Source organism: Lithobates pipiens, unplaced genomic scaffold, assembly GCF_037356315.1.
Source record: "Lithobates pipiens isolate NorthernLeopardFrog02 unplaced genomic scaffold, aLitPip1_a1.2 Scaffold_1, whole genome shotgun sequence".
NCBI lineage: Eukaryota > Metazoa > Chordata > Amphibia > Anura > Ranidae > Lithobates > Lithobates pipiens.
In genome coordinates this window covers 192,410,113-192,554,291 of record NW_027507685.1, presented here as the reverse complement: position 1 = coordinate 192,554,291, position 144,179 = coordinate 192,410,113, and the positions used below count along the sequence as shown (strand labels likewise).

The 144,179-nt window shown below is 44.8% G+C and overlaps 1 protein-coding gene across 1 annotated transcript; it reads right to left on the bottom strand.

Moving 5' to 3' along the window:
• Nucleotides 1-26,614: 26,614 nt before the first annotated feature.
• Nucleotides 26,615-93,134, bottom strand: LOC143981461 (G-protein coupled receptor 83-like). The gene is made up of 4 exons (XM_077479344.1): nucleotides 92,308-93,134; nucleotides 62,084-62,209; nucleotides 52,524-52,657; nucleotides 26,615-27,390 (listed from the first exon to the last, which is right to left on the bottom strand). The coding sequence occupies exons 1-4, from the start codon at nucleotides 92,686-92,688 to the stop codon at nucleotides 26,769-26,771; spliced, it is 1,263 nt and encodes a 420-aa protein (XP_077335470.1). The 5' UTR covers nucleotides 92,689-93,134; the 3' UTR covers nucleotides 26,615-26,768.
• Nucleotides 93,135-144,179: the final 51,045 nt, after the last annotated feature.

Here is a 144,179-nt window from a genome sequence, read left to right as displayed (position 1 = left end):
GAAATTCGCCGCGAAACGACCGCCGGGCGAACCGTTCGGCCATCACTAGTCTGGAGGCAGGGATGGCAGCATCCTTGTTATTGGAGTCTGAATAAAGCTTTTACTGGTCAATGAAGTTACTGATATCTTTATGAAGCTGCTTTTGTGCACAGAGGTAAAAATTTTAATTTTAAATGTAATATATTTACAGTCTAATTCAGCATCATGGCCAATGTCTTTTACTTTTTCAAGCATTCAGCATAATTTTAAATGTAGTTTTCCATAATCATTCCATCATGTTCTATTCAGATGATAAAGAGGGGTAGACAGTTTTGATAGCAGTCCTCTATTTTAGTAGATAGTGCTTATCTCCTGGAAGATGATTATTCTTTGTCATCAATTAAAGACTTAACATTGCAGGATATTTGTCTCTTTTCTTAATGTGCAACACGCAGAACGATAAGCACTTCTTTGTTCTGCTCTGATGGCTTGGAAAAGGTCTCACAGTTGGTGTTCTTTTGAGTCATTAAAACCATTAAGAAGCCCCCTCCAAACCAACTCTCAGCATGGTACACCCATGTATCATTGAAAGCATACAGTCACTCATCTTTACCTGAAATGCAACTTTAGGAGACGATTACCAGGAATACAAACACATCTCCAAAAGATTGCAAGAACCCTGTAGATATTTCTGATGCCACTCGGTGTGCTTATGTATTAACGTATATAATCAAAGAAAGATATGTAATATATTGGAGCTTACCAGTGGTTAGATGTGGAAGATACATTTTGTTTTCTTTATTTAGGCTTTTTTTTCATCCATGGATTCTGCCAGTAATACACTTCCTCTCCAAGGTGGCTACATTTACTCCTCGACTGTATCTATGGAGGAGCAGTTTGTTCTGCCTCCAGCAGGATAATCATTAACTGCTTGCCGACGGTGTAAGTTACATATACGGTGGCAAGGCAGCTCTGCTGCGCAGGATCACAAACCAAATACGTGATCCTTCACTTAATGGTCCGGGGCATGCGTGTGCTCTGCCAGCGACTCACGCCTGCTGTGATTATACACACGGGTAAACGCTGATCATTAGGCAGAGAGCCAGAATGGCGATCTGCCTATGTAAACCAGCCAGATTGCCGTTCTGTCAGTAGCGAAGGCATGGATCCTGTGTTCCTGCAAAACAGGAACATGGATCCATGCCTTGTCCTAGTAAAAGCACCTCCCACACAGTACATACGCACTGGCTAGGCACACAGTTAACCCTTTGATCACCCCTGATGTTAACCTTTTTCCTAGCCAGTGTCATTAATACAGTGACAGTGCATCATGTCCCTGATGTCCGAATATGATGAAACGCATGAGCCAGAACCACATGATGTAAGCACGCCACATGTCGCGGCTATCTCCAAAATTTGTTTGATATGCTTTTCAGTTTTTTTACTGAGTGTGAATCCCCTGAATACATTGGTGGTTTTAGCCTCTCAGACGTATTGCACTATAGTTGTGTTATTTACATCCTTCTGAAGTAATATCTCTGGCACTGTGCATACCGCTGGAAGTTTGGAATGTCCTAGTTGACCACAAGAACCGCATACTTTAGTGGCCTGCAGTGATGGCTGATGCAAACATCTTAGCAAGGCCTTTGCTGTTCCATCCAGCCCTTGATGTTGTTGACCTCTCTATAATTTGAAGTCAATAGGATCTGGCAAGCAGGCTTGCCCCCCCCCCCCCCACAGTATTGAGTGTGAACGCACACTTTTTTCACAGAAGTTGGTGTGGGGATTTTCTCGCCACCATTTTATATGTGGACTCCTATGTGAATTTTTAATAGAGACTTTTCATCAGGGCTGTGCACAACCCTTCCTTCTCTAAACTGGCCACTCAGCTGTCGGCTAATTGCCAGATCCTATCTCTCCACAGTGACTCACCTGTTGATGATATCCTGCTCATCATTCCTGCTTACTTAAGCTGCCCAGCTCAGATGATCTCTGCCTTCGTCTTGGTCACATCTCTAGAGATGCTCTCCTGTGTTCCTGTTAAAGACTTGCTTGCTTGACATTCCCTCTGGCTCCAGATCCTGCTTGCTGTTCTACTACGCTCATCTCTGGCTTCCTGACATTTTGGCTTGTCTGACTATCCATTACGGTTCCTGAACTCTGGCTATGTTTTGACTATGTTTTTCTTTTTATTGTTAAACAAGTGTGATTTACCTGTACTTCTGTCTTAGTCTGATTCATGGTTTCTGACAGTAGGTGAAAGGCCAGGAATTCAGAAGATGCAGTCAATCCACTTGTTGGTAATATTTTTTCCAGATTGGATGGGCAGGATCACCGAATGGATCAGTTTTCCATGGCATTACAAACGCTCCTGATTCGGCAGGCTCACCTGGAATCTCCCACTGTGGCTGCTCCGGTACAACCCATGTTGCAGGCCGTCCTTTGTGCAGACACCTGCCTTGAGTATTACCTCCATAAGAGGTATGTCTGGTTCCGCTCTGCTTCCCCAACGATTTGTGGTTGATCCAGTCCAATGCAGAGGGTTTTTCAACAAGGTTGACATATACTTTGAAATGCTGCCCCAGGCATATCCCATGGACAGAAGCAAAGTAGGTTTTGTGATATATTTGCTTTCTGAGAGAGCCTTGGCCTGGGGAAACCCTCTATGGGAGACGCAAAAACCTGTTGTCTTGAGTTACCCTGAGTTTGTGGCTTCTTTTAAAAGGGTATTTGATGTTCCCGCATGCTCCGCTTCTGTTGCCAAGTGTCTTGTGTTCATCAGAGTAGGAGAACTGTTGCCGATTATGCCATTGAATTCTGTACTCTGGCAGCAGAGGTTGCTTGGAACAGTGAGGCCCTCATGGCTGCTTTTTTCTCATGGTCTCTCGGATACCATCAATGATGAGATAGCAGCCAGAGATATACCCACTGAGCTGAATGAATGACTTGTATAGCACTATCTATGTGAACTGAATTGCCTTGGGGTGCTTTCTTGCCACTGGTGTCCATCTGCAGCTTTTGCGTGGTCCTTTAACCTGTTGGGTCCCGACACAGTTAACAACATATACAACATTGACATACACATATTATGGCCAATTTGTTTGGACAGGGTCTAATTAACCTACCAACATGTCTTTGGGGTGTGGGGGGAAGCCGGGGTGCCTGGAGGAGGCCCACGCAGGCACAGGGAGAACATGCAAACTTCAGGCAGGTAATGTTGTGGTCTGGATTTGAACCAGCAACCCTATTGCTGCTGGGTGAAGGTGCTAACCCCTACACCACTGTGCTGCCCACAGCACAGCTGGAGAAGTAGATCATGTTTGCCATCCTCATTGACTCCAGACTCAGAGAGACTCTCTTAACCACCTCAATACAGTGCACTTATACCCCCTTCCTGACCAGACCAATTTTCAGCTTTCAGTGCTTGTTTGAATGACAATTACTCAGTCATGCAACACTGTACCCATATGAAGCATGCGTTATTTTTTCCACACAAATAGAGCTTTCTTTTAGTGGTATTTAATCAGTAGTGTGTTTTTTTTATTTTTTGTGCTATAAATAAAAAAAACGTAGATTTTGTGAAAAAAAATGCATTTTTCTTTGTTTCTGTCATAAAATTTTGCTAATTAGTAATTTTTCTTCATACATTTTGGCCAAAATTTATACTGCTACATATCTTTGGTAAAAATAACCCACATTGCTGTATATTATTTGGTCTTTGTGAAAGTTATAGAGTCTACAAACTATGGTGCCAATCATTGAAAATTGATCACATCTGATCAGGCCTTCAGTACATCAGGTGTATCTCATTTCTTGAGACACTAACAAGTCAGGAAAGTACAAATACCCCCCAAATGAGCCCTTTTTACAAAGTAGACATTCCAAGGTATTAAAGCAGAGGTCCACCCTAAAGTGGAGCTTCCGCTCATTGGAACCCTCCCCCCCTCCGGCGCCACAATTGGCACCTTTCAGGGGGGAGGGGGGTGCAGATACCTGTACAGTACAGGTATCTGCACCCACTTCCGGCATAGATATCTGCAGAAGGTACGCCCCTTTCCGAAAGTCCCCCGCTGCCTGCTGGGAAACACACGGATCCCAGAGACAGCGGGGACCATCCTTATTGCGCAGCGCGACTCGTGCATGCGCAGTAGGGAACCGGGAAATGAAGCCGCAAGGCTCCACTTCCTGATTCCCATACCCAAGATGGCGGCGGCAGCACCCGAGAGACGATCGAGAGATCGGCTTCGGGTGCCGACATCGTGGGCGCGCTGGGTGGGTAAGTGTCATTATTTTAAAAGTCAGCAGCTGCAGTATTTGTAGCTGCTGGCTTTTAAAAAAAAATAAACGGCGGACTCCCGCTTTAAATAAGTAGCATGGTGAGTTTTTTTAAGTTGTAATTTTTTCCCACAATTCTTTGCAAAATGAAGATTTTTTATTTTATTAATTTTTTTACAAAATTATCATATTATCAGGCTATTTCTCACACACAGCATATGCATACAACAAATTACACCCCAAAATACATTCTGCTACTCTTCCCGAGTATGGTGAAACCACATGTGTGAGACCTTTACACAGCCTGGCCATGTACAGAGCACCAACATTGAAGTGGCACTTTCAAACGTTCTACGAGCAAAAATGACACATCTCATTTCATTCCTACCTATTACACTTTTGAAGGTCCTGGAGCACCAGGACAGTGAAATTACCCACAAAATGACCCAATTTTTTGAAAAGCAAACACCGCAACGTATATTCTATGAGGCATGGGCTGCAAATAGGTACTCGGGTACTCTGATGGGCTGGTGACAGGTACTTGAGTACTTTGATGGGCTGGTGACAGGTACTCGGGGTACAGTGATGGCCTGGTGACAGGTACTCGGGTACTCTAATGGCCTGGTGACTGGTATTTGGGAAGGGCGGTGATAGGTACTTAGGTACTCAGATGAACTGTGACAGATACTCGGGTACTCGGATGGACTGTGACAGGTACTCGGATGGACTGTGACAGGTACTGGGGTACTCTGATGGGCTGTGACAGGTACTCGGGTACTCTGATGGCCTGGTGACAGGTTCTCTGGTGGCCTGGTGACTGGTATTTGGGTACTCTGAAGGGCGGTGATAGGTACTCATACACTCATAGGGACTATGACAGGTACTCGGGTACTTAGATGAACTGTGACAGGTACCCGGGTACTCTGATGGACTGTTTCAGGTACTCGGGTACTCTGATGGACTGTGACAGGTACTCGGGTACTCTGATGGACTGTGACAGGTACTCGGGTACTCTGATGGACTGTGACAGGTACTCGGGTACTCTGATGGGCTGTGACAGGTACTCGGGTACTCTGATGGGTTGTGACAGGTACTCGGGTACTCTGATGGACTGTGAGTGACAGGTACTCTGATGGACTGTGAGTGACAGGTACTCTGATGGACTGTGAGTGACAGGTACTCTGATGGACTGTGAGTGACAGGTACTATGATGGACTGTGAGTGACAGGTACTATGATGGACTGTAAGTGACAGGTCCTCTTTATTGTGGGGGGCAATCAGTGTGATTTGTGTGTACACTGTAAGCAGTAATGAGATGTTATAATGAGATGTTACCGCAATCTCCTCCTCACACACGATCGGTGTGTGAGGAGGAGAACCCGGTAACATCTCGTTACCCCGGTTTGTTTACATTTAGTGATCGGCTGTGAAAGGATCACAGCCTATCACGTGGGTAAACAGCCAGCCAATGGCTGTTTACCTGCATCGGTGACGAGCAGTGTTCCCGGGAACACACCGCCACCGACGTGCAGCGTGCTCGCACCGTGCACAGCGGGGGTATAACCATCTGTGATTGGCCGTGACTTCATCGCGGCCGATCACGTGGTAAACAGCCATGTCCAATGGCTGTTCACCCCCCTCTGTGGTTAGCGGTGTCTCCGTGACACGCCGACACCGAAGGAACAGGGATGCGCACGCACGATCGCGCGCATTCCCTGTTTAAACGGGAGGACGATATATGACGCCCTCCTGCCACAATAGGTGCGCCGCCTGGCCATCATTTGACGGCAGGTGGTAAGCAACTAGTTAAGGAGCGCTTGTGGAAGCCCCCTGTATATTTGTCTCTGAGCTTTGCAGTCCCACGCTTGTCTCCCTCACCTCCCATGCCTCCTGGTACCGAGTCGGTCAGTGAAGGTGAACCCATGCTCTTGGGCTTCACGCATCTTTCTGCGGATGAGAGCGCTCTTAGGCGGGAGAGATTGTGCCTTTATTGTGCCTTTTTGAAGTCTTGTCCTACCCGTCTAGGGAATGCCCGAACCTTGAGGTCCTGTCACGGACAGACCTTAGTTGGCGTTTTATCCCCAGTTATCCGGAAGGATGGTTCCGGTTACCCTTTCTTGGGCTGAGTCATCCGTCAAGATACAGGCTCTAATCGACTCTGGGGCTGCAGGCCTGTTCATTGATGCTGCCTTTGTATCAAAGCACTTGATTCCGCTGCAGATGCATGGCACTCCACTTGCCATTGAGGCTCTTGATGGGAGACCTCTACAGGCTGCCCATGTAACTCATGAGACTGTTCCTTTGTCCATGCCTGTAGGGGCTCTTCACCATGAGATAATCCAATTCCAAGTTAGTTATTTCTTCACCTAAGTTTCCACTAGTTATTGGTTATCCTTGGTTACAGAGGCACAACTGCTCTTTTGATCGGCTCCGTGCTGAGGTTCTGTCCTGATTGCCATAATGCAGTGTAGCCCCCTGTTCTCAAAAATGGGACTATATTGTAAATTTAGTTTTTGGCTGAGCTGTAACCATCTCAGATTGATTGTATATAGCAGTGATGGCGAACCTTGGCACTCCAGATGTTTTGGAACTACATTTCCCATGATGCTCCACTACACTGCAGAGTACATGAGCATCATGGGAAATGTAGTTCCAAAACACCTGGGGTGTCAAGGTTCGCCATCACTGGTATATAGTTTATTGATTCTGTCCTGAATTTGACTGTGTTGTGCATTTCCCACTGTTGCCAGTAGGTGTCACTGGTACCACAGAACAGTGTGAAAATAACAACTTAAAGCGGGAGTCCACCGATTTTTTTTTTTTTTTTTATTTTTTTTTTTTTTAAAGCCATCAGCTACAAATACTGCAGCTGCTGACTTTTAAAATAATGACACTTACCCGCCCAGCGCGCCCACGATGTCGGCACCCGAAGCCGATCTCTCGATCGTCTTTCGGGTGCTGCCGCCGCCATCTTGGGTATGGGAATCAGGAAGTGGAGCCTTTCGGCTTCATTTCCCGGTTCCCTACTGCGCATGCGCGAGTCGCGCTGCGCAATAAGGACGGTCCCCGCTGTCTCTGGGATCCGTGTGTTTCCCAGCAGGCTGCGGGGGACCTTCGGAAAGGGGCGTAGATTCTGCGGAAAGGGGCGTACCTTCTGCAGAATCTACGCCGGAAGTGGGTGCAGATACCTGTACTGTACAGGTACCTGCACCCCCCTCCCCCCTGAAAGGTGCCAATTGTGGCGCCGGAGGGGGGAGGGTTCCAATGAGCGGAAGGTCCACTTTAGGGTGGACCTCCGCTTTAAGCTGTAATGAATATTCTTGTTCTAGAAACAGCCCAGTAGGAGGTTCTTGCCGCTGTGCATTCTGGGAGGGGGTATTTATTGGGAAAATGTCATGTGCTCTATTCAGTCCTGACCTCGTGGCCTTTCAGGCCTGAGGCTGCGCTGCTGCAAGCTGTGCAAGTAGGCCCAGAAGCCTGTCTGGAACCTACTACTTCTGAGGTGGTCCTTAGGCTGTCTTGCCTGTTTGGAAGAAGCGGAGCCAAGCTGAGGAAATCTAGGGGAGGACCCTTGCAGTAGAGAGCCAGGATGAAGGCTGGTCTCTCAGAAGGGCCCGGTGACTTACTTGGAGGAAGCACCTGCATCTAACCTACCCTCACAGTATTGCCAGGTCGGCTTAAAGGTTCTGGTACTGTGACGCTGTTCTGCAATCCAATTAAAGTAACGCATTCCTGGCTGCTAAGTTTGTGAGAGAGACTTATCCAGGTATCGTACTGGCTGCTATGTCCTGTGAGAGAGGCTTATCCAGACAGCTTACTGATTGCTAGATCTGTGGCAGAGATCTACTCAGATATTCAAGATCTGCTAGAAAGGTAGCTGTGTTTTTGTCCTTTAACCTAAGGAGTCTTTAAGTAATCTGCTACAAAAAAGGTAACTGCAACGCTCCCTCAACCTCTTTACTTCTACTTCTTTCAAGTTCTTCATTAAAGCATTGAAAACTATCTAAAGTGACTGGTGCTCATATTTGTTCTAACTTCCCATTATAGCCATGGACTCAGCTGTGGGGTGAATGTAAGCCCGTGCCCTGTATATGGAGTACACTCCCAGTATGCTCTTTACTCCCAGTATACTCAGGGGGGTGCTACAGCAGTAAGACATACTTCCAGAAGTTAGGCAAGGTCCTGTGCACCTCTTCACTCTCCACCCTGCCGGAGGAATACCGCGAATTTACTGATGTCTTTGACAAAGTTCAAGCCAGTAGTTTTCCTCCACACCAGTCGTATGATTGTGCAATTGATCTTCAACTTGGTGCCATACCCCCTCGTGGCCATGTTTTCCCTTTGTCTGTCTTGGAAGATAAGGCCATGGAGGAGTATGTTGCAGGCGCACTTTCTCGAGGTTTCATCTGCAAATCCTCATCTACTGCTGGTGCTGGTTTCTTCTTTGTGGAAAAGAGTGGTAAACTGAGACCTTGTATTGATTATAGAGGTCTCAATCATTTCACGATTAAGAATGCTTATCCGATTCCGTTGATTCGTTATTTGACCACTTCAAGAGACCAACCGTTTTGACGAAGCTTGATTTGAGAGGGGCATAAAATCTTGTGAGGATTAAGGAGGGTGCAAAGTGGAAAACGGCATTTAATACCAGAACAGGTCATTATGAGTACCTTGTAATGCCATTTGGCCTTTTTAACGCTCCAGCAGTTTTCCAGGAATTTATTAATGATGTCCTTTGAGATATGTTGCAGTTATGTGTGGTTTATCTTGACAACATCCTCATATTTTCCAAGTCCCTGGAAAGACACCACACAGATATCTGTCATGTGCTACAGAAACTAAGAGAGAACAATCTCTATTGTGAATTAGAGAAGTGTGAATTCTATCGTGAAGCGGTTCTATTCCTGGGTCATGTCATTTCCACTGCTGGTAATTTCGATGGACCCAGAGAAACTTTCAGCAGTCCTACAGTGGCCCGACCCATGGGTTTAAGTCCTCTGCAGTGTTTTCTTGGCTTTGCCAACTATTATCAGAAGTTTATTCGTCTCTGGTCAAGCCTCTGGCTGATATGACTGGAAAGGATGGTAACCCACAGAGTTGGTCTCCGGCGTCCATTAAGGCCTTTGAGGGTCTCAAGGCTGCCTTTGTTTCTGCTCCTGTGTTGGCACACCCTGATCCTACCTTACCTTTTATCCTTGAAGTTGATGCTTCTAAAACTGGAGTTGGCATCCTTCTGTCTCAACATCCTATCTCTGAGAGCGCTATGCATCCTTGTGGCTATTTTTCCAAGAAATTTTTCACCTGTGGAGTGCAATTACGAGATTGGGAACAGAGAATTAGGATGAGCCAAACACCCCCCGGTTCGGTTCGCACCAGAACTTGCGAAACAGGCAAAAGATTCAGACGAACAGACCAACACACAAACACCGTTAAAGTTTATGGACCACGAACCATAAAAAATCAAAAGTGCTAATTTTAAAGGATTATATGCAAGTTATTGTCTTAAAAAGTGTTTGGAGACCTAGGTCCTGCCCCAGGGAACATGTATCAATGCAAAGAAATTTTTTTAAAACGTAATTTTTTTCGGGAGCAGTGATTTTAATGATGCTTAAAGTGAGACAATGAAAATGAAATATTCCTTTAAATATTGTGCCTGGGGGGTGTCTATTGTATGCTTGTAAATTGGCATAGTTTTCCCCTGTTTAGAACAGTACCACAGCAAAATGACATTTTTAAAGGAAAAAAGTCATTTAAAACTGATAGCGTTTGTAATGCATTGTCGGTTGTCGGCAATATAGATAAAGCTCTGGGTCTGGTATGAATATTAAGGGGAACACCAAACCAAAATTTAAAAAAAAAATTGCGTGGGAGTCCCCCCAAAATCCATACCAGGCCCTTCAGGTCTGGTATGGAAAATAAGGGGAAACCTGTGCCAACCTGTGCACACAACCTGGAAAGCCGCAGGAAAAGAGGGGGGACGACAGAGCGCCCCCCTCCCGAACCGTACCAGGCCACATGCCCTCAACATGGGGGGATGCTTTGGAGTCACCCCCAAGCACCTTGTCCCCATGTTGATGGGGACAAGGGCCTCATCCCCACAATCCTTGCCCGGTGGTTGTGGGGGTCTGTGGGTGGGGGGCTTATCGGAATCTGGAAGCCCCTTTTAACATGCGGACCCCCAGATCCTGCCCTCCCCCCATGTGAATTGGTACATTTTACCCCTACCATTTCACAAAAAAAGTGTCAAAAATCGTAAAAAAGACAGGAGACGCTTTGGGACAAGTCCTTTATTAAAAAATTTGAAAATAAAAATGTCCTCTGATGTAGATCCAACTCACGCCACCCAACAAGCCGAAAAAATTTAAAAAAAGCTGCAGCAACTCTGCCTCCATGGGAGGCTCCTGCCAAGTGACACTTCTTCTAGGTGACAGCTGTTATATAGGGCGGTGCCACTCTGTGACATAAACGGGTGACCCTGCCTTCCTCTGACGTCACGTAGCGCCTCACCAGTGCCCATTAATGCAGCCTGATCAGTTCCCATCAGTGCAGCCACACCAGTGCCCATCAGTGCAGCCACACCAGTGCCCATCAGTGCAGCCACACCAGTGCCCATTAATGCAGCCACACCCTGCCCAATAGTGCAGCCACACCAGTGCCCATTAATGGAGCCTGATCAGTGCCCATCAGTGTAGCCTCATAAGTGCCCATCAATGTTAATCCCCCTAGTACCTAGTCTACATGGCTTCTTCTACCTAGGTCCCGTGTGCAGTGCTTGTCCTGCGGGTGTTTCCTCTGGAGCTGGGAGCCCGGGACCAGCTGTGCACTGCTGGTACATCTGGTCCTTTCCCTTCCTCCTGGGCACCACAGAGCTGGGTAACTAGGGCTGGAGGAAACTCGTGTGGGCGAGGTAAGCGGGCAGGGACTTCCAAATCCTGTCCACTAATCAGCTAATCTCCCACCTCCTGCTGTGTAGCTGTTTAGAAAATAAAACTTCTCCAGGTCTCCCCTGTGTTCAGTGGGGCCGGGAGACAGAAAGCGGACTATTTCATCACTTTCGGCTTTAGGCGGGATTAATCCGGAGCAGCGCTCCCAGTCAGCACCAGTGTACTGATATAGCACAGGCTGGCCTTCAGCTGTGTAGTGCGCTGCTGAGCCAAAAAGTGATAAAGTGACTAAATAGTCTGCTTTCTGTCCCCCAGCCCCCACTGAACACAGGGGGGCCCTAGACGTGTTTTTCTCCTAAACAGCTGCACGACGGGAGATTAGCTTATTGGTAGACAGGGTTTGGGAGTCCTGGCCCGCTCTACCTCCACTGTCAGTGAAACCGGCCCACTGAGCCATCGGCCAAACGGGAAACTCCCAGTAGTCCTGATGGCCAGTGCATGCCTGCCTCCTCTCTAGTCTCAAGTCTTTTTCTTCTAAGATTGCCCTGTATTCTCTCTATCCATCTTCCCATCAACTCTGACCAGCTTCCCTGTCCTTGCTCAAGAAAAGCATCCCCACAACATGATGCTCCCAGCACCATGTTTCACGGTTAGGATGGTGTGTTCAGGGTGATGTGCAGTGTTAGTTTTCCACCACACATAGCATTTAACTTTTAGGCCAAAAAGCTCAATTTTGGTCTCATCTGACCAGAGCACCTTATTCCACATGTTTGCTGTGTCCCCCACATGGCTTCTAGCAGACTGCAAACAGGACTTCTTGTGGTTTTCTTCTTGCCACGCTTCCATAAAGCTCAGATTTGTGGAGTGCACCACTAATAGTTGTCCTGCGGACAGAATCTTCCACCTGAGCTGTGGATCTCTGCAGCTCCTCCAGAGTTACCATGGGCCTCATGGCTGCTACTCTAACCACCTCAATACTGGGCACTTTCGCCCCCTTCCTTCCGAGATCAGTTTTTAGATTTCAGTGCTCTCACACTTTTTCTTTTTTTAAATTCTTTATTTCTTTGCAGGAATACATAACAGAAGTTATTAGTAATGCTTACATGTGCTATGTAACATGCTTACATAGTTACATAGAACTATTTATAGAGTCCGCTTTCTAACCAAACCGTATTCTATTTGAAAACAAAAAACATAATGTATTCCTGCCAATTTTATAGACAAACAATTAACAACATTAATTCCCCATAGCAACCCGCCACTCCAGAGTCCCTTTTTTTTGTTCTTACAAAAACCCAGAAGAAAGGAAAAAAAAAGGGGGGGGGAAGTACGTCGCCCCCACCCACCAGTGAATAAGACTCACATCACGTAACCATCTAGTCTATTCCTCTAATTCCTCTCCAATCAACCTTTTCCCTTCATCTGACTGTAAAAATAACTCCCAAGGAGCCCGAATTTGCAATATAGATTCCCTTTCCTCCAGAGACATAGGAATCAGTTTCTCCATGATCCCAATTCTTCTTACTTTATTTAACCATTGCGAGATTCGAGGTGCCCCTGTCTCCTTCCAGCAGGTGGTGATGCAGCTTTTGGCTGCATACACCAAGTGACATAACATTGAATTCTTATATCTCTCTAGTGGGATTTGTGTACATTGTAATAGAAAAAAGGCCAGGTCTTCCATAACCTGATATTCAGTAAATAAGAAATTCTCTGAACTTCTTCCCAGAACTGTCTAATTACTGGACAAAACAAGAAAATATGGGCAATGGTGCCTCTCTCCTTACAACACCTCCAACACCTATCTGACGACTCTGAAGAAAATGTATTCATTCATGACGGGGTGTAATACCAATGCATTAGTACTTTATAATTTAATTCCTGTATCTTAGTGCATCTAGATGATTTGAAAGTTAAGTGTATTATTTTCTGCCATTGGGCAGGTGTGAAGATTTGTTCAAGGTCCCTTTCCCACTTATCTAAACTCAATATGTTAAAGTCCTCCGAAGGTGATGTTAATATGGCATATATCTTAGAAATAATATGAGAGAGAGGCTCCTTCTCCTCACAATACCTTTCAAACTTAGTAAGTGGTCGACTATAGCCTTCAGTTGGTCCCAATGTTTCCAAAAAATGTTTAACCTGTATGGCAAAGGGTATTTCATATTGTCCTCCTAATTGCGTTAACATTTCTATTGATGGCCATTTATTAAACCTCAGAAAAGGTGAGGCCTGAAAACATCCCTTCTCTTTTAGATTCCCAAATACCCCTGGCTCCAAGCCAGGTGGGAAATTTGGGTTCCCCAGAATAAGAAATAGAGGAGAGTTTGAAAGTCTAGGGATCCGAACAGCCTTAGCTCCCATACAGAGAGTGGGTCCTATTAAAGGATGAGCTTTTAATGTAGGAGGTATAGCCGCATAGCACCACATGGCTCTATCTAAAGGAATTGAACTTACTTGTTCCATAGCGACCCACCTTTTACTATCTCTATGACTGAACCAGTCTATAATTCTACCAAGCTGAGTAGCCTGGTAGTATTTATATAGATCTGGTGCCGCTATTCCACCCAACTCTTTAGGTAACGTTAACAGCTTCCTGTTAAACCTTGGACGCTTACTTGCCCAGATAAACTTTGTAAAACTGTTCGAGTTTTACTAAAGAAGGCAAGTGGAATCAAGATAGGTAGCGCCTAGAACAAATACAGAAATTTAGGCACTATGTTCATTTTCAGGATATTACTTCTCCCAAACCAAGAGTGTGAGGATTTACTCCAGTCCTCTAACAATATGCTAATTTCCCTTAATAAAGGTGGAAAATGTAAGGAAATGCATCTGTTAAGTTGGGTGGGATCTGTATCCCTAAGTAGTTCAACGCCATAACTGAAATGATTCTCCAAATTCTTTTGAGTAGAACACTCCAGCGAAACCTCCATTGCCCCCGACTTGCTGTAGTTTATTTTGAAATTAGACAGAACTCCGTAACACTCTACTTCCCTAAATAGATTGGGTAATGATATTTGTGGACTAGAGAGTGAAAATAGCAGATCGTCCGCATATGCTGAGAGTTTATATTCCTGATCCCCCAAGGGGATACCTTTAATATTGGGGTTCTGTCGAATTCTGTTTAATAAAGGTTCCAATGTCAAGGCAAATAAAAGGGGTGACAAGGGGCATCCCTGACGCGTCCCATTGGATATTGGGAAGTTTTCTGAAGTTATCCCGTTAACCTTCACCAAGGCTTGTGGCTTTGAATATATCCCTGCTATCTAATAGACATGTGCATTCGTTTTTGTCCGAATGCATTTTCGTCCGAATTTCAGCTATTTTCGTTTTCGTTTTGACAAACGATAACGAAAGCACAAAATCCGAAAAACGAAAGATCCGACATAAATAAATGCTTTATTTTCGTTTTCATTGTTACAACAGTTCGATATAGAATAGGAGATTCGACATGACTCTGACAATAACAATCTGTCTATAGAACCTGTGGTCGAATGTGCCTAACCTTACCTCTATTAGACCAAGATTATATAGAGAAAATATTCGACAGAGAAAAAAGATTTGACAGAGAGAAAAGATTCTGCAAGTTACTGTCCTAAAAAGTGTTTGGGGACCCGGGTCCTGCCCCAGGGGACATGGATCAATGCAAAAAAAAGTTTTAAAAACGGCCGTTTTTTCGGGAGCAGTGATTTTAATAATGATTAAAGTGAAACAATAAAAGTGTAATATCCCTTTAAATTTCGTAAGGGGGGGGGTTGTCTATAGTATGCCTGTGAAGGGGCTCATGTTTCTGGTGCTTAGAACTGTCCCTGCACAAAGTGTCATTTATGCAGGAAAAAAAGTCCTTTAAAATCACTCGCAGCTATTATGAATTGTCGGCTCCGTAATACAGAGAACACTCATTGAAAGTCATTGATAAAAAAATTAATAAATAAATTTAAAAAAAAGCGTGGGGGTCCCCCAAATTCAATTACCAGGCACTTCAGGTCTGGTATGGATATTAAGGGGAACCCTGCCTCAAATTTAAGAAAAAATTTGACGTGGGGTTCCCCCTAAATATCCATAACCAGACCCTTCAGGTCTGGTATGGATATTAAGGGGAACCCCGCGTCAAATTTAAAAAAAAATTGACGTGGGGTTCCCCCTAAAAATACATACCAGACCCTTTATCCGAGCACGCAACCTGGCAGGCCGCAGGAAAAGAGGGGGGGACAAGAGCGGCCCCCCCTCCCTCCTGAACCGTACCAGGCCACATGCCCTCAACATTGGGAGGATGCTTTGGGGGTCTGTGACCCCTCAAAGCACCTTGTCCCCATGTTGATGAGGACAAGGGCCTCATCCCCACAACCGTGGCCGGTGGTTGTGGAGGTCTGCGGGCGGGGGGCTTATCAGAATCTGGAAGTCCCCTTTAACAAGGGGACCCCCAGATCCCGCCCCCCCCCTGTTTGAAATGGTAAGGGGGTACAAAAGTACCCCTACCATTTCACAAAGAAAGTGTAAAAAATGGTTAAATAAAACAAATACACTTTTGAAAAATTCCTTTATTAAAAATAAAAAAAAGATTCCAGCGGCGGTAATCCACTCTTGCTATCCAGCAACGGACGATCATCTCTCCAGCGATGGCTCATCTCATCCAGCGCAGCGAATACATCCTTCTTCTGTCTCCGTGGAGGAGACACTGCAGGCATTCCGGCGGCTGACGTTTCTTATATACGGAGGGCGGGGCCACCCGTCACCTGACCCCGCCCCCCTCTGACGCAAGGGGAAACCCGGGGTTCCCTGTGACGTATGGGTGACCCCGCACCCCTCTGATGTAACACAGGCAGGTTTCCGTTACATCAGAGGGGGGCGGGGTCACCCATACGTCACGGGGAACCCCGGGTTTCCCCTTGCGTCAGAGGGGGGCGGGGTCAGGTGACGGGTGGCCCCGCCCTCCGTATATAAGAAACGTCAGCCGCCGGAATGCCTGCAGTGTCTCCTCCACGGAGACAGAAGAAGGATGTATTCGCTGCGCTGGATGAGATGAGACATCGCTGGAGAGATGACCGTCCGTCGCTGGATAGCAAGAGTGGATTACCGCCGCTGGAATCTTTTTTTTATTTTTAATAAAGGAATTTTTCAAAAGTGTATTTGTTTTATTTAACCATTTTTTACACTTTCTTTGTGAAATGGTAGGGGTACTTTTGTACCCCCTTACCATTTCAAATGGGGGGGGCCGGGATCTGGGGGTCCCCTTGTTAAAGGGGGCTTCCAGATTCTGATAAGCCCCCCGCCCGCAGACCTCCACAACCACCGGCCACGGTTGTGGGGATGAGGCCCTTGTCTTCATCAACATGGGGACAAGGTGCTTTGAGGGGTCACAGACCCCCAAAGCATCCTCCCAATGTTGAGGGTATGTGGCCTGGTACGGTTCAGGAGGGAGGGGGGGCCGCTCTCTTGTCCCCCCCTCTTTTCCTGCGGCCTGCCAGGTTGCGTGCTCGGATAAAGGGTCTGGTATGGATTTTTAGGGGGAACCCCACGTCAATTTTTATTTAAATTTGACGCGGGGTTCCCCTTAATATCCATACCAGACCTGAAGGGTCTGGTTATGGATATTTAGGGGGAACCCCACGTCAAATTTTTTCTTAAATTTGAGGCAGGGTTCCACTTAATATCCATACCAGACCTGAAGGGCCTGGTAATTGAATTTGGGGGACCCCCACGCTTTTTTTTTAATTAATTAATTAATTTTTTTATCAATGACTTTCAATGAGTGTTCTCTGTATTACGGAGCCGACAATTCATAATAGCTGCGAGTGATTTTAAAGGACTTTTTTTCCTGCATAAATGACACTTTGTGCAGGGACAGTTCTAAGCACCAGAAACATGAGCCCCTTCACAGGCATACTATAGACAACCCCCCCCCCCCCCCCCTACGAAATTTAAAGGAATATTACACTTTTATTGTTTCACTTTAATCATTATTAAAATCACTGCTCCCGAAAAAACGGCCGTTTTTAAAACTTTTTTTTGCATTGATACATGTCCCCTGGGGCAGGACCCGGGTCCCCAAACACTTTTTAGGACAGTAACTTGCAAATTAGCCTTTAAAATTAGCACTTTAGATTTTGAACGTTGGAGTCCCATAGACTTTAATAGGGTTCTAAAGTATGCTATATACTAGCTCCGTCGAATCTTCTTTATACATTCGACAGACACCATAAGCCTTCAGAGACAGATTCGACCATAATTCATGTGGATTTTCGGACGAATGCAATTTTTGAACGAAATAAATAAAAACGAATTTCGGGAGTAACTAAATAAATTAAGTTTTCGGACGAAAACGAAATTCCGAAACGAAATATTTTACTCTGCACATGTCTACTATCTAATCCAACATTCGATCCCCCAGGGCCATTTGTTTTAACACTCCTAACATAAAGGGCCAATTGACCCTATCAAAGGCCTTTTCTGCATCTATATTCACAAAGATACTCAGCAGCTTCCTTTGGTTTGCATATTGGATTAAATTCAAAACTTTAATAGTACTATCTCTAGCTTCCCGTGTAGGGATAAACCCCACTTGGTCCAAATGAACCAGCTACATCATAAACGGTTGTAGGCGAGATGCGAGTATCTTTGTGAATATTTTATAATCTGTATTCAGTAATGATATTGGACAATAGCTACTACATATTGACTGATCCTTTCCTTCTTTTGGAATTAATACGATATGTGCCCTCAATGCTTTTACAGGGGGAGGCGATACTTGTCCTTGTAAATAAATGTTTTAACCATGTATGGGGCTAAAAGTGGATAGAAACTTTTAAAATATTGCATAGTGAATCCATCTGCACCAGGATCCTTCCCATGCTTCATCATCTTCATTGATATAGATACCTCTTCTATTGTTATTGGTGACTTGAGTTTTCTTCGCGCCGGAGACGGCAATCTTGCTAAATGTGATTATAACTGGCGCATGATCAGACCAGGTTATGTTTCCTATTCGTGTATCCTGTACTAGCGAAAGCATTTGTTGTGGTAGCAAAAATAAATGAATACGTGAATATCGTTGGTGGGGGTTTGAAAAATATGTGTAGTCCCTCTCATCTGCGTGGAAGGCCCTCCATGCATCAACCAATTGAAATTCATCTAATTTACGAAGGATATTTTTCCTTGTTCTCCCAGAAACAGAAGATGTCCCATTCGAGGTATCTGATTTAGGATCTAGGGGGACATTAAAGTCCCCCCCTATGATAAGTATTCCTTCCTTGAATTCCATTAATTGATAAAGCTTTATTCAAGAAACTATCTTGATTTTTAGTTTGGGATATAGACTGTTGCTAGGGTCACCTTAACATTTCCTATAAGCCCTTTAAGAAATAGATATCTTCTCCCCTGGTTCTTGACATTTATCCAACAGAGACCACATAATACGGTTAAAGATTAAAATGGCCACTCCCTTGGTTTTAGCCTCTTGATTTGTGGAATGTAAACGTTTGGAAAGTATCTATTTTGAAATAGGGAAATGTTCCCACCTTCAAATGTGTTTTTTGTACCATGCCAATATCAGTTTTAGAACATTTTAAATCATTTAATAACATTTTATGTTTTTCAGGAATATTAAGTCCTCTAGTGTTAAGTGATGTGACAAGTAATCCCTCCATTTTCTCTGGAGTAGGGGCGGCGCACAAAAAAAAAAAAGGAACCCTCTATGGGGAATATCTATCCAAATTCCCCCACACCTACCTAAGGGTACTCCGTTTCCCGTAGGTGTAAGGCACGGAGGAGTGGCTAGCAATTGCAGGGTAGGTAGAGCACTACCTCCCCTCCAGGGAGTCCCTTTATATTAACATCCCTCAAGGCAACATCTTCAATTTATTACCATTTATTGCCACCTATTCCCTCCCCCTCTATTTAATAATACACATCACATAATATATCCAATTCTCCCACATCACCGCCCCATATTTCCATTTCAGACCATCCTACAATGTCCCAACCCAATCCGAAAATCCTAAACTACCTTTGGGGCAAAAACACCCTTCTCCTCCTCCCCTCCTTATAAATTATATCCAACCGGCAATTTCCACCACACATATATTCATTTAATTGCAAGATAATAAAAAAAGGGGGAGGGGATATGTTTCTAGTGTCTTAGTATCCTCTAAGTTTATTACAACCCCTTGTCATATCACCTATCCCCCAACCCCAAAATGTGTGTATGTTTATATTGTGTTTGTGACCTTTTATATTACCCCCGTCCAACCCTACTACCCTCCCCTCCCCCAGCCCTCTCTCCCCTACCACTATACCCCCTAATCCCCAAACTGACCAACTTGGCCTATCCTCTAAATATGTGATCTCTAAACCCCCTATTAAATAAATCAGTGAACTTTATTATAATAGTGGACCCCCAAATTTTTTATTTTTCACTAATTAAATCTATATATGTGTATATTTATTTATATAATTAAGTCTATTCTAATACCCCAAGAACTTCTGGACAAAAGCATCAAGTTGAGGATGGAAAAAAAAAAACGGGGGGGGAAAAAAAGGGGAGGGGGGAGCAGTATGAGACAGTTACATATACATTATTTTATATCTTATTGTATATATATTATGCAAAATAAATTATCCACGGTGCCTCCTGAACCATGACCTTTAACGGGGGAAAGGACACCCAGCATACATGCACAACCCTGTTCCCTTATGGCACAATATCCCTGGGCAATGAACCCGCTTTAGTTGTTTGCTGTACATCAGCTTCTTTACTACCCAACAAGGTGGTTTCGCCCACAGTCCTTAAAACCGCCTCTTTTAACAGTTTTTTCTTTAATGGCTGAAGCCAGTCCTGCACCTCACACCAGTCAACTTCCAGAAAGGAAAATAAGGCCGGTAGTTCCTTTGGAGATAAGAGCAAGAAGGAAGCTGATCCCCTTCTGACTGTCAGGGATATTGGATACCCCCAGCGGTAAGTACCCCCCGCTGACTTTATCTTCTCCAATATTGGGCGCATTTGTGCCCTCCTCTGTAAGGTAGCTCTTGATAAGTCAGATAGGATGCTGATCTTGGCTCCCTCATGCAATAACGGGCCTGTATCCCATGCTTTCCAACTAATCATCTCCCTATGTGCATATCTATGTAGGCACCCGTTTTCGTCCCTATGTCTGGACAAGTCTGTTGAGCGCGGGCCTGGAGCTCTGTGGAGCCTTTCAAGTTCAATTTCTCTTGGAGCAGTGCTGACCCCTAAGTTTTGACATATAGTAACCACAGTCCTATGCAATTGATCCTCCTCAATACTTTCGGGGATGCCTCTGAATCTGAGATTATTTATTAATTGTATAGAAGAGGCCTGAGCTAACTGCTCCCTTTCTAGTTTAGACACCCTTTCCTCTAGGCTATTAACAGCAGATGCTTCCACATTTACCCTGTCTGTCAATGTGTGTACCTCAGACTGTACTGACTGCATTTCCCTTCTGTGCCCCTCTTCCAGACGGAACACCAGGGCCTCCATTTCTTGGCGAGTTGGGAGTGCCTGCATAATTGTTCTCAGGACCTCTTTTTCTTGGTGGGTTGGAAGGGCTTGCATTACTGACCTCAAGTCCATACCCCCTATAGATGCGTCCATTGCACACCGACTTCCTGCCTCAAACCCAGTTTCTAATCTCTCCCGTACCTGACTTACGTCCAATGTAGCCTCTGATGTTAACGGGAGGCTTACCTGGGGTGCTGCCATCGGGATCTTAATACCGGCCGTCTCCCTGATTTCTAACATGGACGCCCGCGCTGGGGCTGCTCGTGTAGGCGGGAAGAAGCCTTTAATCTCCTGTTGGACAAGATCCTTTTGTACGGATTTTTCCTCCCTCCTTCTCCTTGTGCTGTGCATCCCCCAGTGAGAAAACAGAATCTGGATATTAGTATCAATAGGAGAGAGAGATAAAACAGAGTGAGATGAGATGAATTGGGAGAAAGAGGGTAAAAAAAACGGGAAAAAAAACCCTTCCTGGTTTATCGTTGGATCACCACAGCACCTATTCTTTGCCTTTGCCTCCACTCTCCCTCCACAGTCCACGCTACCCTTTGTATCAGTCTTTTATAATAGTAATGCAGTATGAGTCCAGCACTCTCAAGCAATTAGCCATGGGCTCACCTCTCCATTCACTAATTTGCTCTTCTGCCTCCTTATCTGCAGAGCCCAGTCTATCTTATTGCAGGGAGTCCAGCAAGAGCCCAGCTTTCTCAGACTTCGCTCAGGTGATCCCATCTATGGGATGGATGGGATGGGATGGGATGGGACCGGGCGAGTGGACAAAACACTAACAGTCCAGCTGATCCCAAGTCCAGCTTCACACGGTCACACACGCCGGAGCTTCCACCTCCACCCCCAACAACCTCTCCGCCCGTAGCCACTCCTTTGGCTCCTTCAGCGTCAGACTGTCCGTCTGTTGTATCAGTCCACAACGGTAGCGCGGATGCAGCGGGGACACAGCGCTCACACGGCGCGTCAGTGGCTAAATTGCTGTTCACTGCCTAACAGCTATAGGCTTCTAAGGGGGACGCTGGAGGGGGAAGTTCAGTGCTCCACACAGAGCTCACACTACACAGCCATCGCTACGCCACGCCTCCCACTCAATTCACTGCTTTCTGGATTGAGCTCACACTTTCAATGACAATTGCGCGTTCATGTTACGCTGTACCCATATGAAATTTTTATCATTTTGTCCGCACAAATTTCTTTTGGTGGTATTTATTTACAACTCAGTTTTTTTTGGGGGGATATAAGCGGAAAAAGAGCTAAATTTTGAGAAAAAAAACTATTTTCTTTATTCTATATTAAAAGAAATCCAATAAAATCGAATTCTGTCATAAATTTAAGCCAAATTGTATTCTGCTATGTGTTTTTGGTAAAAAAAAAAATCCCGTTAAGTGTATAATAATTGGTTTGTGTGATCATGGACATAGGTACGCAAATAAACCATCGCAGCTATAAACTTGAAAGACATCCCGTTCCAAAATCATAGCCAGTTTTACTTTTTACATTATTACTACCCACCACCCTTTGTGGTTATGACACAATCCACTGATATAGGATGGCTTTCCACAAGATTTTGGAGTGTCTTTGGGAATTTGTGCCCATTTGTGAGGTCAGGTACTGATGAGAAGACCTGATACCAGAGGTCTTCAGTAGAGGTTAGATCCAGTACTGATATTGGATGTGATAACCTGATCCCAAAGGTGTTCAGTAGTGTTGAGGTCAGATACCGATATTGGATGAGATAACTGGACTCCAAAGGTGTTTAGTAGGGTTATGGTCAGGTACTGATGTTGGATGAAAAGACCTGATCCCAAAGGTGTTCAGGAGGGTTGAGGTCAGGTACTGATGTTGGATGAGAAGACCTGGCTCCATTTTAGTCTAAAGGTATTCAGTACGGTTGAGGTCAGGGCTCTGTGCAGGACAGTCAAATTCCTCTGCACCAAACTGGTCAAACCATGTCTTTATGGAGCTGGCTTTGTACATGGAGACCCATTCATGCTAAAACAGAAAATGGTCTTCACCAAACTGTTGGAAAAGCACAACTGTCTAAAATGTCTTTATATGCTGTAGTATTAAGCGTACCCTTCACTTTTTTGTTTCAGGGTGCTGTATTTTGGAGTTTTCTTTTTTTTTTTTATGTAAATGGAGAATTTTTTAGATTTGTTGTTCTCAACGTGAAGCAAATACTTGTTACTGACCATCTGTTCCTGGAGCTGCTTTTTGTTCACAGCATGCCACTACATTGTTTAACCACTTGCTTACTGGGCACTTAAACCCCCCTCAGTCCCAGACCAATTTTCAGCTTTCAGCGCTGATGCACTTTGAATGACAATTGCGTGGGCATACAACACTGTACCCAAATGAAATTTTTATCATTTTTTTCCCACAAATAGAGCTTTCTTTTGGTGGTATTTAGTTACAGCTCGGAGTTTTATTTTTTGCTAACAAAAAAAGATGCAAAAAAAAAAAAAAATCATGTTTTAATAGTTTGTTATAAAATTTTGCAAACGGGTCATTTTTCTCCTTCATTGAAGTGCGCTGATTAGGCGGCACTGATAGGCTGCATTGGTGGGCACTGATGGGCTGCATTGGTGGGCACTGATGGGCTGCATTGGTGGGCACTGATAGGCTGCACTGGTGGGCACTGATAGGCATAGTTAAGGCGGCACTAATAGGCACAGATAAGGCGGCACCGATGGGCACAGATAAGGCGGCACTGATGGGCAAAGATGGGCACAGATAAGATGGCACGGATGGGTGGCACGGATGGGCACTGATAGGTACCACTGATAGATGGGACTGATGGGCACTGATAGGTGGCACTGCTGGGCACCGATGGGCGGCACTGCTGGGCACTGATGGGCGGCACTGGGGTGCAGCACCTTTGAGGCAGATTGTGGGCACTGTGGGTGGCACTGCTGGGTGGCACTGTGGGCACTATGGGCACTGTTGGGTGGCACTGACGGGGCACTTACTTTTAATTAGGGTGGCACTGCAGGGGGCAGGTGGGCACTGGCAGGGGGCAGGTGGGCGCTTGCATTGCTGGCCGTGATCGGGACTGATGTCCCGATCATGGCCGCCGGTGATCGGCTTTTTTTTTTATCCTCGCGCTGTCAGCGCGAGGAGGAATACTAGCCGATTACCGGCTCCGTTATATCACATGATGAGCTGGTATTGGCTGACAGCTGATCACGTGATAAGGGGTCGGGATCAACCCCTTGCACGGATCGGTGATCAGGCGAGTCTCCTGGACTCGCCGATCACAGAGCGCGCCGCGCGCGCCCCTCAGGGGGCGCGCAGGCCGCTCGTACACGGGACTACGTCTATTGACGTCGTCCCGAAAAAGGAGATCCGCGCTGTAGCCGTCATTTGGCTATAGCGCGGATCTCAAGTGGTTAAAAAAAAAGAAAGGGATGTAAAAACTTTGTTTTTCTAAACCACCCCACATTATATCACTAACATTCATCACACCTCCCTATCCCCAATTCTAATTACGGTAACATTCTGCTGGCCAAGTTTACACTGCTGTGTCATCTGCGGTCCTTTAATTCTTGTAGTATCATTGGGACTCTGCCTAAAAATTATACTGTTTTTGTAACATCATGTACAGCTTTAAAGCATATCCCACGTATGCTAATTAAAGAATTTGTGTATCGGTATTGTCGTCATCAAAGCCACATGAAAAGGCCCTCTGCTTCCTGTTTGGTATTTTTGGAGTCTGCTTGTTCCACTGCAGGTGGTGCTCAGACCACAGCAGGCATTGCAAAGGGAGAGGAAGTCAAGAGGAACATGGTGTATCTATGGTTTCCTGGGTCACTCGGGCAGCTATCCATTTGGATGCTGGTGCCCCACGTGGCTGTGTTGGGTCAAGCAGAGTCTATTTAAGACTCTTGCTCAAGGGAGGGTGTGCATTCCACATGTGGGTAGTGTAGAGACTGGTCACCCATCTGTCAGGGATAGTATATAGTGGTAGGGAGTAGGGAAAGTGCAGGGACAAGCCATCCTTCCTGGAAGCCTCCCCACTTGGGTCTCAACTAGACATGTGCTATTCATTTCAGTCTGAATACAATTTCAGAGGCATATCTGGTTATAATGGTAATTAATTTAGTTGAAATTCATTTAGTTCATTTCGTTTTGTATAATCCTTTTCCAATATATGGCACATTTTCGTAACGATTCGATTTCGGATTGGTCGTAAAATGATCAACCGATTTGAATTCTGTTCGATGAATAGCTGGTTATTAAGGAGCGGGCTGGGAAGTTGGTCGCCACAACAGGCTGTTAACAACCGCTTCCCCGCTAACAGTTGACATGTAAACAAAATAAAAATACATAAATTCCATGGGGTGCACCCCAATCCATATCAGGCCCTTCTGGTTTGGTATGGATTTTAAAGGGGTTGTAAACCCTCTATTATAAAAAAAAAAAAAAAATGTCATACTTGCCTCCACTGTGCAGTTGGTTTTGCACAGAGTGACCCCCGGTCCTTCTCTTATGGGGTCCCTCAGCAGCACTGATGGCTCCTCCCTGCATCGAGTGTCCACCTTGGAGAAGGCTCTCCTAAGGTGGAGAACCATGCGGGCCGGCTTCCGAGTCCTGTATCTGTGTCCATTCACACCCTCACAATCTCCAGCCTCGGGTTGTGGGGAAGAGGCCCTTGTTTACATTCAGCTGTCAGTGGCGCTTCCTAGCCCATTCCTTAACAATCAGCTATTCTTCACACACAACCAAACTAATCAACAAAACTATATTAGTAACATAACAAATCTGTCCAAAACTAAACAAGTTTTTTCCATCCTGCACTTCTACTACTCTGTGCATTCTGTGATTGCGCCTGGTTGGGTTGTCTTCCCACCAGGCTATCTGTACTCACTAAACGTTAATTACAATGCAGTCCTGTTTCTGCAGAGTGTTCACTGCCACTGCACCAGGCTCAGAAGCGGCCCGTCCATTAAGGGCTCACGAGCGCCGCCCCCTTTCTTCAGCCACCTCCTCTATGTAGAATGGATAGATTCTTGCTTTGCATGAATATATCCATGGCCGCTGCTGCCAGCCCTTAATTAGGTGCCCTGCCCGTTTTGGGACGCCTGAATTACAGCACCTGATTAAAGTCATAGGCTCTAAAAGGTTTCAAGAGCATTGCGCTCGGAGCCCACCCTGGTGTGTTCGAAAAATAAATAAATTTTTTATTTTCTAACACTGAACTGCCTCTCCATCAATCAGGAAGCACATGTCAGATACCTGTCACCTAATTGGCTGAAAGGACAGGCGCTGCTATTGGACTCCTAGCAGGAAGCAAAAAGAGTCACCCTGAAGACAGTTTACCGCTGCCTTACCTGCCACCAAGATGGGGTAAGTGGACAGTCAGCGGGTGGGGATCACAGTGGTGGCATTTGATGGGCACAGTGGCTGCATTTGATGGGACACAGTGACTGCATTTGTCGGGGCACAGTGGCTGCGTTTGATGGCTAAGGGGCTGCGTTTGATGGCACAGTGGCTGCGTTTGATGGCACAGTGGCTGCGTTTGATGGCACAGTGGCTGCGTTTGATGGGCACAGTGAGGCTGTCATTTATGGATTTTTTCGGGATTTTTCAGAATTTTTTAGGTTGGTTGCGCCCTCCCAAAAATTTAGAGCATGAGTCGCCACTGACCAGGCTGCATATCTCCACAAACTTTTTTGCAATAGACCATGTCCCACATGGCAGCACCCAGCCTCCCATGCCTTTTTTGATAATAATTTACCTATTAGCCTTAAAAATGCATCTCCTATGGTGGGGTCCAGATTCGCCAAATTTCAAACAAGATTTGCCAAACTCTTGGTGAGTAATACCTATGCAGATTTTGCCATGGTTATGGCCGAAAGCATTTGACCATATATCACACCAGCCTAGTGCTGAAGGCACCATGCTCTTGCACATCTCCAGCTCCAAGATAGTCTGTACAATTAACATTAATAACTATGATATAAATATTTATTTTATTTATTTTATTCAAAGCACGTGAATTAAGTCAACAAATAGGCCTCTCATAGCAAACGTGAAAAATACAAATAAAAAAGAAAAGGACACAGAATCTGCAATGAATTGCCATCTGATGACCTAAAAATTGTCTTTTAACTGACTGTGACAATTGGCTCCACACTGGAAATGTCAGTCCTCCCTGAATGTGCATTAGTGGCAGAGCCACCGGTCTGAGGGCTGTTATCTTGCTTGCAGTTACAGTTTTCAGTCCAGGCGTGTCTGAAGTGTGGCGAGACTGACTGCAATGCATGGCTCTGTGCCAATCTCCTCCTTCTGCATACCCACAGCAAGGCCTTGAGCTCCGAGCGGAAACTCTCATTCAGCCAGCAGTAGATAAATGGGTTGTAGCAAGTGCTGCTCATGGCAAACCAGTGGAAAGCAAAATACATGGCATTGTTACTGCTGATGAGTTTACTGGACATCAGGACAAGATAACAGTTCAACGGGAACCAGCAAACGGCAAAGACCACCACTACAAGCATCAACATTTTGAGGGTCATCTTCTTCTTCCTCCTGTGGGCGTAGTATTGTTCCATGGTAATGTCCCCAATGGCATTTCTTAGCCACAGTTTCTTGGCCACCATGGTATAGGTGATGGAGATGACAATCAAGGGTAATACATAGAGAAGTACGAAGGTAGCCAAGTCCAAATACTTCCAGAAAAGGTCAGCTGGGTATGGAAAACTGGGAAGGCAAACCATCCGGACAGTATTTCTGCAAGAGGATAAATTAAATACTGGTTACAACATGCCAAATATTTTTTTTTACACCTCAAACATTTTAATCATAGGTAGCAATGAGCTAAATGGAGAGCTTTTTTTATTCAAAATGTTGATAACTGAGATTTTCACCAGAATTCAAAAATTTTGGCAAAGTGTTTTTTGTTGGTGGTTTTTATGCTCTTTAAATGAGGGCTACTTACTTTTAACCCTACTGCACCTGTTCTTGCTCCATTAATGGTCCCTCATTAGACTAATTATTACTTTTGTTTTTGTTTTTATTCAATTTTTTTATGGTGTATTTTTTTCTTTCTTTGAAAAGTTATCATATACCAACAAACTGCACAAAAAAAAAAAAAAGTAAAGCCACTTTAAACCTAAACTCTTAAAAACTCCCCAAAAAATTATTCTTGCATTTTTTTATTGTGTCCATTTTTTTATTTATTTTTTGCTGAAATTTGTCAAATTTATTCAACCCTAGTAAGTGGTCACAGGACATGAACAGCCTCCTCTGTCTGTATTATATACTTTAGGTGGGTGAATGGCTGGGGAGTGGGAGATACTCCTCCATGCCTGGACCCTCTACATATAATCCATGTTCAATTTGTTAGTACGTGTTTCATGGGTTTATTGGATTCCAAAAAGCAATCTTGCCATCAAATTTACCAAATTGCCTGTAAAAATAACTACACTGTGTTAGTGACTGTTTAATACCCACCATTAAACATTAACATGCAAAAGCAGGCATTTAAAACAGAAATAGACTAGAGCTACAGAGCAATTTTAACATCATCTTGCTGAGACACTTAACCCTTTTGCATATTTTTCTCAGTCGTGCTACTAAAACAACTAGTGTTTAGTGCCCTCTGGAACTTGGGGGAAGTAAAATTTCTCCCTTGCAGTGGGGTTGCCTCTACATCGCAAGGGTTGTATACTCCTTTAAATCTTGGGCAGTGTTTCTCATCCTTATTGAGACTGGGGCCTGGTAAATTCTTCCAAACCCTTCCTTGCCCTAATATTAAAAAAAATATATTGTAGGATATAAGGTTTCTCAAGGAAGCTTGAGGCAACTGCAGGGTGTAGTGTCTCTCTAAGAGGCTGTGAGTTTTAGAAGATCAATGTTGGACCCTGTGGAGGCTAAGGGACACTGTTGAACATTGAGGGGACTATGGCGAGCATTGATGCTCTGCAGCAAGCTAGGGCATTCTGAAGGGTGCTGGGTGGCACTATGGAATGGTAGAGGGAACTGTGGGTGCTTGGGGGTCTGGGGGGACTGTGGGAGGTTGGGGGGCACTGTGGGCCACTGAAAGGTTGGGGGGGCAGTATAGGAGTTGGGAGACACTGTGGGAATTCAGAAGATCTGCAGCTGCCTGGTGGCCTGGAAGGAGGGAGGCCAAAGCCTGGAGGTTGAGAACCATTGGTTGAGGGACTGGTATATCATATTTACTTCCCTAATCAATCACTCTTGCAGGCTCCTCTGTGCTGCAAGACCCCCGCAGCCCCTTATCTCCTGTGCCCTGGCGAATGGATGCCCCTGACATGTATGTGGGTTTGACACACACGATTGACAAGTCAAGCTGCATTTTATACATCAAAAGGCTATGCAGGACACACATACTTTTACTGTGCCATTTGTGGGCCAACCCGTTTATGGTTGTCATCATAAACATTTCAAAGGAGGTTCTTTACAAGGTTATCTACAAAGGGTTGTAAAATGCACGTTGTCTGATAAGACATGAAAGGGGTCTTAAAGATTCAGGGAGTTAAATGTTTTCAGTATAACCAAAGAACCAGCTTGCCCTATATTCAAGTCAAAGGGTAGAAGCTGTATATCAAGAAATTTGTTTTGATTGGAAGGGTCTAGAAGATAGTATACATGCATGAAAACTACCAAGGTGCATAATATAGATAGGATATGTGCTGGGTTGATGGAGTGCCTCTATGCTTGCTAGTTGCTATACTCCTGTTTCCATAGTAAGATGATATCAATTATTAGTCCTCCTCTATATACAACACTAAACCTAGCCATGTGGGGGCTAAACCTGGCCACTGCAAGAATGCATTTGTATTTTTCCTGGAGTTGGCTTTTAATCACCGGAAGTAGGGAAGAGTTGGCTTGATTTTACTGAACACTTACCAATTTTGTCCATTGATGAAATTTTACAGGTCAACTAGACCGACTTAGAGTCTCACAAGAAGTGTGCCTAAAATATCATATTTTTATTTTACATTTTGCTATAAAACTGTAATGTCATCAATTACATAAAAAATATGAGGGAGTTCATAAAGCACTGAGTAGAACTAACAGTGTATTTTGCTCTCATATAGAGTATAAGCCAGGGGTGTCAAACTCCATTTCATCATGGACCGCATCGGCAGTATGGTTGCCCTCAAAGGATTGGGTGTATCTGGGGTGCTATGTACGGGTGTCCCAATAATTTTGGTAATATAGTACATCTCCCAAACTGTACACGTTTAGGAGATATTTACAGTACCTGTAGCTAAGCCTTATTATAGATTAGGTATAGGCTTGCCTATAGGTAAAAATCATGCATGGGAGTTTACTCCCACTTTAACCACTTAACAACTTAACAACCGCCCTATGACGGCTACAGGGCGGTTTCTTAACTCTGGGAGGCTGTCATATGACGTCCTCCCAGAATTCCCAGGGGGGGCGCGCACTCGAGAGCATCCGGACCCGGCGCATCACGGATCACGGTAAACGGCCGCTCATAGCGGCCGTTTACAACGTGATCGCTCCGTCAAATGACGGAGTGATCACTTGTAAACAAACCGGTTCCTCCCTCCCCCTCTCTGTACCGATCGGAACAGCGGAGGGGGGAAGAGATCGGTGTCAGCAGCGCTGTGGGCTGCATCTGCAGTGCCCACTTTGCTGCCCACCGAAAATTAACCCCTCAGTTCCCTGCCATTACCCTGCAATACCCTGCAATACCCTGCAATACCCTGCAATACCCTGCAATACTCTGCAATACCCTGCAATACTCTGCAATACCCTGCAATACTCTGCAATACTCTGCAATACCCTGCAATACCCTGCAATACCCTGCAATACTCTGCAATACTCTGCAATACTCTGCAATACCCTGCAATGCTCTGCAACACCCGCCAATACCCTGCAACACTCTGCAATGCTCTGCAACACCCGCCAATACCCTGCAACACTCTGCAATGCTCTGCAACACTCTGCAATGCTCTGCAACACCCGCCAATATCCTGCAATGCTCTGCAACGCAATACTCTGCAACGCCATACTCTGAGATACCCAGCCATAGTCGGTGATACCCTGCAATACCCAGCCATAGACACCCGCTGCCCTCCGGTGCTTCTACCGACTCGCCAATACGATCCAATCCAGAATCTTTTTTTTTTTTTTTTTTTTTTTTCTAGGCTTCCCAGCTTAGAGGTGAGATGTGGGGTCTTATTGACCCCATATCTCACTGTAAAGAGGACCTGTCATTCCATATTCCTATTACAAGGGATGTTTACATTCCTTATGATAGGAATAAAAGTGATCAAAAAATTTATTTATTGGAGAAAAAAATGTCATACTAAAATAAATAAAGTAAAATGAACAATATTTTTTTTTTTTTTAAAGTGCCCCTGTCCCGCCCACATATGAAAACGGTGTTCAAACCACACATGTGAGGTATCGCTGCGAACGTTAGAGTGAGAGCAATAATTCTAGCCCTAAACCTCCTCTGTAACTCAAAACATATAACCAGTAAAAAAAAATTTAATCGTCGCCTATGGGGATTTTTAAGTAGCGACGTTTGGCGCCATTCCACGAGCCTGTGCAATTTTGAAGAGTGACATGTTGGGTATCTATTTACTCGGTGTAACTTCATATTTCACAATATGCAAAAATTGGGCTAACTTTACTGTGTTTTTTTTTTAAGCACAAAACTGTTTTTTTTTCCAGAAAAAAGCATTCAAAAAATTGCTGCGCAAATACCGTGCGAGATAAATGACCACCATTGTATTCTCCAGGGTGTTTGCTAAAAAAACATATATAATGTTTTGGGATTCTATGTAATTTTCTAGCAAATAAATGATGATTTTTACATGTAGGAGAGAAATGTCAGAATTGTCCTGGGTGCTCCAGAACGCCTGATGGCGCTCCCTGCATGTTGGGCCTCTGTATGTGGCCACACTGTGTAAAAGTCTCACACATGTGGTATCACCGTACTCGGGAGTAATAGCAGAATGTGTTTTGGGATGTAATTAGTGGTATGCATATGCTGTGTGAGAAATAAACTGATAATATGACAATTTTGTGGAAAAAAAAAAGTAAAAAAAATCTTGATTTTGCAAAGAATTGTGGGAAAAAAATGACAACTTCAAAAAATTCATCATGCCTCTTACTAAATACCTTGGAATGTCTTCTTTCCAAAAGGGGTCATTTGGGGGGTATTTGTACTCTTCTGGCATGTTAGGGTCTCAAGAATTGAAATAGGCCGTCCGTACTTCAGGTGTGATCAATTTTCAGATATTGGCACCATAGCTTGTGGACTCTATAACTTTCACAAAGACCAAATAATATCCACCAATTTGTACTTATTTTTACCAAAGATATGTAGTAGTATAAATTTTGGCCAAAATGTATGAAGAAAAAATTACTAATCTGCTAAATTTTATAACCGAAACAAAGAAAAATTCATTTTTTTACAGAATTTTCTGTATTTTTTCTTTTATAGCACAAAAAATAAAAAACCCAGCGGTGATTAAATACCACCAAAAGAAAGCTCCATTTGTGTGAAAAAAATGACAAAAATTTCATATAGGTCCAGTGTTGCATGACTGAGTAATTGTCATTCAAAATGTGAGAGCACCGAAAGCTGAAAATTGGTCTGGTTATTAACCACTTCAGCCCCGGACCAATAAACACCTTAAGGACCAGAGGTCTTTTTCCAATTTCGCACTGCGCTGCTTTAACTGGTAATTGCACGGTCATGCAATATTGCACCCAAACGAAATTTGCGTCCTTTTCTTCCCACAAATAGAGCTTTCTTTTGATGGTATTTGATTGCCTCTGCGATTTTTTTTTTTTGCGATATAAATGGAAAAAGGGCGAAAATTTTGAAAAAAAAAGATATTTTCTTCTTTTTGTTATAAGAAAAATCGAATAAACTAAATTTTAGTCATACATTGAGGGCAAAATTTATTCAGCCACATGTCTTTAGTAAAAAAAATGTCAATAAGCGTATATTTTTTGGTTTGCGCAAAAGTTATAGCGTCTACAAACTAGAGTACATTTTCTGGAATTTACACAGCTTTTAATTTATGACTGCCGATCTCATTTCTTGAGGTGCTAAAATGGCAGGGCAGTACAAATCCCCCCCAAATGACCCCATTTTGGAAAGTAGACACCCCAAGGAAATTGCTGATGGGTATGTTGAGCCCATTGAATATTTATTTTTTTTGTCCTAAGGGATTGAATAATGACAAAAAAAAAATAAAAATTTTTTTTACAAAAAGTTGTCACTAAATGATATATTGCTCACACATGCCATAGTTATATGTGGAATTGCACCCCAAAATATATTCCGCTACTTCTCCCGAGTATGGGGATACCACATGTGTGGGACTTTTTGGGAGTCTAGTCGCGCACGGCACCCCGAAAACCAATCACCACCTTCAGGATTTCTAAGGGTGCAAATTTTTGATTTAACTCCTCACTACCTATCACAGTTTCGAAGGCCATAAAATGCCAAAATAGCACAAAACCCCCCAAAATGACCCCATTTTGGAAAGTAGACACCCCAAGCTATTTACTGAGAGGCATGTTGAGTCCATGGAATATTTTATATTTTGCCACAAGTTGCGGGAATATTACAAACTTTTTTTTTTTTGCACAAAGTTCTCACTAAATGATATATTGCTCACACATGCTATGGGCATATGTGAAATGACACCCCAAAATACATTCTGCTGCTTCTCCTGAGTACGGGGATACCACATGTGTGGGACTTTTTGGGAGTCTAGTCGCGCACGGCACCCCGAAAACCAATCACCACCTTCAGGATTTCTAAGGGTGCAAATTTTTGATTTAACTCCTCACTACCTATCACAGTTTCGAAGGCCATAAAATGCCAAAATAGCACAAAACCCCCCCAAATGACCCCATTTTGGAAAGTAGACACCCCAAGCTATTTACTGAGAGGCATGTTGAGTCCATGGAATATTTTATATTTTGCCAAAAGTTGCGGGAAGATTACAAACTTTTTTTTTTTTTTGCACAAAGTTGTCACTAAATGATATATTGCTCACACATGCTATGGGCAGAAGTCAAATTACACCCCAAAATAAATTCTGCTGCTTCTCCCGAGTACGGGGATACCACATCTGGGGGACTTTTTGGGAGCCTAGCCACGTACGGGACCCCGAAAACCAAGCACTGCCTTCCGGATTTAAATATAAAATGCTACCAAAAAACCTGTTAGCGATGGCAGGGATCAGGCCTGACTCTGCGATCGCTGCAGTTATGTGTTTAGTGTTTTGTAAGTGACAGTGATCGATCGATACTGCACTTGGGTGGGCTGGGCAGAGGGGCAAAACGCAGGTGCTAGCAGGTATCTGGGCTGATCCCGCTAACAATGCGTTTTTTTGGAACCCTAAACTGCTGGGGACGCTAGTATAGATCTGATCAGATCAGATATTGATCTGTTCAGATTCTATAGCACTACGGGAGGTGTATGCTTTGCGTGTGGGTGTTAGCGGTACTGGCACTAACCTAGCGCTGCCTGGGGCGACGCAGACCCTGACCCTAAAACCTAATTGATATCACCCGCCGGGTGATCAGGGGGTTAAACCTTTATTGGGTAATAAATGGTGGGTGCCCTGATGCTATAAAAAACAAACTAACCAGAGTCACCCGTAACACTTATACGGTGATCAGTGGTGAAAGGGTTAACTAGGGGCAATCAGGGGGTTCAAATTTTTATTAGGTAGTATATGGGGGTCCCTGGCGCTATATAAAAACCTGACGGGGAACCTAAATAACTAACTGGCTAACCAGCGTCACCAGTGACACTTATACTGTGATCGCTGGTGAAAGGGGGTGAAAGGGTTAACTAGCAGCAATCAGGGGGTTAAAACCATTATTGGGTAGTATATCGGGGTACCCAGCGCTATAAAAACCTGGCGGTGAACCTAAAAAAATAACTAGCTACCTAGCGACACTGATGCAGCGATCAGAAAAATGATCGCTTAGTGACACTGGCAAAAGGGGGTGAAAGGGTTAACTAGCGGCAATCAGGGGGTTAAAACCATTATTGGGTAGTATATCGGGGTAACTAGCGCTATAAAAACCTGGCGGTGAACCTAAAAAAATAACTAGCTACCTAGCGACACATGCAGCGATCAGAAAAATGATCGCTTAGTGACACTGGCAAAAGGGGGTGAAAGGGTTAACTAGCGGCAATCAGGGGGTTAAAACCATTATTGGGTAGTATATCGGGGTACCTAGCGCTATAAAAACCTGGCGGTGAACCTAAAAAAATAACTAGCTACCTAGCGACACTAGCGACACTGATGCAGCGATCAGAAAAATGATCGCTTAGTGACACTGGCAAAAGGGGGTGAAAGGGTTAACTAGCGGCAATCAGGGGGTTAAAACCATTATTGGGTAGTATATCGGGGTACCTAGCGCTATAAAAACCTGGCGGTGAACCTAAAAAAATAACTAGCTACCTAGCGACACATGCAGCGATCAGAAAAATGATCGCTTAGTGACACTGGCAAAAGGGGGTGAAAGGGTTAACTAGCGGCAATCAGGGGGTTAAAACCATTATTGGGTAGTATATCGGGGTACCTAGCGATATAAAAACCTGGCGGTGAACCTAAAAAAATAACTAGCTACCTAGCGACACATGCAGCGATCAGAAAAATGATCGCTTAGTGACACTGGCAAAAGGGGGTGAAAGGGTTAACTCTAGGGGCAATCAGGGGGTTAAATCTTTATTGGGGGGTGATAGGGGGCTACCCTTGACCTAACACTAATTGTCCTGACAGTTTTTACTGTCACAACTGACACTGAATGCATTGATCAGTAAAGAAATGATCAATGCAATCAGTGACACTGTGACTGGGGGGGGGGGAGGGGGGGCGGGGGGGGGATCAGGGGGCGATCGGGGGGGGGATCGGGGGGGGGGTTTGTGTGCCTGTGTGTACCTACATGTCAGTGTAGTGTTGGTGCACACTTACTATTAGTCTTCTCCTCGTAGTCCGGTCAAAAAGACCGCCCCGAGGAGAATGACATCACTTCCTCCTTCCTGTGTAAACAATACACAGTGGGAGGAAGCTTCTCATTGGCCAGGAGCGATCCAGAGGGGGTGGGCGAAAACCAACGGCCATCCCCTCATCACGGAGCGCTCCTGGAGCGAACCGGACCGTCGTATCCAACGGGAGGGGGTCCGATCGGACCCCCCACCCGCTGGAAGGCAATCACGTACATCTACGTGATTGTGCCTGCCTGTGCCATTGTGCTGACGTACATTGGCAATACGGCGGTCCTGAAGTGGTTAAGGGTGTTTAAGTGCCCAGTGGTCAAGTGGTTAAAACCGTATGGGGCCAATATATTTATATAGTGAGATAGTAAAAAAAAAAAAGAAATATTTTATAAAAACGTATTTTTGGGGACTGAAAATGTAATTCCCCTTTTTAAAGCATTTTAGAAAAATCCCATCAAACTGGCCCAGTGGGTGTCCAAGTTTTTCGTATTTGCGATTGGCATGGACACAACTTTGAATGTGCCTTCAGCCTATTTAACCACTTTAAGACCAGCCGCTGCAGTTATACTGCAGCAGGTTGGCTCCCCTGTGCGAACCGTCGTTATTGTACATTGGCCACTTTAAGAGGAATAGGGGGTGCTCCCGTGGCGCAATGCCAGAGCCAATGCGCATGTCCACCAGCGACCTGCGATCACTCCTCAGAGAGACAGAATGGGGATCTGTCAATGTAAACAGATCCCCGTTCTGTCAGGGAAGAAGAGCGAGAACTGCTGTTCCTAGTGATGAGGAACAGCAATCTCTCTCCTCCTCCAGGCAGTACACCAAAAAATGGAACTTCCGCTTTAAGTACTCCTGACCCCCTGACATGCCACATTTAGGGTGTCTTTTTTTTTTTTTTTTGGAGGGGAAGGAGCGGGTACCTAGTCTTCACAATTACCCAGCTCCCACTTCCTCTCCTGGCACCACGGTCAGGCGCCCACACTTGCAATTCTGGCGCCACAGAGAGGAGGGGGAGAGAAGCGGGGCTCCGGGCGGCCGCATCGCTGGACCGTGGGACAGGCGAGTGTCTGTTTTTTTGTAGCTGCTGATTTTTAAATGGGTGGCACTCCGCATTAACCCCTTGATCGCCCCCTAGTGTTAATCCCTTCTTTGCCAGTGATATTTATACAGTAATCAGTGGCTATTTTTAGCTTTGATCGCTGTATAAATGTCACTGGTCCCAAAAAAGTGTCAAGTGTCCGATCTGTCCCACTAAAGTCCCACTAATAAACATTGATCATCCCTTTTACTAGTAAAAAAAAAAATTCTAAAAATCTAAAATGCCATAAATTTATCCCCTATTTTGTAGACGCTTTAACTTTTTGCTCAAACCAAACAATATAATAAGAGGACATGATCAAGGATCTGGTGTGTTTTTTCGGGGTGGGGGGGGGGGGGGGGGGTTAGTGTGGTTCATGTTAATGAAAAGATTTATATAGATATGTTGTGCCATGCATATTTCTATGTTTGTTGAAATGTGTTTTAATAAAAAAGTGATTATATAAAAAAAATAAAAATAATCAATATACGCTTATTGCGATAATTTTTTTTTTTTTTACCAAAAATATGTAGAAGAATACATTTTGTACCAAACTGATGAAGAAATTTGTTTTTTTGTTTTGTTTTTTTGGATACTTATTATAGCAAAAAGTAAAAAAAATATATATATTTTTTTTTCAAAATTGCCGGTCTTTTTTTGTTTATAGCGCAATAAAAAAACAAAAACACAGAGGTGATCCAATACCACCAAAAGAAAGCTTTATTTGTGGGAAAAAATTACATAAATTTTGGTTGGGTACAGGGTCACATGACCAGGCAATTGTCAGTTAACCGGTTCCCGACCAGCGCGTGCTGATATACGTCGGCAGAATAGCAATGGACAAATGGGCGTACCTGTACCTCCCTTTAAATTTGCCGCCGTGCCACGCGCCAGCCGGGACCTCCGTGAGTCGGGTCGTGGGTTCTGTGGACTCAATCGCTGCAGGGATACCCGCGATCGTCTCACGGGGAGGAAGAACGGGGAAATGTATCTCCCCATTCTGCCTAGTGAAAGTGTCTCTGCTCCCTGTGATTGGGAGCAGAGATCAGTGATGTGCCACACGTAGCCACGCCCCCACAGTTAGAAACACACCCCAGGACACACTTAACCCTTACCCTGCCCCCTAGTGGTTAACCCCTTCACTGCCAGTGTCATTTACACAGAAATCAGTGCATTTGTATAGCACTGATTGCTGTATAAATGACAATGGTCCCAAAAATGTGTCAAAAATGTCCGATGTGTCCGCCATAATGTCGCAGTCATGATAAAAAAACGCTGATTGTTACATTACTAGTAAAAAAAAAATTATTAATATAAATGCCATAAAACTATCCCCTGTATTATAAACACTATAACTTTCGTACAAACCAATCAATAAACGCGTATTGCGATTTTTTTATTTTTATTTTTTACTAAAAATATGTAGAAGAATACGTATCGTCCTAAACTGAGGAAAAAAATATTTTTTATATATATTTTTGGGGGATATTAATTATAGCAAAAATGTAAAAAAGAATGTGTTTTTTTTTTTTCAAAATTGTTGCTCTTTTTCTGTTTATGGCGCAAAAAAGACGTCAATTCTGTTTGGGAGCCACGTCGCACGACCGCGCAATTGTCAGTTAAAGCGACGCAGTGCCGAATCGCAAAAAGTGCTCTGGTCTGGAAGGGGATAAAATCTTCTGGGGCTGAAGCAGTTAAATCGACGCAGTACCGTATCACAAAAAATGGCCTGGTCAGGAAGTGGGCCTTAAGTAGTTAAAGCTTTGACCAAACTCTTTTGTTTCTGAGCTTTGTTAAAATGAATGAAATGAACAAATGTGTGTGAACTCAAATGATGGATAAGCTGTGCCGGCAAGAAAAGCAAAAAAGTTTTTCCAGCATGTAACCTTAATTGACGCCACAAAAATATAAAGAATAAATACAGAAAATTGGCAATTTACTTTACTTGGCAAAGTACCCGGCTAAATGCATCTACATCTTTATAGAAGGGAAATTTTGTTGTCATAGAAACCATCATGCTCCTATTTTATTTATTCCTAAAGTGATTCATACTCAACGTGAGGCCAGAAACGGCAAACACCAAGAGTCTGAGTCACGGCATTGAAGTGCTATAAGAAATGTGTGCGAACATACGTTTCTTCGTCATGTCTTTGCATTGGAGAAGCACAAGGACTTTATGGAGTTAAAGCTGAGCCCTGGATGAGATACGACAGTGGTTTTCCCTGCCAGGATATTTTTTTATCTCTTCCTATCCAGTACTGAGATTTTCACAGCTCTGCCACACAGCACACCCAGGTGAATGACACCATTTACAGTTAGTTAACTTCACCCCTAAAAAACAAAAAAACTTTATTTTTACTTGCCTCCCGCCCTTTCCCACAATTAGAGAAACGTTTTCTTTAATTTTTTATTTTTGGTTCTGCACTTCCTCCTTTCTTGCCTAGGCAAAAATGACGTTGCGCTCCTGTTGCCCTTAATGGCGCAGCGGCATTGCCATATTCCACGCATTGCACAGATTTGCCAAAAGGGCTCTGCCTGGCCTTCCAGCGCACATGTGCATACATAAGCAGTAGTGTATTTAGGTTTTGTGCAGCCCTAGGCATGACTTAACTCGTGCAACCCCCCTAATTTAAATACGACCCACCCCTTCCTGTCAAGGCCACACCCCTTACCGTTTAAGACCTGCCCTGGATTTTTTCAAGTGGGGACACTAGTTCTGAGGGCCTGGGGTGGGGGGAGAGCAAAGAATTACCTTAATTTGCATAGATTTCCTCTCACTTACTGTTTGACTATGGGGCAGGAAGTGAACGGAAATCTCTGCAATGGGACACTACAATGGATCGTAAAAAATAAACTGACGGGCTATATCCCTCCTTTATTCTATCCAAAATGAAAAAAAAAAGTGTTGCCTATAGTTCTACTTTAACCGCTTAAGGACCGCCTTTTTTTTTTTTACCAAAAGTATTTAGAAGAATATGTATCGGCCTAAACTGAGGGAAAAAATGTTTATGTATGTTTATATATTTTTGGGGGATATTTATTATAGCAAAAAGTAAAAAATAACGCTTTTTTTCAAAATTGTCACTCCATTTTTGTTTATAGCGCAAAAAATAAAAACCGAGGTGATTAAATACCACCAAAAGAAAGCTCTATTTGTGGGAAAAAAAGGACGTCAATTTTGTTTTGGAGCCATGTCGCATGCCCACGCAATTGTCAGTTAAAGTGGCGCAGTGCCGAATCACAAAAGGGGGCTTGGTCTTTTAGCTGGAAAATGGTCCGGGGCTTAAGTGGTTAAGCACAAATTTCTGATAATTTTATGGAGAGGACTAAGAAGAAGATATAACCATGCCAATGGTACAGCAGAAAACATATAGTGCAGCGAGGAAGGTTTGTGGTCTGGGATGATAGGACAGTCAAAATTAGAAGTGGCGTTTCTCACACACACACACACACACACACTTGCAGAATGCCGGCCGCCCGCATACTGGAGGCAGTGCGGCCGCATTATGGGGGTGCTAAACTTATTTGCCTCTCAGCCCAGTCTGCCCCATAAGGCTGGTGCTGCACTAATAGTTTGTGGGGATTCTTTCCGTGCTGCCCACCTGCAAAGTACTGCCCTAGGCCTGGGCCTTGTCGACCTAGGCCAGGATACAGCATTGTAAGTAGGTCCCACACACAAGGGGTGGGCGGGATGGGAATCTGTCCTTGGCTCAATGGTTTACTGTTAGGATGGGGGTGCCTTCTGGCTCCAGGAGTAGGGATAGCAGCATCCCCTAAGATTGCCCATCATGAATGGGGTGGATGGGCGCAGGTTAGCGTCTTTGCCTTGGGTGCTGGATAACTTTATCCCGACGCTGCATATGTAAACAAGGATGGCACCAAACAAGTGAGGCATCGCCGTGAACATCCATGTGTGAGCAATAATTCTAGCTTCAGACCTTCTGTGTTCCTTCAACTACCTCAACTCCAGAAGATTTTTCCCCTTTAACCACGTAAGGACCGGAAGGTTTTACCCCCTTAATGGTCAGGAAATGTTTTGCTATTCAGCACTGTGCTGCTTTAACTGGTAATTGCGTGGTCATGCAGCACTGCACCCAAACAAAATTGATATAATTTTTTTCACACAAATTGTTTTTTTATTTGGTGGTATTCAATCACCACTGGGTGATGGCCCATTGTAGGGCGGAGGGGTGCTGCCCCCCCCCCCGCCCCAGTGCATACGGGGTGCCGGACACATGGATTCAAATAAGTTTTTTTTTATTAGAAGCATGTGATTGGAGCCAGAGGCTCTAATAGTCTTCAAAATGGGTGGTGATCCTATTGGCCACCATGGAGGAGAAGGCAGGGCAAGCCACCGTGAAGCACCAGGAGAAGGAGATGCCACCCTGAGAAAGGGGTGGGAGAGCACTGCGCCCTGAGCCCACCCAGTTGTGTAACAATAGTGAGTTAGTATTTGCTAATTTTTTCCTGCTTCTCCTCCTGGTGAATCAGTAAGCGTGTCCTGAGCAGTGATGTAAGTAACTCCGTTAAAATAAATGGAGTTACTTAACGCAGTTACTTTAGAGGGTAACAAGTAATCTAACTGATTACTCTTCCCCTCATGGTAATGCCGTTCCCATTATTTGGGCGGCGTTACCACAATTACATCTACCGCTTGGGACCAGGTAGACGGGACTAGCGATAGAAGTGAATGTCGCCGCCTTCATTGGCGAGATTGACACCTCGCGAGCCCCGTCACCTGGTATGGATTTAAAGGAGAACCCCTACGGTGAAAAAACGGCATGGGGGTCCCCCCAAAGTCCATAGCAGACCCTTATCTGAGCACGTAGCCCAGCCGGTCAGGAAAGGGGATGGGGACGAGCAAGCACCCCCCTCATGAACCGTACCAGGCCACGTGCCCTCAACATGGGCCCTACAGCCCCCCCACCCCAAAGCACCTTGTCCCCATGTTGATGAGGACAAGGGCCTCTTCCCGGTCTGCGGGCGGGGGGCCTATCAGAATCCAGGAGCCCCCTTTAATAAGGGGGCCCCCAGATTCCGGCCCCCCACTCTCCTCCTCCTCCCGATGTTGACATGATGCTCTCTCCAGCCGTAATGGCAGGAACACGTTGTATGGCGACTTATATAGGTATAAGGGGCGGTGTCATCGGGGGAGGTCAAATGATGACCCCGCCCTTTATGATGTCACAGTCCCAGCATCCCCCTGGGACATCACCCAGTGACCCCGCCACTTATACCTATATAAGTCGCCACACAACGCGTCTCTGCCATTACGGCCGGAGAGAGCGGAAGAAGCCTGTGTGCTCAGATAAGGGTCTCGTAGGGGGTTCCCCTTTAGATCCATACCAGGTGATGGGGATTGCGAGATGTCCCATCTATAAAATATTAAGAAAAAAGTCAGTTACTTTGCTGAGTAACTAATTACTTTTCCAATGTAGTAACTGAGTTACTAACGCAATTACTTTTTGGGAGAAGTAATTTAACTAATTACTTTTTTAAAGTAAGATGACCATCACTGGTCCTGAGACCCGACTGGCTGAAAGAAGTGCTTGAATTGGAGGAGAAGAGGTAGAGGAGGAGGAGACGCAGGGGAAGCCACTGTAAAGCCAAGGAGGAGGAGACGCCAACCTCCACCTGGCCCTGGACCTAGATACGGTAAGTGCAGGGCTGATGATCAACCATGGGGGGATGCGGGTGATCTGACTGGTGGCGTTTGCGGCTGATTCAACTGACCATGGCTGGGGGTGCATTGTTTGCTACCCCCCAAAAATATATAGCACCAGCCACCACTTGATATGTAGCTGTGCCTGTATGAGCTGTCAGTCTGCAGTACATTGTGGGCAGGCAGTCCATAAAAAGCTAAATTGGTAGTCTGTAAAGACTTTGAAATGCGTCACCTATGGATAATTTAGACGAAGCAGAGAGTTAAAGGTTGAGAAGGACCAACGGGGACTGGATGACAAGGTGTTAATAAGAGAGACAAAGTAGGTTTGTTTGGCAGAATGGAGGCAGGAATTGTATTTTTAGAAGGGATGATTTCTATAGGGTGAAGTCCTGCACGGATTTGGTTTTACTCCAGTCGTTCAAGAGCACAACAATGTGTAATTACAAAAATGCTGTGCTAAATATAGCAATATAATTAATAAAACATAAATAAATGAAATACACTGTATGTGAATACAAACAATAAATTAAACAACAAATTAAGCGACTGAAATTCCCCCAAAAATGTGAAGGTGACACAAACAGTCTTGATCAACACTGTTGATTAGTGCTACAAACACGACGCCTCACGTGCTCCTCCACCTAGTGAACAATACAACTCTTACCAGAGAAAAGATCTAAAGAGTCAAATGTACTTGTGTATCCACATGGTCACCTGCGAAAAGTATGTGCATCCACTGGTTCTGCTACAGCAGTGTAAAAGATAAGTGCTCATCATCAGTATAAAACTGATTTCAATGCATGGTGACGCCATGAGCAATAGCTCCTCCCTACACATTTCGTCACATATGACGTCATATGCTATCATAATTTGCAGATGTACATAATTGTTTTACTGTGAGATTTTACCTTGAGTCAAAATTAAAAAAAAAAATGTTGATTACGTTTTAAGTAAACTGACTATAGTGTTACCATGAAAGTCCTAAGAGTTATTTTGAAAAGGAATTTGTTTATAAGTATATAAGAAGAAGTTGCTTTCACAGACTAAATGTAGAGATCAGAAACCTCTAAAAATGAGGATAAAACAGGTACATTTTTGAAAGGTGTTGAAATAACTGAAACATAAGTGAGAGTTAAATCTAAAAATCTACAGACGTTTCTATAACATGTAATTAAGCAATAATAGTTCTGTAATTTGTTTTCCTAAAATTATAATTATACTTTATCACTGTAGAGCGTTTCAAGAGAACATATGAAAAACCATTAAATAAGGTGAAATCTAAAAGTAGAGAATTCAACAAAGATAGAGAACTCGACCGTTCAAAAAGCTTTTGTAAAGAATTGTAATTTATGGGAGCTTCAAATTAAAGTCTATTTAAACCACTAATTACACAGTCTAAGTATGTAGATGGTATATGAAAGTAGATATAAACCAAATCACTAAAATCTCAGATACACTTTAACGTGTTAACCACTTAAGCCCCAGACCATTTGGCTGGCCAAAGACCAGAGCACTTTTTGCGATTCGGCACTGCATCGCTTTAACTGACAGTCGTGCGATGTGGCTCCCAAACAAAATTGACGTTCTTTTTTTCCCACAAATAGAGCTTTCTTTTGGTGTTATTTCATCACCTCTGCACTTTTTATTTTATACAAAAATAGAGCGTCAATTTTGAAAAAAACACATTGTTTTTACTTTTTACTATAATAAATATCCCCCAAATTTTTTTCCTCAATTTAGGCCGATATGTATTCTTCTACATATTTTTGGAGTGAATCTAACTGTTGGGGGGCGTGGCTACGAGTGACGCTGCTCCCGATGAGAGGGAACAGACAATCAGTGACAGTGTCACTAGGAAGAACGGGGCGAAGCTTGTTTACATCAGCATCTCCCCATTCTTCCTCTCCGTGAGACGATCGCGGGTATCCCCGCATTGAGCCCGCGGGACCTACGATCCTACTCCCGGAGCTCGTTGCAGGGTCGCTCACCATGGTGGACACCTGTGCGGGCAGCTCCTGAGTCCTGCTTCTGCGTGTATTCACACAGAAAGCGGGATTTGGCCCTGCATCATTGGATTTGATTTACAGCAGCGGGAGCCAATAGCTGCACTGATATCAATCTATCCGTTCAAGACCCAAGACAATGGGCAGAGAGGAAGAGCACGTCTCCGCCGAGGGAAAGAATGGGCTCAGGTGAGTAAAACGGGGGGGCTAGACAGTGTCAAAGTTTTTTCACCTTAATGCATAGGGTGCATTAAGGTGAAAAAACATGAGTTTACAACCCCTTTAAGTGTGACAAATATGTAAAGAAATAAAAAATCAGAAAGGGGGCAAATACTTTTCCAAAGCATTGTATATTCTTATGTACTCCAGTAAGGCAATTCTCAGTTCTGGAAGCCACTAGGTGGTGACCACTCCACTGATATTTGGCAGACTCCCCTTTTTGCTGCTAAAACAGCCCCGTCTCCTCAAGGCATAGACACCACTAGACTTCTGAAGGTATGCTGTGGTATCTTGCACCAAGCCGTCCGTAGCAGATCCTTTAAATCTTGAAAGTTGCAAGGTGGGGCCTTCATAGATTGGACATGTTTTTCCAACATGCCCTACAAATGTTTGATTGGATGGAGATCTGCAGAATTCAAAGGCCAAGTCAGCACCTCGAACTTGTGTTCTTCAAGCCATTATTGAACTCATCAGACCAGGCCAACTTCTTCCATTGCTCTGTGCTCTAGTTCCGATTCTCACTTGCCCATTGTAGGCACTTTTGGCTGTGGGCACCCTGACCGGTCTGTGGCTACGCAGCCCCATACACAACAAACTGCAATACTTTGTGTGTACTGACACCTTTCTATCAGAACCATCAATAACTTTTTCAGCAATTTGAGCTACAGTAGCTCTTCTACTGGATCGAACTATATGGGCCAGTCTTCCCTCCACACCTCCATTAATTAGCCTAAAGCAGGCCATAGATTATGCGATTTTCTTTTGTTTTCCATCGGTTGCAGGAAAGGAAAAAATACTTAAATCCCCCATCAATACAGTCAGTGTTGATGGGGGAATCCCTCCCACAAATCTGTTGGGTGGTGAGGGGTGAGGGGGTTTCTCGGGGAGCCGCTCCTGCTGGGAGGACACAGTTAAAACTGCTAGCGGCTATAGCCCTAAGACCCTTTCACCGGTTTGCCACTTATACTTCCAGGGACTGCTTTTGGTCAGTCCTGACCAATGCAGACCAGGAACATCCCACAAGAGTTGCAGTTTTGGAGTTTTCCAGACTCTGACAAGGGCCAAATTGTAAAATTGACAAGATGACCGAGTCGCTCAAATCCTTACACTTGCCCATTTTTTCTGTTTTTAACACAACTTCTGGGGCAACATATTCATATGTGTGTGTATATATACACATTATATTGTCAAAAGTAGTGGGACGCCTGCCTTTACAAGTACATGAACTTTAACGACATCCTGGTTATTGAGTTGGCCCACCCTTTGCAGCTATAACAGCTTCAACTCTTCTGGGAAGGCTGTCCACAAGGTTTAGGAGTGTGTCTATGGGAATGTTTGACCATTCTTCCAGAAGAGCATTTGTGAGGTCAGGCAACTGATGTTGGACGAGAAGGCCTGGCTCGCAGTCTACGCTCTAATTCATGCCAAAGGTGTTCTATCGGGTTGAGGTTAGGACTCTGTGCAGGCCAGTCAATTTCCTCCACCCCAAACTCGCTCATCCATGTCTTCATGGACCTTGCTTTGTGCACTGGTCCAAATCATTTGGTGGAAGGGGGATTTTGGTGTTGGGTTGATTTTCAGGGGTTGGGCTTGGCCCCTTAGTTCCAGTGAAGGTCACTCTTAAGGCGTCAGCATACCAAGACATTTTGGACGATTTCATGCTCCCAACTTTGTAGGAACAGTTTGGGGATGGCCCCTTCCTGTTCCAACATGACTACGCACCAATGCACAAAGCAAGGTCCGTAAAGACATGGATGAGAGAGTTTGGGGTGGAGGAGTCCTGATCTCAACCCAATAGAACATCTTTGGGATGAATTGGAGCATAAACTGCAAGCCAGGCCTTCTTCTTATCCAACATCAGTGCCTGACCTCACAAATGCACTTCTGGAAGAATGGTCAAGGTCAATGGTTCAAGTGCATGTAAGGGCAGACCTCCCAATACTTTTGGTAATATAGTGTGTGTGTGTGTGTGTGTGTTTATGTTTATGTGTATGTATATGTATATATATATATATATATATATATATATATATATATATATATTTATATATATATATATATATATATATATATATTTATATTTATATATATATACTGTAATTTAAAAGACAAAGTGCAAACCATTGGTCCAAGGGTATTTTTTTTATCTAGGATGTCAAAAAAAACTCTGCACACTGAGCCAGTCAGGTCTACTGCAGTGAAATAAGCATGCTGATAGGTGGAGAGAGCATAATGAGAAAGTAATGAGCTCTGCTGCTTCTTCTATCATTGTCTAGTCAATGGGTTGGAATGGGGACCTGAAAGTGAAACTTCAGAATCGAAAGATCAGGTGTGTTTTGGGATAGGGTTATGTGTGGTGTTTTTTTTTTTTCCTGCTTTTAGGTTTTATGGTCACAAACAAAAAAGGCGGGGGGGGGGGGGGGGGGGGAACTGTCAACTCTATGTGAATTTCTATTGTTTTGGAATGGTATGTACAACATACTCTTATACAGTAGGTCAGGGTCCCACACATTTTTGGCTCTATAGTATATTAAACGCTTGCTTATTTGGCACTTTACCCCCCTTATTGCCCAGGCCAATTTTCAGCTATCAGCGCTGTCGCATTTTGAATGACAATTGTGCGATCATGCAACACTGTACCCAAATGAAATATTTATCATTATTATACACAAATAGAGCTTTCTTTTGGTGGTATTAAATCACCACTGGGTTTTTTATTTTTTGCTAAACAAACGATAAGACCGAAAATGTTTTTAAATAAAATTTGTTTATAAAATTTTGCAAACAGGTAATTTTTCTCCTTCACTGATGTGCACTAATGAGACTGCACTGATGGGCACTGATAGGTGGTGTGATGGGAGTCTCTTTGGATGGGGGCCCATGAAACCCAAAATCCCTTGGAGAGGCTGAGAAACGCTTGTTTCAGCTCCCTATGCATCTCCTATGCTTAAGTTACCCTGTCTCTGTTAGGGGCAACTGAGAAAATGATGGAACATTGTAACAGTTTTATAGACTGCTGCCATGCCATCTGCAATCCCTGATTTATCAAATCATTGCTTGGATATCGATTTCATGGTCTTAAGTGTAGGAGCCGGTTCGTCTACTACTGGGAGCTCCTGCTATTGTGTGAAGGTGTTCTGTGTTTATACTTATGATAATATGTATTGTGTCTTCTGAGCTAGAAGACGGCAAGTCTGACCTGAAAGGTCAGACCTCTGAGTCACCTAGGCTGGTTAAATGACTAGTTAGCCCATGTTAAAGTGGTTGTAAACCCTTACAAACCACTTTGACCTACAGGTAAGCCTAGATTAAGGCTTACCTGTAGGTCCAAGCAATATCTCCTAAACCTATATGGTTTAGGAGATATTTGCCCGAAAACGTGCACCGCTGTCTACGGCGCATGCGCCGTAGACAGCGGCGCGCAGGCGCACTGAACGCTGCAGTTCCAAAAATGGAGCTACCGCATTTGTCGACTCCCGTGCGCATGCGCGGGAGTGACGTCATCGCGGCTTCGCCGAATGACAGCGGCGGAGCTGCGAGACGCCACCAGCAAGATGGATGCGGCGGACTACAGGGGACAGTGCGACTTCTCTGGCTCCTGTGTCAGGTAAGTGACACATAATGGGCTACTATGCGATGCATAGTAGTCCATTATGCTTTACCTTTGCAGGGAAAAAAAGAGGAAGTAAACTCATCTGGGTTTACTTCCTCTTTAATTTGTTTCTGGTTACAGTTTGTATTGTTAGGGTAATATGATCAAGAGGGGGAACCTCCGTCTCAAGTGTATAAAAGCCTATATTCTAGTTCAAATGAAGAGTTCCAGCTTTACAGCCAAACAAGTCCTGCCTAGTTCTTGGTTGTCACATGTGGCTATAATATTTAATATCTATATTCAGACTGGAAGAAGTGGTATATGACAGAAGCACTTAAGTGGAGTGTGAGACGTTCCGTTACAGGCGGCACTGATGGGCTCTGATAGGCGGCACTGATGGGCTCTGATAGGCGGCACTGATGGGCTCTGATAGGCGGCACTGATGGGCTCTGATAGGCGGCACTGATGGGCTCTTATAAGCGGCACTGATGGGCTCTTATAGGCGGCACTGATGGGCTCTTATAGGCGGCACTGATGGGCTCTGATAGACACTGGTAGGCGGTACTGATGGGGAGCACTGAGAGGTTTCACTGATGAGGAGGAACTGATAGGTTACACTGATGAGGAGGCACTGATAGGTTACACTGATGAGGAGGCACTGATAGGTTACACTGATGAGGAGGCACTTTTAGGTTACACTGATGAGGAGGCACTGATAGGTTACACTGATGAGGAGGCACTGATTGGCAGCACTAGTGGACACTGTAGGGTAATCAGTGCCCTAAATATCATTGTAGATGTTCCTTTTAACACAAACCGGTTATCGCTCTTATTTCTCTCCTCACGCTGTCAGCATGTGGACAGAAAAGCTAATAACCGGCTTGTTTACTTCCATGATCAGCTGTCATTGGACACAGCTTATCATATGATAAAGGCCCGCTGTGATTAGTCCTTTACCCTGACCTGTGGTCAGCTGAGTCGGAAAGGACTCCGCGAGCAGAGAGTGCCAACCACACGCCGCAGGCAGCATTATCACTGGAGGACATCCGTGTACATCCTCCCGGCAAAATAAGCCCATGCTGTAGCTGTCTTTCGGCTGTAGCGCGGGCAGGAAGTGGTTAAAATTGGGATTTTATTAGTGAGGCGAATTCTACATTTAAACTTTGGGGCATTTGTCTTTTTTATAATTGAACTAATAGAATTCATTAAGACATAAAAAAAAAGTAGAAGCAACGTTTCCCGTAATTGATTATTATTTTTTAAGAATACTTCAAATTCATCTCTATCGCCATTTAGTTTCTGAAATCCTCTGATAATTTTATGCCATTATCTGTACATAAAAGTCAGACATGTCTGTGTGCATTGTACGTAAATCGCTCGTTGTCTGGGGAGATCTGTCTCAGAGGGACACCACTTAACTGTAGACACAATGATTAGAAAACTTTCAATTCTATCTAAAACTTTTTAAGTTTTAATACATTGTGGAAACATTAGTGCTGTCTGTGCCCCTGCTGGGGGATTCATCTAGGGCTACGCTAAATACATATATTACCAAAAGTATTGGGACACCTGCCTTTACACGCACATGAACTTTAATGGCGTCTCAGTCTGTGGGGTTCAATATTGAGTTGGCCCACCCTTTGCAGCTATAACAGCTTCAACTCTTCTGGGAGGGCTGTCCACAAGGTTTAGGAGTGTGTCTATGGGAATGTTTGACCATTCTACCAGAAGCGCATTTGTGGGATCAGGCTCTGACATTGGACGAGAAGGCCTGGCTCACAGTCTCCACTCTAATTCATCCCAAAGGTGTTCAGGTTGAGGTCAGGACTCTGTGCAGGCCAGTCAAGTTCCTTCATCGCAGACTTGCTCATCCATGTCTTTATGGACCTTGCTCTATGCACTGATGCGCAGTCATGTTGGAACAAGAAGAGGCCATCTCCAAACTGTTCCCACAAAGTTGGGAGCATGAAGAGTTCCCTTCACTGGAACTAAGGGGCCAAGCCCAACCCCTGAAAGACAACCACCACACCATAATTCCCCCCCTCCCCCAAATGATTTGGACGAGTGCACAAAGCAAAGTCCATAAGGACTTAGATGAACGCGTTTGGGGTGGAGGAACGTAACCTCAGCCTGCGAGGCCTTCTCGTCCAACATCTCACAAATTTGTTTTGGAAAAATTGTCAAATATTCTCTGACACCCTCCTAAACCTTGTAGACAGCCTTCGCAGAAGAGTTGAAGCTGTTATAGCTGCAAATGGTGGGCTAACTCAACATTTAACCCTATGGACTAAGTGCCGGTTCACACTACCACAACTTGGGATCCAACTTGTCAGACCTCAAGTTGCCCTAAGTCACGGGACATAAGAAATTCCATTTAAGTGAATGAGAGCCGTCTTAATGCACACTACTGAAGTTGCTCCAATTTCAGAAAAGGTTTCTGTACTATTTCAAGGCAACTTCTAGGCAATTTGTACCTATAGATTTCAATGGAAGTCGCCTCCAAGTCAGATCTCCATCTATTTTGAAGCAACTTTACAGGAAAAGAAATCGGTTTACCCAGGCAAACCCCTCCCCCCGAGAGCTGATTATACTGTGATTGGCCAAAGTCGCCTGTCCTGGAGGCAACTTTAAGTCGCATTGCTTAACATCGCACTGAAGTCACCTCCAAATTGCCTTGCAAAGTCGCGTTGTAAGTCAGGTTGCCCCTGTGTGAACCGAGCCTTAGTCTGGGATGCAATTAAAGTTCATGTGCGTATAAAGGCAGGTGTCCCAATACTTTTGTAATATAGTGTATACTGGAGACCATTTTCACCATGCCACGTCTCAAGGAGGACGGAGCCATCTTTTTTTCAGGCAGGGTCACCATCTGCTCTCTGGACTAAGATGCCGACTCAGAGTAAATCCTGGAGGCTGTGCAGTTCTTGGCTGTGTTTGCAAATGTCTGGCACAGATCAGTCTCTGCTGCAGCCTCTCACCTTGTGACTTGCTACAACATTAGGCCCCTGATGACGCATTCTAATGACGAAACATTGGGTGGAGCCTGTATGACGCAGGGCACGAACGGACTACAGTTGAGAGGTTACTTCTGAAGCGCTGGTCACTTCTTATTTTGCGCTTTCTGTTCTACAAAATGTGAGTGTAATTTTTACTTATAAAATGTTGAATTCATCTTAAGATGCTTGCGCGATGAGTGGTGTCTTTTTATTTCTATGAATACTGAGCCGTGTGTAATGGTCTCCATACCTTCTCCAAGCTGTGAGGAATTTTGTATCCTCACACTGATCGGGAGGAATCACTATTTGAGCCGCTGTTATATGTGCATTACCCATGCACTGACGGTAAGGGTCAGTCTTATTGGGTGAAGGTGATGGGACCCTACTACCTTTATTCTTTTTTGATATGGTGGATGGTGACTTGCTCCTGATTGGTGGAATTTTTTTCATATTGGGACTATTCACATTTATGTCTTTTTCATATACATATGTCTTTTGATGAATTATTACTTGTATTTAAATTATTAAAATTTTGTGCGCCACATTCTTTTTATCTACAACATTACAATGTTTCAGTCTACACAACAGGGGAGAGGAAATGCTTCCTCCTGCCTGCAGCAACAAGGATATGGCTGCGGCAATGGAAGTAATGATATTTACATTCCCCGATATACAGGTGACCAAATAATATACAATAATTAATAATAATTTTTATTTATTTTTTTATAATCCTGAAGGCAATGCCATAATGTGCTAGTATGCATAACATACTAGCACAATTGGTGAAACTTACCGTAAAACAAAGCCCTCCAGCAACGTGCTGTCACCTCTGAAGGTGCTTCCATCTTCACCCAGTCTTCCTTCCAGTGGACTCTGGCTGTGTGAAGAGCTGGAGCCACGATGACGTCGCTCTGGCGCACGCACGGGGGGACACAGGACTCTTGGGACACAGGACTCTTGGGACACAGGACTCTTGGGACACAGGACTCTTGGGACACAGGACTCTGAAGCAACGGCACGATATGCCGTTCCTTCAGAGTGCATGCTCCGGTGACGTCTCCAGCTACATCAAAAGTAAATATCTCCTAAACAGTGAACGTTTAGGAGATATTTACTGCACCTATAGGCCAGCCGTACTATAGGCTTTACCTATAGGTAAAAGTCATGCATGGGAGTTTACTTCCACTTTAATATATGGAATAGCAAGCATTAATATGCAAGTCATGTCAACATTTAATTTCATGTAAATGTTATAATATTAATTTTAAAATGTACATACCAAGCATACACTATAAAGTAAGGGAAGAAAACAATGTAAATTAAAATTACCCAATATAAAATCGTTCTAGCTTCTGGCAGACAGCATGAGGTAACGAGAATCCACTGGCCATGAACCAGATGAAGATGATGCAGATTATTCCTTTAACTGTTGACATCCGAGGTTTCAGAGGATGCATAATAACCTGAAAGAACAACAAAGCTTTGGTTGACTAACCCATATTACAATATGCAATAACCATTACTGAACACTTCATACACTGTATGGTCCAAGGTTTGTGGATATCTGCCTATGACAACTATATCAGCTGTTGGCTATTTAATTCCAAAACCATGGGCATCAAAATAGAGTTGATCCCACTTTGTGGATGTAACATTCTGTGGAAATTTGTGTCCATTCAGCTCAAAAGAGTATTTGTGAGATCAAGTACTAATGTTGGATGAGAAGACCTGGCTCACAATTGGCATTCCATTTGATCCCAAAGGTGTTTAGAAGGGCTGAGGTCAGGTACCGATGTTGGATGAGAAGACGTGGCTCCATTTTAGTCTAAAGGTTTTCAGAAGGGATGAGGTCAGGGCTCTGTGCAGGACAGTCAAGTTCCTCCACACCAAACTGGTCAAACCATGTCTTTATGGAGTTGGCTTTGTACAGAGAGGCACAGTCTAAAACAAAAAATGGTCTTCACCAAACTGTTAGAAAAGCACAATTGTCTAAAATGTCATTGTGTGCTGTATTAACCGTACCCTTCACTGGAAACACTGTAACTCAATATTTTGGGCAGAATCCACAATCTTTTGGCCATATCGTAAGTGTTATGGTATGGTGTCCACTAAGGATAAGGTTTGGGTTTGGGTTCACTGCAACCAAGGGTTCTTGGTGAATCCTGTGGATTCGAGATTTGCCTGCTCGGGGGATTTTAATGTCAGATTTGTCCAGAATTTTTTTAAGCATAATGCACTAAATGGCCGTTGAACTACTGTATGACCAGTGGGCTTAGATGTGTCAATAAGGGGGTGTTTGGTTAAGCCAGCCTCCTCTCTAAAAGGAGGGTCAAAGAGCAACCATAGTGTTAGTGTATTGGAAAGCAAAAGAAAGTCTGACAAATTGCATAGGGAGAAATTAGGATCAGTTAGGAAACTGTACCTGATCCCAAAGGTGTTCAGTAGGGTTGAGGTCAGGTACTGATGTTGTATGAAATGACTCGATCCCAGAGGTGTTCAGTAGGGTTGTGGTCAGGTACTGTTGTTGGATGAAATTACTTGATCCTAGAGGTTTTCAGTAGGGTTGAGGTCAAGTCCTGATGGCCATTAATATGGAACTAACAAACAAAAATTCTCAGTGCTGCCCTGGATTGTCTAGTGTAAAATGTCCAAAAATTAACCAAAAAGTAAAAATAAATAAAACTGTATAGTGTGTACATAAAAATATGCACTTATACACAAAAGTGTCTCGCGTGTGCTCAGTCTGGGTGAAAATAAAAAAATCAGTAAAAAATTACTGTTGTCTCAATTGGAAGTGAGGCAGCCTGCACTGGGGTCTAGGGACCCACACTGAATTAGAAGAAGGGAGGGGGAGAGAGGCGCCAGGCAACCAATAGTGTAGCACAGTTTAATAAGTGTATATGTAAAAACAGTAACAGGTTCAACTCACAAGATGACGATTGGTAACTGTGTGTAACAGGTGGGCTCTGCAAAGGTGCTCATGGAGTAGTCCTCGCCACAGCGGCTCTGTTAAGACTGGAGAGAGGACACTGGAACCAAGAGCTGTCGTGAGCCGAATGGCACCTGTCAAACTACGAGTAGAGATGACCAATCGGAACGCATTTCAGAGGCTTAGTCACGCCTCCTTTCTCAGCCTCAGATCGGCTGTGGTCAAATATTGATGTTGGATAAAAACACCTGGTCCAAATCGGTGTTCCAATTTATCCCAAAGGTATTCATTGGGGTTGAGGTCAGGGCTCTGTACAGACCACTTCAATTTCTTGACACCAAATTGGTGAAACCATGTCTTTATGGAGTTGGCTTTGTTAATGGGACAGAGTCAAATTGTTACCATGAGGTTGGAAGAGCAAAATTATCTATAATCTCTTTGTATGATGTAGAATTAACCATACCCTTCACTGCAAGCATCTGAACACAGTTGGATGATCAAATAGATAGCTGTAGTACGTGGGTCAAGTGATCACATACATTTGGCCATAATGTGAACATTTAATTTTTTCATGAATGCAATCTTGGATGAAAAGATCCTTTGAAATAAAATCGTATAAGAATATAGAAAACAACTAAATGATAATGATTCATGTATCCACATGGTGAAGATGAAAAAAGCAGGAAATCAAAACAGCTGGAAACCTAAAAATAGAATTGCTCCAAACAGTTATGTAAGATTTGGAAGCACAAGTGGGTTGAGTAGATGTTAAATTTACATAATAATTAAAATTGAAGCTGTTATAGCTGCAAAGGGTGAGCCAACTCAATATTGAACCCTACGGACTAAGACTGGGATGCTATTAAAGTTCCTGTGCGTTTAAAGGCAGGCGTCCCAATACTTTTGGTAGTATTGTGTAGGGTGAACTGATTCTAAATTGACATATCTGTGCAAATAAGGTTCCGTATAAAATGTGCAAACGATGTGCAAAAATAATAAACATATAAGGTGCAAAAGAGTGCTTAGATTTACTAAACATTAATTGTTTCTTTTTCTTTGCCGTGAGCAGGGGCAGCCCCTCCATTAAGAGTGCATGGGTGCTGTTAGAAGTTTTTGAGTTAATATTTTAAGTGATAAAAGTTTCTGAAAATATATGCAAGTTATATTTACGGTAATAAGTAATGCTTTCTGAAGGTCATAGAACAACAGAGAGTACAGAGAGGAGTGGTTTTGCTGAGTAGGTACTTCTATTTTTGAGTTACTATGTCAGGACAATGGGTGGAGTTATGCTACTTATCTTTAGACTCAACCATATTAGGTATATATGCAAATATGGGTGTTATTAGGATATGCTGACATAACATCATGAAAGAGTATAAGAATGGAGTTGGATTATGGAGATTTAGGATCGGTGGGAAGAGAAAGAACTCTACACTTTGGAGAATGTAGATCAGATACCCCTTTCCTCCTTCTGAGTGTATCATCATGCCATACGTTACCAGATGTCAGTTTTGTCTTTGCTTATCTTTGTGAACAATAAACCAACTATTGAACGAACAAAGGATTCTTCAATTTCTACTTCTGAAAGTACGTTGGAAATGCGGCTTTGGATGAAGACATACATATCTCCTCTATACACCCTTTAGGAGAAGGGATACTGATTCACATATTACACAAAGACTTTGCTATTCATTAACCACTTAAGGACCGCCGTATTGCCATTGTACGTCATCGCAATGGCACAGGCAGGCACAAGCACGTACATGTACATGCCTGCCTTCCAGCGGGTGGGGGGTCCGATCGGACCCCCTCCCGCTGGATACGGTGGTCCGTTTCGCTTCAGGAGCGATCCATGATGAGGGGATGGCCGTTGGTTTCTGGCCACCCCCTCTGGATCGCTCCTGGACAATGAGAAGCTTCCTCCCACTGTGTATTGTATACACAGGAAGGAGGAAGTGATGTCATTCTCCTCAGGGCGGTCTTTTTGACCGGACTATGAGGAGAAGACAAAAAGTAAGTGCACCAAAACACTACTCTAACATAGGTACACATAAGTACACAAACCCCCCCCCCCCCCCCTCCCCCCCCAGTCACAGTGTCACTGATTGCATTGATCATTTATTTACTGATCACTGCATTCAGTGTCAGTTGTAATAGTAAAAACTGTCAGGGCAGTTAGTGTTAGGTCCAGGGTAGCCCCCTACCCCCCAATAAAGGTTTAACCCCCCGATTGCCCCTAGAGTTAACCCTTTCACCCCCTTTTGCCAGTGTCACTAAGCGATAATTTTTCTGATTGCTGCATTATTGTCGCTACTGTCGCTAGGTAGCTAGTTATTTTTTTAGGTTCACCGCCAGGTTTTTATATCGCTAGGTACCCCGATATACTACCCAATAATGGTTTTAACCCCCTGATTGCCCCTAGTTAACCCTTTCACCCCCTTTTGCCAGTGTCACTAAGCGATCATTTTTCTGATCGCTGCATTAGTGTCACTAGTGTCGTTAGGTAGCTAGTTATTTTTTTAGGTTCACCGCCAGGTTTTTATAGCGTTAGGTACCCCCATATACTACCCAATAATGGTTTTAACCCCCTGATTGCCCCTAGTTAACCCTTTCACCAGCTATCACAGTATAAGTGTCACTGGTGACGCTGGTTAGCCAGTTAGTTATTTAGGTTCCCCGTCAGGTTTTTATATAGCGCTAGGGACCCCCATATACTACCTAATAAAAATTTGAACCCCCTGATTGCCCCTAGTTAACCCTTTCACCACTGATCACCGTATAAGTGTTACGGGTGACTCTGGTTAGTTTGCTTTTTATAGCATCAGGGCACCCACCATTTATTACCCAATAAAGGTTTAACCCCCTGATCACCCGGCGGGTGATATCAATTAGGTTTTAGGGTCAGGGTCTGCGTCGCCCCAGGCAGCGCTAGGTTAGTGCCAGTACCGCTAACACCCACACGCAAAGCATAAACCTCCCGTAGTGGTATAGAATCTGAACAGATCAATATCTGATCAGATCTATACTAGCGTCCCCAGCAGTTTAGGGTTCCAAAAAACCGCATTGTTAGCGGGATCAGCCCAGATACCTGCTAGCACCTGCGTTTTGCCCCTCTGCCCAGCCCACCCAAGTGCAGTATCGATCGATCACTGTCACTTACAAAACACTAAACACATAACTGCAGCGATCGCAGAGTCAGGCCTGATCCCTGCGATCGCTAACAGTTTTTTTGGTAGCATTTTATATTTAAATCCGGAAGGCAGTGCTTGGTTTTCGGGGTCCCGTACGTGGCTAGGCTCCCAAAAAGTCCCCCACATGTGGTATCCCCGTACTCGGGAGAAGCAGCAGAATTTATTTTGGGGTGTAATTTGACTTATGCCCATAGCATGTGTGAGCAATATATAATTTAGTGACAACTTTGTGCAAAATATAAAATATTCCATGGACTCAACATGCCTGTCAGTAAATAGCTTGGGGTGTCTACTTTCCAAAATGGGGTCATTTTGGGGCGTTTTGTGCTATTTTGGCATTTTATGGCCTTCGAAACTGTGATAGGTAGTGAGGAGTGAAATCATTTTGACTCGCATTTCGGCGGACAATCCGGCCGTGTGTATGCCAGTCCGCCGTACTTTTGAAATGAGCGGACTTTTCCCGCCCGGAGAAAAGTCTGCTCATTTTGAGCGGGTCTCCAGGTAGGGCGGATAGTACGGCGGACTTAGTACACCGTATTAGTCCGCTCAAAAAGTGCCGTGTGTGGGCAAGTAGCCCGTTCGGAAAGTCCGACGGACAGTCTGGCGGGAAGTCCGCCAGACTAAGTACGTCGGTCATACCGCTACATGTGTACGCGGCTTTAGAAATCCTGAAGGTGGTGATTGGTTTTCGGGGTGCCGTGCACGACTAGACTCCCAAAAAGTCCCACACGTGGTATCCCCATACTCGGGAGAAGTAGCGGAATATATTTTGGGGTGCAATTCCACATATAACCATGGCATGTGTGAGCAATATATCATTTAGTGACAACTTTTTGTAAAAAAATTATTATTTTTTTTGTCATTATTCAATCCCTTAGGACAAAAAAAATAAATATTCAATGGGCTCAACATACCCATCAGCAATTTCCTTGGGGTGTCTACTTTCCAAAATGGGGTCATTTGGGGGGGGGTTTGTACTGCCCTTTTAAAATATGCAAAGTAACATCTGAAATGGCTAAGTCAGCAGCAAGCATAAAAACAGCATGTCAAACACAGGGACTTCCGGTCTCAGCCATGACCGGAAGTGACGTCACCCGGCTCCTCCCAACGCGTTTCGCAACAACACAAGTGACTTTCAAAGGTTTTTTGCTTTTATTTGTAAATATTATGCACAAGAAAGCCCACAAACAGTTTGCTGAGGACAAGCAGAGTAAGCACATGGATTACTGGAACCATGTCCTGTGGTCTGATGAGACCAAGATAAATGTATTTGGTTCAGATGGTGTCAAGCGTGTGTGGCGGCAGCCAGGTGAGGAGTACAAAGACAAGTGTGTCTTGCCTACAATCAAGCATGATGGTGGGAGTGTCATGGTCTGGGGCTGCATGAGTGCTGCCAGGACTTGGAAGCTACAGTTCATTGAGGGAACCATGAATGCCAACATGTACTGTGACATACTGAAGCAGAGCATGATCCCCTCCCTTCGATGACTGGGCCACAGGGCAGTATTCCAACATAACGACCCCAAATATACCTCCAAGATGACCACTGCCTTGCTAAAGAAGCTGAAGGTAATGGTGATGGACTGGTCAAGCATATTTCCAGACCTAAATCCTATTTAATACCTGTGGGCAGTGAAGTTTTAGGATGGGGGGGCGCAAGACCCCGTCCCTCCATGTTTGACCCCTCCCACTTCTCATAAGCCACACCTCTTATAGAATCCACCCACTCCGTCCCCTGTATTCCACTTTCTTCCACTCATAGTGTCAGGAGTATACACCCGCTATGCCCATAATGAGAGGTTTCCACCATCCCTGTGATGAGTTTGTAGATGGCTTTTATACTGGCAATAGACTTCAGAGAACAAATGTACAGGGTACATTATGTAGATTCAACCTGATCACCATATTTTTCAAGCTGCTCTGGATGCATGTTTATTCAATATCGCCATGTGAAAAACACAGCCAGAAATTTTCAGTTTTTCTTGGAAAAGCAGTAGCTATCGGTTGTTATTTTGGGTTATTTCCCTTTAGATTGCACACTTGAAAGGAAGTATAGACTAGGGGTCTCTAAACTATGGCATGAGAACCACATCCGACTCACTACAAGATTTTACCCGGTCTGCATCATATACCAGGCTGCACATTATACGCAGGGCTCTGCACATCATATACCAGGCTGCACAACATATACCAGGCTGCACATTATACACGGGGCTCTGCACATCATATACCAGGCTGCACATTATACGCCGGGCTCTGCACATCATATACCAGGCTGCACATTATACACGGGGCTCTGCACATCATATACCAGGCTGCACATTATACGCAGGGCTCTGCACATCATATACCAGGCTGCACATTATACACGGGGCTCTGCACATCATATACCAGGCTGCACATTATGCACAGTGCTCTACTAAAGCACCTTTTCTGCAACCTGTAAATTGCACATATGTGCATTCTGCAACCTGTAAATCGCACATATCTGCATTCTGCAACCTGTACATCACACATATCTGTATTCTGTAAATTGCACATATCTGCATTCTGCAACCTGTAAATTGCACATATCTGACCACAACATTCAATTTTCGATTTAAATAGGAATAGGGACAATATGCCTCAGCAATATGCATGAGCACAGAAGGTGATCATTTCCTTTGGAAAGCATGTGACAAAGATTTAAAAGCAGGAGATAAATTCAACAAAATATGGGACTATCCTGGTTTTATTAAATAAAGTTTAAAGCATAGTTAATTGAAATATAAAAAAACGCCCATGCACGTTACATTTCAAGCAATGAATACAAACTAGACAGACTACAGTCCCCAACAAAGATAGAGGTAAATCATTGCAAGCTTATCACAAGGATTCCATTGTGGGGCTGTAATTTCTCTGGGGACTATAGGTGAAAGTTGCTATTCATTGCTTGTATTTAATGTGCATGAGCTTTTCTTTTATAATTACATGATGGTACTCCCCAGAATGCGGTTTTCTACCATGAAGCAGATGTTAGGCATATATGAGGAGAATGTTTCAGCCCCACAAAATCCAATTGGATCCTCCTGTAATAGCCTTCCTAGCTGCCATTATTTTTACTAAGTTTGCAGTGCATCCATGCATGGATGAAATTCCTTGGATGCCACTGAAAATGAGAAATCAAATTGAGCGGGCGAGGGGGGGGGGGGGGTGTGTTGGTGAGGGGGGTGCCGCCGCCGACCACCGAAAATGAGAGACATTAAGGTTGTCTGCCGACCAGCAAACTTGAACAAACCTGTTGTTAACCCGGGGGGAGGGGGTGCTGCTGCCGACCACCGGAAATGAGAGACATCAAGGTTGTTCAGCAGAGGGGGGGGGGGTCCCGCCGTGCCGCCGACCACCTAACATGTAAAACGCTGTTGAAAAGCAATGGCTTACCTGATCCTCAGCACTGCAGCAGAGTGCCAATGTCACTTCCTTGAGTGACGTCGAAGCTCCGCCCATATTAACTCAAGTCTATGCACTTGCCTGGGCAGTCCATCGCGCCGGAAGCTGTGGCGCGATCGACTGCACCACAGATCGCTTTTTTTGGGGCAAATGAAGCGCCTCGTCTGCAATCTCGTGATTGCACAGATGTGGCACTTACCATATTGCACTGTGCCCGGCGCCAGGACACAGTGCACATAAAGACATTAAATTTTATTTTATTTTTTTAAAGGGACATGTTTAAATAAAATGTTTTTTAACTTTTTTTTTTTTTTTTTTCCTTTTTTTTTTGACTGCATGGGGGGGGGGGCGGCGCCCGGACGCCCCCTATGGACGGGCCACCACTGCCTGTGGGGCATCTGAAAACGGAAGGTGGAGGAACACAAGGTCTCTAACCTCCACCAGCTCCGTGATGTTGTCATGGAGGAGTAGAAGAGGACTCCAGTGGCAACCTGTGAAGCTCTGGTGAACTCCATGCCCAAGAGTAACCCTCCAGGCAGTGCTGGAAAATTATGGTGATCACACAAAAATTGAAACTTTGGGCCCAATTTGGACATTTTCAGTTAGGGGTGTACTCCCTTTTGTTGCCAGCGGTTTAGACATTAATGGCTTTGTGTTGAGTTATTTTGAGGTGACAGCAAATTTACACTGCTATACAAGTTGTACACTCACTACTTTACATTGTAGCAAAGTGTGATTTCTTCAATGTTGTCACATAAAACGATATAATAAAATATTTACAAAAAATGTGAGGGGTGTACTACACAGCATATGTTACAAACAACCAGCAGGTCCAAGCGGTCTGGCCAGTTTGCAGAACAACATCACGCATGAGGCCCTTCCCAACGTTCTTCTCTGTAACCAGCGTCATCTGGGGATATAACTCATGTGTATGGAGTCTATCTTGGCTTAGGACAGTGGTTCTCAACTCCTGGACCCTCTAACAGGCCAGATTTTAAGTATTACCTTAAGGAGATGCAGACTAGAATTCTGCAATCACTGAGCAACAAATTGTATCACCTGTGATATATTTCAGTTATCTTGCAAACCTGGTCTGTTGGTGGGTCCTAAGGACAGGAGTTGAGAACCACTGGCTTAGGAGATCGTGGAGCCTTGCATGCAAGATGGTGGAATGCTTTAAGATAAAAGAAACGTCTGACTTTACAACCACTTTAAGTAATGCTTTTTAATAGAGGAGGAATGTGTTCAAATTGTAAAGTTACTAAAAGGTCGACTTTAAAACCTTAATCTCATACTGCTTTTGTAGCTGAGCCCTAAATGATCTGCTGTAGATGTCTCACCTGATGTCTGTCCAGAGCGATGGCAGTGAGAGTAAGGACGGATACATGGACTGAGCAATATTGGACAAACCGGCTCACGTGACACATGAGCTTCCCGAAAACCCAGGTGCTGCTCACAAATCGAACCTGAGGAAAGAAAAAGGATTTTAGCAGATTCTGGCTTTAAAAAAAGTTTCACTTTAATCAATATCAGCAAAATTCTAGTACAGATATAAAAGTAAAAGCTGCAGGTATTTGAGCAGGGGTGAGTTCTTGTGATTTTTTAAATTTTTTTTTAATTTTATTATGAGGTGTTTTTTTTTTTTTTCATGGGGATTGTATTTCGGTTAGTGTAGCTTATTTGGTTTGGTGTTTTTTTAATCAACTTTAATGTAATATGTTATTTGTGTTCTGTAGCTTTCAAGTGGATGTAAACAATGACAATGAGCTTCTTTTATTTGCACAATTTCGGTCTGTTAACCTTTTCACAGCGATGCCTCCCATCCTTTTAAGAGGTTTATGACACTGGGAGGCAGGGCTTAAGAGCACTTGACCGACGTGATTGGCTGCCACGGTGGTCACATAATTGGAAACACCCAATCGCTGCTTTTAGATTAGGCACCAGTAAACGGGGCGCAAAATTCACTGTGCAGCACGCAGCACATTGCAGAGCATTCAGCAGAGCAAGCACCCGCGGAAACAACCTGCAAATTGGAGTGTTGGACAAATGGGCGGAACAGCCAATGTTCGGCCCAAACTCCTGCTCAGGCAAACCATTCACCCAACACTATTGGAGGGTGCTATGCCTGCCAAAAGGGACAGGGGGCATAACTGCTGCTGCAGCCCATGTTGCTTTGAAGTGGCATGCATACACCCCTAGCTACAGCTAAAGGGGGTAAGGTTAAAACATGTCTCAACTGTGGAATTTTATTACCCCTCAACCACTAGTGTAAACGTGCCCTTGGCCATTAAGCAAAGCACCGTAGTCATGGTCTGATGCTACCACCACCATGTTTCACGGTGGGGATGGTGTGTTCAGGGTGATGTGCAGTGTTAGTTTTCTGCCACACATAGCATTTTGCTTTTAGGCCAAAAAGGTCCATTTTAGTCTCATCTGACCAGAGCACCTTCTTCCACATGTTTGCTGTGTCCCCCACATGGCTTCTTGTAAACTGCAAACGGGACTTCATATGGCTTTCTTTCAACAAGGGCTTTCTTCTTGCCACTGTTCCTTGGCCTAAATGATGCTGTTTGCTCACTAAGGTTCTCTAACAAACTTCTGAGGGTTTCCCAGAATAGTATTTATACTGAGATTAAATTACACACAGGCGGACTTTATTTACTAATTAGGTGACTTCCGAAGGCAATTGGTTCCACTAGATTTTAGTTAGGCTGCTTTCACACTGGGGCGAGAGCAGCGTCGGCGGTAAAGCGCCGCTATTTTTAGCGGCGCTTTACCGTCGTTTTAGCGGCGGTGTGCGGGCGCTAGCGGGGTGGTTTTAACCCCCGCTAGCGGCCGAAAAGGGGTTAAACCCGCCCGCAAAGCACCGCTGCAGCGGCGCTTTGCCGGCGGTATTGCCGCGGTGTCCCATTGATTCCAATGGTTAGCAGCGGTATAGGAGCGGTGAATACACCGCTCCTTCACCGCTGCAAAGATGCGGCTGGCAGGACTTTTTTCACCGTCCTGCCAGCGCATCGCTCCAGTGTGAAAGCCCTCCGGCTTTCACACTGGAGTTAAAGGGGCCGGTTTTTTTCAGGCGTTACACAGGCGCTATTTATAGCGCTGTAACGCCTGAATACCGCCCCAGTGTGAAAGCAGCCTTAGCGGTATCAGCGTAAAGGGGGCTGAACAAAATGCACGCCCCACTTTTCAGATATTTATTTGTAATAAATTTTGAAAACAATTTATAATTTTCCTTCCACTTCACAATTATATGCCACTTTGTGTTGGTCTATCACATAAAATCCCAATAAAATACATTTAAGTTTTTGGTTGTAACATGACAAAATGTGGAAAATGTCAAGGGGTATGAATACTTTTTCAAGGTACTGTATACAGCCTAGTGCAGTAGCAATGGTAGAATTTAGCTGGGTTTTCTGGATTGGGGGGTTAGGGGGCAGTAAAACAGCAGCTCAACTCCCTCTTTTTACCACCCTCATGCTGCCCACATAAAAGAGCCCTAAGGGAGTTTCTGCAATCCCCAGAAGCCATTTAAAGCCCAAAAGAGCCCTCCTACACTACTTACGTTTCTCCATACCTATTGACTGCAATTTATCTCACCCAAATTTTCGGGAAATGGGAAGTCTAAATTTTATACATCCCTAATGCTTTACTAAATCATAACCAGGCATTTTAAACTGGGCAAGTAAATGCAGTTTACATGCAATGTTCGCTAACGATGATAGGTTAACGCATTCACTTCTTAAAAACACTCTAAACTCCTTAGCTACTAATGTCCACAGACTCTTAATAGACCACAAGTGTAATTGAAGAGGGAAGGCTTCCCTGCTGTAAGCGCCTCTCACCTAGTGAGTCTCGCTATGTGGCAGCAAGATCCGCTAGCTTTTGGGGATCTGCTAATGACAACTTAATCTGTTAGCAATTACGCCTACAAGAGATGTGCTGTCTAAGAGATTTGAGGTTCCAATAATAACCCCCAGATTTATTCCTGAATACTGGAACTTGGGCTGTTTGAAGGGAGACTTTTTTAAAATGTTTCTGTTGATTTTTCTAACATATACACAACTGTATTACATACTTAAAGCATAACTCCACTTTTGTTGAGAAAAAAAGATTCCCCTCTGGGTGATCGATGTACATTGCAGGGATTTTAACATACTTTGTTACATATGCCGCGTACACACGTAGCCGTCTATCCGACGGACTTAGAGCCGTCTATCCGACGTACTTAGTCTGGCGGACTTCCCGCCAGACTGTCCATCGGACTTTCCGAACGGGCTACTTGCCCACACACGGCACTTTTTCAGCGGACTAATACGGCGTACTAAGTCCGCCGTACTATCCGCCCTACTGAACGGACTCGCCCACGCACGCGGAGGAAAGTCTGCTCATTTCGAGCGCGTCTCCAGGTAGGCGGGGCCCACGAGGGAGACGCCGCTGGCCCCGCTACCTGGTATGGACTTAAAGGGGAACCCCAACGTCGCAAAAAATCGGCGTGGGGGTCCGCCCCAAGTCCACAACAGACCCTTGTCCGAGCACGCTACCCGGCCGGCCAGGAAAGGAGGGGCGAGCGAGCGCCCCCCCCCCCCTCTGAGCCGCACCAGGCCGCGTGCCCTCAACATGGGGGGTGCCTTGGGGAAGGGGGGGCCGCGCGGCCCCCCCACCCCAAAGCACCTTGTCCCCATGTTGATGAGGACAAGGGCCTCTTCCCGACAACCCTGGCCGTTGGTTGTCGGGGTCTGCGGGCGGGGGGCTTATCGGAATCCAGGAGCCCTCTTTAATAAGGGGGCCCCCGGATACCGGCCCCCCACCCTATGTGAATGAGTATGGGGTACAATTTACCCCTACCCATTCACCTGTAAAATAAAGTACAAAAAAAACACAACACACAAGATAAAATAATTTATTGCACAGCTCCGGGGGTCTTCCGTCTTCGGGGGTCTTCTCGCCGGACTCCTCCGCTATCTTCTTGTAGCTCTTTTACTAGCGGAGGAGCCCGGCTTTCTTCTTCGTCGCCGCGGCCTCTTCTTCCGACTTCAGGGGTCTTGTCCCCCTCTTCGGTTCTTCTGCCGGGCCACCGCGCCTTCTTATAGCTCTTTTACAGGCGGTGGCCTGGTCTTCTGTCGCCGCCGCCTTCCGTTCTTCTTCTTCTTCTCCTTCTTCTCCTGGAGATGTTGACTCAACGTTCTCTCCGGCCACAATGCCAGGGACGCGCTGCGCGGCGACTTATATAGGGACAAGGGGCGGTGTCACATGGGTTGATGTCACATGGGTTGATGTCACATGGTGACCCGCCCCCTTACGATGTCACAGTCCCGGAGGATGCTGGGACTGTCGCCATGTGACATCAACCCATGTGACAGCCCAGGACCAAAGACCAGAGCGTTGCTATTCGGCACTGCGTCGCTTTAATTGAAAATTGCGCGGTCGTGCTACGTGGCTCCCAAACAAAATTGACGTCCTTTTTTCCCACAAATAGAGCTTTCTTTTGGTGGTATTTGATTGTCTCTGCGGCTTTTACTTTTTTTGCTGCAAGCAAAAACAAGAGCAACAATTTAGAAAAAAACTCAATATTTTTAAATTTTTTGCTGTAATAAATATCCCCAAAAATATATAAAAAAATGTTTTTTCCTCAGTTTAGGCCTGATATGTATCCTACTACATATTTTTGGTAAAATAAATCGCAATACGCGTATATTCATTGATTTGTGCAAAAGTTATAGCGTCTACAATATAGGGGATAGATATATGGCGTTTTTTTTATAAATTTTTTTTTTACTAGTAATAATCTGCGATTTTTATCGGTACTGCGACATGGCGGACAAGTCGGACAATTTTGACACATTTTTGGGACCATTGGCATTTTTACAGCGATTGATGCTATAAAATTGCATTGATTACTGTAAAAATGTCACTGGCAGTGAACGGGTTAACCATTAGGGGGCAGTGAAGAGGTTAAATGTGTCCTAGTGCGTGTTCTAAGATGACAGATCATCTGTTCATAATCTGTATGAAAAGACGATCTGTCTGTTCTCCCCTCAGAGTTTACACACACAGATCCCATTTCTCTGTGTGTCCCGAGCGTTCACAGGTGCCCGATGGTGACCGCGACCACTGGGCACTCGCATCGGCTCTGTGGACGAGCAGGGGGCGTGCACACGCGCCCCCCCGTGGCCATCTGTGTTACCGATGTAACATGGGGGTGATTCACGCAGCCAAGCCATGTCGCCGCAGTACAACTGTGGCGGCTGCTCGGCATGCGGATAATTGTCAATCGACTTAAAAATATGTCAAAAGTGTCTGATGTGCCACCATAATATCGCAGTCTCAATAAAAATTGCAGATCACTGCCATTACTAGTAAAATAATAATAAAAATGCCATAAATCTATCCCCTATTTGTAGAAGCTATAACTTTAGAACAAACCAATCAATATATGCTTATTGCGATTTTTATTACCAAAAATATGTAGAAGAATACATATCAGCCTAAACTGAGGAAAAAATGTACTTTTTATTTTAAAAAATTGGACTATTTATTACAGCAAAAAGTTCAAAATATTGTTTTTTTTTTCCAAAATTGTTGCGATTTTTTGTTTATAGCGAAAAAAAAACAAAAAAACGCAGAGGTGATCATATACCACCAAAAGAAAGCTCTATTTGTGGGAAAAAGAGGACGTAAATTTTGTTTGGGTACAGCGTCGCACAACCGTGCAATTGTCAGTTAAATCGACGCAGTGCCAAATCGCAAAAAAAAAAATGGCCTGGTCATTGAGCAGTCAATTCTTCCGGGGCTGAAGTGGTTAATGAAAAAGAAAAAGAGTTCCTATAGATGAAGCGTTGCCAAGCTGTGAATTTTGAACACGCTATGTATAATATCCCTTCATTCCTGGTAAATTACCCAGCATATCCTGACAAGTTTATACACACTTCACGGATTGTAGATGTACGTATGAATAGTAGCACAATAGGAGAAACATTCATAAGTTCTTCAAGTAATGTAATCATGGAACTTAAAAGGATATCCACCGGTGGAGTAACAGCACTTTTGCACATTCATGATTACCACCAGTAAACATGAAAATCCCTGTTATACATGTAATTGCTCAAAGATTACAAGTGCTAATGCATACCAAGAATGCTCTCAGGAAATAAACTCTATATATCAGATAATCGGTATCTTAGAAGCAATTGAATCAAATAAAAATTTATCTTAGCAGCATCCAAAAAAATGCTTGGCTATCCATAAGAAAAAAATGGATGTACATGTGTCGGTGATGTCAGTATCCATATATTATATGGCTCCTTGAAGTTTAAAGGTGCTGGTATGTAAGATGATTGGTATACTGATGGGAGGTATGCCAAATAAGGCTTAGTTTATACTTGTGAGAAGGTGGTAAAACAGGGGGCTAAGCCATGTATTTACTGGCCTCTCAACCACCTCCTGAGCCATATGTGGGCAAACACATGCCGCAGCTGGGGTGCTTTACAACAAAAATTTTCCAACCATCACGTGAAGGGGGAAGTGAATGGGGCCTTGCAACTTCACTGTGTGGGGGTGTCAGAAACCATGAAATCAGGCAGAGACAGTACAGTTAAATCACACTTCTTTAATAATAAATGTAGAAAAAACAAACATAGTCAAAACTTGGCCAAAGTTCAGTAACCAGAACGGATAGTCAGCAAAGCCATAAGTCAGAAATCAATGTAGTGGAACAGTAAGCAGGATCTGGAGCCAGAAGGGATGTCAGCAAAGCAAGTCTTTGAACAGGAACGCAGGAGATAGTCTCTGTGATTTTGACCAAGGCGAAGGCAGAGCTCCTCTGGACTGGACGGCTTAAGTAGTCAGGACTGACGAGCAGAATATCATCACCAGCTCAGTAACTGTGGAGAGAGATGGGAACTAGCAGTTGGCAGACAGCTGAGTGGCCATATCAGAGAAGGAAGGGCAAAAGGGTCCCCCAACTTAATTTGGTAGACATTGCTGCTCAACAAATGTAATCCATTATCAGCTGAGTGGAGCCGTGCCTCAACAACGGGTATTCACTATTGGTCTAGGGCAGTGATGGCAAACCTTGGCACCATAGATGTTTTAGAACTACATTTCCCATGATGCTCATGCACTCTGCAGTGTAGGTAAGCATCATGGGAAATGTAGTTCCAAAACATCTGAGGTGCCAAGATTCTGCATCACTGGTATAGGGAAACAGGCAGCCTAGAACATTGAAATTTGTGGGAAAAACATAAGGGTCTATTTCTAAAACGAAATGTAGCCAGTCACTAAACATTAGCAGCTTTTCCACAAAAACTGTAAAAGATATCAAACTGAAAAGATATAGCCAGATAGCTGAATATTTTGTGAACATTTTAAAGTTTGGCGTCTGTAGGTGAAAGTATGAAGGAGCTGAAAGTTTTGGTACCGGAAGAAGATTTTAAGGATTTTAAGCATTCTCTCATTGACTTCAATGTTAAAAAAAAGTGTTAAAAAGCTTAATATTTTAAAAAGTATAAATAGTAGAAAAAAGTTCCATCATCAGCTGAAAGAGCTGAACATTTTAAAAGTTGAATGGCTTTAATAGCTGAAAGTATGCAGAAGTTACGCAGAGCCAAAAAACTTACAGAATAATAATAATAATAAGATGATGATGATTAATAAATACAACGAATAACAATAGTGGGACTGCTGAAGCAGCCCCACTAATAATATTGAATTAGACAATGCTTTTATCGAGCAGAGGCTAGGATTTTTGAATTTTTAGATTTAAAAAAAAGCAAGATCCATATAATTTCAATGTCATCATACCAAAGAGAGATTAACTGGAACTATAATATAAATGGTCAGATAGATGCTTTTCGACATATTCATACCGCGGAAGAACTAAAGGTCAGGGTAACACTATCTAACACTTTAAACAAATAAAATAAGTGATAATAGAATGTTGGCACACAAAGCCCAAGCTTGGAAATGTGAGATGTTCTTACAGAGTAAGTTCCCGCTATTCCTGCTTTAGGTGGAGAGGCTTCTGATCCTGGGGTAGCTGGAGAGAAGGTTGATTTTGGTATTTTTTGGCCAACCTCGGTTAGTAGATGTATACCCGAACACATTTTTTTCATTTATCTCAGTGCTGCTGGTCTCCCACAGCCTCTTTGAAGCCACTTTATATCTACATGAACTCCAGGAATGACTTCATCACATTTCTAAGGATGAGTATCCTATTGGTGACAACAAGGAACGTTAAATTTGTGGTTTCTTTCAGAAGCCTATGTGACAGGGTGACAATAATGGACCTTAACTGGGAGATAGGGGCAGAATGGTGCTTACTCAGAGCCTCTTCCTTATAGAAAACATCTAGCATACTTTTCACCAAATACAAGGCATTTATTTGAACGGAGGGGGTACAGATAAACATCATGATCTTCACTTCTCCAATCACAGATTGCTTTGCATACTCTGAAAAGAATGGGAATGAGATAGATCTAGACAGAATAGAATGTCCAAAAAAAACTTATATTGGTGTGATGGTCAGGTGTCAGTCAGGGGTCAGGCTCAGAGACCAGTAACTATAGTAGTAGAGGCTCCCACCGACCAGCTTGATAAGTACAGAAGCAGGTCAACCTGGCAGGTGACATGGACTTACCAGAGGTGTGCAGTCTAAGCACCAGTGTTAAACATAGCGCCTGATGGTGGATACAGGGTTTGCTGGGGGTTTATATCAGATTGTGGTCCTCAGGATTGCGCCACTGAGAGGCGAGCAAGCTAGGGTCCAGTAGCAGATATATCAGGTTGGGATCAAGCATAAGCAGGCATGTACTGGCCATCGGGAACTACCGGGTGTTTCCCGGTGGGCCGACTGCTCAGTGGGCTGGTTTCAGTGACAACCTGAGCGGCTCACGCAGCCATTAATTTGAGCACTGCCATGGATCGCCAAGGTGTCCATACACAGACACTGGTGTCTGTGAGCATTCCTTGCAGTGTCCATGGCTGATCCAAGTGCAGACTGCAGAGTGCTCCCTGATTCTTTCCCTCCTCCTCTTGTGTATGACACAGACATGTCACAAAGCTTGTGTTTGACTTCTTCACCGGCGCTGTAACAGAGTCCCGCCTCCTACACCAGCTCCTCCTGTGATAGACGGAAGTTCCGTCTATCACAGAAGGCGTTAGTGTCAAAGGCAGGACCCTGTTACAGCACCGCCAAATAATTCAGACACAAGCTTTGTGACACAGAGGGAGATACCCGATGTGTGAACCAAGCACTGGTGAGTCTGCATTGAACACAGACTGAAGGACTCAGAGTCAGCATTGATGGGCAAGACTGAGAGGCTCAGAATTCATGGGTACAGACTGAGGGGCTGCACTGATGGGCACAGAATGAGGAGCAGCACTGATGGGCACAGAGAGTGAGGGGCTCAGGATTGATGGGATTGTCCAGCCGGCTGGTATAGGAGAGACCTGTAATCCACACTGCCCATCACCTCACTTCATAGTGCGCAACCCGGCTCAGCCTCAGCGCCGCTGCATTGCTGAAAGGCAGCCAATGGCTGTGCAGCAATGCCAGTTTCTGAAATTCCAGTCAATGAGGCTGCAGCAATGTTGCTACATGACGTTAGCCCTCCCACTTCATGCAGTGATGTGAGAAGGAAGGAGGAGAAAAATACAGAGGAGAATAAGTTAAATAAGAGGTGAGTGAGGACGGAGTTATAGTATATTTTCAGGTAACACATTTTGATACAGAAAAATAACTGTTGTAAAACTTGGAGGACAAATATGTTCTATCCTATGCCCAATACCTTTTATACAACTTACTCATGTCATTCTAAAGGTGTCTGTAATGTGGAAATGCATCTTTTTCTCTAACTAAAAAGTTTATTACGTTTATATTTAGTCAAATGTTTTTACTTATGTTTTTTGCGCAATTGCGTATAGTTTATATACTGTTTTTGTGCGTGTTTGCTAAATTAAAGTGGGCCAGTCTGGATAAAATGATGGTAACATTTTTGTCCCCGTCCAGCCCTGAGCAGAAGCATAGATGGTAAACAAGGCAAAGATCGGTAACGAGTGGTTGCAGGTTGGGGTCAAGCAGCAGCGTAGTCCAGGAACAAGCCTAATAAATGGTAGTGAAGTTACGGATGGCAGCAGGAGTGACACGAGCGAGATATTGGCTGGAGAGTGCTCAATAATCTGGCAAGCGGGAAGTGCAACGGCATGGCTTATTTTAGTCATGAAAGTCCATGAAAGCAGCAAAGAGTTTCAAAGTCCAAGGGAGACGAGGCTCAAGACAGGATTATTCAAGGAATTATCCAGGAAGCTATCCAGCAAAAAGAAACACCGCCAGACAAAGCACAGATCACAGGTTCAGACCCAGATCCTGACATCAGGAGTCAGTTTCCACAAATGTCTGACCATATGGTGTATAGGAAAAACTTATGACCAAGGTCATGACTAAGAGACTGAAACACGTCAATCTTTTCATAATCATCTGATGGATTATTTTAGGCGAATGGGCAGACTGGTTTGAGATGATAGAAAGGCAACAGTAATTCAAGTAGCCATTTGTTACAACTAAGGTATGCAGAATACCATCTCTGAACGCACAATACATTGAACTCTGAAGCAGATGGGCTACAGAAGCGGAAGACCACATTGGGTGTCACTCTTGTCATCTAAGAACAGGAAACTGAGGCTACAATTCACACAGGCTCACCAATATTGGACAATAGAAGATTGGAAAAACGTTGCCTGGTCTGATGAGTCTTGATTTCAGCTGCATCATTCAGATAGTAGGGTCAGAATTTCTGTAATGTAGTCCATCCTGCCTTGTATTAACAGTTAAGGCTCGTGGTGGTGGTGAATTGATGTGGAGGATATTTTCTTTGCATACTTTGGGCCCTCTAGTACCAATTAAGCATCCTTTAAATGGCATAGCCTACCCCAGTATTGTTGCTGACCATGAACATACCTTTATGACTACAATGTACCAGAGCCTTCTTTAATATTGATTGGACCCTGGGCAAAACTTTTCTTGGGGGGGAGGGGGGGCATGCACTTTTGCTCTCCACCTGCTCTGAGACATACAATAAATAGCAGCTAGACTCAAAATAAGTTTACTGAATCAGATCAGGCAGCTATTGCGATTGGTTGCCAGAGGTTACAGTGTATCATTACTGCTCACTGACTGGTTGCTAGAGGTTACAGCACACATTATGGCTCACTGATTAGTTGCTAAAGGTTACAGCACATGATTTGTGCTTGTTGATTGGTTGCTAGAGATTACTGTGGATGTGACCTCAGGGGGCATGATATACATATCAATCCCGCTGGCTGCCCCTATTTACATATGAATGCCAGTAATTTACAGGTAAACACAGGGTCTGAAGGTGAGTCATATTTCAACAACAATAAGGCAGAGCTGGGCAGCATTAGTAGCAGCACTTCACACTGAGATATCGGGACACAGCACAGGACTAAAACCTCAAGGGACGAGGGAATTTAAACCAGGATAGTTGGCAAGTATGAAGCAGCTGCTTTGGGCCCCACAACAATGACAGGGCCCAGGGCAGCTGCCCCTTTTGCCCTGCCTTAAAAATGGCCCTGCAGTGTACCCATCTTCTGATGGCTCCTTCCAGTAGGATAATGCACCATGTCACAAAGCTCCAAACATCCCACCACTGGTTTCTTAAACATGCCAATGAAGACACTGTACTTTAATGGCCTCCACAGTCACCAGATCTCAATCCAATAAAGCAGTGGTCACCAACCCTGTCCTCAGGGCCCACTAATAGGCCAGGCTTGCAAGATAACTAAAATACATTACAGGTGATATCATTTGCTGCTCAGTGATTGCAGTATTCTAGTCTGCATCTCCCCGAGGTAATACAAAAAGCCTGGCCTAGTGAGTCCTGGGGACAGGGTTGATGACCGCTGCTCTATTGGATTGAGATCTGGTGACTGTGGAGGCCATCGGAGTACAGTGACCTCATTGTCATGTTCAATAAACCAGTGGTGAGATGATTTTAGCTCCTTTGGGGTGTGGTGGAATGGGAGATTTGCATCATGGATGTGCAGCCGACAAATCTGAAGCAACTGCATGATGCTATCATGTCAATATGGACCAAAATCTCTGAGGAATATTTCACCTTGCTGAATCTATGCCATGAAGAATTAAGGAAGTTCTATATGCAAAAGGGGGTCCAAACTAGTAAAGTGTCTGGTGAGTGTATATGCCTGCTCTGATAAAATACATTTTTATCTTTAAGAATGTGCCCTTAAGTCTTCATTCATTTGAGCATACCTATCTGTACACCCATGTCAAGGGTCATCTATGTTCACACGTGGTGCATAGGAGTTTCATTCATCCCTGTATAGGCAGTTCCATTCCATGTCTATTGGGATGCAGCGATTGCATGTCACTGAGCGCACACGTTCTGGTACAACCATGTGAAAGAGACCTAAGTCTGCCTGAATAGATTCCTGACATGTCTTGATGTACAACAATAATATCATTTTTCAGAAAGGGTCCACCATTTATCAAAAAGCTGTCCTTGGTTAAAGCCCATGACTTTGAGGCTGAGATGAAAGCATTGTACATTGTAACCTTATAATGTTCTGCCACACAAAGATGAATAAAAAAGCAGAATGTGGTTCTGAAGGTTTTAAGAAACATCACCATAATATGGAACTCAGAAAAACACTATATGTGTGAATTATATGTAATTTCATTTTTTTGAAAAATATGGAAACTGAACAAAATATCTAAAGTAGGGTACCGAAATAAAGCAGTGTAAACACAGGGCGACCACATAAATATAATTTAAAGGCAGTAAATGAAAATCAAGTCATAAACTGATCCCCCATCGAAGTGTACTAAGCACATCAACAAGTGGAAAATCAGAAGTGCCCCAGCCCTTCACATACAGTATGGATGATTGTTTCCCCAGGGGCAGAATCCCCCTGTGCAAAAATTCAGGCATGAGATAAATTGGATGATTCCATCTTGTCCTAAAAATTGACATTTCGCCTACTCTGCAAAATGCATTTAAAGTAGAGGGCCACCCTGAAAAACAAAAGTACATAAAAAATTAGCAAAAAATCATCAAAAAAATAATTTTATTTTATTTTTTAAACTTACCAGAAATGCCTGTTGCTAGGCATATCATCCTAATCTGCCTCTTCCTCCTCCGCGGTGATGTTCTGTCTTCTCTCCTCCGTGCAGGGTCTTCTGGGTAATGGGTCGCGCTGTGTTCTGGGAACTGTGTGTCCCAGAACACAGCGCCCCCCATTCACAAAGTGCTGCACGACTCGCGCATGCGCAGTAGGAAACTGGCAGTGAAGCCGCAAGGCTCCACTGCATGTTTCCCTTAGTTGAAATGGCGGCGCCGGGACCCGAGAGCCGAGGGGCGCGTCAGCCTCGGGCGGCCGACATCGCGGGCGTCCTGGACAGGTAAGTCTGCTTATTAAAAGTCAGCAGCTAAATTTTTTTAAAGCTGGCTCTCCTCTTTAAGTCAACTGAAAAGGGGAAATGATGATGTTTTAGGATGTTGTTAAGGCTCTTAAGGGCTTCTTGGATTTTATTTTCTCTTTGTTTTTTGTTTTTTTTAGATTTTTCCTAAACGATGAGGAAAAAAAAAGGAAATATTAGGAACTTGAAAAATTGAACCTGTTCCTGCCAGCTCTATAGCCAATAGACTATCCAGTTGTGGGAGGACGACCATTGAAGTGGAGGAACTTCAGTGTCCCGCACAGAGCCCTGACCTCAACCCTACTGAAAACCTTTGGGATCAGGTCTTCTCATCCAACATCAATACCTGGTCTCAACACTACTGAACGCCTTTGGGATCAAGTCTAATCATCCTACATCAGTACCTGATCTCAACCCTACCGAACACCTTTGGGATCAAGTCTTCAACCATGGACTACAGCCCATATAAACAGTAGGATAATATGGCGCACTCCGGATATGGTTGTATACTACTGGCAACAAGGGGGGGGGGGACTGGGCAATCAAACTGGGCAATAAAATAAGTCCATATTTGTCAATATGTCCATGTGAGGAGAATAATTTGCTGTCTTTAGGAGGCTGCCAGTTCAAAAGTTAGAGGAGATGCTGGAACATAGTAAAAGACAAAGAACAGCACCCTCTAAATGCAGCGAGTTAACTATTTTAATAGTAAAACGTAAGGCTAAAAACACTTAAATGAGCAACATTTTTCTAGCATGGGTGTATATAATAGAAGTTCCATCCGTTCTGTCCCGGGATAGTGCTGGGGCATCACTGGCTGGTGGAGGAGATCTGCTGTCCGGCTACAATCCAGCTGCACTATTGGCTCACAGCCAGGGGCGTAACTATAGGGGGTGCAGCAGTCGTGACCGCAACTGGGCCCTGTGATGCAGGGGGCCCATGCAGCCCCCTCTACATATGGCCGGCAGCAGCATAGGCAGCTAGGGGTACCAGTGCACCATGCACACGGGTGGCTTGAGGTGGAGGGTGACTAGCAGAGCTCCATGCTCGACTATGGCACTGGCTGCTCTTTAGTTGTGCATTCCCCACATGACCTGTGTCCTTGGCCGGCTCCTCAGAGTACTCCTCTCCTGCTCCATGCATTGCCGCTCAGTCCGATATCTGTTCTCCCCAGCCAGAGTCCCGCCCCCCCTGAGTCCGGCCCACACTGCACTGCATACTTCTCCCGGGTAAACAAACTTTAAGCACACAGATGCAGTGCAGCCCTATGAGAGCCCCCTGGAGGACACTGCAGGCTTGTCTGCGAGCCCCCCTCCTCCCCCGTCATACACAGATGATGAAAGGTCTTTCTGGGAGATATGCTGATTGCCCGTCCAGCACACTGGATGGAGCCCAGGCCAACATGGATGAGTGCGTGGCCTGCAGCTTGGTCATGGTGAGTGAGAGGACCCCATCGCCCACACACCATTACATACCCCCTCCATCTCCCCCTGGGGACAGGGACCTCCACCTCCCCTGGGGACAGGGACCCCTTCTCACCTGGGGGCAGTAACTTCATCTGCCCTGGAGAAAAGGACCTCATCTCTTCTGGGGACAGGGACCCCATCCTGCTTAGGGACAGGAATGGGGCACCTAAAAAAATATATATATATACTGATACCAGTGGTGGAACTACAGGGCTCACAAAGGTCATAACTGTGACCACGCCCTGGAGTTCCACCACCCGGACTCGGAGGGAAGGGCCCTGGCTGGGGTTCAGGGGGGCCCTTCATGGTTTCTTGCATCGGGGCCCTGAAGGTTCTAGTTACGCCACTGCTCACAGCGCTTCCAGAAAGCTAGGGTGAGGATCGGCGATGCTCTGTGATGACGTCACATCCGGAAATGGAGTTGGTGGGCTCATGTTTGCATAGCTCCCAACTGTTCCTGATTTGGAGGGACTGTCCCTGATTTGGAGCAATGTCATTTTGATCTGATCTATATAGATGTATATAAAATGCACTTTTTATTTATCAAAAAGTGTTTTCCCGTGCTAAACCTTTCATTTGATTTCTAAACTGATGCATTTGTAAATGACAAAAGCCATTATAAAGAAATAGTAGTGGTAAATATCTTGTTTTTTTGTATAATTCTCCTTTAAGGGGATGTGGCAGGGGGTGTGTCCTATGCCTGCATACTTTTGCTGATAGGTGTCCCTCATTCCCATCTCAAAAAGTTGGGAGGTATGTGTTCAGAGCATGCATGCTCCTTCCTCAGGCTTTGATGGTGGTCCTCTTGGTATAGGCTAAATATACCATACAGGGGAGGGGAACTGAACGACTAATCATAACCATAGTGACTGATGGTACACAACTTAACACGGCAATACTATCTTTTAAAAAACACGGCAATACACTAACATCTTTTAAAAAAACATAATAATATTATCTATAAAATAATTATTATCTATAAAAACACAGCATAATAGCGTGGCTGTAATATGGCATTATCTACCACTACTTAACAACTATAAACTAAATTATCATACTGCCAACAGACGACGAATGGAATCATGATAGTCTGACATTATATCTATGAAGAAGAATAATAATGATTAGAAATGATAATTTAAAAATAGGAAGACAACCTATAATATATTTTTCAGATGTCCATATGCCCCACAGGGACATGCACATCTGGTACAGCCAAGAATAGACTTGGCTTATTGGTGTATGTTGACAACAATTCTACCAAGTATATAATATATGACATCTCCGGTACAAGTCCTATGGTTGTACATGAATACTCATGTTTTTTAAATTATGCATGTCTATGTCTCTGGGGGTGATTTGCATTTGGCTGCTGGCAACGCTGCTGGTGTTGGTGGCCTCTTTTCCTCACCTATGGGAGCTGCGATGCACATTGTGGGCTCCTCCCCCTCCTCCCTGTACATATATTTTTTATGTCCGGGAGGTTTGGGTGGTTGTCCCTTCGTGCATCGGCGCCACGGTCTGCGCGTCATGCGCGTCACGCTGTTTTTTGCGTCATCACGCTGACGCTGTAAGTACCACCTGCGTGGCCTTAACGGGGGCGGTGGTCAGCGCTAATCACTGGGCGGTTCCATCTGCTCTAGTGTGGGCGCCCCCCCCCCCCCCGGCTCACGCACATGGTGCTGGCGGCTTGTATTTGGGCTTTCCCAGTCAGAGATGGCTGTTTACACAGCCGGTCTCCTCCTGTGGTTCCTGCACACCAGTTGATTTTTTACTGGGTGTTGCATGGCTTACAGCAATCGGGTAGGTGCAATTTGGTCCTGGGTTCACTTTGGTTGTCACATTTATGTTGTTGTTGTTTGCTCACCACTTTTACACTACCTAGATTTTATTTCATTTTTATTTTTATTACACTACACATTCACTTGTCTTACGTTTCTACCCTCCTATGACATTACTTAGCACTCCTTCCACTCAGGCTCACTTATCACACTCCCCAGACTTTCACCACATCTCTCATCTGTATCATACCTTTGCAGGCACATCACAACCTATATATATGTTTACACATCACTTCACATTCACACTGTTCTAACACCCTTCCCACATTTTATTTTTAAACACTTTCATCCCCATACACCATTTCTCATTATTATTATATTTTGTAGATCTATTATACTCACCCCACACATTTTTAACCACTTTTAGTTTATTAATAATCTCCCCATTACATGTTCACTTAACGCTCATTTCCACTTTTGGTTTTAGATACGTCCATTTGATGACCCATATACCAGCACTGTCAGTACATGGAATTCATCTTCACACCCAGGCACTTTTTCACTACATCCGTTGCCCAAATATGCCGCCTCAGCTCCCGGGGGGGGCGATCTGTGCCTCCGACTCACCAAGGGGCCAGTTCCGGTTTGCTGCGTTCGCTGCCGAGGATGGTAGATATGCTTGGCTAATCTCTTTTGAAAGCACCTTATGTACTGTATCTATTCCCCTCTAATTGAGTGTGGTTTACTATATCTATACATTTTACAGGAATCTGTCGCATCTGCTCCTGATGAGTGGAGATACAGCCACGAAACGCGTCGAGCTACATTGGATGCTACAGTGATATTTACTACGTCCTGACATTGTTACCAATATTAATTCAGTACATTTATGTTTACACTATGCGATTATAAACATAGGTACCGGATATGTCGCCCTGAGGCACTTTTAGGCTATGCTGTTGCCCTATATACTATTTACTGTTTACATATGCTTTTTGACTTGATGTGTCTTTACATACACCTTGATGTCTTCATAAACATATTTTGTGCCCAATAATTGTACATGTATGTATGTATATATATGAATTTACTCTGTATCATACATTATTATGAATTCAATAAAATTATTTTTTCCTTGACCTCCACACTTCAGCCGCTTCATTTTAAAGTCCCAATTTCCTTTCTATTTTACCTATAATATACAGGAACTGTACTGAACTATATTGGGCTATATCAAACTATATTTTGAGTCTCGTTTTATGTACAATGAACCTGCGTTATACTGGTATTTATTAAAAAGAAAGATTTTAATGACCATAAAATCTAATTTATCAATTAATTCCCTAAAATGTTAATATGATTTTAATGGCCATAAAATCTAATAATTTATCAATTAATTCCCTAAAATTATATTAATAATAATCAGTTAGCCCATAAGTAAGAATACTAAATGGGACTAAGAGGGGGGGATAGGAGAGATTAGACTGGACTAAGAATACTTTAGATATCTCCTGGTATAAACTAAAATTAGAACTAAAATTAGTTGGGTGGGGAGGGTGAAGGAAAATAAAAGAGGCAGGGGTGGAAAGGAAGCAGTACTAAATTGCAACAGTTATTTTTTGAAAATATATTTGTTACCACATGTCAATATTAGTATGTTGTTTTATATCATGATTTTTGTCATGATTTTTTACAAGTGGTGGATCTGTAGCAACATCACTATAAGGTTGCAATAGGATCACAGTAAATCGCAGTAAAATATTACAGTAAAATATTGATTTCAATTGAGACCTTTGGGTGATAGTCTATCTAAGATATCCAATAATCTCCCTCACATAACCGTTTATAACGTTCGGCGGTGGGGAATGTGTTGGGGAAAGCTTCTATCACCCAAACACGTAATGTAAAGATGACTGTTTATGGAATTCTTTAAAGTGTCTCGAAACACTGTTTGTCTATGCCCTTTTCCACAAAATTGCGAAACGTGCTCACTGAAACATTTCTGAAGTGGGCATATGGTGCGACCTACATAAAGTAGGCCACATGGGCATATCAAGCAATATACTACATATTTGGATCCACAATTTAAAAAATCTGGTATAATGTACTGTTTCTCTTTATGGGAGAATTCTTTTTGCCTGTGTCACATGAGCACATGTGAGACATAGGGATTTTTTACACTGGTGCGTCCCTTTAATATTAAAGGCTAAGGCAACACTAGCACTAGGATGCACTGATCTTATTTTACTTGGAGCTATTTGTGCTTTTTAATTTTTTTCTCGTCTGTGACTAGTGGTCGATCATTATTGTGGATTTTAGATGAGGATCTTCACTCAAAATAGACCAATGCTTAATAAATATCTTTTCCATTTTCCTAAATCTATTTTGAAATTGCATAATGAGTTGAACTGGTTGTATATTATCCTCTATTTTAGCTTCTCTCACAGTCCCAACATTTTTGTGAAGATAATGTTGGAAGGCATCCTCAACGATATCTTCAGGATAACCCTTTTCTCTAAATTTCATTTTCCATAAATGACCTAAGGGTGTAGTATTCCCGGCCGTGAGTGCAATTGTGTTTAAGGAGGCTAAATTGACTTTTGAGAATATTATTTACCCATCGTGGAAAATGACAACTGTTGAAATGTAAATAGGAGTTACCAAAAGTGGGTTTGATGTAATTCTGTGTGTAGATGATGTTACTATGATGGAATAACGTCAGATCCAAAAAGGCAAAATTATTGCTATCAGATACTGAGGTGAATGATAGACCCATGGTGCTATTTTTGCAATACTGTACAAATATGGGGATGGAAGACTCTGGATCCTCCCAAATGATGACCATGTAATTGATGTAACGTCAGTAAAAAACTATATGAGATGCATAGGGGTTCTTTTGCTGTATATGGTGCTTATGGTGGTGTTCCCAATAACCCATGGTTAGGTTTGCATAGCTGGGGGCAAAATTTGTCCCCATAGCTGTGCCTTGGGTCTGAATATAGAAATCCCCATTAGATTTGAAGTATTTGTGTGTGAGACAGTATTCCAAAGTTTCCAACAAAAAATGTATCTTACGTGGATTGAGTAATGTTTCATTGTTAAGGAAATACTGTATGCTTGTAGTCCACTGTGGTGCTCAATAGTCAACCCTACTGAGCACCCCACTTTTAGGATCAGGTCTTCTCATCCAACATCAGTACCTGAGATTAACCATACTGAACACCGTTGGGATCAGAAAATTAAAGCAGAAGTAGGGAGTTCTACTACCCAATTTGATCAGAAGATTGTTTAGAGCTACTTGGGTGCGGAGAGGCAGACGCACAGCTGCAGTAGCAATCTTGGGAAAAGATGGCCCGCAACTCTTTGCTCTTTAAAATCTCCAAAATTTGTTGATTCTCCATAAAAGATGGACTGCAAATGTAAATGTGTTCACATTTCACAATAAATTTTGAAGATTTTAAAGCTCAAGCAAGGAGTTGCGGACCATCTTTTCTCACCGTTGGGATCAGGTTTTCTCAGCCAACATCAGTACCTGACCACACAAATGGACACAAAGTCCAACAGATACACTCCAAAATCTTGTGGAGAGCCTTTGGAGGTTGCTAGGAGGAGGCTATTGGGGCTATAGTCCTGAATCTTGGACCCATAGCCCCGCATCTCTTGCCGCAGGGTCCCTGCCTAACCAGCGGGTCGCGACTGCAGCTGCTGCAGTGGGAGGCTGGCTGCATGCAGGCGGAGGAGATGAGAGAAGTGAGCGGGCGGACAAGCAGAGATTACATTTTTCTCTGCCCCTCCACATCAGCTCTCTTCACAGCCAGGCCTCTTCAATATGGGAGCAAAGTGCAGCAGGGAGCAGAGAGATGACATTATTTCTCGCTGCCCGCCACACATCTGCACTCTTCCACCCTCACAGCATGGTGAAGTGGAGGTCATGTGCTTCCTGTCATCGGTGGAGCTCCGCTTTGCAGCCAGACCCCCTTGCTTCAGTTTTGGAGGTGTGGGGCGGGGAGCAGCGGGATGACATCTCTCACTGCCTGCCTCGCATCACTGCTCTCCTGCCCTCACAAAATGGACCAGTGCTGCCAGCAATGCAGCGTCAATGCACATTTGGTGGCACTGGCTGGCATGGCATGGTGAGTTGAACCACTTCATTATATATTAGAATGTAACAATAGAAACAATGCACTTCAATCACCCTGACACTATATCAACCATGGTGCCATGATGATTAAAGCACCAACACCAGCCATTGACTGCAAAATACGTCTTACCACCGGAATGATCCCCACCCCCACGGGCCTGCAAAAAGGTTGGTGACTGCTGCTATGTGCTCTAGCTCCAGATCGTTTGCAGACCTAGCAACGCTGCTGGTTATAGACCATAGTTATAGAATGGGATGGGCAACGAGCACATATAGGAGTGATAGTCAGGTGTCCACAAACAGTTGGTCATATAGCAGCATTCCCTTTAAGAAAGAAAGAAAGCGTATCACATTGCAAATGAGTATTAGGGATTTACAAAGAACCATAGCAAACAAGTACATGCAATTATTTCTTCACATGCATACATATCATCCTATGAATTTAGAACACCAAATATCTAATCCGATTTGAAAACAAACCCAACTGCATGAATAAAACAAGATTTCTTTTAAAGTATCACGACGCAGGGATAAAGAAAACCTGTAGTCATTATAGCTGTAAGCTCCTCTAATTCTACCACTGCAGAGATGAGCATGACTTCCGTAAGAAGGGACAACATACTTCCAGTGTCTTCAACTTAACACTTTCAAATTGTTAATATTATTAATAATAACCACCATGCTTCACTGTAGGCAAGACACACTTGTCTTTGTACTCCTTACCTGGTTGCCGCCACACATGCTTGACACCATCAGAACCCAATAACTTTATCTTGATCTCATCAGACCACAGGGTATGGTTCCAGTAATCCATGTCCTTAGTCTGCTTATATTCAGCAAGCTTCAGGCTTTCCTGTGTATCATCTTTAGAAGAGGCATATAGTAGAAAAACGCATATCCGAGAGTCTAAAGGGCTGCACACCCCAAATAATCAAAAATAAAAATGGAAGGATTCCCCCCGAGGATTTTTTAGCAGCTAAGTATTCTAATCAAGAAAGTTTATATAGTTTATAATATTGTAAAATCTTTATTGGACAAAATTAGTACAAGAATGTAAATAGGATTTAAAATATGAATTCTGGCTACAGGTGTATACAATCATGCTCCATTACAGCTGTCAAGTATTACACAGTACAACTATCAATTGACAGTACATTATAGAAATGATATCCACACGAACATCCCAACACGTTTCAATTTATTCGGTCATAGACTTCTTCGGGGATGTTTTTGGCTCTTAAATGATATATCAAAACATCCATATAATTACAAACAAACTAGTATATATGGACTCAGCATGTTTCATTGTAATGCAAATTGCACCTGTGGATAATTGGCCATTATATGGGAGACACCATATAAAGGGCACAGCCTTCAGAGGATTCCGAGATGTTCCCAGGAGAGCTGCTGCAGATGAAAGATCACAGTCTTAGAATAAGTGCTTTTATTTGGAATGCTGGACTAATGTTCCATTTTCTAGCTTAAGAACTCCTCTGTAACACTAAACTGGTAACCTGTAGAAATGTTTAAAGAATCGCCTATGGAGATTTTTAAATACATTCGTTTGCCGCTATTCCACAAGCAAATTCAAAGCATGGCATGTTGGGTATCTATTTACTCGGCTTAACATCATCTTTCACATTATATAAAAAAATTGGGCTAACTTTACTGCTTTCCTTTTTTTTTATTTTTTATTCATCAAAGTGTATTTTTTTCCCAAAAAATTGCATTTGAAAGACTTCTGCGCAAATACTGTGTGACATTAAATATTGCAATGATTGTCATTTTATTCTCTAGGGTCTCTACTCCAAAAATATTTAGAATGTTTAACATTCACAGGGATACCTCATATGTGTGGTGCGAACACCGTTTACATATGTATGTGTGAGCTATGTGTGCGTCCGCCTTTTATGTACTTTTAAAAAATATATATTTTTACGCTCTTGCAAACACCATTAAAGTCTAAGCTATGGCAATGGCTTATGATACATAACACACAGAGCAAACTAAATACAATCATTTGGGGTTTATTGAATTTTTCAATAATCCATCAACATCTGAATAGTACAGGTGCATGAAAATTAAGATCGAAATGGTCTAGGAGCTGTGCTGATATTGCTGTCCATGGTGCTGTAAAAATAATGAAGCACTTATTTATAGCTCCCCATGCAGCACTTTTTGAAGGACATTAGGACAGATGACTTGTTCTATAGCATGTTATTAGTGGTACTTTGACAGATCGGCTCTGTACTGTAACTGTATTACAGGTGTTGTCACCGCCTGGTTCCAGTGTGTAAAAGACAGCAGCTGTCACATTACATTTCCTCTGTAGTCATTCTACTAGATGGGATTTAAGGCATTTTATTATACGGTACAATAAACCACATTCCAGCCATCACACGGGCTACAACTATTATCAAGACCCATGCATGCTATGAGTGTATATTAGGATGATCAATGTACATCTATGATCATTCCCCCGGCTACTCACCAAGGGGGGCTGACAGGGAGGGGGTATAATCTGTGTTCTTTGTCTAATCTTACTACTGACTACCCCCTGGGGGGGGGGGGGGGGTAATAATATGCCAAAATGTGGGCTCAACCTTCCAGGGGGCAGTGAGATCCTTTTGAATAGCTGATGGGGGTGGTGGCAATGTATCAAAATAGTTATCAATGTTCTCGATTTAGCTGGTCACAAGCACAAACTTTGCCTATTTGCTGACGATATCTTAATTTTCATGTAACCCCCCATATCTCTGCTAACTCTCAAAATCTACAGCCTTAAATATTTCCGTACCTTCTCATATTTTACAACAAGCACAAACATCCTTCCCTTTCTCCTGGTCCACCTCGTGCCTTTCTTTAGGGATTACCCTTACCCCCAATCTTTCTGATCTTTTCACTGCTAATTTCCCTCCAATATTGTGGAAAATTTCCAATTTCCTTAAACATCGGTCCTCCTTACCAATATCATGGATAGCTAAAGGTAACGTAATAAAGATGACTAAATTACCGAAAATCTTACCTATACCTGTCCCAGCATATTTTCTCAGGATACTACAACGTAAAGCATTCAGTTTCGTTTGGGGTTCTTTGAAACCTCATTTACTCATTACCTCATTTACTACAACGTAAAGCATTAGCTTTCATTTGGGGTTCTTTGAAACCTCTTTTACCTAAGCATACTCTTTACCTTCCCAAACTTAAAGGTAGACTAGGGTTTCCTAATTTTGCCGTATATTACCATGCAGCTCAAATAGCACATATACCTAAATACCATGCAACACATGACTGCTGAGGTGCAAGGGGCTTAGGTCCCAATTAACCTAACACAAAGGGAACAAATTCCCCACCACCTTTGCCCTTTACCCCATTAAATAAGACACTTACAACCATTAGGTTGGAAAGGGCAAGTCCACAGCTTTATTAAATTCCAACACATAACATGTGAACATATTTAACCAGTGCCAGTAACAGGCGCACTTTGAGCACTTAACCAAAAGAGGGACGTGGGACCTGTCCTTACCATAAATGCTTGACAGACGGCCTACTTCCAATTTTCCATCTAGGGCATAGCCCATTACAGCAACTTTAACTGCCGGCAAGGTCAGGAAAACCGCCAAACGGCCGTCGGTTAATAGCTGACGAGTGCCCCACTGCAGCTCTTCCAACGACTCTTTCGAAAAACCCAGAATTACCTGGGGCACACGATTTTCTGAGCTCAGCCCCGTCCCATCCCACATGGCCCAACCAATCGTTCCCCTTGTCATTTACCTAGCCATGCCCCCATCAGTCAAAGCTCTCTTTCCCTAGGGAGGGGCTCAAGAGGCCTTCATGAAACTCTGCTTTGGTTAGCGCTAGAATCGATAGATTGCGACGCACTTTCCATACAAAACCTAATATGGTCTAACCCCTCTGACCAAAAATTTTATAACTAAACATACAGTGGCTATCTGGGATAAATTTAAATTAGTTAATGGACTGCAATCACCCCATGTACCTCTATTATCGTTTATCAGAAACTCACTTTTCTATCTACCTTGTTTATTTCCTAAATCTTATAACGGATGAATCTCCTCTAATCTAACCCAACTCTGTGAGTTGTCATCATCTACCTCAATTTAAAACATTTCTTGAATTATGTGAAAGTCACAAATTCCCTCATTCTGAACTTTTTTGTTATCTGCAGATACAAAAATTCTTTATGCCTTATATACAAAGAAAATGTAAGCTTGATTAACTTTCTGCGTTTTGAAAGTATATGCAAACGTGATCCCCATTCAAAGGGACTTATAACAATAATCCACAACCATCTTATTACTTTACCTAATATGGAGCCGGGAGAAGGACCTTGGATTTCAGTTGGAAGCAACTGATTGGGATAAAATATGGGCCACAATAAAATATTCTTCACAAAATATTACTGCCTTAGAGGCAAACTATAAGGTACTCGCACACTGATAGTTGGTCCCTGTCAGAATCGCAAAATTTGTTCCTCATTATTCTCCATTTTGTTTTCGTGGCTGTGGTGAACTAGGATCACATATTCATATATGGTGGGACTGCCCAGCTACAAAAAAAATATTTGAAAAATGTTTTTCTTATGATCTCCACACTATTTGAGATCTCTATCAATCCTGAGCCTACAATTGCACTTCTAAACATAAAACCGGCCACCATCTCCTACATCCAATTCAAACTCCTATTACAAACAACCACAGCTGTGAAACAAACAATTGCCAAAGCTTGGAAATCCTCATCCTTAATGATTTCTGAAACTAAAACCTGGTACACACAATCGGATTTTCCTTCGGGAATTGTGTGTCAAACTCTGTGAGGGCAAAAAAATTTTTTGGGGAGATATTAATTATAGCAAAAAGTAAAAAATAATGTGTTTTTTTCAAAATTCTCGCTTTTTTTTGTTTATAGTATTTAGGACGTCAGACTGTTGGCCTAAAATCTGACCGTTTGTACGCTCCATCGGACAATTGTTGTCAGATTTTTACGCGGACAAATGTTGGAAGGCAGGCTTATAAATTTTCCGAGGACAACGGTCTGTTGTCAGATTTTTCTAATGGTGTGTACTCAAGTCCGTCAAAAGTACAAACACGCATGCTCAGAATCAGTGCTCACCAAACACAACACTAGTAGAAGGTGCCCAAAGGGTGGTGCTAAAGAGCTGAAAAGCCATGCAGTATGTCACTTCGTTCGTGTTTGTTGGCTGACAATTGTATGCGTTTGTATACAAGATAAGTTCATGGCCAACGCCCTGCGGACAAAAGTCTGGCGCTTTGTTTGCAGAAAATCTGATCATGTGTACGAGGTTTAAGAATAGAATAAACCAAGCATTGAATTATTCCAAAACAGAAGCCATATTCCATGATAAAATATACAACTTTGAAAAAATATGGAGTCCTTGGGTGACTCACTTTTTTTCATCCCAACTTTGACACCTCCCTACTAAGGCCTTGGTAATTCTACTTCATACCTCTATTCTATGCGTTCATAATATATGACTACCATCATATGATACTGTCAGGGCTGGGCTTAGCCCTTCCTTCTCTGAGCTGGCCACTCAGCTGTCGGATAATTGCCAGATCCCATCTCTCTCCACAGTTACTCAGTTGTTGATGATATCCTGCTCGTCACTCCTGCCTACTTAAGCCATCCAGTCCAGAGGAGCTCTGCCTTCGCCTTGTTCAACATCACAGAAATTATTTCCTGTGATCCTTTTCAAAATTTGCTTTGCTGACATCCCGTCTGGCTCCAGATCCTGCTTGCTGTTCCTATACATTGATCCCTGACTTCTGGCTTGGCTGACTATTTGTTCCAGTTACTGAACTTTGGCTGTTTTGACTACATTTGTTCTTTTTTACTTTTATTATTAAACAAGTGTGATTTAACTGTACTTCTGTCTCTGCTTGATTTCATGGTTTCTGACAGATACCCTGGGGAATCCCCACTATTTTTGATTTCTTTATTCTCTCTTTTTCCCTTTTCTAACTTTCCTCCTTATTCTCTTCTCCCTTTTTCAATTTACTTTATACGCAAAGCTGGTAGTGGATTTCTTATTTCTTTATTTGCCTGAATATCATCATACAAATGTCATATTGTTCCAATACACAACACAAACCTATCGATTCTACATAAATCCATTCTTTAACCACTTGTTTACTGGGCACTTAAACCCCCTCCTGTCCAGACCAATTTTCAGCTTTCATCGCTGATGCATTTTGAACGAATTGCGTGGTCATGCAACACTGTACTCAAATGAAATTGTTATACATTTTTTTCCCCCACAAATAGAGCTTTCTTTTGGTGGTATTTGATCACCTTTGCGGTTTTTATTTTTTGTTAATTTTTTTTTTATATATATATTTTGTTATAAAATTTAGCACACAGGTAATTTTTCTTCTTCATTGTTCTTTCATTCTTCATTCATTCTTATCAATTGTATCTATGTATGTTAATTATTGAAATTCAATGAACAAAATTGACAAGAAAAAAACCCCGAAATAATTGATTGATATCCCCTCTTAGGCTCCATTCACACCTAGGCAGAATTACGACAAACCTGGGAGGAAAGAGGGCTGGGTGAGCTGCGGAGTCACTGTTTGGAGTGGGAGCTAAGCTGCTGATTTACAGCTGAAAGGGGAAGCTGAGCTTCTAAACCACCATTTGGCGGAGGATGGTGAGCTGAGCCCGGGCCAAGATAAGGGGTGGGCAGGAGGGGTGGCTGCCCTGGGGACTGTGGTATCATGTGAGTTGGGGGGTGGGGGCAGGGCACCACAAGGAGATTGTGAGGGGGAATTTGGAGGGGGGGTTGTGGCAGGGGCTAAGAAGTGTTCTAGGAGGGGAAATTTGGGAAAGTGTGCTAGGAGTGGTGATTCAGGGGTATTTGAATTGGGAGGAGAGATGAGTGAAGAGGACTTGTACTAGGATGGGGGATTTAGGGGGTTTGTGCTAGAATAGTTAGTATGGTGTGTGTGGTGGTGGGGGGGGGGTTGTCCTAAAATCTGAGATTCTTCTGGGGTTTTATTTTTTATTTTTTTGCTAATAGGGGAAATTTGGGAGGGGTATTTGTGCCTGGAGGGGAAATTTGAGGGGTGGAGGATTTGTGCTAAGAGCGAAGTTTTTTTGCTTTTTTTTTGGGGGGGGGGGGTGTGAATTTGTGCTGGGGGCATATGGGGAGAGAAGATTTTAGATGAGGAGGATGGGGGAGGCAAAGATTTGTGCTAGGAGGGGGAATCTCAGTAGGGGGGTAGATTTGTACTGGGAGGAATGTGGGATTTGTGCTTGGAGGGTAAACATACAGATTAGTGCTTGATTTTTTTTTTTGGGGGGGGGATTTTTGCTGACAAGTAATCCTAAATCTTGGGGAAGGTGGGTGCAATTTGGCATCTTCGCCCTGGGCTCTAGATGACCTTGCCCCGGTGCTGAGCTATTGAGCTACTGCTGAGGGGAGCAGGTTGAACTTGGCTGCTGGGTCACTGCTGGAAAATATTCTTCACAAAATATTACTGCCTTAGAGGCAAACTATAAGGTACTCGCACACTGATATTTGGTCCCTGTCAGAATCTCAAAGGTTTGTGTATTTAGCCTTTCACGCTCTAATTTGTTTCTAATAACAGGGACTTGTACTATAACATTCTGTAAATGCGTGAAGTGGTTTTTGTACCTTACCAGGGTAAAGAGGTGTTGAGAAGAGCAATTATCCCGCCATAAAAACCTTTACCAGGGTGAAAGGGGTATTGAAATGACTAATCCCTCCATCAGATACCTTACCATGGTAAAAGGGGTAATGAGATGATTAATTATCCCTACATCAGGTGAAGGGGGTGTTAGAATGAATAATCACCTCTACTTTGGCTGTTTTGCCAGGGTGAAGGGATATTGGGATGAGTAATTAACTCTACACTGGGTACCTTGCCAGGGTGAATGGGGTGCTAAGAACAGTAATCATCTCTGATGAGATGAGTAATCATCTCTACATCAGATAACTTATCAGGAAGAAGGGGGTGTTAGGATGGGTAATCATCTCTGCATTGGGTATCCCCCCCAGGGTGAAGGGGTATTGGGAAGAGTAATTAAGTCTACACTGAATACCTTACCAAGTGAAGATAGTGTTCAGAAGGTTTATCATTTCTACCTAGGGTACCTTACCAGGATGAAGGGGTGTTGGTTAGAATAATCATCTCCACATTGGGTGCCTTACCAGGGTAAAAGGGTTGTTGAGAAGGGTTGGAAATACTACATTGAGTACCTTACCAGGATGAACTGGGTGTTGCGAAGTGTTATCATTTATACATCGGGTACCTTGCCAGGATGGGGGGGGGGGGGGGGGTGTTGGATAGAATAATCATCTCTACATTGGGTGCCTTACCAGGATAAAGGGTATGTTGAGAAGTGTTAGAATTACTACATTGGGTACCTTACCAGGAGGTATTGGGTAGAATAATCACCTCTACATCAGGTACCTTACCAGGTGAATAAAATAATCATCTCTACAATGGGTACCTTGTCAAAGTAAAGTGGTATTTGAGAAGTTTTCATCTCTACCTCAGGTACTTTGCCAGGGTGTGAAGGGGGTGTAAAAAGGATAATCATTTCTCTATCCGGTATCTTACCAGGGTGAAGGGGGGTTCAGAATGATAATAATATCTCTAGGTGTCTTACCAGGATGAAGGGGGTGTTGAGAAGGGTAACCATCTCTAAATCAATTGCCTTACAAAGGGGGAGGGGGTGTTGAGAAGAGTAGTTATCTCTACCTTAGGAATCTTGCAGAGTGAAGAAGGTGTTAGAAGAAGTAATCATCTCTTCAATGGGTACCCTACAAGGGTGAGGGGTTGTGAGGAAGAGTAATCACCTCTACATCAGGTACCTTACCAGGGTGAGGGCGATGTGAGGAAGCATGATCACCTCTCCATCAAGTACCTTACCGGGGTGAGGGGGGGGTTGTGAGGAAGAGTCATCACCTCTACATCAGGTACCTTACATGAGTGAAGGGGGTGTTGAGAAGAGTGATCATCCCTGAATTAGGTACCTTACCTGGGTGAGGACTTTCATCTCTACTGGAACCTTAGCAGATGAAGAGGGTGTTAAGAAAATAATTCACCTCTACCTCAGGTACTTTTCCAGGGTGAAGGGGATGTTCAAAAGTGTAATTATTTCTATATCAGGTACCTTACCAGGGTAAAGGAGGTGTTAATAAAGGGTAATCATGTCTAAATCATGTACCTTAAAAGGTTAAAGGGGGTGTTGAGAAAAGTAGCTATCTTATCATTCTCAATTGTATTGTACATCGGGTACGCTACAAGGATAAAGAGGGTGTTGAGAAGTGTATTCATCTCAACCTCAGGTAGTTTGCTAAGGCGAAGGGAGTGTTGAGAGGGTAATCCTTTCTATATCGGGTACCTTACCAGGGTAAAAGGGTTGTTGAGAAGGGTAATCATCTTTAAATCGGGTACCTAAAAAGGTTGAGAAGAGTAGTTATCTCTACATCAGAAACTTTACAAAGTGAAGAAGGTGTTAGGAAAAGTAATCGCCTGTACATCGAGTACCCTACAAGGGTAAAGGGGGTGTTGGGAAGAGTTATCTTTACATTGCGTACATTACCAGGGTGAAGAGGGTAGTAAGAAGCGTAACCCTTTGCATTTTAGGTACCTTACTAGGGTGAAGGGGGTAGTAAGAAGAGTAACCATTTCTATTTTAGGTACCTTACCAGGGTGAAGGGGGTGTTGAGAAGGGTAATCATTATATCTGCCACTGCCAAGTTGACAATAAAAAAGCTGGTTGCTGACTGAATTCTCTTGTTCTTTATGACGACATGACAAACCAGAATATTCCCAAAGAGAGAGATGACAATGATCACAGAGTAGGCGACTATCAATAGGGCTTTCACCGTCAAGCTCTGTGACTCAGCTTCGTACTTTGTATTATTCTCAAAGTCCCCAATATCATCAATGTTTATGTCCCCGTTGAAGAGGGATGAGATGTTAGGAAAGCCGTAAAAGGCAGAGAAAATGTCAGAAGAGTTTACCACATCGGTCCTCCTGAAGGGCTTAGGAACGTACGGTAGGGAGAACCACATGTGCCTCGTCATTTTAATGCATTAGGGCATCAGATAATTCCGTCCACTGTTGTATTTCAACAGTTCCCCTGTCCAGGTGTGCAAAACTTTCCTACAAGGCGATTGGTTGCCCCATGATAATCCCTTTGCAATGTCTTCCAGTTCTCCAGAGCAGTAGTAAGATATGATTTTTCCACTGAAGCCAAAAACTTCCTAAAAATTCTGAACACCGGTGAATGTGTTTTGTGCTAACGGAAAATATTCTCCCCCAGTTCACAGTGGGAATAAATCCTTTGCCAGGGGGTAAGTTCTTGTGTCTTCTTCCATCTGCCTTGAAGTCAGGACTCTTGAGCTTGCTCTTGCATCTTGGCTCTCATAGTGTGCTAGATGGTGACGTTGGTCTCCACCACTCACCGACCAATGGGGGCATTTCTGCATTCACAAGCTGATTCGAATGCATTACTTTTTTCATATCGAGCTGTTATTTTAGTCAGTCCTAATACGAAAACGTATGGAGGCAAGCTTCCCCAGCATCCCTTTAGTTGTTCTAAATAGATTTCCAGTGTGCACTGCTGCATCTGTTCATTCAGATCAATGTATGCAAGTGAGATAGGGACCATAGATTGTAAGCTCCTTGGGCAAGGACTAATATTAGTGTATAATATGCAAAGTGCCTCGCAAATTGTCTGGAACATACAAATAACTGAAATAAGTGAAATCTCCACAGCCAAGTGGTCAACCCTGCTGCCGTCTACTTATTCATTGTGGGGCTACACTGGCTATTCAATCCCCCTCCTGCTGAGAGATTTAAGTACTCTCATTAGCAGCACACTGATTTCAGCACGCTTTGTAGCTTTATTGTTTTTCAGTGTTTTTCTTGTGCAGCTGACTTAATGAATTGTTGTTAAAATTCCAAAACCACCTTTAAAGTTGATGTAAACCCGAACTTAAAGACATTTAATTTTCTAATGCACGGTGTAATATTTCTTCAATGTGTAAAATACCCTTTTTCATCTCTTTTGTTACATCTCAGTGGTGCTGACCTCCTGCAGCCTCTGCCTGCATGCACTCCAGTAAAGGCTGTATGGCATTTCTCAGTGGACTTTGCCTGTGCAATGTGTGTTAAATTGGCCACTTGTGGTCTTTATTAGACGCCCATGTGGCAAGGTGACAACGCCAAAAACAACTGGGAGACAAACAGTGGTGTATTTAGATTTTGTGCTGCCCTAGGCCTGACTAAACTCGCGCACTCCCTGATTTTAATATGACCCACCCTTCCTGTCAAGACCACACCCCTTCCCTTTTAAGGCCTATCCTGTCATCTTCATGGGATGAGGACAGAGGGACACCGTGGGGAGGGGACACAGGGATGTCGTGGAGAGGGGACAGAGGGATGCCGTGGGGAAGGGACAGAGGGACGCCGTGGGGAGGGGATGCTGCGTCTTTTAATTTGGGGGGAGAAGAGGGTAAGGGGATATGTGCTGGAGGTGCTTTGGGAGGGCAGAGTCCCCGCTAGCACATATCTTGACCCCTCCCAAAGCACCCCCAGCACATATCCCCTTACCCCCCTCTCCTCCCATCATGATCTGTTATCTGCCCCCCCTCCATTACTCCATGTGTGCGTTGATCTGTTATCTGCCATCTACCCCCCATCACTCCATGTGTGCATCAATCTGTTATCTGCCATCTGCCCCCTCCCCGTCACTCCATGTGTGCATTGATCTGATATCTGCCCCCTTCCCATCACTCCATGTGTGCATCAATCTGTTATCTGCCCCTCCATCACTCCATGTGTGCATCAATCTGATATCTGCCCCCCCCCCATCACTCCATGTTTGCATCAATCTGTTATCTGCCCCTCCACCACTCCATGTGTGCATCAATATGTTATCTGCCCCCTCATCACTCCATGTGTGCATCAATCTGTTATCTGTCCCCCCACTACTCCATGTGTGCATTGATCTGTTATTTGCCATCTGCCCCCCCCCCCCCCACATCGCTCCATGTGTACATCAATCTCTTATCTGCCCACCCGCCTTCCTGGTTACTGTGTCCCCCTCTGACTGCACACAGTATACAGAACACAGACCTCAGACCAGGAGTGTGGTTGTGTCCTTCCTCTGTGGCTCCTCCTCTTCCTGGCCATGTACACAGGAACATTGGAGCTGAGGAGGAGGGGGAGCCGAGGAGCCTGTGCAGCGGTCAGTGGGGAAGAGAGGGGACAGCTGCTTCAGAAAGCTGATCGCCTCTAGCTCAGTGCTGAAACTTGTTGTGGCACTGGGCTCCGGGATTCAGCTGTGCGGCCCTGTGTGCGGGAGAAGGGGGGTTTTTTGGTGCGGGGGGTGGCTTTTTTGCTGCCCTCTGCGTAAAATGCCACCCTAGGCCTGGACCTTGTTGTCCTAGGCCAAAATACAGCACTGGAGACCAGGACAGTGTGGTCCGCTTTAACAGGAAGCACCTAAACCAAGACAGTCATGAAGGAATCAAGAAGGAGTTTTAAAATTAAAGCTGATTGAAAATGACATGCACATGTTAAAGCTTATCTCAAATATTATTGATTGGGCTTATATATACTTTAACCAACCTATGTTGGAAACCTGAAAACTTAGAGTAGTGTGATATCAGAAGTTGGGTTGGTTGGGTTGTAAAATGATTCTAATATGTTAGGTCTTATGAGTTAGGACTTATGAATATTTTTTATTTTTTGCATTATTATTACTATTTATTTTTTTAATAATTAGTGCTTAAGAATCAAAAGTCAGGTTGTTGTAAAAGGACCTTTATATGTTAGGTCTTATGAATTAGGAGTTATGAATTTCTTTTATTGTTTGTATGTTTATTAGTTTATTATTATTTAGGGCTTATGAATTAGAAGTTGAGTTGTGAAGGACCTATGAATTACTTTTAATTTTTATTATTTGTAGAATTATTATTCTTTTTTTTTTGTTAATTATTAATTAGGACTTATGAATCACTGGTTTATTTTCATAACTAGATCATTTTCTTTTAATTCTATGTATTTTCTTTTTTTCTTTTTTCTTTTAAGTCTATGAATGTTTTGTTTGTTAATTATTAATATTGTTGATATATAATTTATATAATTTTTCTTTATTATTATGAATTAGAACTGAATTGTTTTTTTTTTTACGTTTTCCATTAGCTGTATGCAGTAATGATAGTTTTCAGTGCATGAATTCCTTTCATATGTAAAATTCCTTCACTCAACACATTTATATGCACAGCGCACTGTCCAGCAATTGCGTCAGAGACAGGGGTTGAGGCAAACTATAACCAAGCCTTAGCTGTGTTGGCTGCAATATAATTTTTCTTTTAGATTTTTTCCCTTTACTTTCACCTTGTGATTCTGTCAGTAAATCAATAGGGACAAATTTTAAGGTGACAACCGTTTAGGATGCAAATTCCTCTCACTTAGGGGAGATTTCCTCTTATGTCTTGTTGCTTTTCCAGATAAGGAGAATCTCTCCAGTGAGATACAGACAGTAAATAATGACTGGATAAGGGTTTAAACCTTTCTCTAATCTATTCAAAACTACAAAAAATTGCCTGTATATCAGGGCCACATGTCCAGCCTGTCTGATGTGGGGGTGCAGTAAAAAAAGTAAGGGGGGCATTGGATGGAGGGTCACCAGGGCAGTGTACAGGGTATCAGCAGGACAGATGATAAAGTTAACAGTTTGTACAGCAGTGTACTGAGGTTATTAGCTTGTAGGGCAGAGGACAGGGGGCAGCAGGGTAAGGATGGGATGTCAGCAGGGGATTGTACAGGAATCAGTAGGGCAGTGTACAGGAATCAGTAGGGCAGTGTACAGGAGATCAGCAGGGCAGTGTACAAGAGATCAGCAGGGCAGTGTACAGGAGATCAGCAGGGCAGTGTACAGGGGGTGAATAGGGCAGTGTACAGGGGAGTGAGTAGGGCAGTGTACGGGTGAGTGAGTAGGGCAGTGTACGGGTGAGTGAGTAGGGCAGTGTACGGGGGAGTGAGTAGGGCAGTGTACGGGGGAGTGAGTAGGGCAGTGTACGGGGGAGTGAGTAGGGCAGTGTACGGGGGGGTGAGTAGGGCAGTGTACGTGGGAGTGAGTAGGGCAGTGTACGTGGGAGTGAGTAGGGCAGTGTACGGGGGAGTGAGTAGGGCAGTGTACGGGGGAGTGAGTGGGGCAGTGTACGGGGGAGTGAGTGGGGCAGTGTACGGGGGAGTGAGTGGGGCAGTGTACGGGGGGGTGAGTGGGGCAGTGTACGGGGGGGTGAGTGGGGCAGTGTACGGGGGGGTGAGTGGGGCAGTGTACGGGGGGGTGAGTGGGGCAGTGTACGGGGGAGTGAGTGGGGCAGTGTACGGGAGAGTGAGTGGGGCAGTGTACGGGAGAGTGAGTGGGGCAGTGTACGGGAGAGTGAGTGGGGCAGTGTACGGGGGAGTGAGTGGGGCAGTGTACGGGGGAGTGAGTGGGGCAGTGTACGGGGGAGTGAGTGGGGCAGTGTACGGGGGAGTGAGTGGGGCAGTGTACGGGGGAGTGAGTGGGGCAGTGTACGGGGGAGTGAGTAGGGCAGTGTACGGGGGAGTGAGTAGGGCAGTGTACGGGGGAGTGAGTAGGGCAGTGTACGGGGGAGTGAGTAGGGCAGTGTACGGGGGAGTGAGTAGGGCAGTGTATGGGGGAGTGAGTAGGGGGGTGAGTAGGGGGGTGAGTAGGGCAGTGGACAGGGGGGTGAGGAGGGCAGTGGACAGGGGGGTGAGTAGGGCAGTGGACAGGGGGGTGAGCAGGGCAGTGGACAGGGGGGTGAGTAGGCAGCCTATGTTATGATATGGGGATACAGGGGGGTGAGTAGGGCAGTGGACAGGGGGGTGAGTAGGCCAGTGGACAGGGGGGTGAGTAGGGCAGTGTACGGGGGGGTGAGTAGGGCAGTGTACGGGGGAGTGAGTAGGGCAGTGTACGGGGGAGTGAGTAGGGCAGTGTACGGGGGAGTGAGTAGGGCAGTGTACGGGGGAGTGAGTAGGGCAGTGTACGGGGGAGTGAGTAGGGCAGTGTACGGGGGAGTGAGTGGGGCAGTGTACGGGGGAGTGAGTGGGGCAGTGTACGGGGGGTGAGTGGGGCAGTGTACGGGGGGTGAGTGGGGCAGTGTACGGGGGGGTGAGTGGGGCAGTGTACGGGGGGGTGAGTGGGGCAGTGTACGGGGGGGTGAGTGGGGCAGTGTACGGGGGAGTGAGTGGGGCAGTGGACGGGGGAGTGAGTGGGGCAGTGGACGGGGGAGTGAGTGGGGCAGTGTACGGGAGAGTGAGTGGGGCAGTGTACGGGAGAGTGAGTGGGGCAGTGTACGGGGGGTGAGTGGAGCAGTGTACGGGGGAGTGAGTGGGGCAGTGTACGGGGGAGTGAGTAGGGCAGTGTATGGGGGAGTGAGTAGGGCAGTGTACGGGGGAGTGAGTAGGGCAGTGTACGGGGGAGTGAGTAGGGGGGTGAGTAGGGGGGTGAGTAGGGCAGTGGACAGGGGGGTGAGTAGGGCAGTGGACAGGGGGGTGAGTAGGGCAGTGGACAGGGGGGTGAGCAGGGCAGTGGACAGGGGGGTGAGTAGGCAGCCTATGTTATGATATGGGGATAGAGCGGCTGTAGAAACACAGCCACAGGTTCTAATTTGACAGGTGTGTGGATGCAGGTGTAGAGCCCTGAACACAGACAGTGTGCATTCGGGCCCATTCACTCTTTCCTGCACAACTGTCAAATTAGGACCTGCAGCTGTTCATACACCACTCATTCACACCAGAGAGCCCTTTTAAAATGTTATCCATTCAAGACTGAGGATAGATGTTTTTGTACACTCACACCTATATTCCCAGAATTAATGGAATTGCCAGGAAAGTAAATGGTAATAGTAGAAATGTTATGCCGCATACACACGACCGGACTTTTCGAAAGCAAAGTTCAGACGGAACGAATCCGTCGGACAATTCGATCGTGTGTGGGCTTCATCGGACCTTTTCTTTTGAAAAATCTGACGGACTTTACAAATAGAACATGTTTCAAATCTTTCCGGCGGAACCAGTTCCTATCGAGAAAACCACTCGTCTGTATGCAGGTCCGACAGACCAACAACGATGCAAGGGCAGCTTTTGACTACTGGCAGTTGAAATTCCTTTTTCTAGTCCCATTGTACGTCAGCGCGTTAAATGATCAGACTTTGGTTTGATCGTGTGTAGGCAAGTCCATTTCAGCGGAACTCCGTTGAAAAGTCTGTCAAAGTCCGTCAGAGTTCATTCCGACGGAAAGTCCGGGGGTGTGTACGCGGCATTATGCCCATGAATATGATGGTATTAATGAAAGGATATAGGGATGGAATGTCTTATCCTATGTAATTAACACCAGAGTGAGCAGCAATCAGAGGGTTCGCTCCAGTCAAGCCATGGCCACCAAAGGATAAGTGCAGCTTAAAATCTAAGTGCACTTTTCCTTTTTTCCTTCCAATAATCAAATCAAACCCACCCTCCCCACCAAGTGCATACTTGCCTTAATATGAAGGCTGCTTCTGCCACTTTATTTTTATATCCAACACCTCAAATCTTCACCGTCTTGGCTGTGCCCCATAGACCTCCAGACCAGCCTTTCTCAACCTTCTCAACACAGAGGAACCCTTGAAATAACTTTCCAGTCTCAGGGAAACCCTGCTAAAATTGTTTATATCTACAACTCATGATACATTTGTGTGATGGTCAGTGGGAAGAATACTCCTTACGCTTGTGATCATTGGGAAGAATTACCCCCTTACAGGAAGTTAAAAAGATCAATGGTGTTAGTGGGAACTTATCTGAGAGGCAGAAATTGCTCATTGCACAAGGAACCCCTAGCAACCTCTGGAGGAACCTTAGGGTTCCACGGAACCCTGGTCTAGACCACTGGAGACAGTCCTGTGCTCAGTATAGACAAAGCAAAGAGCCTACACAGCTATAGGTATGCAGGTGATGCCATCTTTTTAAAGACTTTGGATTACGCACTGTTTCTTTCCCATGATTGCTTTGCTGGAGGAGAGTTGTATTTACATCAGGCTGTGTAACACATAGGGGGCTACAAAATCTCATTACAGCCAATGATGGTATCAGTTTCACTGTCAGAAATTTTTTATAGCAAATAAGAGACTCCCAGATTTACTCATTGAGCTGCCTCTGTGAAAATCGCCTATCAAAAAAGGATATATTTTTGTCGTTCTTTAGAGCAGGGGTGTCCAAACTTTTTTCAAAGTGGGCCAGATTTAATGAAGTGAACATGCGTGAAGGCCGACCATTTTGCCTGACATTCTTTGAACTATTAAAATCTCTTGTGGCCCTGAGGGCCACAAAAGATATATATATTCAAATCACGAAGGGGGGGGTAATTAAACCAAAACGTGGGCTGAACTTTGGACATGCCTGACTTAGAGGGTTTTTATGTATTTAACTTTTTATTAAAGCGGTTCTTCACCCTAAAGGGGAAGTTCCGCTAATCTGATCCCTCCCCCCCTCCGGTGCCACAATCGGCACCTTTCAGGGGGGAGGGGGGTGCAGTTACCTGGATAATCCAGGTATCTGCACCCACTTCCGGGCAGACCCCCGCAGACGCCCCCCGTTGTGTTCTGGGAAACACACAGTTCCCAGGACACAGCGGGGGATCTGAAGAGACGCGCAGCGTGACTCGCGCATGCGCAGTAGGGAACCGAGCAGTGAAGCCGTCATGCTTCACTTCCCGATTCCCTGATAGAGGATGGCGGCGGTGGCAGCAGCGAGACGAGCGATCGCTCGTCATCTGCCGCCGACATCGCTGGACCCTGGGACAGGTAAGTGTGATTTTATTAAAAGTCAGCAGCTGCAATATTAGTAGCTGCTGGCTTTTAATATTTTTTTTTTAGGTGCAGCTCCTCTTTAATTTCTCTCACTCTATCTCCCTCCTTTCTTTCCCTCTTTCTCTCTCTTCCTCTCTATTTTTCTCCCTCTTTCTCCTTCCCTCTCTCCCTTTCTTTCTTTCTCTCCCTCCCCTCTCCCACTCACTCTCTCTATCTGCCCCTCTCCGGCCACTCTCCCCCTCCCCTGCCCCTCCCCCCCCTCTATCTGCCCCTCTCCCTCCCCCTTTCTCTCCTATCTCCCTCTATCTCTCTATCCGCCCCTCTTCCCCCCCTCTTTCTCTCCCCCCCTTTTGTCCCTCCTTCCCCCCTCTATTTTCTTCTCCCACTCTAGCTCCCTCTATCTATCTCCATTCCCTCTCTCTTTCTTTCTCTCTTTCTTACTCTATCTTTCTTTATCTCGCTCTCTATCTCTTTTTTTCCATCACTCTTTCATTCTTTTTCTTTCTCTCTATTTCCCTCTTCCCCTTTTACAGGAAATAAGAAACTCCCAGGTTTACTCATTTAGCTGCCTAGGTGAAAATTGCTCTTAAAAAAAAGGATATATTATTTTTGTCTTCGTTTAGAGGGTTTACTTTTTTTTCTCTCTCGAAAGGTGGAGTTGTATTTAAACTTTTTATCTCTTTGTCCCTCCCTCTCTTTCTTACCCTCTTTCTTTCTCTTTCCTTCTCTCTCTCCCCCCATATCTCTCTCTTACCCGCTTTCCTCCCTCCCCCTCTCTCTCTTCATCCCCCTTTTCTCTCTCTCTCCCCGCTTTCACCCCATCTCTCTCTCTCTCTCTCCCTCTCTCTTCCTCCCCCTTTTCTCTCTTCCTCCCCCTTTTCTCTCTTCCTCCCCCTTTTCTCTCTCACCCGCTTTCCTCCCTCTCTCTCTCTCTCTCCCCTCCTCTCTCTCTCTCCCCCCCTCTCTCTCTTGCTCCCCCGTTTCTCTCTTCCCCCTTTCATCCCTCTCTCTCTCTCTTCCTCCCCCTTCTCTCTCTCTCTCTCTTCCTCCCCTTTCTCCCTCTTCCTCCCCCTTCTCCCTCTTCCTCCTCCATCTCCTTCTCTCTCTCCCCCCGTATCTCTCTCTCCCCCCGTATCTCTCTCTCTCCCCCCGTATCTCTCTCTCTCTCCCCCCCGTATCTCTCTCTCTCTCCCCCCGTATCTCTCTCTCCCCCCCGTATCTCTCTCTCCCCCCGTATCTCTCTCTCTCCCCCAAATCTCTCTCTCTCCCTTCTCTCCCTCCCCTCCCCCTCTCTCTCTTCATCCCCCTTTTCTCTCTCTCTCCCCGCTTTCACCCCATCTCTCTCTCCCCCTTTTCTCTCTTCCTCCCCCTTTTCTCTCTTCCTCCCCCTTTTCTCTCTTCCTCCCCCTTCTCTCTCTCTCCCCTCCTCTCTCTCTCTCCCCTCCTCTCTCTCTTGCTCCCCGGTTTCTCTCTTCCCCCTTTCATCCCTCTCTCTCTCCCTCTTCCTCCCCCTTCTCCCTCTTCCTCCTCCATCTCCTTCTCTCTCTCCCCCTGTATCTCTTTCTCCCCCCGTATCTCTCTCTCTCCCCCCCGTATCTCTCTCTCTCCCCCGTATCTCTCTCTCTCCCCCCGTATCTCTCTCTCTCCCCCGTATCTCTCTCTCTCCCCCGTATCTCTCTCCCCCCGTATCTCTCTCCCCGTATCTCTCTCTCTCCCTCCCCTCCCCCTCTCTCTCTTCATCCCCCTTTTCTCTCTCTCTCCCCGCTTTCACCCCAACTCTCTCTCTCTCCCTCTCTCTTCCTCCCCCTTTTCTCTCTTCCTCCCCCTTTTCTCTCTTCCTCCCCCTTTTCTCTCTCAACCGCTTTCCTCCCTCTCTCTCTCTCTCTCTCTCCCCTCCTCTCTCTCTCCCCTCCTCTCTCTCTCTCCCCTCCTCTCTCTCTCTCCCCTCCTCTCTCTCTCTCCCCTCCTCTCTCTCTTGCTCCCCCTCCTCTCTCTCTTGCTCCCCCGTTTCTCTCTTCCCCCTTTCATCCCTCTCTCTCTCTTCCTCCCCCTTCTCTCTCTCTCTTCCTCCCCCTTCTCTCTCTTCCTCCCCCTTCTCCCTCTTCCTCCCCCTTCTCCCTCTTCCTCCTCCATCTCCTTCTCTCTCTCCCCCCGTATCTCTCTCTCTCTCCCTTCTCTCCCTCCCCTCTCTCTCTCTCTCTTCCTCCCCCTTTTCTCTCTCTCACCCGCTTTCCTCCCTCGCTTACTCCTCCGTTTCTCCCTCCCCTTCTCTCTCTCCCCGCTTTCATCCCTCTCTCTCTCTTCCTCCCCCTTCTCTCTTTCACGCTTTCCTCCCTCTCCCTCCCCCTCTCTCTCTCCCTCCCCCTCTCTCTCTCCCTCCCCCCTCTCTCTCTCCCTCCCCCTCTCTCTCTCTCTCTCTCTCTCCCCGCTCTCCTCCCTCTTTCTCTCTCTCTCTCTCTCTCTCTCCCCCATATCTCTCTCACCCCCCTTTCTCTCTCACCCCCCTTTCTCTCTCTCTCTCTCTCTATCTCTCTCTCTTCCTCCCCCTTTTCTCCCCCCCCCTTTTCTCCTCCCTCCCTCTCTCCTCGCTCCCTCTCTCTTTCTCTCTTTTCAATAGTCTGATAATTCAAGGAAATCGAAACTCAGATTCCTGCACATGAATGGAAGGATAAGTGTGATATATGATGTATACAACCTGGGAACCACTGCCGGGGAGGGGGGGGGCCTTCTCGCTACAATAATGTGAATGGGTGGCTTTAGAACTGCCCTGATCACTTTTAATGAACAGTCAATCAGCGGCTGCAAAATAATGACACTAGCATCCTAATGACTAGCAGCCAGGACATTTTTGTACATTCAGCAAATAGTTAATGCGGTACAATATAACACGTGAAAATGTACATGGCATGATAACGATGAGTTAACCCAACACATAGTCAGAGCCAGCTTTTAAAGTGGAAAAAACAAAACAAAAACAAACTACAGTGTAATAACAGCTGTGTTTTAAATTAGCATTGTTAATTTGTATTATGTATTGCTGCTGTTTTTATAACGCCTGGCTGGTCTCATATTCCAGAAACAAACATTTCATGCTTTTAAAAGGAACAGATCCAAATCTTATTTCCATTAGATATGTTTGGAAACCTATGGGGCTTTCTGTACAGTAAACAAAGAGATTTTCAAGGTTTAATAGAAATATTTCACAATGGCTCCCTTCTCTGAATAGCTGCTGTAGAACAGATATCGACATATAGCTGGGAGTTCGGAATAAAGCCAAATGACTCTGTAGTCCCTGGAGGGTTGCTGTTACTTATTGTTGTGTGCTTTTAGTGCGACATTCTACGGGAGTGGTGTAACGGCAATAATAAGGGAAAGTGTGTCTCACAGAAGGTCGTGCATCATCTCATTCTAGTGGACCCTCATTATCTGCTTCCTCCTGTATCAGGGACATATAATACTGTGCAAAAGCTTTAGGCAGGTGTGAAAAATGCTGTAAATGAAGAATGCTTTTAGAAATAGAAATGTTAATAGTTTATTTTTATCAATTAACAAAATGGAAAGTATATGAAGAGAAGAGAAGTCCAAATCAAATCAATATTTGGTGTGGCCAACCTTTATCTTCAAACCAGCATCAATGCTTCTAAATACACTTGCACTTTTTGAAGGAACTTGGCAGGTAGGTTGTTCCGAACATCTCAGAGAAGTGGTCATCAGCCCTGTCCTCAGGGCCCACTATCAGGCCAGGGTGGCAAGATAACTGAAATACATCACATTTGATATAATGTTCTGCTCAGAGATTGCAGTATTCTAGTCTGCATCTCCTCAAGGTAATACATAAAACTTGGCCTGTTAGTGGGCCCTGAGGACAGGGTTGTTGATCACTGTCTTAGAGAACTAAGCACAGATTGTCTGTGGATATAGGCTGCCTCAAATCCTTCTGTCTCTTCATGTAATCCCAGACAGACTCCATGATGTTGAGATCAGGGCTCTGTGGGGGCCAAACCATCACTTCCAGGACTCCTTGTTCTTTACCCTGGCGATAGTTCTTAATGATATTAGCTGTATGTTTGGGGTCGTTGTCCTGCTGCAGAATAAATGTGGGGCCAATCGTGCGCTTCCCTTATGGTACAGCATAATGGGTAAGTATCTGCTTGTATTTCTTAGCATTGAGAACACTATTGATGCTGACCAAATCTCCAACTTCATTTGTAGAAATGTGGCCCCAAACTTGCAAGGAACCTGCACCATGCTTCATAGACATTCACTATTGTACTGCTCTCCAGCCCTCCGGCAAACAAACTGCCTCCTGTTGCAGCCAGACATTTCAAATTTTGACTCCTCAGTTCCGGAGCACCTGCTGCCATTTTTATTTTATTTTTTTTATTTAAAGAATGCTGAATATACAGATATAAACAGTAGGCGACAAGACAATCATCTGTAACTTTCAATAGCTAGTCCCACAAACCTATGCAACTCTAAGTATACATTTATGACCATCCATCTAAACATGCTTGTCACCCTAGTAGCTGTGACTAAAAGATTTTAACTATAGTTATCTAGGATTGCAACCAGAGCAAGCAAGGCCATCCTTTGTCTGAGAGGGAATATCAAGGTATCCAGAACACTCCGCCTAGTAACCTGCGCTGCATATGCGTTATTATCGTGAATGGAAACCCCCCAGGGGGGAAGGCTAGTCTTGCGCAGTCGATCAGATCACTAGACGGCTTGAATTAAGCAACTGGGACTAGTCTTCTTCTTCTTACTTAGGCTTTGGCGCTCACTCCTCAAGGTATGGGAGTGGCGCTAATCTGGGGTAATGCATTCTAGAGTATTTTCACTTTTAGGGGAAAGAAAGATGGGCGACACCCGTGGTGTCTTGTGAGGGAAAGAAATAGCAGAGAGAAAGGGGGGTAAGGGTGGGGGAGTAAGCGGGGAGGGGGTGAGGATGAAGCACCAATGGGGGGCCACCGACCCAAGGCCCAATCTGCCAAAAGACTGCCTTTCTAAGTGTAGGACTTGTAATTGTCTGAGTATCTAAACAGTTCCCAGTGCATCCACCGCGCACCATGTTCCTCCTCTCTCTCCCCCAAAGCAGCCGTAAGGCGTTCCATCCGCTGTATGTCAATGATCCTAGCAAACCACTGTGTTACTGTCAGAGGGGACCGTTGCTTCCACATACTGGGAATACACGCCCTGGCTGCATTCAAGAGGTGCTTTAGCAGGGATTTGCGGTAGCACTTACTGGACATTGGGGTCAGGTTCAGTAGTATTGCCGCTGGGTTGTCCTTGAGATCCACTTCAGTGAGTTTGTGGATGATTCCCAGCACCTGCCGCCAGAAGGGCGTCAGCATTTCACATTCCCAGAAGATGTGGAGTATTGTGCCAGTCTGAGTGCCACATCTCCAACATAAAGGACTGTGTCCCGGGAATATGGAGGCCAACACCGAGGGGATCCTATACCAGCGCGTAAGTACCTTCTAGGAGATCTCTTGGTATTTGCTACAAAGGGAGAACTTGTGCGCAAAAAAGAGGATTCTATTTTTTTGATCTGTTGTAAACTGGACCTTGAGGTCCCTCTCCCACTTCCTCAGATACGGGAGATCGTCTAAGGAGGAGTTGGTCTGCAAGATATTGTATGAGAAGGACAAGGATTTCCGTACCAGATCCTCTCCCAGACACAGTTCCTCAAAGGGTGTAAGCGGTCTGCGGAAGCTCCCATTTACCGGCAGGGATCTGAGAAAGTGCGAAAGTTGTAAGAGCCTCCAACCCCCCAGGCCGGATAAGCCAAAGCTAGGATATATATTTGAAAGGTCGCCCCAGTCTGATGGACCACAAAACGAGGAGGCTCTAACTATGCTCTGCTCTGGGTGAAGCCTAAATGTCCGGTCAGAGAGACCCGGACCAAAGTCTGGATGTCCAATTATAGGTGTCAGTGGAGAGGGAAAACTTGGCGTATTTGCAATTCTAAAGTATCTGTGATGCTGCCATTTTTCTACACCCCAATTCCTATGTTTTTGTGCATAGTTGAGTCGCCTAGCCTTGTTTCCACATGGGAGGTATGGCTTTTTGGCCGCAATTCTTCCATGAAGACCACTTCTGGCCACTCTTCTCTGGACAGTGGATCGATGTACCCGGGTCCTACTGGTTTCCGCCAGTTCTGTTTTGATGGCACTGCTGGATATCTTCTGATGTCAAAGGGAAGTAAGCATGATGTGTCTTTCATCTGTTGCATGAAGTTTCCTTTGTTGACCAGTGTCTTCGGTTCTCAACATTGCCTGATCTATGGTGTTCTCAATGCTGAGAAATACAGGCAGATACTTATCCATCATGCCATACCATCAGGGAGGCATGTGTTTTGCCCCACATTTACTAAGAACTATCTTCAGTGTAAAGAAGAACAGTCCTGGAAGTGTTGGGTTTGGCCCTACGGAGCCCTGAACTCAAGATTATCTAGTCCAGGGGTGCCCAACCTTTTGAAGAGCGAGGGCCACTTAAGCGACTTGGTAACCGGTCGTGGGCCACAATGAGCAGAGCAGGCGGATGACAGGTCCATGCAGAGCGGACACAGCCCACTCTACTCTATGGGTCCTCTGATCCACCCTGACGGAAGGGGATTGATCCCTTCTGTTTTTTTTGTTTTTTTTTAAATCAGATTGGAGGTAGGCAGGTGTAAAAGGACACAAATCTGTTTACATCTGCCGTTTCATAGAGGTGAATGGAGGGTCCCATTGAGTGGAACCGATTGTGTGAAAGGGGTCCTTCACACTAATCCAGCGCAGTGCACTTGTGTCTTTCCTGTGGGTTAGCTACACTTTGCCATAGACTTCTATTATATCCTGCAGGTGTGGTGCACTTTCTGAAAGCTCACCAAACCCGCAGGTAATAACAGAAATGTATGCCTCAGTGCAGGTAACTTGACGGTGCACTGTACCTGCGGATCAGTTTGAAAACAGCTCAGTAACCACTGCGCAGATATGCCCATATATACAATGCAATTTTAGTAATAAACTGACCTTTAATAAAAGTCTTTCAGTGCATTTGGCATCAATCTGCCTGTTGCAAGAGAGCGCGCTATACAGGAAGCATCAGCTTATACAGCTCTTCTCCACAGCTGCTTGCTTTGCCGGCTTCATTAACAACACAGATGCTCTGGGATGCGGGTATGCAACCCATGATCTGGGCTTGCCAATCTGCCATCCCACAGAAGGAGACCGCAGGCCACATCAGAGGGCTCCGCGGGCCACTGGTTGGGCACCCCTGATCTAGTCTGTCTGAAATTACATGAAGACGGAAGGATTTTAGGCAGCCTACATCCACAAAGGATCTGTGATTAGTTCTCCAAGATGTTTGGAACAACCTACTTGCCGAGTCTCTTCAAAAACTATGTGCAAGTGTGTAGGCAGGTAAACGCTTGTGTTCATTTTGTAACCAGGCTTTTTCTTGTCAGGCTTTCTTGGGATCAACCCACTGGTTCTTTGTATTTTAAAAAGGACAAGGGCCCGTATCCAGGGGCCTGGGGGACTCAGAGAGAGAGAATGTGTGGGAATTGTCCACCCCTGTTGCCAGAGTCCGGATCGCCAGTGCCATGCCGAGTTCGGCGTCACCGCTATTAAGGGAGATTGCTGGAACTTACAGTCCTCCCTGAAGATACCCTACATAGACTCTTATGCAGGTATGCTGGGGAAGCCACAAGCCTGAGTTAGTGACTAGAGATGTTAGGAAAAGACTGCACTATGTGTGAGGGGTTAGCTCGGCAGCGGGTGTGTGTGACCCCCTGGATGGGTTCACAACACAAAATCAGGCACAGCAGACAGCGTTGTAGGTGCAAAAAACAAAAGATGCGGTTTATTTATGCTACATGCAGTGATACATATAACAGCCAAACAAAAATAAAACATGAAAATAAATCCTGGTCAGCTTGACCTCTAACTACACACTTAGATTCCCTGTCTAACAACTGAGTGCAGCCTTGTGCTGCACCAGTCCCTGTCTCTGTTGTAGAGGTTTGCCACACAGGCGTTAACTCACCGCACAGAACAGATATCACACTCCCCAGTCTATACAACACAAAACTGGTTCCAGGATGGAGCATCTCCCTAAGCATGCTGGGGTTTTTTGTAGAGGTCTTAATGAGCCCACTTACTTCAGCTGGGCTCATTAACTCTTCCCCTCTAATTGTAAAGGTCTGCATAAAGCCTGAATCTAGGGCACACATATTTCCCATCCTGGATACAACCAGGTGACTTTACCTGCGTGCTGCCACATACCCCCCCCTCTTGTTTCAACCTTGGGGTTGTAACACAAGCAGTCAGACACGCATGTATCCGAGACAAAGCATCCACATTCCCCATTTTAACACCAGGGCGATGCTTAACTGTAAAGTTAAATTCTTGTAGGGCCAGGAACCACCTATTTACCCTTCTATTGGTCTCCTTGTTCTGAGCCATCCACTTTAAAGGAGCGTGATCAGTCACCAGGTCAAAGTGCCTACCTAGCAGATAGTACCGAAGGGAATCTAGAGCCCACTTCACTGCTAAACATTCCTTCTCAATCGTGGCGTAATTTACCTCATGGGACTTCAACTTCCTGCTGAGGTAAATGACTGGGTGCTCTTCCCCGTTCCAGACCTGGGATAACACTGCTCCTAACCCAACGTCTGATGCATCAGTTTGTACAACAAAGTCCTTAGAGAAGTCTGGTGAGTACAACACTGGCTGGCTACATAAGGCTGTTTTTAAGGACTGAAATGCTTCTTCAGCCTCTGGGGACCATTTAACCATGACAGACTCTTTCCCTTTTGTCAGGTTGGTGAGGGGCACAGCCTGAGAAGCAAAATGGGGAATGAATCGTCGATAATAGCCAGCGATTCCCAGAAAGGCTCGTACCTGTTTCTTGCTGTTGGGACGTGGCCAACTCTGTATGGCCTCGACTTTATTGACTTGGGGTTTTATCACCCCCCTCCCAATAGTGTACCCAAGATATTTGGCCTCCTCCTGTCCAATGGTACACTTCTTTGGATTGGCCGTAAACCCAGCTTCCCGGATAGAGTCTAGGACTGCTTGTACTTTCGGCAAATGTGAGACCCAGTCTGTGCTATGGATAATCACATCATCCAGGTAAGCTGCAGCATATTTCTGATGGGGCCTCAGAATCTTATCCATTTTCCGCTGGAATGTTGCCGGTGCATTCTGTAACCCAAATGGCATTCTCTTATATTGGAATGCCCCATCTGGGGTTACAAACGCAGTTTTCTCCTTGGCCGACTCGGCCAGGGGAATTTGCCAATAGCCTTTGGTGAGATCAAGAGTTGTCATATATCGGGCTGTTCCCAGCCGGTCAATCAACTCATCTATACGCGGCATGGGGTAGGTGTCAAATTTTGTAACTTTATTTAATTGTCGAAAATCGTTACAAAACTGCCAGCTTCCATCAGGTTTGGGCACTAGTACGATAGGACTGGACCAGTCACTCTGGGACTCCTCTATCACACCCAATTCCAACATCCTTTGAACCTCCCCACGTATTGCCTCCCGTCGGGCCTCTGGTATTCTATAAGGTTTTAGTTTTACCCTTTCTCCTGGCGGGGTGATAATGTCATGCTCTACGCCAGATGTTTGTCCTGGAAGCTCAGAGAAAATCTCTTTGTTACGAAGTACAAACTCTTTAACCTCCTGTTGTTGGGGTTTCGATAAGGTGTCTGCTATTCCAACCTCAGGAACTAAGCAATCAGGCTGTACTTGTGACAAAGTCTCTGCGACTAGGGATTCCCTATCCCTCCAGGCTTTCAGCAGATTGACGTGATAGATCTGCTCCGGCTTTCGCCTTCCTGGCTGTCTAACCCTGTAGTTCACCTCACTAATTTTTTCAATTACTTCCTATGGACCTTGCCATTTGGCCAGAAATTTGCTTTCAACCGTAGGGACTAGCACCAAGACCCTATCCCCCGGGGAAAAAGTACGGGTCTTGGCCCCACGGTTGTACACTCTCTGCTGTGCTAACTGCGCTTGGGTTAAATGTTCCTTTACAATTGGCATTACCTGTGCAATTCTATCTTGCATCAGGGCGACATGCTCAATCACGCTCCTGTGAGGAGAACTCTCATTTTCCCAAGTTTCCTTGGCGATATCCAGCAGCCCTCTTGGGTGTCTCCCATAGAGCAACTCGAAGGGTGAGAAACCCGTAGAGGATTGGGGAACCTCCCTAATGGCAAACATTAGATAGGGTATTAGACAGTCCCAATTCTTTCCATCTCTATCCACCACCTTCTTTAACATTTGTTTAAGGGTTTTGTTGAATCTTTCAACCAACCCATCTGTTTGGGGGTGATACACAGATGTACGCAATTGCGTCACTTTGTACAACTTGCATAATTCTTTCATAACCCGGGACATAAAGGGTGTACCTTGGTCCGTAAGCAGTTCCTTAAAAATACCCACACGGCTAAAAACAAGAGATAGCTCTTTGGCTATGGTTTTGGCCGAGGTATTTCGGAGAGGAATTGCTTCCGGATAACGGGTGGCATAGTCCAATATAACCAAAATGTACTGATGCCCCCTGGCGGACTTCATTATCGGACCTACCAAATCCATTGCGATCCTTTCAAAGGGGACCTCAATGATAGGAAGAGGTACCAGCGGGTTACGGAAATGTGGCATAGGTGCCGACTTCTGACACACAGGGCAGGAGGAACAATAATTTTCTATTTCCTTCATGACCCCAGGCCAATAGAATCTCTGCAATACCCTCTCTCTGGTTTTCTCTGTCCCCAGATGACCTCCCAGAATGTGCCCATGAGCCAATTCTAACACCAACTTCCTGTAAGGTTTGGGCACTACAAGTTGCTCAATGGTTTCTTCTGCCCTTTGAGCCACTCGATACAGCAGGTCCCTTTAACTAACTCGCCATCTATTTTCACCACATTTTGCCGTGCCTTTATTAGGGTGGGGTCTTTTAACTGTTCTGTGGCAAAATTTTCCCTGTGAACCTCGAGATCCGAAAACTCCACAGACGGCATGTTTTCATCTGAGGATGTTGGCTCCTCCCCAGTTTCTCGAGTTTCCCCCGCCAATACCGACAAGGGAAATTCAGGAGAGTCCTCACCACTTCCAGAGGAATTCTGGTCATCTTCCTGGTTTATAGGGGCACCAGTGGGGGGCTCAGGACAATCCCAGAGTTCCCAGAATTTTGGAAAATCCCTTCCCACAATAGCATCATGTGGTAAGTGAGACACTAACCCCACCTGATGAGAGAGGTTACCTTTGGGGGTCTCAAAAAACACTGAAGTTACAGGATACTCTCGGGTGTCCCCATGCACACAAATAACAGCCACCCTGTTCTTCCCAGAGACCTCTGTAGTAACTAATTCAGCTTTTATCAATGTTACCAGGCTACCTGAATCCAGCAACACATCAACATTTCTACCATTAATACACATTTTACATAAATGTTTCTCAGGTCCCCGAATGGCAGTGCATGCAACTGTCGCAAACAGCGACTGACGTCTCTCCCTTATAAAGTCACATTGCATAGGCTCATCCACAATGGGGCAATTGGCTGCAATATGTTCCTCTTGCCGGCAGCGGTAGCAAATAATCTTTTTCGCTGTCTCTTGCAGCATGGGCTTCCTGGGCTGCTCCCGCCAGACCTTAGGTAGAACTCCCACCCTCTCACTCTCTCCACCCTCACCCCTTGGAGTCATCTTACCCGCCACTGGGAATGATCTGGTCTTAGGGTGGAAAGTCCATGAGTCCCTGGAAGAGGTGGTCAGGTTCTCTGTAGCCAAGTACCTCTCAACCAGATCCACAAGTTTATCTGCATTTTCTGGGTCTCCATGGCTTACCCATTTTTGGATGGCAGTAGGAAGAGCTCTCAGGAAACGATCCATAACAACACGTTCCACAATGTTTGGTGCGGTCAAAGTCTATGGCTGCAGCCACTTCCTGCTCAGGTGAATGAGATCATACATTTGAGACCTGGGGGGTTTTCCAACCTGAAAAGTCCAATTATGCACACTCTGAGCCCGGACGGCCAGGGTAACACCCAGCCGTGCCAATATTTCTGTTTTTAGCACCACATAGTCTTTTGCTTGGTCAGGCTCTAGGTCATAATAAGCTTTCTGCGATTCCCCAGTTAACAGAGGGGCCACCAGTCCAGCCCATTGCTCCTTAGGCCACTTTTCCCTTTCAGCAGTCTTTTCAAATGTGGTCAAAAACACCTCCGGATCATCCTCTCCAGTCATTTTTGTCAATAAACGGCTCACACCAAAGGATGCGGTATTATTGTAACCACTTGCTTCATTGGTCTGCGGACGTTGCTGTATTAATGTCTCTATTTTCTGTTGAAAATTCTGCTCTTGCTTCTGCAACAGGTCTATGAAGCGGGCTTCAGATCGCTGCTGGGCTTGTTGCTGAGCTTCCAGACTCTGCAGGTGAGCTTTCTGCTGAGCTGCAAGGCTCTTTTGTAAAGCCGCATTTGTTTGCTGCTGATTTGCATTTGCTAGAGCCAGCTGTCTCAGTATCTCCTCCATGCTGGCCTTTAAAAAAATTGAAAAAAAACTGCCAAAATTCTCCACCAACTGTGAGGGGTTAGCTCAGCAGCGGGTGTGTGTGACCCCCTGGATGTGTTCACAACACAAAATCAGGCACTGCAGACAGCGTTGTAGGTGCAAAAAACAAAAGATGCGGTTTATTTATGCTACATGCAGTGATACATATAACAGCCAAACAAAAATAAAACATGAAAATAAATCCTGGTCAGCTTGACCTCTAACTACACACTTAGATTCCCTGTCTAACAACTGAGTGCAGCCTTGTGCTGCACCAGTCCCTGTCTCTGTTGTAGAGGTTTGCCACACAGGCGTTAACTCACCGCACAGAACAGATATCACACTCCCCAGTCTATACAACACAAAACTGGTTCCAGGATGGAGCATCTCCCTAAGCATGCTGGGGTTTTTTGTAGAGGTCTTAATGAGCCCACTTACTTCAGCTGGGCTCATTAACTCTTCCCCTCTAATTGTAAAGGTCTGCATAAAGCCTGAATCTAGGGCACACATATTTCCCATCCTGGATACAACCAGGTGACTTTACCTGCGTGATGCCACATATGTTTTACTGTCATGTTAACTTATTCTTCATGAAACTTTGCCTCTGCCTGGTTTGAAATTACTAAAGGGGTGTAATGCAAGTAAATTGGACACATAGTTTACAGCTTGGGTCACTCGGATTAAAGCACATTGGAATATGAAAACATCCATGTTAGAGTTAACACAATGTGACATACAGCAAATGGTTACCAAGGGTTACAAAGGTTTCTCTAGCAGCTGTTGTAAGCGTGTACATGTGACAGGTGGCATAGATTTAGCAGGAAGAGTTGTCTATCTACCATGGCAATGGGAGCAGATCAGCATCAGAGGTCCCCAGCCTGCAACTCTGGCACAGAAGAAGTGAAGTGAACGCATAGTCAGCGCTAGGTGCACAACAGTGCTCCATACTGTTACTTACAGTGGGTAGTGATACACTTGACAAGTGGAAGGGCAAGGGCCCTGCTAACTGCATTAGAGACCGTGGTGATGTGCAGCAATGTCAAGAGAGTTTATCAGAGACCAGTTGTCTGTTCCAGTAAAGATACCCAAAGTTTAGGACGGTGACCTGTATTGAGTGCCTAGCATAGCCCAGAAGAACCCATCCCAGGGTAGGCCTCTCATGTGACCCTTGCTAGGCACCCAACGGGGAGGGAAGCCTAGAGGTTGATTTCCACCACACAACCCTTACCCTACATCAATTGGTACCTACTGCATACACCTGAAGACCACCTCTAAAGGGACCGTGGCATTAGTTAGCTAGTTAGAACTTGTCCAAGCTTGCCCAGCAATAGTCCACGTGAACTACACATGTCTGCTTCCTGATTGGCTCCTGCATGAGGTTCCACATCACCAGATTGGAGGATATCCTGATAAGGAGCATATATATTGTAACTGGACCCAGGAAAGATGCTCAGATGCTCCACATATGTTGCCAACAGCCACTATGGCCAGCTACCAACTTCTATGGAAACAAATACGTTATTTCTGCGATACCAAGGAAGGGTATCCACCAGTGTAGGGGTTGGCCCTAGGCGGTTCGGGCGCCTAGGAATGGTTCCAAGTCCTCTGCCCAAACTGCAGGAGGCCACTGGCTAAACTGTCACATGTGCAACACACGACTGTTCCAGTGTATCTTTGAGGAGGAACCGACCTGTGAGATCGACGTTGATGACCTACTCCAGCTGCTGAAGATGCTACCTCAGCTGAGCCTCCGGGAAGGGTTCTCCTGCTGCTCCAGTGGTCAAGCTGCCATCCTGCATCACTGCTAGTGTGTCCACACCCACTCAGGAAGACTATTGGGGTTCCCCAGAGTGCATCTTTGCAGAGCTTCATGAACCATATAGAAATCATCAAACTAGATGGTCGCTTCCCGTTCATTCACCACATCAGAGGCACTCATCCCCTAAAGGGAAGGTCCATATTTCTACAGGGCCCTGACTTTTACAATATTACACGTGAAAGTACACATGGTATGACGTAGATCAGTTAACCCAACACAGTCAGAACAGGCCTTCAACCAGCATGATAAAAAAAATAGTTTTATTTAGTATTGCTGACCTGTATTATGTTTTACAGCTATTTGTATAACACAGTGGCATGGTCTAATATTCCAGAAACGCATTTTTCATACTTTTAAAATTAACAGATCCAAAGCATATATCCAGTAGATATATTTGGAGATCGAATGGAATTTTCTGGACAGGAAGTGAAGAGATATTCAGGGTCTAATGAAAATATTTCACAGCTCCCTTCTTTGAATAACCAATGTAGAAAGAATATCGTTATAAAGCTGGGAGTTCTGAATAAAGCTGGTTGACCCCATAGTCCCTGGTGGGTTCTTGTTGCTTATTGGTGTGTGCTGTTAGTGAGTCAGTCTACGTGAGGCAGAAAAAAGGGTAACTGTCTCATGGAAGTTCGTGTAGCATCATCTCATTCCAGTGGCTCCTGTATCGGAGACAAACAGTACTGTGCAAAAGTTTTAGGCAGGTGTGAAAAAATGCTGTAAATGGAGAATGCTTTTAGAAATAGAAGTGTTATCAGTTTATTTTTATCAATTAACAAAATTGAAAGTAAATCTAATCAACATTTGGTGTGACCATCCTTTGCCTTCAAACCAGCATCAATTATTCTGGCAAGTCTAGCAATAGCTTAATAAGTCATTTTCAAACTTGCAGCTCAATTGTTTGCTATCTGGGATTCTTTCTTTCTCTGAGAGTCCCCAAGCCCCCTGGATATGGACCGCCATCACTTTTATAATACACAGAGCCAATAGAACAGACCCAAAAAAGCCCGCCAAGAAAAACCCTGGAACATAATGAACACTAGTCTGCCGGCTGGGACAGCATTAAACTACATACACACTTGCACACAGATTTTAGGTAGGTTGTTCCAAACATCTTGGAGAACTAAGCACAGATCTTCTGTGGATGTAGGCTGCCTCAAATCCTTCTGTCTCTTCATGTAATTCCAGACAGACATCCCAGACAAACTCCATGATTGTGAGATCAGGGCTTTATGGGGGCCAAATTATAACTTCCAGGACTCCTTGTTCTTCTTTTCAATGAAGATTTTTCTTAACCACTTCCGGACTGCCGCATGCCAATATACATCCTAACTTTGACGGGGATATCATTGTTATAGCAGCAGCTAGCTGCCATAACCCCGGTATCCTCGTGTTCGGCCAGCGGTCCGGTTTCAGATAAAAGTGGTCTCACTTTTATCGGCGGCGGGAGGGGGGGGCCCCCTCTGCCGCGCTCCAGTGCCCTCCTCGCTTACCGGATCCGTCGGCAGTGGCGGAGCCAATCGGATCTTCACCCTGGCTGGGCATGGAGACGAGTGAGGGGAAGACAGCCCCCATCTGTCTCCATAACAATGCAGGGCGGAAGCGACGTCAAAACGTCACTTCTGCCCACAGCTCTTAAAGGGCCATTTTTTTAAATTACAACTTTTTTTTATTACATTTAAGTGTAATATATGAAATCTGAGGTCTTTTTGACCCAAGATCTCATATTTAAGAGGTCTTGTCATGCTTTTTTCTACTACAAGGGATGTTTGCATTTCTTGTAATAGGAATGAAAGTGACAAAAAAAAGTGTAAAAATAAAAGGTAAAAATAAATAAGAAAAACTTTTTTTTTTTAACGTGTCCCGTCCCACCGAGCTCGCGTGCAGAAGTGAACGCACACGTGAGCAGCGCTGGCAAATGCAAGCGGGGGTTCAAACCAAACATGAGGTATCGCCGTGATCGGTAAAGCAAGAGCAATAATTCTAGCCCTGGATCTCCTCTGTAACTTACAACATGCAACCTGTTGAATTTTTAAAACGTTGCCTATGGAGATTTTTAAGGGTAAAAGTTTGTCACCATTCCACGAGCGGGCGTAATTTTGAAGCATGACATCTATAGAGGTTTCAGCACAGTAAGCAAAGAGATTTCCAGGGTCTAATGAAAATATTTTGTAACGGCTCCCTTCTCTAAATAGCTGATGTAGAACAGATATCGATATAAGCTGGGAGTTCTAAATAGAGCCGGTTGACCCTGTAGTCCCTGGTGAGTTCCTGTTGCTTATTGATATGTGCTGTTAGTGTGACAGTCTACGTAATCGGTGTACGGGCAATGAACAGGGAACGTGTGTCTCATAGAAGGTCATGTAGCATCATCTCATTTCAGTGGCTTCTTATTATCTGCTACCTTCTTTATCAGGGACATATATTATGAATTGCTCTTGGTCATTGTCATTGTCAATTTACATTCAGATAAACATTGAATAATTATTTCTGTGTAGCCAATTTAAATATCAGCTGCAAAAGAGCAAAGAGCACATCGGAGACAATGAAAATGATAGATCATCTAGAATCCACTATTACTGTATATTAAAATCAGTGTAATACAACAAAACACTTGTACTGACCTTTTCAGTGGTGTTGTTCTTATTTCCCATCAAAAGGAACTGTAATGATAATCAAGTCGAACTTTTCACTAATTCATTTGTAAAATTGTGACTAGTGACTACAACAGCCTTTCTCAACCTTTTTACCCCCGAGGAACCCTTGACAAAATTTTCAGTTCTCGAGGAACCCCTGCTAAAACGAATTTATTGAGCGGGCAATGTCACTTGGTGGCCAATGGAAAGAATGCCCCCCTACAGTGGTGGTCAGAATGTCACCCTTACAGACAGTGGATAAGATCATTGAAATCATGTAACTGGCTCTGCTAAGTGGCGGGGCCCTGGAACTATACAGGCACCAACAAATGAATGCTCAAGAAACTCCTAGCAGCTTCTAGATGAACCCCAGGGTTCCACAGAACCGTGGCTGAGAATGGCTGGTCTACAATATGACCAATATGTCAACGGTATTTGAAAGTCGAACTACAGTCAAAATAACCTCCTTCTCTCTTTTCCCCTGCATTTCTTATGATACTTGCAGTCCCCACACAACCGCTTGACCTTCCCCACCTGGAGCATTGTTTGCTGGTCAACAATATATGACATGCGGGCAATTTCCCACTTTCATTGCCTAGCAGAAGAACCTATCTCTGGTGGCATCCTCATTACTAGGCAGAAAATCAATTCTGCCTTCCTTGCCTCTCTTTTCATTGGCTGGTGGTACAATGGTGCCTAATTTAAACTTCACCAGTCCAGGGCTATGGGCTTGTGATATGCATTAACATTCTGGCCTCTGTGCATTGCCTCTGGATTACCTCTTCTACTGACCCTTGTCTGATAAGGCTACACAATTGATTGCATCCCTCGCCTAAACAGCAAATATTGTAATACACCCTGAAATAAATCTGGGCACCGTGTCCTCTGACTTGAAGGGTATTTAAGCTCCTGCCTTTTCATGGGCTGGTGAAATACCATCAAACTAGCTACCTGTGAGCAGAGGTGAGCTCATGCATCCTTTGAATGCATCTCTAGCCAAACCCCAACACTTTTTTTTTTCTCCAATGAGTTATGGGGTGGGTCAGCAGCTCACATAGAGGCAGGTTACGTGGTGGGAATGACAGACTAGAGATGAGTTCAGAGGGCAGCTAGAGATGAGTTTGGAGGATTTACAAGTTCATCCCTACCCTTGATCAAGAGCTCTAATGCTGAAACTGGTTACTTTTGCTGATCCAGATTGCATTCTTCCTTCCTTGCTGACCTGGACTGTCTGATTACCTTTTGCTTGCTGCATGCCAAGACTCCTGCATGAACTTGACTACTCTCTCATCTCAAGCCTAGTTTACCACTGACTGTGAACCCAGACTGTCTGACTTCTCTTTACGTGCTGCCTGCCAAGACCCCTGCTAGATCCCAATTGAACTGTGGTGTCCCTCCATCATAGCCCTCCTGTACCTGCTACCCCATGGTGGAGCAATCCCAGGGGCCTGTCATGCACCTGATGGAGTCTGATGTGCAGATGTAGGCTTCTCTTACACCTCTGACTCGGGAGCCCTGGTAAGGTAACAGGGAGCCCCAGAGCAGAGAGGGGGCAGGAGTGCCTGACAGATCTTCTACTGATAAGTGTGGATGTGTTGGCTGTGCGTCCCGGAGGCAGCTGGAATAGCAGACTCTTTAGGCACCAGCAGGCAATCTTGTCAGGCACAGGATAGAAAGCATGAGTACTGGAGGAAAGTCCATTAGCAGTCTCAGGCAGACCGAGTAAGCAAATAGCACACAGGCAGAGGAGTAGTCAGAAGCCAAGCCAGGGTCGGTAACGGTGGAGCAGACATAAGGAACATGCAGAAGCGTAGGAGACAGGCCAGGGGTTGGTGCAGGTAGAATTCAGGCAGAGGTAGATCGGGTCAGCGGCAGAAGGTCAATCTCAAGAATGGGTAACGGGATGCTCAGGAAACATAGACCAGGTGGGAGGGACCCAATGCAATAGTCCAGCTTAAATGGCCCATCTGGTGCCTGCGCGCTTGCGCAACAAGTACAAGCAAGTGGTTCTACTCCTTGCACATATGTATGCACATTTCCTGACAGGGTCACTTTTGCCCCTCTACAGTGAAGAGTTCCAGGGATTACTAGGGTTTTCAATTTATATCTCCCATAAGGAGCTCTGGCGAAGACAAATTGGCTCTTTAATTCCATATCCTGGGCAATCCCACACCACCTTCCCCTACCAAAAGGGAAAAATACAACACTAAAAGCGGAAAATACAATACCTCTTATGTATAAAAGTCCTGGAAATGCCTACTATAGCATGCTGCACTATTGCAGAATAGATTTTGGATGCAAATTTGTGGATGTCAGTGGAAGGAATTGTTTCATATTTTTCTGATTTTCGAAACTATTCTTGTTCTTTCTTGCTAATTTTCTTCCAACATAGATTCTGCCAAGATTTCTTTTAGGAAAGTTATTGCAAAAATGTATTAAAGAGAAGTTCCCCTTAAAAAAATAATAATAATAATTAAAAGTCAGCAGCTACAAATACTGCAGCTGCTGACTTTTAATAATCGAACACTTACCTGTGCCAGGGTCCAGCGATACGGGGGAACGAAGCCCCGCTTGTCCCCCCCTCCGCTCGGTGTTGCCAGCACTGCAACTATGGGCACCCGGCTGTGGCTTCATAGCCGGGTACCCACTGCGCATGTGCGCCGTGATTGGCCGCGCAGTCATCTGGGACCTGTGACGTGTCCCAGATGACTGGCAGGAGGGAGGGGGCAGAGCTGAGCCCTTCCTGTGCCAAGGGGAAGTGATGTCACCAGCCCAGGCACTGAAGAAGGCAGACTACGAGGGACCCCCTAGCAACAGGCATTTAGAGGTGAGTTAAATTTTTTGTTTTTCCCAAATGTTTTATTTTTTTAGGAATTTTAATCTTTTTTTTTTGTGTGGAACACCACTTTAAATACGTAAGTGTCTAGATCTAATCTTTGCAAAGTGAGGATAATTAAAGGTAATTATCTCTAATGATTAATAGAATTTAAAGAAAATAATTATCCTTTACACTAGGAATATTCGTTTTTTCCCAAGACTATAGTTGAGTCTTGGGGCTAATTGCTCTAAATTGGGGTTTTGGCATCAGTTTGGCTGGGCTGTACTAATGTTCTGCCTGGTCATGGGTGCAGTTAACACCTTTGACAGGCATTAGAACGCAGTCTGGTTGGACGCATTGGGTACCAATCTCTCTCTCGGAGCCAATCAGTGGGTGCGTTGTCTCACTGTGTATTCCGGGAGAGAGTACTTAAGGTGCAGAGGTCACGTGGTTCTGGGTTCCGGTCCAGAAGTTACAGGAACTTCCGCCCAGAAGTTATGTTCTGACTCCATGGTCCTGGTCCTCCTGACCAGCCCCCAGAGGCCCTCATGGCCTGGAGTGCGGATCCATCCTTTTCCGAGTCTCGAAACTGGCTAGTCCAAGGCACAGTAACTGGAAGGAGGATTCTAAGGTGGTCCGGTGCCGTCTCGGATTTTGGAGAGGCCCAGCAACTCGTCATGCAAGCAGGGGAGGACTCTTCGGAAGAGTGCCACGCACAAGGCTGGCTGCTCGGTAAGAGCCTGGATGTTGAGATGATGTATGGACACTAATGGAATCCACATTTCTTGTGGTATCACTGGACTGGCTGCAAGATACTGGTACCACAAGAAAGTTCCTATTCCTATCCTTCTGTTACAACTAAGTTCCTGTGAGAGACTTTTTATATTTATCTAAAAGTTTTGAACCAAGTCTGTGACAGAGACTTTGCTAAGTTGATTCATGTGTCTGCGGCTAAGTCCCTAAAACCAGGACTTATGCGAAGGTGGAAATATCCAGCTGCGAGTGGCTACTCCCTGGATTATCTAGAGAGAGAGAGAGACATTTATTAAACGCCAGCAGTTTCAAAGTGCCTGAGCTTCCATACCTATACCCTCTATTCCCAACTGAGAGACTGTGTTACTGTTCAGCATTTTAAGCAAATAGAAATTCCAAAAAGGAATTCAAGTGTTGGTCTCTGCAGTTATTGGGCCATCAACCTCTGGAATTCCGAAACAAGAACGACGAGCTACAATGCGGAGGAGGTAAACGGTAAGCCCAAGAAAACCAGCCGCTCCTTTGGGGGTCAGCGCTCCAAATGTTTTAGTCATCTCCTTAAAAAAGTGCTGAAGGTAACATCACTGGAAGCCCGATTCAACACGTTTCGCCCGGACCAATGGATTCCCTTAGCAACAGGTCTTTTTTTCCCCCCTTCCCTTATTACATCCCAGTGCTGATGATCCCCTACAACCTTTTTTGTAGCCACTCGAGCATGGCACTTCTCAGGGTGGGTTTCCTGATGGTAACAGCAGACCATGCCTGTGAATTAGAGCTGGAGCAACCACTTGTAGTGAAACCTATGTGGAAAGGTGGCTCCCAGGAGCAAACAGAGACCGCGTTGTCACCCTATAACAGGAAATGCCTGAACAAAAACTTTCATGGCAGGTTCACGAGGAATTATTTTAATAAAAAGCTGCAGATTTAAAGTGTTTGTTACCCCAAAACATAATATTCCTGATATGCGTCTATTGTGCCATGTACTTTTATGAGAAAATATCCTGTTCTTTGTATTGCTTCCTTTTTGTGAAATTCCTGGTGTTCATGTTAGTCCGCTTGCTTTCCTATTAAAAACTGACCACACTAAGCAGGAGAGCACACCATGGTCAGTTCTCTAGCTGTGCTGGGAACTCGGTATGTTCTCCTCCAATGATCAGACTTGTCCTGACATGCCCCCACTGCACAAGCATTCACTGGGAAGATCAGTGTACTGCTGAGAACAGAGGGAATGTGATCACTTATAAAAAAAAAATGAGGCAGAGGGTATTTATAATGTTTTTTATATCTGTACAAAAATGTTTGGCATTTCATTTTTTTGCCTAGTCATGTCTGTGAATGTCAGAGTTTTACAATGCCTCATGGGAAGTGTAGTTCCACTACAGTTGGAGGGCCCTGCTTTAACCACTTCCCATCCGGCCTATAGCAAAATGACGGCCGGGCGGTGATTCAGTTATCCTGACTGGGTGTCATATGATGTCCTTCAGGATAACAGCCGCCACACGCCTGTGGGGGCGCACATCGCTACATCGATCTTGGTAAAGAGCCTCCGTCGGAGGCTCTTTATCACGTTTTCAGAAATGTCCAATCACGGCTGATCACAATGTCAACAGGAAAAGCCGATCTGTCAGACGAGAGTAGAGGAGAGCCGACCAACAGCTCTCCTGACAGGGGGGTCTGCACTGATTATTAGTGCAGCCCCCCTTGGATGCCCACACTAGACCACCAGGGAAGAGGGCAACATGTGGATGGCCAGGTATGTATCCCATGGCCATCCACAATGCAAATTATGCCCAATCTGTGCCAATCAGTGCCTACAAATGGGCAATGACTGGCACATTATATAACGTGATGCCCAGCAATGCCACCCATCTTTGTCTGCAATCGGCGTCATCAGTGCCACCTATGAGTGCCCATCAATGCCGCATGCCAGTGCCACCTATCAGTGCCCATCATCAGTGCCAGTCAGTGCCACAGCATCAGTGCCACCTCATTGGTGACACCTCATCTGTGCCCATCAGTGCCGCCTTATCAATGCCCATCAGTGCAGCCATATCCGTGCCCATCATTGAAGGAGAAAACATACTTATTTACAAAAATTTTAAGAAACTTTTTTTTGTTTTCAAAATTTCATTTTTTTTTAATTTGTTGCGCAAAAAATACAAACCGCAGAGGTGATCAAATACCACCAAAAGGAAGCTCTATTTGTGGGAACAAAATGATAAAACATTTGTTTGGGTACAGTGTAACATGACCGCGCAATTGTCATTCAAATTTCGACAGCGCTGAAGGCTTAAAATTGGCTTGGGCAGGAAGGTGTCTAAGTGCCTGGTATTGAAGTGGTTAAGGTTTATGTCTACAGTAAATAACGAGATTATTCTCCATACTATGCCAAATAAGGGAAGGTTACTTTGCACCCCTGCAAAGTATTTGTTAAGAGGTAAATTGCTGTTAGAGGCTCCCTTCAATGGACCATGTGAACCATAGAGAAACCAAAGTCATTAGGCACCAGCCGGATTAAAGATACTACAAGGAAAGGTTATTTAGGCAAAGCCGAAGATAAATTCCAGATAAATTATGTCAGTACAGATTTTCCCAACAGTGAAGAAGATAATAGAAAAGCAAAAAGCAATTATTTTGACCAGTTAGCAAGGACATTTGGTAGAAAAAATATAGATTTTATCAGAGCGGGATTTATTCTTTGTTGGCAATATCCCCGCTCGGGGAAGGTTGGCTCTATTGTATATCAGAGAAAGAAATAGAAAACTCCAGTATCCCTGACAGATATAGCTTGAACTGAAAATCCTGAAGGATAAAGATATTTTACTACAGTTAACTGATAAGGTGACACAGTATGAACGTGTGTATATAGATCAAATGGTTAAGGCAAGTAATTTCGACAGTACTGGCATCACTACAAAATTTAAAAGGGAATTCCACTTCTGAAAAAGAATTCCAGGTTTGGTAGTTAAACATATTTACATTGTTCCAGCTTGGACCAACTATGTATATACCATACCTGGCCAATGCCCTTGAAAGCTGGAGATCACTGTAATACCACTGCTCCAGTGATCTCCACCAGCTTCCAGATCCTCTACTGAGCGGCTGGCCTGATCCATTGTGAACACAGGTGGTGGGCCACTCAACACAAGCACCATTCAAAGAATAATTTACATCTTCCTAATGAATGCAAAGAGTTCTCTGATTAGAAGATGTGAGGAAGCGGGTTGTGATGTCTTGTTCTCCACCTTATCCAATCAATTCATTCATTTCATTCAGAAAATGCAAAGCTTTCTCTGAATGGTGCTTGTGTTGAGTAACGTCTTGTGCTCACAATGCAGCAGGCCAGCCGCTCGGCATGGGACCTGGAAGCTGGTGACGATATCTAGTAGGGATGGGCCGCACAACCCCCTGTTCGGTTTGCACCAGGACTTTCAAACATCACGAAAAGTTCTGAACCAGATAACGAACTCCATTGAAGTCTATGGGACCGGAACTGAAAAAATCAAGTGCCCATTTTGAAGGCTTATATGTAAGTAATTGGGCATACAATGTTTATAGGGGTCCAGGTACTGCCCTGGGGGGACATGTATCAATGAGAATTTTATTTTTAAAAAAAACTTCATTTTTAAATGGCCAGTGATTTATTGATGCTTAAAGTAAAAGCAAAAAAAAATGTTCAATATATTGCCTGGGGGGTCCCCTTAGTCTACCTGTAAAGTGGCACATCTGTACTGTGTATAGAAGCTTTCTTTATTTTGTAAGCAACCGCTTGCAGAGCCAGTCTGTATGATGAGGCCACAATGTAGAGCACTGGGAACAAGATTAGAGATTTTTTGGATATATTCTGGTGTCTCCTCCAAAGACTTTGGATAGAAGTAACAGGTGTGGAAAAATAGGTCTTTGGTTGTAGGTGGTGCCTTGATGAAAGCAAGAATTGGCCTTGTTGTCAAAAATTGAAATCATATGCCCCTGTCAAACAGATGCAGAAAAATTGGTCTTTGGGTGTGAATTGTGCTCATGAAACCTACACCAAAAAAATTCTTCCATGTGTAATCAACACCCGCAACGCTAGGCAGCCTAGAAGTCCGGCAGAGACTCCACATTCCAAAAACACTTAAAGTGGTTGTAAACCCTTACAAACCACTTTGACCTACAGGTAAGCCTAGATTAAGGCTTACCTGTAGGTCCAAGAAATATCTCCTAAACCTATACGGTTTAGGAGATATTTGCCCGAAGACAGGCACCGCTGTCTACGGCGCATGCACAGCGACGCACAGGCGCGCTGAGCGCAGCATTTCCAACAATGAATGACAGCAGCGGAGCTGCGAGACCCCACCAAAAAGATGGATGTGCCGGACTACAGGGGACAGCGGTGACATCGCTGACTCCTGTGTCAGGTAAGTGACACATGATGGGCTACTATGCGATGCATAGTAGTCCATTATGCTTTGCCTTTGCAGGGAATGAAAGAGGAAGTAAACCCATCAGGGTTTACTTCCTCTTTAAGCAGCGACATCGGCATTAGTGGCTTCATAGCTGCTGGTAATCCAGGACTGATTAATTTTGATAAATGTCAGACAGTTTACGAATTCTGTGGCAGACACATTCTATTATCAGTAACAATACCTCCAGCAGCACTTAATGCCCATTCGGAAAGCACGTTGGATGCAGAGCAGCCCAGCAGCTCAATTGCATACTGGCCAAGTTCTGGCCAGTAGTCTATTCTCATGAACCAGTAAGCTAGTGGATCGTCGAATGGAAAGCTCTTCATCTCTGTTTTCACTCCTAGTTAAAAATTCATCATGTGTTGCAGACACTGCCTATGGGAAGCGCTGGGCGGCGAGGATTAAAAAAACATTTTTTTAAATGCATCACTAGCCTTCTCCACCGCTCCTCTCTTGACCAACAGAAGCCCCAAAAATATATTTTCCACGACACTATAACCTACCAGAGTTGGGAGAAGTGTTAGATAAACCTCCTCTTTAAGGTGTCCTCAAGAGATTTCATCTTCTGCACTCTCTGTGGGGACGGGATGAGTTCTGAGACTTTCCCCTTACAACGGTGATCATGGTGGGATGCCAACCAATAGTGATCCTTCTCCTTTACACCACATATTTTTGGGTCCTTTCACAGGCTTTGAAGCTTGAGGGAGCCCATACACTGCAAATTTGTGGAGGCATGTGAAGCAGACTCCTCGGGGTCACTGAGGATTATAGTATCTGGTACTGCCTCCTCCCAGCCACGTGCTACTCCCAAGGGTTCAGAGGATGGAAAACCATCTCTTATATGTTTGACTTATGTCTTCCTCTGCTTCAATGCCTTCAAAGCTGCCAGAATCCTCCTCCTGCCCTCCCTCTCCTCTTGTGTGTTCTGTGGTATAGGAACAATGGTGTCTGCATAAAGTGGGCCTTGAGAGGAAAGAATGTCCTCCTCTTCCTCCCGCTGCTCTGTCTCAAGTGCACTGTCCATATTACCATGCAGAGTCTGCTCCAGCAGGAACACAACAGTTATTGTAAAACGTATGCATTGTCAAGGCTCACTATCCTTGTGGCCCCCTCAAATGGTGACAGTACAGTGCATGCATCCTTTATGAGCAGTCATTGGCGTGGAGAAAAAAAGATGAGCTGGCCTGAGCCTGTTGTTGTGCCATACTAACACAGGTACTCATTGATGACCCTCTGCTGCATGTGCACCATTGCCAAAGTCGAGTTCCACCTGGTGGGCATGTCACAAATCAGGCGGTTTACGGGCAGGTGGAATTCCCGCTGAATTTCAGTCAACCGAGCAAAGGCTGTGTATGACCATCTGAAATAGCTACAGACTTTTTTGGCCTGCTTTAGCAGATCTTTCAACCATGGGTACCTATATAGGAAACGCTGCACCATCAAATTGAGGACATGTGTCAAGCATCGCACATTTGTCAACTTTCCCTGTCTAAAGGGTGGTCAGGAGGTTTGGGCCATTATCGCACAACACCATTCCTAGCTCCAGCTGGCATGGCATGAACCACCTCTGGGCCTGTCTTTGCAGAGCTTCAAGAATCTCTGCTCCGGTGTGGTTCCTGTCCCCTAGACACACCAGCTTAAGCACTGCATGGCACCTTTTAGCCTGACTCATTGAATTGCCCTTTGAATGCTTAGGGGGTACTTGTGGTTCACAGGACAATTCAGGAGAGGAGGGCATGGAGGAGGAGGAGAGATAGAGCTGACAAATCTCAGATCATCACCACTAGCTCTATGACGATGTGGGGGCACAACAAGCTGCAGTACTGAGCCCTGTCCTGCATCCTTCCGAGTTGCAAGCAGAGGTACCCAGTGTGCTGTGAACAAAATACAGTGGGGAGAACAAGTATTTGATACACTGCTGATTTTTTTGCAGGTTCTACTCAGGGCTCGAGTGCTGCGGGAACGCATGGGAACGGCGTTCCCGTACTATTTCCACAGCGGGAACGCCGTTCCCATTAGCTGTCTGAGCAGGGCCGGCTGAGGCTATGCAGCGCGTAGTCCGCGCCGCTCCTCAGCCGCCGAGTGACTGGTTGCTAGGCAGAGGCCGCTCCGCATCTAGCAACTGGTCACATGACTTCGGCGTGGGCACGCACTGGCACGAGCCCGTCAGTGTGACACACGCTGCGCGCCGGACTGTCCTCCCGCTCCCCTCTACCCAGTGCCTCCTGGGGAAACAGCCGCTGCAGTGCACTTTGAGTTTACTTCTCCCCCCAGAACAGAAGGGAAGAAGAGAATACCAGGACTCGAGGTCAGTCACTAGTAGTGTCATGTGTAAGTAAGTTGCATTCTGCAATACCCTGCCAAATTGCCAATACTCATCCATACTCTGCAATACCCTGTCAATACTCATCAATACTCTGCAATACCCTGCCAATACTCATCAATACTCTGCAATACCCTGCCAATACTCTGCAATACCCTGCCAATACTCTGCAATACCCCATCAATACTCTGCAATACTGTGCCAATACTCTGCAATACCCTGCCAATACTCTGCCAATACTCTTCAATACCCTGCCAATACTCTTCAATACTCTGCCAATACTCTTCAATACCCTGCCAATACTCTTAAATACCCTGCCAATACTCTGCAATACCCTGCCAATACTCTGCAATACCCCATCAATACTCTGCAATACTGTGCCAATACTCTGCAATACCCTGCCAATACTCTGCCAATACACACCCTGCAATACCCTATCAATACTCTTCAATATCCTGCCAATACTCTGCAATACATACCCTGCCAATACTCTGCAACACCCTGCCAATACTCTGCAATACCCTATCAATACTCTGCAATACTGTGCCAATACTCTGCAATACTCTGCCAATACTCTGCAATACCCTGCCAATACTCTGCCAATAAATACTCTGCAATACCCTGTCAATACTCTGCAATACTCTGCCAATACTCTGCAATACATACCCTGCCAATACTCTGCAATACCCTGCCAATACTCTGCCAATACACACCCTGCAATACCCTATCAATGCTCTTCAATATTCTTCCAATACTCTTCAATATCCTGCCAATACTCTGCAATACATACCCCGCCAATACTCTGCAATACCCTGCCAATACTCAGCAATACATACCCTATCAATACTCTGCAATACCCTGCCAATACTCTGCAATACATACCCTATCAATACTCTGCAATACCCTGCCAATACTCTGCAATAAATACCCTATCAATACTCTGCAATACCCTGCCAATACTCTGCAATACATACCCTGCCAATACTCTGCAATACCCTGCCAATACTCTGCAATACCCTGCCAATAGTCTGCAATACCCTGCCAATACTATGCAATACCCTATCAATACTCTACAATACACACCCTATCAATACTCTGCAATACATACCCTGCCAATACTCTGCAATACCCTGCCAATACATACCCTGCCAATACTCTACAATACTCTGCCAATACTCTACAATACATACCCTGCCAATACTCTGCAATAACCTGCCAATACTCTGCAATAACCTATCAATACTCTGCAATACTGTGCCAATACTCTGCAATACCCTGCCAATACTCTGCAATACCCTATCAATACTCTGCAATACCCTGCCAATACATACCCTGCCAATACTCTGCAATACCCTGCCAATACTCTGCGATACCCTGCCAATACTCTGCAATACCCTATCAATACTCTACAATACATACCCTATCAATACTCTGCAATACCCTGCCAATACTCTGCAATACCCTATCAATACTCTGCAATACCCTGCCAATACATACCCTGCCGATGCTCTGCAATACTCTGCCAATACTCTTCAATACATACCCTGCCAATACTCTGCAATACCCTATCAATACTCTGCAATACCCTGCCAATACTCTTCAATACTCTGCCAATACTTATTCCTGTTTGTGGGATATTTTCTAAAGGGCTGTGTAACAGAATTTGGAACAGGGTGTATTTGTGGTAGAAATTCCCTGCGAGGGAAAGATCATCACCCATTGTGTTGATTGTTTTGTTTGACACGTTATTTTGTTTTTGTAAACTGGCACTTTACAATAAATGTTGTACTGTATTTTCTGTGCAGTATATATGCATATGAGCGTACCTTTTTTTTTTTTTTTTGGTGGGGGAATGGATCTTGGGTGGGAGTTCCCACACTTTTTTTCCCAGGACTTGACCCCTGGTTCTACTACTTACAAAGTATGTTGAGGTCTGTTTTTTTTTTAATCATAGGTACTCTTCAACTGTGAGAGACGGAATCTATAACAAAAATCCCCAAAATTACATTGTATGATTTTTAAGTAATTAATTTGCCTTTTATTGCATGGCATAATTATTTGATACATCAGAAAAGCAGAAGTTAATATTTGATACAGAAACCTTTGCAATTACAGAGATCATACATTTCCTGTAGTTCTTGACCAGGTTTGCACACACCGCAGCAGGGATTTTGGATCACTCCTCAGTACAGACCTTCTCCAGATCTTTCAGGTTTCTGGACTGTCGCTGGGCAATACGGACTTTCAGCACCCTCCAAAGATTTTTTATTGGGTTCAGGTCCAGAGACTGGCTAGGCCACTCAATGACCTTGAGAGGCTTCTTACGGAGCCACTCTTTAGTTGCCCTGGCTGTGTGTTTTGGGTCGATTTTATGCTGGAAGACCCAGCCACGACCCATCTTCAATGCTCTTGCTGAGGGAAGGAAGTTGTTGGCCAAGATCTTGCGATACATGGCCCCATCCATCCTCACCTCAATACAGTGCAGTCGTCCTGTCCCCTTTGCAGAAAAGCAGCCACAAAGAATGATGTTTCCACCTCCATGCTTCATGGTTCGGATGGTGTTCTTGGGGTTGTACCCATCCTCCTTCTTCCTCCAAACATGGTCGAGTGGAGTTTAGACCAAAAAGCAATATTTTTGTCTCATCAGACCATATGACCTTCTCCCATTCCTCCTCTGGATCATCCAGATGGTCATTGGCAATTTTCAAGCGGGCCCAGACATGCGCTGGCTGGACCTTGCTTGCGCGGCAGGATTTTAATCCATGGCGGCGTAGTGTGTTACTAATTGTTTTTTTTTTTTTGAGACTGTGGTCCCAGCTCTCTTCAGGTCATTGACCCGGTCCTGCCATGTAGTTCTGGGCTGATCCCTCATCTTCCTCATGATCATTGATGCTCCACAAGGTGAGATCTTGCATGGAGCCCCAGACCAAAGGAGATTGATCGTCATCTTGATTGTCTTAAATTTTCTAATAATTGCGCCAATGGTTGTTGCCTTCTCACCAAGCTGCTTGCCTATTGTCCTGTAGCCCATCCCAGCCTTGTGCAGGTCTACAATTTTATCCCTGATGTCCTTACTCAGATCTCTGGTATTGGCCATTGTGGAGAGGTTGAAGTCTGTTTGAGTGTGTGGACAGGTGTCTTTTATACAGGTAACGAGTTCAAACAGGTGCCGTTAATACAGGTAATGAGTGGAGAACATGAGGGCTTCTTAAGGAAAAAGGGTCTGTGAGAGCTGGAATTCTTACTGGGTGGTAGGTGATCAAATACTTATGTCATGCATTAAAATGCAAATTAATTATTAAAAAATCATACAATGTGATTTTCTGGATTTTTATTTTAGATTCCGTCTCTCACAATTGAAGAGTACCTATGATAAAAATTACAGACCTCTACATGCTTTGTAAGTAGGAAAACCTGCAAAAAAAAAAGAGCTGGAATGGCCTTACGTGAAAAGAAATGGCGACTGGGAACCTGCCATTTTGGTACAGCACATTCTGCAAATTCACGGAAGGGGGCAGAATCCACCAGATTGAAAGGAAGAAGTTGTAGAGCAAGCAGCTTTGACAAGCTTGCATTTAGACACTGGGCATGTGGGTGGCAGTGACTGTATTTTGTTTTTTTGCTGCAGCAGATGGGGCAGAGAAATTTGCCAGTTATAGTCTACAGCTGGTGGTGTACTACTGGAAGATGTGCTGCAAGGACCTAGGACACCCTGTGCTTTACCATCATCCCTGTCAGTGGAGGCTGCTGAGAGGTTATGAGGTAAAGATGAGGAACAGAATTGTGCCCCTTTTGTGTGGCTTTCAGGTGCTTTTGCCAATGGGCTGAGTGGTGGGAGGTTAAATGCCTTGTCAAGCATGTGGTCTCCAAATGGCTGGTGTTTTTGCCACGCTTGATGTGCTTGAGACAAAGTTTGCAAATTGTAACAGTGCGATTGGCTGCACATGTGCTAAAAAAAAGGCCCAGGTGGCTGAGCTGTGGGAAATGGGCTGGGAGATAACAGCTCCACAATGTGATGGAATAGGGTGGCTGCTCTCTACTCTTCCATGATGGCTGCCTCATTAGGGTTGGGCCTCACCCTCAGCCTCACTTTCCTCTTCTACTCTATCTGCCACCCAAGTCACGTTAGTGACCTTCTTATCCTCTCCTCCATCCTCATTACCACTGGAGACAACTTGACAATACGCTGCACCTGGGGGAACATGACTGCCAATTTGTGTACCAGTGTTCTCCCCTCTCTGTAGGCTCATGTTCCCGCCTTCCTCAACCTCAGAAGCACCATCTAAATCAAGTAATGGCTATGCATTGTCAAGAAGCAAGTGCCTGATGCTGTGTTCAAATAACTCGCGTGACTCCTTCATGGCTGATGCTGGGGCTATGGCAGGAATAGCTGTGGAAAAGGAGGGAGGTTTAGCCACTCTGGCAGCTGTAGTGGACTGCGCACTAATCTCTTCTTGGGTCACAGAGGATGAGGAGGATGAGGATGGTTTAGTAAGCCAGTCCACCATCTCCTCTGCATGCTGTGTCTGGATAGCATGGGCAATATCACTGAACAGAGGAAATGATGCCCTGCCTGAGGACTGCCCACATCCACCTTTACCTGTGGACACATTCACTGTTGGTCCCCTCACAGTGTCATGGGAACATCCGCCCCTCCTTGCTGTTTGCTGTTCTTCTAGACATGATGGTGGGGGCGGGGGGGGGGGGGGTGTGCTTATTAAGAAAATGTAATAAAGATGTGGAAATGTGTATGTTGATGCACTTTAATCAATGGAAAGTGGTGTTTGATGCACTTTAACGTGAGTACTCACTACACAGACACACTCCACTGATACACTATAATATACTGCAGTAAAACTGCACTGATGCACTGCAATATACTGCGTCAAACGTGCAGTAACGCACAGAAATATACTGCGGTAAACAGAAGGTAATGCACTAAAATATATTGCATTAAACATGAACCAACACACAGAAATATACTGCGTTAAATGACATGTAACACACTGAAATGTATGGCATTAAACTTGCAGTAACTCACTGAAACATACGGCGCAAAACTTCCAGTAATGCATTGAACTATACTGTGTTAAACGGCACGTAACGCACTGAAATGGCGGTAAACTTGCAGTGATGCACTGAACTATACTGTTAAACTTGCAGTAATGCACTGAAATGTTCTGCATTAAATGTGCACTAACACACAGAAATATACTGCGTTAAATGGCACATAACACACTAAAATATACGGCGTAAAACTTTCAGTAACGCACTGAACTATACTGCATTAAACAGAACGTAACACACTGAACTATACCTCATTAAACTTGCAGTAAAGCACTGAAATATACAGTGTTAAACTTGCAGTAACACACTGAACTGTACTGTGGATAAATGGAAGGTGACGCACTGAACTATACTGCATTAAACATAAGGTAACACACTGTAATATACTGCGTTAAACTTGCAGTAATGCACTGAAATATTCTGTGTTAAATGTGGACTAATGCACAGTAATATACTGCATTAAATGGCACATAATGCACTGGAATATACAGTGTTAAACTTGCAGTAACGCACTGAACTATACTGCAATAAACATTAGACCTGCGTTAAAAAGCAATCTGCAGATCAGAGGGTAGATTAGCGTGGTGTGACTAGGCATGGACCCCACCCTACTAGTTTCCTCATAACTGACGTCATCAGGGGTGGAGTTCATGCCTAGTCACGCCACACTAATCTACCTTGTGATCTGCAGATTGCTTTTTATCCAGCATTTTTTACTCTATTGTTGGACCTGTTACATTGTATGATTTCAAATAAACCACTTGGTTTTTATACTATGTGGCAAACGTTCTTCTTTTACATTTTAATCACGAATGAGAGAGAGAGAGATGGAATAACTGTGCCGGTTGATGTCATTATCACTCTGCACGTATCCGGTGGATAGATGATCCTTTATGCTGCATTGAACCCACTCTTTGCTAGGCTCCTATAACGTGGAGTCTAACCATCTGGTAAGGAGGATACACCCTTTTCTCATCAAGGTGGAAGGTGCACTCTGGATCATCAGCTTTTCATCTTTTTGAGACACTACTTACAAAGGATTGTTTTCTTCACATTATTTATTTGAACACTTTAATGGACTGCTCACATTTAGTTATTTATTGTTCACATTTTTGTTTGTTTTTTTGTTTATATGTTTTTATAAACATTTGTTCTTTTGTTTTATTGCCAGCTGCTTTCTTTTATTTCACATGTGCAGTTTTTATACCCCTCAGCTGTGAGAAGGTCCACCAAGAGGTCTTTTAGTCTGTAGTGTGTCAAGGGGGGTGGGGGGGGGGGTTTCAGGTCTTGATAAGCCCCCCTAGGGATGTAGCATTGAGAAGGTCTATCAAAAGCTCTTTCAGTCTGTTGTGTGTCACCTGGAAGGGTCAGGTCTTGAAGTGTCGCTGTGATGTAGCTGTGATAAGGTCCATCAAATGTCTTTCAGTCTGTAGTTTGTCGGGGAGGTGGTAGGGTCAGGTCTTGATGTGCCCCCCAGGCCCCCACCAGTGATGTAACTTTAAGAAGGTCCATCAAGAGGTCTTTCAGTCTGTAGTGTATCAGGAGGAAGAAGGGGGGGGGGGGGGGGGTTGGGAGCACCAGGTCTTGAAGTGCTCCTTCTAGTGATATAACTGTAAGAAGGACCATCAGGAGGGCTTTTAGTCTGTAGTGTGGGCGGGGGTCAGGTCTTAAAGTGTCTCCCCTAGTGATGTAGCTTTGAGAAGGTTCATCGAGAGGTCTTTCAGTCTGTAGTATTCTAGGGGGAAGGGGGCGCTGGGAGGGTCAGGACTTGAAGTGCCCCTCCTAGTGATGTAACTTGTTTTTATTGGTTTGTTTCAGCTGAATTTTGTTGGCAGCGACTCTGTTCACACCCAAATATATGGCACCCCAGGACTGTCGCAGTTAAAAAAAAAAGATTTAATTTTGAACATTGTTGCACTGACTTAGTAACTTCAATTACACATTAGATTTGTATCTTTCCAGTCTCAATTTTATATTCTGGTGCACAGGCTCGGCAATCAGATCTTCGTCTTTAGTGTGGCGGGTTAATTTATACCTCAGTGTGATAATCCCTGGCTTGTCGGTTGGAGACCTAAATTACCATACACTGATCTTATCCTGAAATCAAGGAGAGACACAGAGTTTAATGAAAAATTCTCAACTCTTAAATTGAAATCAGTAAGGTTCCTAGTTCATATTTATTAATTTTCTCCAAGTTTAGATATTGCATCGTGTTTATCAGAAAGTCTCTGAAATCAGAACATTTGTAAAGTCCTCAAAATCAACAACAGTTATGGAAATAATCAAAGTTAAAGTACTCAGAGATAACTTAGTTATCAAAGGTAAACTTGTATAAATATAAAGTTGCTGCCAAAGTGAGAGGCCCGACTGGTTTGCTCTGCTTGTAAACAAAGCTGCGGGGGAATCCTTTAATCTACACCAGCTCTTATTCTAGATCAGTGGTCTCCAAACTGTGGTCCTTTTCTTGCTTTTATCTAGTACTTGGGGCATTATTCATCTCATTGATAGATGGCATTAATCCTCCTACTGACACCATTGATGAGGCACTATTCTTTGCACTGACACCAACAGTGGCGTATCTTTCCTCTCACTGACATCAATGGTGGGTCCCTATTCCTCCTACTGACATCAAAGATTTATCATGATTCCTAGCACTGATATAAAACTTGGAAAACTATTCCTCTCACTAACACTAAAGATGGGGCACTATTCCTCCCAACGATACCAACAATGGGATACTATTCCTCCCACTGACACATACAATGGAGCACTATTCCTCCTATGGATTAAGAAAAGGGAGGAATTGGTACGTGTATAGCGAAAAGACTGACACACAGCACCACCGATTACCACGCTGCGTGGCCGCATGGGTGCGCGCCGGCTTGTTATCCTGATCACATCATATGAAGTCCAGTCAGGATAACAGAACCACTATTCCCGATGTCATATTGCTATATGGCAGGGGGGAAATGGTTAATTAACAGTTCAGAACACATTTTTCTGCTCTCAGACCTACCTAGTGGTTGAAAGTGATATTACTTGAATTCACCAAAGTTCATCAATAGATTTTTTTCAACCAATGGAAAATAAGTCATACCTTCTGGGCTGTGCTGCTTATAATTTTTATGAGCTTATTGTCCCACATGGTATATAGTATGAGTGGTGCCATGGAGGAGGGATGGAATCAGGGGTCAAGTCCTGGGGAAAAAGTGTGGGAACTCTCACCCAAGATCCACTCCCCACCAAAAAAAATAAAAAACAATACACTCATACGCATGAACTCTTCAAAAGTGGTATTTTTCATCCAATTTTTGTATTGTGTGTATGAAGCTTAACTGTTAGTACATAAAAAAAAAAAGCAATCCTCAATAAACATAAATACGGTAATTCTCTGAATAATCAGCATTCATTCAATTGTGCTTCCATGCAAATGTGAACATCATGTTCTGATCTTTATTGGGGAATTTTATTTTGTATATAGAGTGTTTATGTGGTGAGTTTACAATTTTCATTGAACATAGAATGGATAACACAGGGTTAAACGGAAAGGTCATAAATTAACTGCACATTATCTGGACAGAATGCTTGGGGAGATAGTGATGTGTTCCTGCTTAGGAGATGTATGTTAGCTTGGGGGGCTGCAAACTCTGCAGGGCTCCAACACACACATTCGCTGCTATTCCAACCCTTCACATATTTCCACATAGACTTCCCTCCTGGCATTAAAATTTGCCAGGTATTGTGCTCAGCTTACCACCCCAAACTGATGTTCCTCCCTCAGCTCACCTCTCTCCCTGCATGTCCTGTGAGCAGAATAGCTGTGCTCCACCTCTGGGTTCTCTCATCATATGGCACTGAAGATAGAGGAGGGGGGGATTCAGTGGGACACACAGATCAAGTATGCAGGAGACTGGCGGGGGAGGGGGGGGGGAGATGAGACAGAAAATCAGGAGGGGCCGGCGGGGAGGAGCGCATCACGAGAGGTTTGACTAAATACAATCTCAGCAGGGACCTGATCTACCCATCAGCTAACTGTGATTGACAGGTAGATCGAAGAGGATGCTGTCATGGGGCCCCCTACTGGCAATGCCTGAATGGTCAGTCCACCCCTGGTGTGCGACACTTACTATTGTGAGCTGTGTCGGTGGCTGCTGGTGTAGCACCTGCCACGCAGCTCGCATACTTCAAAGTCTTGCAGGATGCGGCTGCTAACGGGAACTGAGTTCCTGTTCTGGAAAAAGTACAGGAACTCCATTCCCATGCGTTCCCGCAGGACTTGAGCCCTGGATGGAATCATACACAGACACATACACACCATTCATCAACTCATATCTCCCATTCATGAAGATTCCTTGACACCTGATGCTTTGAAACTTTAAGGTCACAAGAAGTAATTCTTCTCTAAGCAAAAGCCATCTTGAAAGCCATGGCAACCTTTCTAAAACTCTGGTAACCAGCAGTTCTGACCTTCTTTGGAAGGCTAATTATGTCATATTGATTTTACTTGATATTCATTTGTGTTCTCTTAAATATTGATTCATTGAGTATTGTACAGTTGACAATCATTCTCTTGAATCAGTAACCGCCTTGTAGATTTTTCTCTAAAAGCTTAAAATTTTCAATATTTTTCATTGCATAGTTTCCATTTTATTGATCTAAACATCTAATTTTATTCCACGTTGTTAGCCCCTTAATTACCTGTAGTGTAATAAGGGTTGAAATTGTGAAATGCAGATGTTCTGTTTTTGTCATTTTTACAAGGTTATTGATTCTACAGGAAACGTTATCATTTCTGTGTCGTTAAACATTTCCGTGTCATTTAAAAGGTACAACACTCCTATTTAGTGGGTGTTTCAATTGATATTCAAGATTTTTATGTAGCACAATCAGCATTTTAATTTTATGTTTATGTTATGTTTTTTGTTTTTGTCAACCAATATATATATTTTAATATTGGTATTACTATTGTGGAAGGTTACATGTCTGGTGAATAAATCTCCTATTTTTAGAACTGTGGTCATTTTGATTAATATCTTATCTTAAAAATATTATCATTTAAAAATTACTCATTCATAAATAATGTGCAGGAAAATTATCCTTATAAGTACGACACCATAGATATGATGGACTCTGTAGTTGGTCTATAGCGAAAGTCCTACATATCAGGGCCCCGTAGAGAGTCGGGGTGCCAAGGGATCCATACACTTTTTTCTTTTCAGATTCCTCAGGAGTAGGGATGAGCTTCGTGTTCGAGTCGAACGTACGTTCGACTCGAACATTGGCTGTTCGTCCGTTCGGCGAAATCCGAACATTTTTGTCCGTTCGTGTCAAATTCGTGTGGCGCTCACGGCCCACAATGCACTGCGATGGCGCAGTGCATTGCTGGCTCATGATTGGCCAAGCATGCACTGTGACCCCGCATGCTTGGCCAATCGAAGCGCCAGCAGCGAGGAGAGCCATGATTGGCCACAGGCAGGATGCCTGTGGCCAATCATAGCTCAGGCTGTGTAGTGCACGCCCCACACTATATAAGGCCGCCATCGCGGCGGCCTCGTGTAGTGTGTTGGCGTCTGAAGCAGTGGGTGTTCTGTGTACCTTCAACACAGTACACACCGATCGTTTTCGGCCGATTTTCTATCTTGCTGTTGTGTAGTGGTTATTGTCTGTGTGCCCTGACCGCAGTATACACCGCTATATTCACCTCACCTATATAGCTAGTGATCTATCTTTTATAATAGAGCTTGCAGTCAGTAGTGTTAGGAGTGCGTGCTGTCTGCGTGCTCTGTACCCAGTACATACCGCTATATCCACCTACATAGCTGTTCTCTATTTGGGACCACTTGCCATCTGCAGGAGTTATTGGAAGTTGTGTGTGCCTCCAGCACAGCACAGTATACATCTGTATATACCCCTTTATCTCTGGTGTTCTATAATAAAGGCATCTGCAGGAGTTAGTGGGTGTTGTGTGCCTCCAGCACAATATACACTACCCAACTGCTGTTTTACCCAACTCCCTTCAGGCCATTACCATGTCTGGAAGGCCAGCAAGGAGAGGCAGACAGGCGCGAGCCGATAAAAGAGGGCAAGCAGGCTCTGTGTCTAGAGACAACAGTGCTGGTCGTGGACGCGGTGCATTGTCATCAGCACGTGGCCATGGGACATGCTTGTCCTTCTTTTCGGCAGCTGGACACGTTGAACCGCAACATGCCAACGACTTGGTAGAGTGGATGACCAAGCCCTCTTCATCCTCCTCATCCTCTCTCACCCAGTCTCAGGGTAGTAGCAAAGCAGCTGCCAACGCATCGTCTTCCCTCCTCTCAATGTCATCATCAGTGACTCCTTCCCTAGACCCACCACGTCCTCCTGAGGAGTCTCCTGAACTCTTTGAGCACAGTGTTGGGTACATGCTCCAGGAGGATGCCCAGTGTTTTGTGGGCTCTGATGATGACACTCAGCTAGAGGAAGGCAGTAGCGTGAGCGCAGAGAGAGGGGATGCTCAATAAGGACAGCAAACTGGCAGTCATGTTCCACAAGCTGCAGCATACTGCCAGGTATGAAGAGGGAGGGGATGATGAGGGCACTGACTCCACGTGGGTGCCTGGAAGGAGGGAGGAGGAGGAGGAGGAGGAGGCACATGTCCAACGAGGCAGGATGCCCTCCGGGGGCCAGCTTAGGGGCAGCACACCGACTGAATCACACCGCAGAGCTCAGCCTGTGCAGAGCGCTGTCTCTGCGCGTTATTCTAAAAGTTCTTTGGTGTGGGCCTTTTTTGAGACGAGTGCATCAGATCGCACCGCTGCTATTTGCAACATATGTCTCAAGCGTATCTCACGTGGCCAAAACATCAGCCGCTTGGGCACCACATGCTTGACCAGACATATGTTGACCTGCCATGCAGCTCGTTGGCAAGCGTACCTCAAAGACCCACACCAAAGAACAAAGCGGACCTCTCCTTGCTCCTCATCAGCTGGCATCTCCAACCCCACTAGACCTTCAGTCCTCTCTGAAACCTGCTCTGAGAGGAATGAAGGTGTAGAATTAGGTGTGTCACAGCCAAGTGCGTCCGGGAACTCTGCTAGCGGTACACCCACGTCCGATTATAGCAGGCAAATGTCCCTGCCCCAGCTGCTGGACCGGCGGAAGAAGTTCACTCCCAGCCATCCACATGCCCAGCGGTTGAATGCTAGCTTGGCTAAATTGCTAGCACTTCAACTGCTGCCTTTTCAGTTGGTAGACTCGGCCCCCTTCCGTGAGTTTGTACAATGTGCGGTTCCTCAGTGGCAGGTCCCCAAACGCCACTTTTTCTCACGGAAGGCGATTCCGGCTCTCTACCGGCATGTGGAAGGCAATGTCCTTGCCTCGCTGGACAGGGCGGTCAGCGGTAAGGTGCATATTACCGCTGACTCATGGTCCAGCAGGCATGGACAGGGACGTTACCTGTCTTTCACGGCCCATTGGGTCACTCTTCTGGCAGCTGGGAAGGATGCAGGACAAGGTGCAGTAGTGTTGGAGGTTGTTCCGCCACCACGCCTCCAAAATGCTACTATTGGTTGTGACACACCTCTCTCCTCCACCCCCTCCTCTTCTTCTTCCTCCATGGCCTCTTCCAGTGCTCTTTCCTCAGAACCAGCGGTGCTCCGTAGGCGTTCCAGGGGCTACGCAAGTACGCAGGCAAAACAATGCCATGCCGTGCTTGCGCTGGTTTGTTTGGGGGACAGGAGCCACACTGGGGCGGATGTTTTGTCAGCTCTGCAGGGGCAGGCCGAGAGGTGGTTGACGCCACGCCAGCTTAAGCCAGGAATGGTGGTTTGCGACAATGGCACCAACCTCCTCTCTGCCCTCTGACAGGGACAACTGACCCATGTGCCCTGTGTAGCTCACGTCCTTAACCTGGTGGTGCAGCGGTTCTTGGGCAGGTACCCCGGCTTACAGGATGTCCTGAAGCAGGCCAGGAAAGTCTGTGTGCATTTCCGCCAATCATTTAATGCCTGTGCTCGGCTGGCTGAGCTCCAAAAGAAGTTGAACCTGCCCAAGAACCGCCTTATATGTGACATGCCAACCAGATGGAACTCAACATTGGCCATGCTGCAGCGGCTGCACACGCAGCAGAGGGCCATCAATGAGTACCTGTGCGACTACGGCACCAGGACAGGGTCAGGGGAGCTCGGTTTTTTCTCACCACGCCAGTGGGGCATGATCAGGGATGCATGCACTGTCCTGTCACCGTTTGAGGAGGCCACAAGGATGGTGAGCAGTGACAGTGCATGCATCAGTGACACTGTACCTCTTGTCCACCTCTTGGAGCATACGCTGCATGGAATAATGGACAGGGCACTTGAGGCAGAACAGAGGCAGGAAGAGGAGGACTTCCTTGCCTCTCAAGGCCCCCTTTATCCAGACAGTGTTCATGCTGTGCCACCCATCACACAGGAAGAGGATGAGGAGGAGGAAGAGGATGATTGTATCAGCATGGAGGTGGAGGCTGGCACTCAGCATCAGCAGCAGCAGCAGCAGTCATGTAGGGATGATTTACAGTCCCAAGAAACACGTGGACTTGTACGTGGCTGGGAGGAGGTAGCTGCGGATCATGTTATCCTTAGTGACCCAGAGGACTCCGGACCGAATGCCTCAGCTAACCTACGCTGCATGGCCTCCCTGATCCTGCAAAGCCTGCGGAAGGATCCTCGTATTCTTCGGATCAAGGAGAGGGACCATTACTGGCTGGCCACTCTCCTTGATCCACGGTACAAGGGTAAGGTTGCCGACCTTATCTTGCCATCGCAGAGGGAGCAGAGGATGAGACATCTCCGGGAGGCCTTGCAGAAAGGTCTGTGCAACGCGTTCCCAGAGACTGGGAGGTTACAAACTCCTGGTCCTGGACAACGTGTTGCTGAGGCATCGGTCAGAAGGAGCGGTGGAGAAGGTGGCCATCTGACTGATGCTTTCAGACAATTTTTTAGTCCGCAGCCCCAAGGTATGATCGGTTCCAGCACCCATCGCCAGCGTCTGATTTACATGGTGCAGGAATACCTAGGGGCAAGGTCAGACTTGGACACCTTTCCCACCGAAAATCCTCTGGCTTACTGGGTCTTGAGGATGGATCACTGGCCAGAGCTTGCACAGTATGCAATTGAGCTACTGGCCTGTCCTGCATCCAGCGTTCTTTCGGAACGCACCTTCAGTGCTGCTGGTGGCTTTGTTACCGATCACAGGGTGCGCCTGTCCACCGAATCAGTTGATCGACTGACCTTCATCAAGATGAATCAGTCTTGGATCACCCACAGCTACCAAGCACCTGAAGCTGATGTAACCGAATAATTTTTTTTGAAATACCACATCCCTTCAAGACTGCCTATGCTGATGCTGAGTGACTGTCCTGTTATGTTGATTGTCTATTCTCTTCCTCCTCCGCTGATATGTTGGAAGAACATTTCTGGTTCTGGTTGATGCCATCAGCCCAATTTTTCTGCCCCTGTTTAACAGGGGTGTTTAAGTACAATTTTTGATGCAATGCTTTGCAGCAGGGCTAATTCCTGCATTAAAACTAGAGAGGTTGGCAGAGGTTGCAGTGTGGTGGCACCAGCACCAGTGCCTAAGGCCCAATTTTTCTGCCCCTGTTTAACAAGGGCGTTTAAGTACAATTTTTGATGCAATGCTTTGCAGCAGGGCTAATTCCTGCAATCAAACAAGAGTATATGGGAGAGGTTGCAGTGTGGTGGCACCAGCACCAGTGCCATCAGCCCAATTTTTCTGCCCCTGTTTAACAGGGGCGTTTAATTACAATTTTTGATGCAATGCTTTGCAGCAGGGCTAATTCCTGCATTAAAACTAGAGTATATGGCAGAGGTTGCAGTGTGGTGGCACCAGCACCAGTGCCTAAGGCCCAATTTTTCTGCCCCTGTTTAACAGGGGCGTTTAAGTACAATTTTTAATGCAATGCTTTGCAGCAGGGCTAATTCCTGCAATAAAACTAGAGTATATGGAAGAGGTTGCAGTGTGGTGGCACCAGCAGCAGTGCCTAAGGCCAAATTTTTCTGCCCCTGTTTAACAGGGACATGTAATTACAATTCTTGATATAATATTTCACAGGAGGGCCCCTTCCTGTGCCCACCCAGAGTAACGGTGAGGACTTATAGTGTTGTGGCACCAGCACCACAACCACCAAAGGTCAATTTTTCTACCACTGTTCAACAATGGCATGTAATTACAATTCTTGATATAATCGTTCACAGCAGGGCGCTCCAGCGCCCACCAAGAGTCACTTTGAGGGCTTACAATGTTGTGGCAAAACCAACACCTTGTTCCGCCATTTCTGCAGAGCATATAGGGCAGGCCCCTACTTTCAAACATCCAACTTACATACATCTCCTACTTGCAAACGGAGGGAGACAACAGCAAGTGAGATGAAAAAAGATGGACGACAAAACAAATTATACAGGGGTGATAACCCTTCCCTATGTTTTCCAAAAAGCTTAACCACTTGCCGCCCGCCCTATAGGGAATTGATGGCGGCAAAGTGGTTTCATAATCCTAACCGGACGTCATATGACGTGATTAGGATTATGAGCCGCTGCGCGCCCCCGGGGGCGCGCATCGCGGCGATCGTTGTTGCGGGGTGTCAGTCTGACACCCGGCAACTACGATCTCGGTAAAGAGTCTCCGACGGAGACTCTTTACCATGTGATCAGCCGTGTCCAATCACGGCTGATCACAGTGTAAATGGGAAGAGCCGGTGATCGGCTTTCCCTCACTCGCGTCTGTCAGACGCGAGTAGAGGAGAGCCGATCGGCTGCTCCTCTGACAGGGGGCGGTCTGTGCTGATCGATTATCAGCACAGCCCCCCCGAGGATGCCCACACTGGACCACCAGGGACACCACTAGACCACCAGGGAAAAGGTAATAAAATCCATAATCCTCCCTAGACCACCAGGGATGCCAGTCAGCACAATGGGTGCCAATCAGTGCCCATAATGGATGCCAATCAGTGCCCACAATGGGCATCACTGATTGGCATGCATTATTGTTTGGCACTGATTGGCATCCATTACTATAACACCGATGCCGCCTATGAGTGCCCACCTGTGCCGCCTATGAGTGCCCACCTGTGCCGCCTGAGTGCCCACCTGTGCCGCCTATGAGTGCCCACCTGTGCCACCTATCTATGCCCACCTGTGCCGCCTATCCATGCCCACCTGTGCCGCCTATCCATGCCCACCTGTGCCGCCTATCCATGCCCATCCGTGCCGCCCATCCGTGCCGCCCATCCGTGCCAGCTATCAGTGCCAATTTGTGCCACCTATC

Excerpts from the sequence above, each read along its gene's own strand:
- LOC143981461 (XM_077479344.1), bottom strand. The coding sequence starts at position 92,688 with ATGACGAGGCACATGTGGTTCTCCCTACCGTACGTTCCTAAGCCCTTC. Across the intron at positions 62,210-92,307 it reads TCAACACCCCCTTCACCCTG|GTTCGATTTGTGAGCAGCAC; the intron begins GTAAGGTACCTA and ends TTCTTTCCTCAG. Across the intron at positions 52,658-62,083 it reads TCGCTCTGGACAGACATCAG|GTTATTATGCATCCTCTGAA; the intron begins GTGAGACATCTA and ends TTGTTCTTTCAG.